Raw genomic sequence first — 144,179 nt, 5'->3', positions numbered from 1 at the left:
CAAAATTTAATTAATGTCAAAAATCTTGAATTTCAAAATCTGGTTCAAAATTAGAAACCAAACAAGGCCTTAAATCACCCAAATTCGAAACCCTAACCCTAACCCCAAAAACGGCGCCGCCACCTCCGACGATGATACCAATCGGCGGAGACCATGACCCATAGTCGCCTTACCATCGCCGACCACTGCCATACCTTATCAGACCACAAAGTTGCCTGAATTCGATAGAAATCTTCAAAAAATGTACGGGATTCGCGTGGCCAAAATTTCCAGGATTCAGTCGTGAAATTCGATCACGTCGCAACGATTTCGATGATAGATGATACTAATATGGGCGCTAGGAGATGAGAAAGAAAACGCCCAAACCATCTCCGCTGGAAAGTGGCCGGAAAATGTTCGATTGGCCCAAAATCCGGCGGCTCTATTCCAGAATTCAAAAAAATCGAATTTTTAGATTTTTATTTTATTTTATTTTTTTTGAAAATTAATCTGAATTTTGGATGTAAAATTCGATAATACTATATACAAAGAACATGCAATTTATTCAGATCCAAATTCAAAAATTTTAAAAAATCAGATCTGAATCCAAAAAAGTTATTGACAAGAAAATCGTCTCAGATCTGAGAATAAAACATACTTTTCTGTTTCGATCCATCAATAAACAAAAATTCTCATAATTCAACATGAACGTGGCTCTGATACCACTTGTTGGAGATTTAACAAAATAAATCTATAAATTATGTGATTAAATCCATATACCATAACACGCTATGAATTCATGTCAAATTATCAGAAAATATAAATAACAGTAAACACGTATCAGAATCCATTGATTGATGAAGCGCCGGAGTTATGGATCTTCAAAGACAATAGAGAATCGACCATCTTATTCTTGCCTTAGATGGGAAAAGGAGAGAGATCTAGAATATGTGTGCTGTAAATATTCTGTGTTATTTTCTCTATGCCTTAGGGACCATAACCTTATATAACCTTAGCAGTATTCAACCCATCATAAAAGACCTAATTGGGCCGGGTTTCTACACATGAGGTGGACCATATCAATTTATTTAATAATTTGGAAAATCATAATTAATTAGATCATTTTATTGGTCCTTTATTAGATAGCTTGTCCATGTACAATTAATTAAATTACGTGAGCCCACAAAATAATTCCAACATTTCCTCACATTTTGTCTGATTAATGAAAATTTACACTTGCTAAAACTGCAGAATTCAGATCAAGCTAGTACACTAATCATGATACATCAACAAATATATAGAACAAATAAATTAAACATACAATTAATTCTAGTACTTTTCATTCTTCAATTCCACGAGAAACACATCTAAATATGCACTCACACACACACACACACACACACACACCACCCACAACAACAACAACATGTTCGATTATTCGATTATTCGCGACCCTATTTCGGTATTTTCTTGGACAAGGCGTAGACGGACAGTAAAACAAGCAACACGAGCACGATGGATCCGACCAAGGAGATGGCCACAGAAGCTGCAATGTGCCTGCAGAACTTATCGTATATGTTGCACACTTTCATCCAGCCAGCATGGGAGTTGCCCTTCAAACCTATGTAAGCTACTGCACCGGCAGCTCCAGTTGCTGAAGCCACAATTCCTAAAATCAGCTGCAAACCAAAACATCTTCAAATTTGGTGCATTCATTCATTTCCAAGAATTTTTAAACATCTGATCAAGTAAAATAACTAGTAAATGTAACAAAACTTACCACGTCGAGTATGACAAAATGAGACAGTGCTTTTGTAAAGCAGCCAGGCTTGAGAAGGGAGTAGAAGGATATCAAAGTGGAGATGATGGCATAGAAACCTGTAACTGAGAGTGCTGCTACAAAGTATCTGCATTCATAATCGTATATTTATAAATTAGTGTTACCGTAATTTTAAAAGCTACTCCTTTCTTTCTTTAATCATTGTCGTGGACTTTTTAAAATAAAATAAGAAGAATTGGACACATAACGGCATGTCTGCGTTTGCCACTACGATTCATGGCTTTGTGTGTGTCAAATATATGCACCCAAAAATATCGAAGTTTCAGTAAGTCCGAAGTTTACTACACCTTCGGACTTACTGAATTGATTAAAGCATGGTTATTATTATAGAGTAGGTCTCTTGTGAGACAGTAAGAGACGGTCCCACGAATCTTTATCTTTGAGACGTGTCAACCCTATCGGTTATTCACAATAAAAAGTAATACTCTTAGTATAAAAATAATACTTTTTCATTGATGACCCAAATAAGAGATCCGTCTCACAAAATACGATCCGTTAGACCGTCTTACATAAATTTTTGCCATTATTATATTGAAATTTATTATTTTATTGACCATAGAAAGCATACAGGTCGGTATTTAATGATCATACAGTTGAACTGGATTCATACCCTTATATAAAAATTAAGTATTGTAAAATAAATTAATTCATGAAAGAAGCAAGATGTAACTTTAATTGAAATAATTTTAAATCCAAAACAAAATAATAAATAAATGAACATTTATTATTTAAACAGCTGGACTCAATTAGCTACGTAAACTTGTATCTTAACAAATCATTATGAAATAGTAAAGTGGCTTTGCAGTTTGAATAAGTCCGAAATTTCGCGATGCTTTTGTGGATTTATCCCACCATTAATGACTTTTCTGCACGGTAAGTAATCAAATTATTGAAGGTCAGAATCCTAAACTTTTTTCATCAGTTGAAATTTCAAATTTGTATCATGCATCTTTAAGGGTGATTTATTATATTATAACTTCCAAAATACTTCAATCTGTTGAAAAATATATTTAAAATGTGAGTATTGAATATTTGAATGTTGAATATTTGAATGTTGAAAATAAGAGTTGTAAATATTGAAAATTAGTGTGTGATGATGTAGGTAATGATGTATTTTATTTTTGGATTATTTGTAAAGATTTCCTATAAATAGATCTCTCATTTGTGAAGAAAATCACAATTGAGTAGAGAGAAAAATATTATAAAGTGTGTAGTTTGGTAAATTTTGAGAGTTTGAGATTTTTACTTTTTACCATAAATTTTTACTTTTTCACAACACGTTATCAGCACGAAGCTCTAAAAGTCCTACATACTTTTCCAAGCTCCAAACAGAAGAAAAAGGTAACAAAAATAATTATATTTATTTTACTGTTATTTATTTATTGTGTATTTATTTAATATACAATATAATGTTATTATTAGAAATAATAAAAATAAATTTTTCATAAACTTGTTATAAATCCTGGGAGGATGTTAAGACGACATCCCACACTCCCGGTAAGGGATACGACAAGTATAAAAGCCTATAAGGTTTTTAAACAAAATAAATTATGACACTCATTATAATATTATGATATGATATACATAATTATTTAAACATGTCTAATATTATATATATCATATTATTACCATAAAATTATACAAATACATACCTTTATTTTTTTTTGTACCCCAACGGTCATAAATGGTAAACAACGGCTATTTTTTGCCCTATAAATATGATCTCACAAACACATTCCATCACTCCAACTTTCTCTTCTTCTCTAAAAATTATTCATCATCAAATTTTTCGAAGAAAAAAGAAGATGGCTTTCTCAAGGTTATTTTTAATTATTTTGGTTATCATACTCACGAGTCTTTTATTTATCGGAGAATATCCTCCTCGTGTGTTTTCTTTATTTTTACAAATACTTGTACTTGTTTATCCGGTACTTTGTATTGCAATAATTATTAATTAATAAAATGCATCGTAATTTTTTTTAGTACCACCATGTCAAATTTAACAAAGCTCGAATTTGTTGCGCTCGACATCACGGGAAAGAATTATATGCCATAGACTCTAGATGTAGAAATGCATCTTGAGTCATTGGGTCTAAGCGAGACCATTAAAGAAAATGGCATATGCACGTCACAAGAAAAGGCAAGAGCCATGATATTTCTGCGTCGACATCTCGACGATGGATTGAAATGTGAATATCTGACTGAAAAAAATCCCATGGCTTTGTGGAAGGGATTAAAAGAAAGATTCGAACATATAAGAGAAGTTATACTTCCGACCGCCCGGGATGAATGGAATACATTGAGATTCCAAGACTTTAAAAAAGTCAGTGATTACAATTCGGCGATGTATAGAATAATCTCGCAATTAAAATTTTGTGGACATGAGGTCACAAAATCTGAGATGCTTGAAAAAACATTTTCCACGTTTCATGCATCAAATATTACTCTACAGCAACAATATAGAGTACGTGGATTCGCGAGATATTCTGAACTCATCGCCTGTCTTCTTGTGGCGGAAAAAAACAACGAGCTATTAATGAGAAATCATCAGTCCCGACCCACTGGATCAACAGCATTTCCAGAAGTAAATGCTGTAAGTAAAAATGAATTTAAACCTGGAAACCAAAATCAAATTCAAAGACAAGGTTTTGGTCGAGGTCGAGGTCGTGGACGTGGACGTGGAATTGGCCGTGGTCGTGGTCAAGGCCGTGGTTTTGAAAATAATCGAGATAGTTATTTTTATAACTCATCTCAAAAGAACGTCCCAAACCATCCACAGAAAAGGCATCATGAGAATACAAGTGTTAATGAGAAGCACTCAAAAAGATATGAAAGTTCTTGTTACAGATGTGGTACTCCAGGACATTGGTCCAAAGTTTGTCGAGCCCCTGAGCACCTTTGTAAACTTTATAAAGAATCATTAAAGGGGAAAGAAAAGGAGACCAACTTCACTGAACGCAGTGACCGTTTGAGTGATTCAACTCATTTTGATGCTGGTGATTTTATGAATGATTTCTCTGGAAATGATCAATATGTTGGTGGGATAGAAATGAACAATATTGATGCTGCAGATTTTCTCAACGATTTCTCTGAAAATGAACAATATAATGGTAGAATATAAATGTACAATAATCTATTTTTCATGTATTCATAGAATAATGTTTTATTGTATAATTATGATTTGTGTTATATTTAAATATATATTGCAAGTAATTTATTTCATTGCATATTTTTTTGAAGTTCAAATATGGAAAATGCTATGAGCAAAGCTGAAGTTTGCATACCCGACAGTGGTACAACGCACACTATCCTCCGAGATAAAATATATTTCTTGGAACTAAAACCAACAAAAACAACGGTGAATACAATATCAGGTCCTGTAGACTTGATTAAAGGATGTGGTAAAGCACAATTTTTGTTACCTAATGGTACAAAATTTTTGATCAATGATGCTTTATATTCACCACAATCGAAAAGAAATTTGTTGAGTTTTAATGATATATATTCCCATGGGTATGATACTCAAACAATGAATGAAGGGAATGAGAAATATATGTGTCTTATCACATATAAATCAGGAAAGAAATATGTGATTGAAAAACTACCAATGCTCCCTACTGGATTGCATTATACACATATAAGTCCCATTGAATCAAACATGGTAGTTGATAATTCTTCGATATTAACCAATTGGCATGATCGATTGGGACATCCTGGTTCAACAATGATGCGAAGAATTATAGAAAATACACATGGTCATCCACTGAAAGACCAGAAGATCTTTCAGAATAATAAGTTTCAATGTAAAGCATGTTCTCTTGGAAAACTTATTATAAGACCATCACCAGTCAAAATCCAAACTGAATCACCAATGTTTCTTGAACGTATTCAGGGTGATATTTGTGGACCAATCCATCCACCATGTGGACCATTCAGATACTTTATGGTATTGATTGATGCCTCCAACAGATGGTCACATGTATGTTTATTATCAACTCGAAATGTTGCATTTGCAAGATTACTTGCTCAAATAATAAAATTGAGGAATCAATTTCCCGATTATACAATCAAGAAAATTAGACTTGATAATGCTGGTGAATTTACTTCCCAAACTTTCAATGATTATTGTATGTCTATGGGAATCATTGTTGAGCATCCTGTTGCTCATGTACATACACAGAATGGATTGGCTGAATCATTGATTAAACATCTGCAAATGATTGCTAGACCAATGATAATGAAAACAAAGCTCCCTATTTCTATATGGGGACATGCAATTTTACACGCTGCTTCATTAATTCGCATCAGACCAAGTGCATATCATAAATACTCCCCATTGCAGCTTGCATTTGGTAAAGAACCAGACATTTCTCATCTGAGAATTTTTGGATGTATGGTGTATGTGCCTATTGCACCACCGCAACGAAAGAAAATGGGACCTCAAAGAAAGGTTGGAATTTATATCGGTTATGATAGTCCATCAATCATTCGATATATTGAACCTCAGACAGGCGACGTGTTCACAGCACGTTTTGCTGATTGTTATTTTAATGAGGAAATCTTTCCAATGTTAGGGGGAGAACAGAAACATACCGAAAAAGAAATTACATGGTATGTATCATCATTGTTACATCTGGATCCAAGAACAAAACAATTTGAAAAAGATGTACAACAAATTGTACACTTACAAAGAATAGCAAATCAAATACCAGATGCATTTGCAGACACAAAAGGGGTAACTAAATCATATATACATGCTGCAAATGCCCCTGCTCGAATTGAAATTCCAAAGAAACAAATGGAAGATACTCATGATGTCATTAAACGCCTGAAGCGTGAAAGGCCAGTCGGTTCCAAGGATAAAAATCCTCGAAAAAGAAAATTCATAGAGAAACACGATGATCACAAAATAAAGAATGATGTTTCTGAAGAAACACATGATGATCACAAAATAGAGAATGGTGTTCCTGAAGAAACACATGATGATGAAAATGTTCTGTCAGAACCATAAACTGACGAGAATCATGAAATCTCTATCAATTATATTAATACTGGAAAAATATGGAACCGAAAAGATATAGATGAAATTGATGATATATTTTCTTATAATGTGGCAATCGACATCATAAATGATAACGAAGATCATGAACCAAAATCTTTTGGTGAATGTAAAAATCGGCAGGATTGGATAAAATGGAAAGATGTCATCCAGGTTGAATTAAATTCGCTAAATAAACGTAATGTTTTTGGACCTATAGTCCTTACACCTGAAGGTGTAAAACCTGTTGGATACAAATGGGTTTTTATTCGAAAGCGAAATGAGAAAAATGAAATAGTAAGATATAAAGCTCGACTTGTTGCACAAGGTTTTTCTCAAAGGCCTGGAATTGATTATGAAGAAACGTATTCTCCGGTGATGGATGCAATTACGTTTCGGTATTTGATTGGCTTGGCGGTATCTGAAAATTTAGAAATGCGTCTTATGGATGTTGTTACAGCTTACTTATATGGATCACTTGATAGTAATATATATATGAAAATCCCTGAAGGATTTAAGATGCCTGAAGCACAAAGTTCAAAACCCAGGGAATGTTATTCTGTGAAATTACAAAGATCATTATATGGGTTAAAGCAATCAAGTCGAATGTGGTATAATCGACTAAGTGATCACTTGATGAAAAAGGGATACGTAAATAATTCAATATGCCCTTGTGTTTTCATTAAGAAAACAACATCCGGATGCGTAATTATTGCTGTATATGTTGATGATTTAAACATCATTGGAACGAATAAAGAAATTCAAGAAGTTGTGTCATACTTGAAGGAAGAATTTGAAATGAAAGATCTTGGAAAAACCAAGTATTGTCTGGGTTTACAAATTGAACAAAAAGAATGTGGAATGTTTGTTCACCAGACAAATTATACAGAAAAGATCCTTAAACGTTTTAATATGGATAAAGCAAATCCTTTAAGTACTCCAATGGTTGTTAGATCATTAAACATAGAAAAAGATCCATTCCGACCATGTGAAGATGATGAAGCTATTCTTGGTCCAGAAGTACCATATCTAAGTGCCATCGGTGCCCTTATGTACCTTACAAATTGTACAAGGCCTGATATATCTTTTGCCGTGAATCTGTTGGCAAGATTTAGCACATATCCAACAAAGAGACACTGGAACGGAATTAAACATATATTCCGTTATCTACGAGGAACGACAGACTTGGGACTTTTGTATTCAAAAGATGCTAATCCAAGTATAATTGGTTATGCTGATGCTGGATACTTATCTGATCCACACAAGGCACGTTCCCAAACTGGATATGTATTTACTCGTGGAGGCACTGCAATATCTTGGCGTTCTCAGAAACAAACGCGTGTAACAACTTCATCAAATCATGCCGAGATTATTGCACTACATGAAGCAAGTCGTGAATGTGTGTGGTTAAAATCAATGACCCAACATATCCAAATTTCATGCGGATTATCATCTGATGAGAAGCCTGTGATACTATATGAAGAGAATGCTGCATGTGTTGCTCAAATGAAAGAAGGATACATAAAAAGCGACAGAACTAAACATATTCCTCCTAAGTTCTTCGCATTCACTAAGGAGCTAGAGAAGAATAAATATATTGATGTTCGTCACATTCAATCAAGTGAAAACTCATCAGATCTCTTCATAAAGGCACTTCCTACGTCAATATTCAGAAAGCACATATATAATATTGGGATGCGCAATCTACGAAATTTGTGAAGAATTGTTCGTGTCAACATGAGGGGGAGTTTACGTGACTGCACTCTTTTTCTCTTACTATGGTTTTTATCCCAATGGGTTTTTCCTAGTAAGGTTTTTAACGAGGCAGTATAAAAACACGTAATGAAGACAATCATCATCACAAGGGGGAGTGTTGAAAAATATATTTAAAATGTGAGTATTGAATATTTGAATGTTGAATATTTGAATGTTGAAAATAAGAGTTGTAAATATTGAAAATTAGTGTGTGATGATGTAGGTAATGATGTATTTTATTTTTGGATTATTTGTAAAAATTTCCTATAAATAGATCTCTCATTTGTGAAGAAAATCACAATTGAGTAGAGAGAAAAATATTATAAAGTGTGTAGTTTGGTAAATTTTGAGAGTTTGAGATTTTTACTTTTTACCATAAATTTTTACTTTTTCACAACATAATCTACGGTTTTTTTTTTTGGAATAAATTATAAAGTGGAGTGTGTTGTGTGCGCGCGAGCATAGAGTCGAGGTGACACTTATTTAGTAGATATGATAAAACATATCAAAATTGTATATCTATTAGGTGAGCGCTACCTCAACCAGTGGTGAAACCATGTTTTCATTTGTACTCGGGCTAGAATTTTCTAAGCTATGTTTCAGCCGGAAAAAAAGAGACAAACTTTATGTATAAAAAATATCGGCAAAAAACAAGTTACCCCGGGCTACCGTCCAGGCGGAGCAACACATGGATCCGCCCGTGAACTCAACCATGGATACATATGTATGAACGATTAGTGAACAACCTATAAAAAAAACTATATATATATGATATTGTTGTAATATTTAATTAGAATATGATAACTCTAGAGCACTCTTACAAATTCTTGAATATTTTAATATAAATTGTGAAACAAGTTAATATGTCCAGCTGTCTAAATCCATTTGATAAAATCAATGATTGGGTTCATAAGAGGATCGGAGATGGACACAATTCAGCCACGCAACAGAGAATTTGAAAATAAAAATTGATTAACATATTTTTGTTAATGACTAAATTAAGGGAAAAGCGGGTTTTTGATCTCGAATAATATGGACGAAGAAAAAATAATCATCTTGTTCATAGAAATGTCCGATTTTAAAGAGAAATTGTGTGCCGTTTTCCTTTATATTTTAAAAGGTGATCAAAATGGTTTTAAGCTCAACAGACGAAAATGGTAAACATCTGATGATTTCGCCAAATTTTCAAAAACATGATTTTACAATTTTTTATATATGTTGCATGTGGTTACTTCATATATATATATATATATATATATATATATAGTGCAAAAGACTTACATATAAGCTGGGGACTGATTAAATTTCGCATCCCTTGAAGCCATTGGAAATGGAGGAAATGGCGAAATCGGAACAATCTTCGTTTGCTTGCTGGTAACAATCACCAACACAGCCACAAGTGCCGAAGCAAACAACAAGAATCTCAACGCAACTTCAAGCAATGCAAAGTACTTGGTCGGCACCGCATCCCCCGAAGTTTTCGCCTCCGGTGGTGGCGCCGCCTTCTCGGTCGTCTCTGTGGTCGCCATGGAAAATTTGTGGGTTTTTTTTTTTTTTTTTTTATCTTTTCGTTTCTGAGTTGTTTCACTCTAAATTTAGTTGGATAATGTAAAGTTGGTGTGGAAGATTTTATGGTTATGGGATAAGAGTACATGTGTATTATATATAATGGGATATGTTGTGTTGATTTATTTGGTTTAGAGTTTTCTACACGCCAAGCTAATGTTTTAAATGAATATAATATATTGATTTCATTTTAAATTTGATAGGAACTTTTATTTTTTTATTCTTTTGGATTAGGAAGTGTGAAATGTTTAGTCTAATTGAAGTAATTTTTTGATATTAGAGTATCTTTCAAACATATATATTTTGTAAAATTGACTTATCTTGAAGGTAAAAATTTGTGTGAGACGGTCTCACGGATCGTATTTTATGAGACAGATTTCTTATTTGGGTCATCCATGAAAAAATATTACTTTTTATGCTAAAAGTATTATTTTTTATTATGAATATCGGTATGGTTGACCTGTTTCATAGATAAAGATTCGTGAGACCGTCTCACAAGAGACCTACTCTATCTTAAATATGAATTGGTACATTTGATATTGTTTTCCCAGTCAGTCAAGTATTTGAAACAAAATATGTCAAAAATAATCTTCCTTCCTAAGTTTGGTATTTTTTTATTGCTTTATAATTAATTATTGGAAGAGAAATTAACGGAACTAAACCGAATATATCTTTTTGGGTAAAACCTTGTGTGAGACGGTCTCACAAGTCATATTTTGTGAGACAGATATCTTATTTGGGTTATCCATGAAAAAATATTACTTTTTATTGTGAATATCGGTAGGATTAACCCGTCTCATAGATAAAAATTCATGAGATCGTCCCACAAAAAACTTACTCATCTTTTTTTTAGTTTGGGGAATTTTTGTTATGATCGGATTTCAAATCCGAAATTTTATCTTAAATTTAAGATCTTGATGATGCTCATGTCAGATAACATAAAAATAATAATTTGTTTGGCATTTCTTGTACTCCTTTGTAATTTAATTGATAGGGTAGTTCAATTTGACCCTTAGATATAATTAATGATTACTTAACGCTAGTATTAATAAAGTTAATATATTCATTATCATTATGATCCTTCAAAGGAAGAAGTTAACTAAGCATATATTTTAATAATACATCACAATTTACAATGTAATAATTAGGTACAAAATTCTATGATCATATTTTTTTTAAAAAAAAATTGAATATAATTGTCTCGTTCAAAGGAATCTGAATATTTTTGGACGTGATTTCATAAATGAATATTTAATGCGTAATATAATATATATATTAAATATCTTCGAGGGAAAAAAATTGTTTACGAGAATCAATTTGGGCCCAATATTAGCTGTCTCAATATGGTCGAACATCATCAGTTAATGCCATTGCCAGCGGCGATAGATAATGGACACGAATTTGCTGTCTAATTAATTATATAATTTTTTTTTTATTGTCAAATGTATATGAAATAAACGTATTTCTTATTAAACTTTTGTTTAACTAACTTGTGGACAAGACAACTAATCAAACCTAACTGATGTAATTGTAGGGCAGACCTAGTAAGTATACTAGGTAAATCACCCTGATCAAATGTTATTAGATATTCTCATGAATCTCAACTATTCTTATAAGATTTTTATGTTAATATCAAAAGTTGAATATAAGTCAATCTTAAAAATTAGCTCGAAGAGTGATGATTGTCCAACTCCATATATGCAACTCACAGGGATTTTATCCAACTAATGTGAGACACACCTCTCTCACGCCCATGAATGGACATTTGGAGCGTGAAATTTACAAATGACACAACTATTGGCAGAACGAGTGACCCAACTATAGACAGTCCAACACATAACGGTGGAACTTGGGTACTGATATCATGTTAAGATTGAGATTTGAACCTAACTCAACCCCAAAATTTAGCTATATGAGAGAAGATTGTCCAAGTTCATATATGAAACTCCTATGAATTTTATTTAACCGATGTGGAACAACTAACACACACTTTCATGCATATGAATGAATGTCTGGATCGTGAAGTTTACAAATGACCAAACTATATGAGCAGAATGGGTGACCCCATTATAGATAGTACAACACATAATGATAGAATCTGGGCTCTGATATCTTGTTAAGATTGAGATTTGGATCTAACTCAACTTCAAAAGCTAGTTCAAGAGGGGATGATTGTTCATGTCTATATATGCAACTCCAAAAAACTCTGTCAAACCATTGTGGGGAATCTTAACACGCCCTCTTACTCTTAGTAATGAACATTTGGAGCATCAAATTTATAAATAACTCAATTATAGACAGAATTGGTGACCCAACTATGGACTTGTCAACACATAACGGTGGGTCCGAGCTATGATACCATGTTAAGATTGAGACTTAGATCTAATTCAATCTTAAAAGCTAGCTCAAGTAGGAAGGATTGTCCAAGTCCATATATGCAACTCCCAGGAACTCTATTCAACCGATGTGAGACATCTTAAAAGCTAGTTCTTGGGATTGATTTAGGTCCAAATCTTAATCTTAACACTCTATATTTGTTTCTTCGTGATTTTTGTTATTCATATTGTTAAATTTCAGCCTTCGTCTTGATTTTTCAGTTGATGAAAATTTTATTCATTCTTCATTATAAGTGGTGTTGTAGCATCACATGTTATCGCATTGCCACATCGAAAAAATGGCAAAAATTGCTCCAAAAAAACAAATTGATATTATATTAAAACTTAAATTTTATATAATCGAGATCAAAATCACAAAAAGACATATATAAATGGCGAAAATTGTAATTTTTCATATCTATTAGATAACAAATTGGGTCTTTAACTTATTTTTATTAGTTTGAAAATTTTGGAATTTATTTTATATTCTTATTATACTTTCTTCTCCTATTATCAGCTCGGTTTATCTCCTTGCTATTATTTTTCCTAATTTTTCGTTTGATAACCCTTTTATTATTGTTATTATATATTTGGAAACACAATATTTATATATATATGATACCCTCATAAGAGCCCGGGTCATGGATGACCCTGAATAACAAATGGATTCCCAAATCAGGGTCATTATACATGATGGATTCTTCTGAATCCGGGCAGGTGCAAGCTCAGGCTCAACTCTCCGGGCAACCAGAAGCCCATGCTCTCATATAAGCTCCCGGGAGGCATTCTACCCGGGCTACCTCGATAACCCTGTCGCACTCGAGTGCTATCTTATCTGTCAGAACTACAGATAGGGTGGCTTGACAGGAAGTCAACATCAAAGGCTCGACAGAAAAGCTATCAGAGGTAGGGTGGCTTGACATGAAGTCAACATCAAAGGCTCTGAGTGGTAGATGTACACGCAAATCGAGGTAATCCTTGTTTTTCTTCCTATAAATAGCAGATATGCATCTAATAAAAAGGATCCTGAATCTTTGAACTCTCAAGCACACATGTAGAGCCTAAAATCAGTACACGTAAATTTCATGCATTTATTAAATTATTAAATTAATTATCCAAGTTTAAAATGATTTTAGCGATGCATGTTTTATGAAATTGCATTAATTTAAATTATTTATGTTTATGTGATGCACGTTAAAATGTTTTCTCGAGTTTAGTGTTTCAGGCGATTATTCGATGTGTGATCGAGGAAAAGAAACCGCTGACGATTTTGGCAATTTTAAACATGGTATTTTATTTTAAGTTAAGGTTGGGGCATTTTAAATAATTTATTAAGTTTTAGCATTTTAAAAGCCTAAATTATTTATTTGAGTGATTTTAGAATTTCAAAACTTTTAAAATTTAGCAATTGTGTGCTTTATTTTACTCAGGGGATTTTGTAGAGGTAGCCTTGAATTAATTTTAATTAGCATGTCAAATGGGTATTAGTATTTTAAATTACACCCATTAGCCCCTAATTACTCCTAATTAAACACACACACGTTGATACTAGAATCACACCCACACACACACTTTTTCACACACTAGAACCGATAACACACACACACACATATTTCATTCACAATTTTATTAGTTTTGAGAAGAGAAAAACCTAGGGTTCTTCCACCATAGAGCAGCTGCCCCTTCCTCTGAATCTCCCAGCAAAATTTTTGTTGATTTTATTGCAAGAAAACCGTTCCACAAGCGTTCCGGATCGTCTCTCGCATCTTTCACGCTTCAGTGTCGTCGTTCGGTAACGTTAAAGATTTAAAGGCATGTATATTCTATTTTTCCTGCGTCGATCTAGTCATATTACGTGTTGCGGTGTTTTTATACGAGAAGATCCATGTGTGATGTAAGTGGTTTGAGCAGAAAAATTGTTTGATCAATCTATGCAACGTTTTTAGATCTCAGAATTTCGTTTTTTACTGTACTTTGAATTACTTCGATTTTTCTCTCGCTTTTCTGGAAAACCTTTCAACTTATGAAACGTAGAACTTTTTGATATCTTCGATTTGATATAAAATTCGAAATATTTGGATAAAAATTGAATGAGTTATGGTGTTTTTCGTGGGACTGCTCAAACTGCGTTTTCTGAAAATTATGCTATTGATGTGTTCTTGAAGTTTATTTGTTGCAGGCTTCGTTGGGAACTGTCAGGTGATCGCTGCTGTGTTTAGGTATATGGAGTATGAGTTTGGGATGAGTTTTGATGCTTCGTTTCGTGTCGATAGTCGTTGGTTGCATTAGAAATCGTAGGAAACAATTGGTGTCAAAATTGAGTTTATGGGTTTTATGGCGTTGAGTGTGGTGCGTCGTTTCTTTGGGAACGTTTGGGGCATTTTTGCGGAGTCGGGTCAGTGTCATAGTGTCCTAGGATGAGTCTCGATGGATTGGTTCACGAATCGTATTATTTTAGTTAGGAGTATTAAGATGCTAGTCACGGAATCCAGAAGACTCGGCGCCAGAGCGGTAATATTTTACCGCCCGAGCGCCACTCCTTCTATCCGAGTGTTTTTCCCAGAAGACCTGGCGCTCGAGTGGTAAAGTTTTATCGCCCGAGCACGGCCCCATCTGTGAGAGTGTTTGGGTTCTTTCTTTTTTTCAAGTTCAATAGTGAGTTCATGTCTTTTATTTTTGGGAATGTTCACACGTCATTTTAGAGCTTGTTTCGGGGTTTGATGTCATGGATATTATGATTAAAAAAGGTCAAGTCCCGAATGTTCTAGAACGTCATAAGCCACTTATTTACTTCGGGATTGAGTACGAGTAGTACGTCTAAGTATGAAAGCGTAGCACTTGTTAATGTGTTAGTATGTGTAGCAGTGGCCCCAAGCGAGATCCAACGAATCCGCCAACGCCAAGTAAGTATGTTCGACGTGCAAAGAAATACTTTTAAGTTTTTGAGGTATGCTAAATGTCTTGTGACCAAATTATGTATGAGATTGTAAAGTGGATAAAGTATGACCAGGGACCTCCACCCTGTTAAATTATGAACGGGTTTAGATCAGGATTGGAAAGCGGTAAAGTATGATCAGGGACCAATCCACCCGTTAAATTATGAATGGAGATCTCATGTATGTGGCAGTGGATCTTCCCTATCAGCCCAGTACTGTGGTTTAGTTTGATCAGGCATATTTATGTATGAGTCACTTGCTTTGAAACACACCTCTACGCAAAATGATGAAGTTTATGTATGTTCAAGTATGTGTGAAATAAGCATGTTTAAGAAAAGTTTTATATTGATGGCACGTCTATGTATGTATGTACGTATGCTCAATATTATTTATGCAAGTTCAAATTCCAGTATGTACGTTTTATTTTAAAGCTGCATGTGATTTTATTACATATTACTCGTTACTTCCAGTTTATACATGTTAAGTCTTTAGACTCGCTAGACTTGATCGATGCAGGTGAGGATGAATTTGAAGAGACGAGAGGTGGGGACCAGTGAGCTGGCTTGGACTGAGTGGGAGGCTAAACCCGAGGACCGCCATATTTTAAGTTTTATGAAATGTTCAAAATACTCTGATTTTACGTTTTGGTTTTGATCTTTAAACAAGCATTTTTTCTTTAGCAAAATTTATTATGATCCATCTTATTGCAAACACTTTTGGTTGGACAGTTTATTTATGATCAATTTGAAAGTTTATTTTATATTTAAGAAAATTTTTATTTTTCCGCAAATTTCAAGTAGTTTAAAAGTACGGTACGTTACAACACATATATTCTCACATATATTGCTTGTGTTCTTCCTTCTTCACCTGCTGACTTAAGCATCGGAGTGGCCACGCCGGATACCTCTTCGGCGCCCATTCACGAGTTCCTTTCATTGTTTGCAGGTCACGATTGAAGCCATCTACTTTGCTCATTTTCCTGAACAACATTATTGATTCGATCCGGTGGAGCACCCGACCCTGCTCATCCATCTCACTAGGATTGCATCATTGGCGTCGTCTGTGGGAACTTGAGCTCAAGACATAGATATGGTTTCCATGCAAAAGTAAGTCCGACCTTGCTCGGCACCTCAGTAAGCCCAAATCTGCTTGGCAAGCATACAAGTCCGACCAGCTCGACACTCAGATCTTATATGTGGATTTTATATGGGCTCGAAGCTCAGCAGCTATGCCAGATTGGCGTGGAAAGTGTTTGTTATGCACTCAACAGCATACGGCTATATTAGTCAACTAATTTAGCTCAACTAGATAAGTTTCACTCTACGAAAAATAAATTCGGATTCAGTATTTCCAGGTTAGTGATTTGGTTTGTAATAAACTAATATAACAGGATGAGTAGAAAGGTTAAAATTCCGGGAGACACGAGGCCCCGACACATTCTTTGAAGTCCGGGAGACACGAGGTCCGGGCACATTTTTTAAAGTCCGGGAGACATGAGGCCCCGACACATTATCTTAAGTCCGGGAGATATGAGGCCCCGACATCTTATTTAAAGTCCGGGAGACATGAGGCCACGACACATTATCTTAAGTCCGGGAGATATGAGGCCCCGACATCTTATTCAAAGTCCGGGAGACACGAGGTCCCTACACATTATCTAAGTCCAGGGCTCTGTACCCTGGCTCGGGGCTCCGCACCTCGACCAATTTAAGTCCAGGGCTCCCCACCCTGGATCGAGGCTCCACACCTCGACCATTATCTAAGCTCAGGGCTCCGTACCTTGGCTCGGGGCTCCGCACCTCGACCAATATTCGCCCAGGACACTACATCCTGGCTCGGGGCACCACACCTCGATCATTCTCAAGTCCCGGGACATGCTCCCCGGCCCAAGGCTCCGCACCTTGATTATTCATAAGCCCAAGGCACTACACCCTGGCTCGGGGCACCACACATCAACCATTCCCAAGTCTCGGGACATGCTTGCCGGCCCAAGGTTCCGCACCTTGGTTATTGATAAGCCCAGGGCACTACACCTTGGCTCGGGGCACCACACCTCGACCATTCCCAAGTCCCGGGACATGCTCCCCAGCCCAAGGCTCCGCACCTTGGTTATTGATAAGCCCAGAGCACTACACCCTGGTTCGGGGCACCACACCTCGACCATTCCCAAGTCCCGGGATATGCTCCCCGGCCCAAGGCTCCGCACCTTGGTTATTGATAAGCCCACGGCACTAAACCCTGACTCGGGGCATCAGACCTCGACCATTCCCAAGTCCTGAGACATGCTCACCGGCCCAAGTCTCCACACCTTGTTATTGATAAGCCCAGGGCACTACACCCTGGCTCGCGACACCACACCTCGACCATTCTCAAGTCCCGGGACATGCTCCCCGGCCCAAGGCTTTGCACCTTGGTTATTGATAAGCCCAGGGCAGTACACCCTGGCTCGGGGCACTACACCTCGACCATTCCCAAGACCCGAGACATGATCCCCGACCTAAGGCTCCGCACCTTGGTTATTGATAAGCCTAGGGCACTAAACCATGGCTCGGGGCACCACACCTCGACCATTCCCAAGCCCGGGAGACAGGAGGCCCCGGCACATTATTCAAAGTCCGAGAGACATGAGGCCCCGGCATATTATTCAAAGTCCGGGAGATATGAGGCCACAGCATATTATCTAAAGTTCGAAGAAATGAGGCCTCGGCACATTATTCAAGTCCGGGAGACATGAGGCACCGGCATCTTATTCAAAGTCCGGAAGATATGAAGCCCCGACATATTATCTAAAGTCCGGGAGACATTTGTCCTCGACACATTATTCAAGTCCGAGAGACATGAGGCCCCGCCATCTTATTCAAAGTCCGGGAGATATGAGGCCCCTGCATATTATCTAAAGTTCGGAAGACATGAGGACCCGACACATTATTCAAGTCCGGGAGACATGAGGCACCGGCATCTTATTTAAAGTCCGGGAGATATGAGGCACCGACATATTATTCAAAGCCCGGGAGACACGAGGCCCCGGCATATTATTCCATGAGACATGAGGCTCCGACACCTCATCCCATCTATGGGAGGCATGAAGCCCCGATGCTTTTATAAAACAAGATTGATTATCTCTTTGGGAATCCAAGCATGACTGATCGGGACAGCGAGTATGACTCTAGCCCGACTATTTAAGGGATGGGTGATGATATCCTCATAAGAGCTTGGGTCATGGATGACCCGGGATAACAAATGGATTCCCAAATCAGGGTCATTATGCATGATGGATTCTTCTGAAGCCGGGCAGGTGCAAGCTCAGGCTCAACTCTCCGGGCAACCAGAAGCCCGGGCTCTCATATAAGCTCCCGGGAGGCATTCTACCCGGGCTACCTCGATAACAGTGCCGCACTCGAATGCTATCTTATCTGTCAGAACTACAAGGGTTTGGCGTATCAGAAAAGCTATCAGAGGTAGGGTGGCTTGACATGAAGCCAATATCAAAGGCTATGAGTGGTAGATGTACGCGCAAATCAAGATAATCCTTGATTTTCTTTCCTATAAATAGCAGGTATGCATCTAATAAAAAGGATCCTGAATCTTTGAACTCTCAAGCACACATATATTCTCACATATATTGCTTGTGTTCTTCCTTCTTCACCTGCTGACTTAAGCATCGGAGTGACCACTCCAGACACCCTTCCGACTCCCATTCACGAGTTCCTTTCATTGTTTGCAAGTCCCGATTTAAGCCATCTACTTTGCTCATTTTCCTGAACAATATTATTAATTTGATCCGGTGGAGCACCTGACCCTGCTCATCCATTTCACCAAGATCGCATCAATATATATATATATATATATATATATATATATATATAATATTTATTTATGTGTGTGTGATGCATGAAAGGAAGAATTTAAAATTAAATTTTAAAAGGAGAAAATGTGTATGTGGGATGCTCGTGAGTTACATCTTGTTTTTCTATAATCAACGTCTTGTATGATGGAGTCCTCTTGTGAATATTGTTTTGTCTGTGTGGCATTGAGGCACCCGGTAGATTACGTTTAGGCGCCCTATCTGCAACTTAATACTAAAATAGGCTCTAAGGTTCCTGAGTTTCTCTCAACCGGATTATAAATCATGCTGCTCTGATACTACTTAATTGTCACGTCTCGAGATTGATACGTATCGACAACAACATTGTTTAACAATAACACAATCATAAATAACAAATCTCGAAAGTACATAATTTTCAAGTAAGTCAATTTTTTTCATAAAACGAAATATATTTTCTCTATAAATCCAAAATAACATAATGTTTTACAATCAGAATATAAAATATAATCTAGTGAAAAACGAAACTAAACGACAACAGTCTTATTTTTCTTCACCATCCTCAAAATTAGATATGTTCTTCATCCTCAATCTTTTCGTCATTCTTATTTGAGAGTGGGTTGAAGTGAGTGAGTAATATGATCGTCACTCAGTAAATGAGATAAAATCTCCACGGTTTCAAAAACAATAAATATATAATAGTAGATTTTGACATCAATCTATTATATATTACTCTTCAAAAGAGTGACACCAAAAATCAGTAGTAAACAATAATGAATAATCAGTAAAAATTCATATTCCTACTTTCCATTCATAATTACTCCGAGCACAACATTCAATAATCAGTATCATATCTTCAAAAAAAAAAAAAAAGAAACCACAATTTTAAAATACACATATAAATATATTTTATTTTGACATAAAATATACAATTTAAAATAAAAACCCACCTAGAGAAAACAAATATGCAAAACTTTTATCAATATATATATATATATATATATATATATATATATAAGTCCACTTACCAAAAATAAGTGTACAAAACATTGTTAAAATATATGAGTCCACTTACCGATTGTAGAACAAACAGAAAATTCATCAGAATGTTGAAATGAATTTGGAATAATAAAACACATGCATAAGTCTTATATAGAGGGAGAATTATAGAATTTTGGTGTGGATTTGTGCGGGTTTAGCACACTATTTATAGGCCTCAAGAAAATTAATCACATTTTATGGTCCATTATTATGAGATTAAGGATGCATAATAATGTTTTAAGGTTGCAATTAAGAGATATTTTAACACTTTGACGGAGCGAGGAGATGGAAAAGCTTGGTTCTTACATGAAAGAGATTAACTTATATAGATGAAATTCATCTCTCCCGATATTATTTCATCTATAAAAAATGAAAGAATAAGGTTTAACGTACAACTGTAGCACATGCATTTTAAAATTTACGACAATTCGATTACGGCTAGAGGTAGTCGGTACAGTAAAAAAAGAAAGAATTAGGTTTAACGTACAACTGTAGCACATGCATTTTAAAATTTACGATAAGTCGATTGCGGCTAGATGTGGTCGGTACGGTACACCATATCGAAATTTCGGATACTGTATACCGTATCGAAAAATACCGATATGAGAAAAATGATACCGACCGAAAAGTCGGTACGCTGAAGTTTCGGTACGGTATCGATAAAAAATACCATCATACCGAAAATATATATATAAAAATCCATTCTCTTGTAATTTTAAGGTTAGTGATCACAATACTAAATAAATCCCTCGAGATAGTCAAAGAGACCACTAAAGATATATACAAAACAAATTCATCAAGACAATAAACACAAACCGCAACATGTGTCTGGAGATCCAAGACATCAATGAACACCAATAAACTTCAATCGCAACATATGTGACTTCTTCATCCGTTATCTTTGCAACAATGTGTGAGGTCATGTGATTTCTGAAGCCTGTCAGCTTTTTAACAAGTCAAGGCCCAGCATCCAGTCCGCTAGCTAACTGTAAGGTTATGCGACAGAGATAAGACTTCTCAACAGTAGGGGTGGGCGTCGGTCGGTTCGGTCTGGTTTTTCTCTATAATGGTTCGGTTTTTCGATTTTCGATTTTGAATATATCTGGTCCAAAACCAAACCATTTTATTATGGTTTGGTCCCGTTTTTTGTAATACGGTTCAGTTATATGGTCGGTTATATACGGTTATATACTATTTTGTTAAGAAATAAAATTGTACATCACTTTATGCTTGACGTATGCAACACATATAAAAGAAACAATGATAGTAGATGAGTAGAACATATATAATTACAATACACTTATGACTTAACAACCTAAGCTTCAAAAACAATTTGAAATACAATTTCAATCAATAGCTCTTCAATAAAAAGATACACAGTCATTATATTCCAATTCTCAGACTCCAAAATGCACATAGATTTTGCATCTCAAATCTCAATACATTTAACAATATGGGCTTAATAACAATTTGAACTTTCAATTGTTAATATTGGACTTGTCACATGACTAAAGCCCATTTATTAGCTCGTTATACAAAAAATCATATAGTTAAATATATATGGTCGGTTCGGTTATTTAGGTTTTCTGGGGATCAAAATCGTAAACCGAACCGAAAAATCGAATTTCTTTAATTTTGAAACCATAACCGACCGAAAAACCAATAAAATCGAACCATTTAAACCTAATTTTTTGGTCCGGTCGGTTATTTCGATTTTAACCAAACTATGCCCACCCCTACTCAACAGTTTAAATTATCAACTATGAGTCGAGTTGCTTCACTTAACTTTGATTTGGACTATTCCAACATGATGAGTCCAAACAGAAGTTAAATTCTTTATTTTGGTACGGTATCAATATATATCGTTTTATACCAAAAACATACCTTATATTTTTAAGAAATTTAAGTTTATTATTTATAATTTTATATATTTTTTAATTTCTATATATATACACTATTTCGGGATTTCGGAATATACCGAAAATTTCAAATTTCATGTTGTTATCGTACCGAATATTTCGGTATTGGTATCATATTGTACCGAAAATTTCGATATACCAAAAATCATATTTTTCGATACGATAACTTCGATAATGTCGAAAATTCAGTATTTTTTTCCACCCATAATGACAAGCAATGTCACATGAACATGTTGAAAGGTACAACTTCCAATAAAATGCAATTACGAACAAAAAATATGTTTACTAACTTATAAAGGCCGAGACCTTAGAAAAATCGTTTGGTACGTGTAAAACGTAGAAAAGTTTGTTTGCTTTCGTGTCACTTATTACATTGATTTTGTAGCTTTTTGGTAAATTTCAAATCTCTCACAACTTCTCTCACTGTCCCACTTTTTTTCTCAACTTCGTTTCATTTTAATTTTTTTTTCATGATATGCTTTCAATTGTCATATTTAATCATAATTAATAATTGATTTTGTTTTACAATTAATTACAATCAATTTTATTTAAATTGACATGGTGATTTTTTCTTTTTATGTAGTTCAATAAAAATGTTATAATTAAACCAAACATTTGAAATATAAAATTATGTCACATGTAAAGCGTGTACATGGTCGTTAGTATTAATTAATAAAGAGAGGATATGAGTTGTGCTATTTTTATACGAGATAATCGTTTCGTCTGATAATTTTTCAAATTTATCTGATACTGTGTGAGGTCTATCAAATGATCAATGATCATATCATGTAAAAAGTACAGAACACCAGGTGCTTTGTTTTCAGTCATAGCAGAGGATCCAAATCCAAATTAAGGATAGTATTCCAGGTAATAAAAAAGTTTCAACCTATTTTTTTTAATTTTAAAAAAAAATTATAACTAAAACATGAATTCGGGTGGTCGGGTGGATTCCATATATGGGCTAGTTTTGTCTTTTATGCAAGAATTTTCAGCCCATATTGTTTTCAATAGCCCAACTTTTAAGAATCCCGGATTCGAATAAATTGATTTTTCCTATTTCATTTGAGGTTTATGTGTGGCAACCTTAAAATTAAATTTTTTTTTTTTTTTGGGTTTATGTTTTCTTGGTTTTATTGAGACGTCCGGAGTTTGTTATAATTAAATCTCGAAATCGAGATCACATCTTAAACTTGAAATCTGAGTGTCTTGTGCTATATGCTATCAACTCTAAGGTATAATGATTTTGATTATTATTTTTATTTTAACATTTTCTAGTCAAAATAATTTCCTATTGAAATTTTACATATGTCATTGAACGATTCGTATCCGAGTATGCATTTTCGACTTTATTATGACCATTATTTTGATTTTCCTTTGTAAATCGGGACAAGATGAGATTCTAACACGTTACATGTATATTTTTTCAATGTTTATATATTATAGAAAAAATTTATGTGAGACGATCTCACAGGTCGTATTTTGTGAGACGAGTCTCTTATTTGGGTCATCCATGAAAAAATATTACTTTTTATGCTAAGAGTATTACTTTTAACTGTGAATATTGGTAGGGTTGACCCGTCTCACAGATAAAGATTCGTGAGACCGTCTCATAAAAGACAAACTCATGTATTATTTCGAATTAAATTTTGTCCATCGAATAAAAAGTTATGATTACTCCAAGCGTATCTGGCATTGTAGCTTTAAAAGTTACGTGCTTTAGATTCGATTTCCAAAGCAATTCCAAGGTGAATTCATTTTGTGTATTTTAAGGTTACGTGAATTCTCATTCCACGTAAGATAGAACTGAACATGGCGGCGATGTTGAACTATATTAAATATTTAAACAAATAGAAAAATCATATTTCTCTTAAAATCTTGATTTAGTTATCTAAACACAACAAGAGGATATTTCGAGGTTCATTTTATGTAATAAATAAAATAAGTCAGAGAAAACGCTTATCTATGAGATAAAAAATTACCTGATTCTGATATCACTGTTAACGTTCTTTAAAAATAGAACTTAAATGAAACCAAATTTAAAATTTCACCGTTGCTCTTGAGTATAATCGAACTTTATAATGTTAGTCGTGGATAGAACATCTGTCTTATTTCATACCCATCCACATAACCAGGAATTTTTAACCTACCAACAATTTGCCAATCTATCCAATCCATCAAACAAATAGAACTTTAGTATTTGCTTGTCTACTATTTAGGCAGAATATCGTCACCCATTCTTACTAAAAAAACTGAAAGAAATCCAATGCCCCGAAACCCTAAGGGTTCCTCCGCGCCCAACTCATAATTGACGAATTCGTAGGTTCATTTTATATCTCAAATAATTAGCACTAGACATAAGACAATTATTTGATTTAAAATAAGATATTCAATATCTTTTCGAGAATATAATCAACGTAACTAGTAGGAAATTATATATGTGTGTGTGTGTGTGTGTGTGTGTGTGTGTGAACGACGAATGCCAACTACAATGGACAAGTTCTTAATTGATTTACAACATAGTCTAATTTGTCATCTTGCAACTCTCTCGTAAAGTTAGAACTCGCGATGCATTGACATGTTGGCCACTTGCACCACCATGTTTCACATAGAATATATACCAATTCCAATATTTTTATCCATACACATGTAAACATGAATTTTGTTAAAAAAATAAGTTGTGTACACAGTTAGAATCGATAAAATAATGAGTTTTTTTTACTCATTTAGAATCGATAAAATAATGAGTTTTTTTTACTCATTTAGAATCGATAAAATAATTCGAACAAGTTACGTAACGAACAAAATTATTTTTCAATTACCAATTAGAATGAATGAAAAATTAATCGAATTCGAATTTTATCGAGCGAGAAGATTGAATCAAAAAGATTAATATAGATTATTATTATTATATGTATATATATATATCAAAAAGATTAATATATATTATTATTATTATATTATTATATGTATATATATATATTAAAAAAATGATGGCGCCTCAATTGACTTGGCCGAAACATTAAAGAGGTGCCATGACTTGGCCAAACATTGAGTACTTTTATTAGGGAAATGATGAATCATTTCATGGAGATGCATGTCTCTTGATTCAAGGTTTTTCATCTTTTATAAATATGATTCATTCATTTGCATTCAACACACAATTTTCTACTCTTCTTCTTTACCTTCTAATTTTAGTTCTATATGCGAATTTTTAAGTATTAGCGCTTAAAATTCAAAATTTCAAGATATAAAATCTTGAGTTTGGATTTTCTAAACTTATACACTTAAATTAAAATTTTGTAATTAAATTCGAGAGTTATCTTTTCTAGTTTTGAGTTTTTTAAGCATTTGTGCTTAAATCCAAGTTTTTCAAGATTTAAACTCTTGAAATTTGATTTTTAAGTAACGCTCAAAATTCGAAATTGAAATTTTTTTATATCATCTTAATAGTGTTCTAAACATTTTCAAAGTTCGTGCGATTTTAAAATTTGTAGAGCTACTATTTTGAAACTGTACTCGTTGTATATTTGGAAACGACTTGCCAACAACCGTGAGCATCAGGACGGGGCAATATCGTTTTAAGAAAAAAGAGTCTAACTCTTGTCTCGACTACTTTTTCGCTGCCATTTGGTTCACTCATTTCTATCCCATGATTTCCCAATACAAATAAAAAATACCAACCAGCAAATTTAAATAAAAAAGCTGACATCAAAATATTAATGTTAAATAAAATATTCAAAATAGATAAGCTTAAAAGGGAAAATTCAATCCTATATAATGTGAAACTCACATGATTTATGTAGACCCCAGAAGAAAAAAACTACGTATATGGCCAAATCTTGACCATTCTTTTCCACGATAGGGTCGAAAGACCTCCTTAAACTAGAGGTTTTTCACAATCCCATATTTTTAAAAATCACAGCGGTTTTTTTTTTTTTTGCGTCTGACAATTAAGAATACTATATTTTAAAAACCATTAATTTCATAATCTACTTTACATTTTTATATTACATAAAAATTTGAAGTTCCCCAGCTCATCCATGTAACACAATCCGCCCAAGTTAGCATTATCTTAAAAACTACGATTTTAGTTGACCATCGACAAATAATATAGCAAATAACAGATCTATATTCTTGATTACGTGATATCATGCGAACACGAATACTAGAGTTTTTCCGTTTTTCAAAATATAATATGTGTATTTATTAAATATATTATAGCTTCATTAAATGAAATAAAATGTTATTTATAAGCGGCTTACAATCATTAGGTAATTTTTTTTCTCTCTTCATTTCTAGCTCTATATTTTTTCTCTCCATTTGGAACGACTTTTCATTTGAATTAGAATCACACAATTATTTATATATGAATTAATGTGAAGTTCAATTAGTGACAATTATTTTTCAGCTTTTAAAATAAATAAAAATTTATGAAAACTTATGTGTTATCTCAAAAAAACGGTTGACTAACCATAGTTCAATTTTTTAAATATCTAGTTTTTTATTTCGGTGATTTTTTGATTTATTGTCGCTCCTTGTTTTTTGAAGTATTCGATGATTTAAGGGCCAAATAAGGGGATTTTTTTATGCATTTCTTCATTTTATATTATATTATATCTTACTAATTTTGTTTTAATGATTGTGATTTCCTTTAAAGTAAAATACAGTAGATTAACCTCTTGTTTATGTCCAAATTTTTGCAATACGCGGTACTTGAATACATGTATGTTTCCTTCATCTAATTTGTTATTTTTGAAAATTAGATCCAGTTGATCTTTTTTTTTTTTTTTTTTGGAATCAAAGGCACTTGAAGAGTTGGAGGAAACTACGGTGAAGAATCCAAAATTGATCAGATTCCAAAAATGCAATGTGGACTCCCTAATTTTTCTATATATACAAGAAAATGGAGAGGTACAAACTGAAAACTTTCTTGTCGATGTTTTGAAGAGCAAACTAGAAGTGGGTAAGATTGTGAACACTCTTGAAGAAGCTTATTTATTGTATTGTCAATACGCACATGCCAAGAGATTTAGTGTAAGAAAGGGTGAACAATGATGTTTTTCCCATAATGATGAACTTCAATCAAATGAATTCAATTGCTCATGTGAAGGTTTGAAAGATGAAAAATGATCTAGTAAAAAGATTGCACTTTAACAAAAACTGCTCAATAGAACTAACTGTAAAGCCAAATTGAAGATTTCAAGAGAAAATAGGGGTGAATGGAGCGTGAGTAAGATTTGTGGAGCTTAACTATGAGCTGTTTGCACACGATCAAATCCACTTGTTAAGATCGGCACACAATATATCACAGGCAAAAAATTCTACTCTAGAACCTATGGTAAATGCTGGAATATCTGTCTCTGCTGCTGTTTCTTTCATGGAAAACGAAGCATGTGGGTCAGAAAATTTGGGTTTTATTAGAAAGGATGCATATGATCATATGATTCGACTGAAAAAACATACCAAAGTTGAGAATGGAGATACCACTGCACTTACTAAATATTTTATAAATTTACTTTTAGTGGAACGTGCAATTGGATGATGACGATAGGGTGAATGAACTTTTTCTTTAGGGACTATAGAAGTGCGGTTGATTATGAAAATTTTGGTGATGTGTGAGGCCCGGGGCCGAAGAGGGCGGGGGGTCATCGCCGGTGCCATGAGGCTTGCACGGACAATGAGCGGCTCCTGGCAGGCTTCTAGGTGGAGGGAACATGAACGAACCGACCCCACACCGGAATGAGAGGGATTCCGAGACTGTTCAATGTAATGGACTGTACAGTTGAAGATGGCTTATAAGATTTGATTGGTACTACTCATATCACAAAGGTGCATCTTCTTTTCGGTAGCTCATCACATAAGAACTCCAAAGTTAAGCGTGCTTGACTTGGGGCAATTTTGGGATGGGTGACCTCCTGGGAAGTTTCCTAGGGTGCATGTGAGTGAGGACATAAGCACGCTGGAAAGACTCGTCTTGGTACAGTGAGGACAGTCGTCGAATCTGGGGCTTTACAGTTGGTATCAGAGCCGACCTCTCTTAGTACGGTGTGGTTCGGGGACGAACCAAGCGGAAGCTGGTGGGCATGCGAGGCCCGGGGCTGAAGAGGGCGGGGGGTGATTGCCGGTGCCATGAGGTTGCACGGACAATAATGAGCGGCTCCTAACAGGCTTCTAGGTGGAGGGAACATGAACGAACCGACCCCACACCGGAATGAGAGGGATTTCGAGACTGTTCAATGTAATGGACTGTACAGTTGAAGAGGGCTTAAAAGATTTGATCGGTACTACTCATATCACGAATGTGCATCTTCTTTTCGGTAGCTCATCACATAAGAACTCCAAAGTTAAGCGTGCTTGACTTGGGGTCATTTTGGGATGGGTGACCTCCTGGAAGTTTCCTAGGGTGCGTGTGAGTGAGGACATAAGCACGCTGGAAAGACTCATCTTGGTACAGTGAGGACAGTCGTCGAATCTTGGGCTTTACATGATGTCTTGTCGATTGATACAATATATATAATAAATAAATATACTTTGATATGTGCTCCATTTGTTGGTATAAATTACCATATGCAGAATGTGATGTTTGGCTTGGCCTTTATGTCAGATGAAACCGAAAGTTATTTTGAATGGTTGTTTACAACATTTCTTGATTCTATGATGGAAAGTAACCTCAAACTATTTTTTTAGATCAATGTCAAGCCATGATGAATGCCATCAAAACAGTTTTTCCACATTCACATCATTGTTTATGTCAGTGGCATATAAATCAAAATGCTCCTTCACACTTTGGAAGTTTAAATGGAGATTCAGCTTTTAAACAGCTATGGTATAAATGCATGACTTATTGTGAATCTAAAGATGAATTTGAGGCCACATGGAAATATATAATTGCTACATATAATTTGGATGATCACAGATGGTTGAATGAAATGTACAGACTCAGGGAAAAATGGGCTACTGCCTTTATTAGTGGAAGGTTTAGTGCGAGACTTTTGGCTACTTCGAAGAGTGAGGCCAGAAATATGACTTTGAAAAAGGCATGTAACAAAATGAGCTATTTGTATGAATTTGTGATGAATTATGCAAAAATTCAAAATAATTGGCGGAATAAGGAAAAGACAGAGGATACTCGTTGTCGTCATGGTAAGCCTACACAGATTTTGAAAAATCATCCATTGTTGATTAATGCTGCTGAGGCTTACACGATTTTCAAATAACAATTATTTGAAATTGAATTGGTTAATTCTTTGAATTGCAAATTTGTTGAACCACCATCTTGTTTTGGCAATGATTGGAATTGGATTGAGGTCAAAGTAAAATCTCATGATGAAAACTCGAGGGTTAGACATGTGGTGTTCAATAAGCAGAGTCATGAAATAAAATGTAGTTGTCATAAGTTTGAGACAATGAGGATTTTGTGTAAGCATGATTTAATGATGTTTAACAGTATGGATGTCACTGTTTTGCTCAACAGTTATATTGTGAAAAGGTGGATGAAGAATGTAAGAAATAGAGTTAAAATATGATTTTGGAGAAAGTTGCACTGGTGGTGGTGATGATCATGTATCTGAGATGATGTTTGTCAACCAAATAATGAGATCGATGTATGATATAACTCAACTGAGCAAACCTCATTAGAATGCGAGAAAAATATCATATAGATTGGTTGATAAGATGATGAGACATCGTGTAGATGATGAGACATCGTGTGATGATATTACAAGTAATGGTTATATGGATAAAGTATGCATACGTAACCCACTTACTGTTAAAGCAAAAGAAGTTACAAATGCAAATATCACACGACACTGAGATACTCAGAGAAACAAAAGAAAAGAAAAGAAAAGGGAAGGGAAAACTAAAATTTCAAATAAGTTTTCATTTCATATACTTATTATATAGTTAATCTACTTTTAAGTTTTCATTTGTTGATATAAAGTTTTTATGCAATTATTTCGTTTTATGTGTTCTAATTTTGTTTTGATTCATCAAATGATCCTTAATTTCCTGACAGAATGAGATTTATTGTCCAAATCTTCAAAAAATTTTCCATTTGAATAATAAACTTTCATATGATATATTCCATCAACCCTAATGCTTATTTTGGTACATTCTTATTCTTTGTTATATGTATATTTTTAAATAAATATCCTTATTTATTTAAGAAAAATATTTTGAAATCCCTTTTAATCATGAATATAAACACCCAACACTTTCTTTGAAAATACAAAAGAGGAAATCTAATATTCAATATCCGTGCATGGTTCAGCACTGGGCTAACAAGGATTTAAAAAAATTGATATTGAGCTGAAAGATGCGATCGTAAAATAGAGCAATTCGGTTGAAGCTTTTATTCCGTGGAAACTTTTTTCAGGAAATAGACAGCGGAATAAATGATTGGGGCTCAAATAAATTTGAATAGATGTGAAATCATTTTAAAATGTAAAAAAACGAACCATAGTTAATCAATTGCTTTTAATAAATAAGTTTTCATAAATTTTATTTATCTAAAAAACTGGAAAATAATTGCCAATTGACAGCCTAGAGAACGGTCAAGAGCAGTGCCCCTAGGGCATTATCGACAAGACCCTCTATGTCTTATCCTATGTATTAATTTCTAGAAACCGTTGTTTTTCAATAATTTTTGGTCAAAGCAGCCCCAATCATTTTTTCAAACGAGACCAGACCAGTCCAACTAACTGGCTTATTCACATGAATACAAACAAAGACAAAGATCTCTCTGGGTTTCTGTCTTTGTGTAACTAACTTTGTTTAAAATTATAAAAAATAGATCTTTTGTTAGACGGTCTCACGAATCTTTATCTGTGAAACGAGTCAATTTTATCCATATTCACAATAAAAAGTGATATTCATAGCATTAAAAGTAATATTTTTTCATGGATTACCCAAATAAGAGATCTGTCTCACAAAACACAATCCGTGAGACCGTCTCACACAAGTTTTTGCCAATTATAAATATGATTTCAAAAGTGCTTTTCTTTTTATTTTTCCTTATCTTCCCACCTATTTTATTTTATTATATTTATTTTAATAATTTTTCAAAAACTTACATAAGAATTTGAAGAACATTGCGGAGAATTCCAAACCATATATAGTACTGGTCGACATGTGTGAGTATGTGTCCACATTTGATATAAATAAATACATCTTATCCAAGTACCAATGATGACAATTACAGTATTTTAAATGATGTGATAATATATTTAAATTTTACACATACTAATTTTAACTTTCACCACCTTTTTTCCAAAACTTTATATGGTTAATCCTATAGTCCATGACTTCATATGATAAAATATACATCCCCTCATTAAAATTTCAAGTGAAATATAATGATTTAATGATGAAATAATGAGAAATTCCAAAAATAATCTTGTTAGACAAGCATTTGGTTCTATTACAACTTTTTGTACATTTAATTTATTTTTCTCGAATTGCTGATTTGACATCAGATATAAGTAACACTGTTGCAACTTTGTTGTACTTGATTAGAATTTGAACGATAAAAAAACACATTGAATTGAATAATCTTCACAATGAAGATTCAAAACATATATGTGGGGATAAATATCCGCGTTTATTTTCATGTTACAAATACTATTATATTTACCTCGATAAAAAAATATTTGGATATTAAGCTTTGAGGGCGCGCACCTTTTTTTGTGTTCGCCTCAAGTCTGTAAATTTCATGTTCACCATTATTTGCGAAACTAGAAAGAAATACGCAAAAAAAAAAAAAAAACTCAAATTAATATAATAAGCTCAAAATTTGATCAATTAGATGATTATTATTATTTTTTTTTTTGTATAAACCAACTTAGAAGGCCAATTTTAGAAGTTAATTAAACTCCATACAAATCCAAGATCGACATTAATAATTGACGGATGCATTACGTAACAGTATAGTATCCACACTTTAAATTCAACTGGGGACCAAACGAATTCCTTTTTATGGAAAATTCCATTTATTGTGCTTATCCATCGGTTGGAAATAGAAGCCAGAATTGGTCTATTGAACAAAAGTTTGGAAAGTATGTATCTTGTGAGACGGTCTCACGAATCTATATCTATGAGACGAGTCAATCCTACTGATATTCAAAATAAAAAGTAATACTCTTAGCATGAAAAATAATATTTTTTCATGGATGATCCAAATAAGATATCGGTCTCACAAAATACGACTCGTGAGACCGTCTCACACAAGTTTTTTCTATGTTTGAGATATCCGACCAATATGAAAGAGATCCAACTAATTCTAATTTATGATATATTCTTGAATTTTTATTTTTTTTCAAGAGTTCCAGCTAATAATATAAATATGAAAGGTTTAAAATAATACAACACATTCGACTAATCAATTCCAACTATTTTCATATTCACGTGTTTGTCTTCACAAAGATTTTTTTGCGGTATTGACTATGAGATCATATAATTAGAATTATATGTATATTTGATTTTAATGAGGTAAGAAAATCACAGGTTATTTAAATATTAGATCTTATTAACGTCGCACGCATTCCAGTTTTAAGGAAGATCTCGTTTCTTCTGAGTTAGTTATGATATATATACGTATGATATATATACACACACTATTATTACGTATGAAACTCTTATCGACCCAAAAATGAAAGTATGAAACGTGGAACTCTTATGTTAGGTTAAACGTATACATTAGGTTGTTGATGCTACATCGTTTGATTTAGTCTGTTATCGATTATTGAATATTTCGTTTGTCGATTTACTAAAAAATTTAAATCATATGACAACTGAAGTATCTCGTTCCTTCGTTATCTTAGTAGAGAGCATCTCAGTAATTTTTAGCGTTTAATATTTTTGGGAAAAAAACTGACCTGAAATCTGAATGCTTTCGTTTTTGTTCAAGCTAAACTTGGCATAATTTTTTTAAAAAATAAAATAAAATTGGCACAAGTGATTCTTCAACGGGTCCATTTAAAGTTTATACGTATGTGTTACGTTCTTATATAATATTTATTATAATTAATTAGATTTATGTTCAAAGAGTAATATCATAATTTTAAAATTAATGAAGATTTAATTGTAATTTAAAATTATTACATGTTGCAGTTGGAACTGATTATATTTAAATGATGTAATATCAAACATATGAAAATAAACGAGAGATTAAAATGTAATTTTGAAATAATGAATAAAAAAAATTAGATCATGACGTTGAATTATTGTCTTTTATAAAATTATTAATAATATAGTCGAGATATTATTAAATAAAAATGAACGACCTGGCAGTTATGCGGGTTTTTTTTTAAAATATTATAAAGTAAAATAATAATTATAAAAATATTGCAAAATGAGAAAGTTTATAAAAGTATAACAATCCGCTGTACACTGCACCGGATTCATCCTTTTAAAAAAAATTAAAAAAACAAAAAATAATAAAAGTGGATGGTCACGGATTCAAAGAATCCGTGTCCATTTCGCGTCTACACCGTGTGTGTTCCCACTATAAATAGAAATGTTCCTCTCCTCAAAATCGTACCCTTTCCTTCTTTCTTTTCGACCGAAAATATTTTTTTCGGTGATAATTCTCGCATTCGGATCTTTTCTAATTCGATATTGTATTAATATTAATTGTTGATTTTATCATCCTTTTCATTTGAAGATATATCGAGAGGTAATGTTTAATTTCGTTGATAATATTATAATTATATATTAAGAACTAATATTTTTTTTTGTGTAATTTTTTTTATAATACTTGTTATTTATTTCAGATATTAGTACCGTCCGTTGATATTATTACAAGTTCCGTACAATTACGTTGGAGAAGGTAATTTAAGTAATTTTTAAATATTTTGTTTGTATTATTTATATTATATTAATATAATTATAATTTTGTACACTAACATTATATGATTAAGTATAATTTAGTTAAATATTATATTTTTAATATTAATCGCGATATTAAAAAATAGTTGGAATATTAAAAAAATAATAAATATGATATTGTGATTTTTGAAATATTTGAAGGTTAATATTTTTAAATTATATTAAATTAATTTAATATAAGAATGAGTTAATATTATTGTACTTAATACTAATGAAATTATAAAGTATTTTGTTATGTTTTTTTAAAAAAATTATATATGAAATATTGTTTAGTTACTATAACTTTGAGCACTTTAATATAATTTATATAATATTATAAAAAATTTATGTTAATGCAAAGTAATATAAGAAATTGATAATTCTAATTAAATTTTTTTATCAGACTATATATTTTGAAATAACCTACTTAAAAGTTTAATATAAATAAATTATATTAATTTTTAATTTGTGTTGTTACATACAAAAAATTTTGAAAATTATGTAATAAAATTGCACCGAGTATTTGGTGAATTCATCAGTCCTTCAGATCAAGTTTTCGGCATTCTTCTTGCGCAGCTCTTTATTTTTCTTCACTCCGTGGTATTATTTGTTAGTTATAAAGAATCTGTGATTCTCCTCCCTTTATAAATTGCATTGATCGTGTGATTATTGGAATTCCTAATTTGATTTGATATTTTTCTGTCAAATTTTAGAATTTTAGAAAATTGCGCCGAGTATCAACAATTCAGAATTTGATTTCGGAGAATTGTGCTGAGTAACAGAATTTGAGAGAATTGCGCCGAGTCTAAGTCGAATATATATTTTTTCATTCTATATTGAATTATTTTATGTATATTATATCTGATAATTTTTGTAATTAATTGCAGATATTAAACTCCGGTAGCTCATTTAATTACAAATTCCGCTGAACGACATTTGAAAAGAGTAATTTCAATAATTTCTTATATTATAATTTTATTATTTATGTTGTATTAATGTAATTATAATTTTTTTAGGTTGCATTATACTATTTTATATAATTTTTTTATATTTTATATTTTTACTATTAATTATGTTTTATATTTCGCACAGACATGAATACTGTCAAGGCCTTACTTTACGTAGGTGGCTATGTCATTATTGAAGATGGTAGGGTTGGATATAGTATCCCCGCGACCAGGCCCATTAAAATCCCCCGCTCTGCTACATTTTCTCAATTGGTGAGTTATGTGCATCGGAAGCTGGAGATCGACCCATCAAGATGCTGCATCATATTGTCAACGAAATATTGTTATAGCTCGTTGTCTCGTTACATTGAAGAGCATGTCTATATCACAGATGATGACAGTCTACAATTTATGTTTGAGTTGCCGACACTGGATTGCATGTGCTTGTATGTTGATTCATCGCCAGTGTTACAGAACGTAAGTGATTACGATTTTGATGCATTCATGCCAGTAATAACACAAGGTTTGGGAACAGTAGGTTTGAATGAAGCGGGACCTTCTATGCATCACGTCGATGAACAGTCAGCTCAGACCTACTCTGGGATCGACACTGGTCCTTGGGATCACCATATCACGACTCACACTGAAGAAGACTATGCATGGGGGATGAATAGAACACGAGAATTGGATTTTACCTCAGGAGTTGGGATCATCATATCACGGTTCCATCAGGAGTTGATGTTGCATGGGGTTCTAGTAGAACATGCCAATTGGATTTAAATTCATGGGCTCCTGAAGAAAATACCACAAATGTCAGAGAATTTGATAATTCTGCTGAGGCTGCAAATATTCCCACCCCGATTACAGAACACATGGATGAGCAAGATGATTTATTTGGGGACAGTTCGCATCATGTCATTAATAGCGATGATGATTTTTATGCTACATCAAGTAACGGAGAAGATGATCAACAGTTTGAGAATGCAAATGAAGGGACATCGGCGGGTGTGTTAATGTCGGGAGCAACAATGACAGAGAACATTCATATTGCACCAGAGCAAGATTTACGTGAAATTCCCCAATTTTTCAATGAAGTCTACGACGAACAAATTCCAGATTCATTTGGTATTCCTTCTTCTTCACGAACAAACTTTTACAATCCTGAAAGGCCAGAGCTCGGTGTAAAAATGGTTTTTAAGAGCAAAGGTGATTTAATAGCTTCAGTGAAGGATTTTTCTGTTCGGGTTTTGAGACGTGAATATATCGTTGTCCAAAGTTCTTCGACAATTTGGAAGGTCAAATGCAAGAACTGGTCCGAAGGTGGCAACTGTGGGTGGGGACTTCGAGCATCATTCAAAAAAGTTTAGGCTACTTCATGATCACAAAATATGGTGATGATCACACATGCATGTCAACCCAATTCGGTATAGATCACCACAACCTTGATGTAAACATGATAGCCATCACACTTTTGGGAATTGTGCGTTGTGATCCTGCATATGAGATCAAATATGTACGAGAAAGTATTAAAGAAAAATATGAGTATGATATATCGTACGCTAAGGCATGGCAGAGTTTGAAACGCGCAGTGGAGGTAATCTATGGCACATGGGAAAGCTCTGCAACTGTACTTCCTAAATATATGGGAGCTTTGTCGAAGTACAATCCAGGAACTATTGTAGAATGGAAGCATCTTCGACCGTATGACCATCCACATAAAATTTTGAACTTCGTGTTTTGGGCCTTCAAACCATGTGTAGATGGTTTTCGACATTGTCGCAACATAATCAGCGTAGACGGTACCCATATGTACACCAAATATAAGCACAAACTACTCATAGCAGTAACTTTGGCTGCCAACAACCAGGTTTTTCCGCTAGCATTTGCGCTTGTTGATGAAGAGAATTATGAGTCCTTGCATTGGTTCCTCAGTAATGTTGCACGACATGTTACTAGAGGGTGTAATGGTGTGTGCCTTATATCTGATAGACATGCGGGTATAACAAGTGCAGTGCAAGATCTCCCTGACTTCAAGCCTCCTCGTGGTGTTCATCGTTTTTGTTTGAGGCATGTTTGCTCTAATTTCAACAGCAAGTTCAAAAACATTCACTTGAAAGACTTATGTTGGGAAGCAGGGATACAACACCAAGTATCAAAATTTAATGCGACAATGGAGGCAATTAGAACAAATAATGCAACAGTTTTCATCTATTTGTCAAACATTCAAAAAGAAAAATGGTCATTGGCTCATGATGGGGGATGGAGACGAGGGATAATGACGACGAACATGTCTGAGTGCATTAATGGTGTATTGAAAGGGGTTCGACGTCTTCCAATAACGGCAATAGTGGAGCTGACATTACAGCGATGCGTGCAATATTTCATTCAACGGCGAGCGCGAAGTGATAAGATGCTGGAAAAAAAATCAACCATGGACCGACTTTGCGTACTCTAAATTTGATATGTGGTCAAAAAAGTCAATTGAACATCGAGTTGTAAGATTTGACCAAAGGGATAAAACAGCATCCGTCGCGACAGGAGGAAGACCTGGTCGGCAACATCACGTACAAGCTGTCAACATTTCTACGCGTGATTGCACATGTGGTAAATTCACAATATTTGGAATTCCTTGTTCACATGTTATATGTGCAGCAAAATAGTTTGGTTTGAATCCTGCACAGCTTGTACAACCATGGTTTACACTTAGCGAATACGTGAACACATACGATGGAAGATTCTACCCTATTCATGATGAACAATATCGGGATGAACCTACATTTCCAATTACAACACAATAGTGTTCGTCGACAAAGGAGGCATGCTGGTAGAGATCGCAGGACACGCATAAGAAACGAGATGGATCAACCATCATCGAGGGAGAGACAACGTGGGAGGTAAAAGATCTACAATAACGTATTGTACCTTATTTTGAATACATAACATGTGAAGTTATTAATGTAATTACAAAATTGTGCATTAAAATTTTATATTTATTAATAATTGTTGTTCATTGCAGGTAGGTGCATGTGAGTAGAGCGAGTTATGGTGCCATATACTTATGTTTGGGACACAGATTTTACATTTTAATAGAAGTAGTAAATAAATAGTATTCGGCGTTTTATTGTTATAAAGATGTTTTAATATCAAGTTTGTTGACTTATTTGACTTGATTTAGGAATTATACTTATGTTTTTCATTATAATAATTTTATCTGTAAATTTATTAGTACAAGAATAATAAATCAAAAATACTACATTTAACACTTTTAAAAATTCAATAATAATTTGTATACACTATTGAAATACAAATGTTGCAGCAACAACTTCAAATGCAAATAAAAAAATTGAAAAACATACAACAATACGACGTAAGTAATTTTGCATATCTAAATAAATAGTTAATGCTGATGGTAACGATGCCCCCAGTGCCACATGGTGGTCTTCTAATCACTCTCCGTCCATGACCTAACATCTGTTCAGCATCTCCATGCGTACTTGTTTGGGCTGTAGATGTACTTGTATCGGAAATGTTCCCACCAACGTCATACCCTTCTGTCTCAGAATATTGTTGAAATGGTACGGGCGACGTGTTAAATGTAGGGCGACTATCATTCATACCCGGTCGAAAGTCACTTTGTAAAAATTCAGTAAAACTACCAGCAAACGGAGTGTAGTAACCGGTTTCATATTATGGAAAGCTTGAAAACACTGGCGGAGTAGTGTATGCCATATTTGAAGATGACGGTCCGGGTTGAGTGTCGCAACCAGCGTCATTCGATGGAAAGCTTGAAACCACTAGGCGGAGTAGTGTATGCTGGGCGTGTCTGTGACATAGATGCATATGTTATGTAACATTAATTTAATACAAGAAATTATATTTACGTACATATGTAGACCAATTGAACATGTCTTACGATAAATTGCCGGTAGTTTGCATCAATAGGATGGTAGCCAATGATGTTCGAAGGTACCACTGGAGGCGAGAGCACTATCTGTGAAATGCGATGATACCAACGAACATACTCCACTGTGATGGCGGGTGTACCAGGTATGACATAATCACCATCAATCACAAAATTATATTTGTTATTCCACATTTCTACAAAATCTGTGTGATATGTTGCCCAATCAAAGTTGTTCCGGCCTTGTCGAGTCAGTTTATTGAAATTGTCGAAGTTAGTGGCAGGTGGCGGAATACCCTTACGCATTCCAAACTGTCGGAGACACCGCTCTGGTCTATGCATCTCAACTATATGAAAATTGATCAATGCGCATGCCGACCGACATAGATGAATTCTGTTTCCATCAAGAATTCTGCCAACCTCCGGGGACTCCATATCATAAACTGTCCATAGAAACTGAAGCAAATAAAACGAAAAAAAGATTAGCAATTTGATAATATATAATTCAGACTGAATTTGTAAAAAAATTTCAAACTCTAAACAACTAATTTATATATCTACCTGCCCTTCTACCATCTTGTCAAGTATATCTCTCATTATACGGACCGTATGATGGGCCGTGTGTGTCCAAGAGAATCCGCGTCTCCACCTGCAATTTATAAAAGTACACAATATTTTCATTTAAACTAAATAACAAATAAATAATAATAAATGTTAATTATTTCTTATTAGTACCGCGCCGTATGGTGGGAATGGTAGACACAGAAGCACATCCGCAGCCTGCTCTTCTGAAATAGATATCTGTTGCGCTCTATCAGGGCAAAGAAGAGTAATTCTAGACCACACCCAAATCTGCAATAACATACAACAGAAATAGTCAAATCATAAGAAAAAATAAGTACAACAAATATAATGACCGTAGAAGTGTACAGATACCTGCAATATCTGAACGGGGCCACACAAATCGACCTTTAATTTCATTGATGTGTCGCACAACTCTCTATAAAGATATGACAACACAGCAGAACCCCAGCTATACATATTCACTAATTCTATTTCCTCAAGGAACTGCAAAAACATAAGTTTCACAGCAGCACCTTCCGAGTCCGGAAACATACATCCACGAATGATCAGTAATGCAACATAATGGGAATATTGTGCCACGTCCTCTTCAGTGCTTTGATCATTAATCATATTATTTAGGCAATGGTCTAGCAAAGCGGTCAGATAAAGATGTGCGCCTTTAATCTGAGAAGATGTAGGCGTAAAACCCAACCAAGTAGCGCATCGCTGTTGTAAGGTATGTTTGTTGTACGAGGTATCTACACCAGTGATGGGAATGCCATCAGTATTCAACCCCCAAATAAGAGCAACGTCCTGCAGAGTGATTGTTGCCTCGCCCACGGTAAGGTGAAATGTGTGTGTCTCACGACGCCATCTCTCAACAATGGCTGTAAGCAAATGATTATCATAATATTTAATAGGACCACACTGAATGACACTATAGAAGCCCATGCGTGCAAGACATAGGCGGACACGGAGGTGAATCCCAGCATTAAGCAATCTCCAAAGACATTTGTCAGACTGTCGTGGCGGAATTATTGCATCCATGTTTTCAGCGTTGATATTATTTGATATGTGTCTACCCCGCAAATACAACACATTATCCGTATTTTCAGCCATCTTGCAAACAAAAAATCATTTGTTAATAGTTATTTATTAGTAATAGTTATTTGTTATAAAATGTTTATAATAGCAATATTTATTTATTAAAAAAAATATAACATATAATTACAATAAATAAATTAGTAATACTTATTTATTATAATAAATAAATTAGTAATAGTTATAAAACGTATACATTCATTGTAATTAAATTAAGTATTCTTATTATTATACAATTAATATTATAATAAGTATTCGAATAAAAAAATTACTTCATGCAATTAATATATAAGTAAAAAAAAAATTAGGTGAGGCAATTAATATATAAGTATTAATATTATATTATAATTATAATTATACAAGTATTAAAATAATTATTATTATACAATAAAGTATTAAAATAATTATTATTATACAATAAATATTATAATTATTCCAATAATATAAATTATATTACAACTGATTCTAATAATAAAATTAATACAGAGTTATAATTTATAATTTTTGTAAATAAATTAAGTATAGTTATTATTATTACTTAAAACTAAAATTGCAACTTAGTTAAATAAAGCTATAAATTGACCAACAACAATACCAGAGCAGTAAGGTTTTTCCCTCGACAAAACCATAGCAATATTTACATATTTTACCGAAAAATTTGTTGGTACTAAATTGGTATTATTCAAGTGTTGTCAAAGTTTTATTTTCAATGATTTTTTTCTTCTAGCTAATAATTAGAATAGAAAGATTGACAGTCTTTTTTTCCCCAAATATTGTGCTTCTAAGTTCTACGTTGTGAAATTTAGCAATATATCCCTTCTCTGCTTAAATTTTTGTGTATAAATATATAACATAATCTAATTAACTTACCTTTAATTATATATGATCTACGTGGAATAATACTTATTTATAACATGTAATTCCAATAATATAATTTATAATTTTTGTAATAAAATTAAATATAGTTATTATTATTATTTTAAACTACTAAGATGCGGTCATAAAGTTCTCGGTATCACAAAAATTCTAAATTATAGTATTATAATTCCAATAAGACAATTAATAATAAAACTATTGTGATTACTTAAAACTACTATAATTAACTAACAATAATAAATATAATAAACAAAGATAATAACATTACCTCTTAATATTCTTAAAAAATGTCGAAAACTTACGCCAATGAATAAATAGAAAATTGTGAAGACCGGTGCTGGAAAAAGATGTGATCTGTGACCGAAAGAAAAAAAAACACAGAAAGAACTTGCTGAATGAATGTGAGGAGGAAGATTACCGAAATAAAAAAAATAAGGGAACTTGCTGAGCAGAGGAGTATGACCGAAAGAAAAAAAAAATTAAGTAGGAGAATGACCGAAATAAATAAAGTGAGGAGGAGTGCACGACCGGAAGAAAAAGAAATAGCAAGAGAAATTGCTGAATGAATGTGAGGAGTTCGGAGGTGTGTGCACTCATTTTAAAGAAGAGAGTAGCCACGGATTATTAGAATCCGTGGCTACGGGTTAATTTTTTAAAAAATTTAATTGAATCCGGAAATCTTTCTTCCGGATTGTAATATTTTCATAAACATCTCTATTTTGTTATATTTTAATGCATATTTTTTAAATTAATATTATTTTAAAAAAAACCCCAGTTATGCTTACCAAACACGAGTTCCCTTTCCTACCTCCTACTAGTAAGAGTTAACTAATTTGTTTGTTTTATTCAACTAAAAATAAAACAAAATAAAATCAAAATTAAAAAATAATAATAATTTAAAATTACAAATATTGCATATACATTAAAATTAATAATATTACTAAAAGAAAAATGGTTGATTAATACCAACACACCAATATAAACTAGTCACAGCATATGTTTAGGCAGGAAATGCAACCCATGGCATTAATTAAAAACATAACATGTTCACATTTTAATTAGGTTAGCATTACAAAACAAGATAAACATATTTCTTTTTTCCATCTAATTTCCAAAAGAGGAAATGTTGTATTACATATATAGTTTTGCTATCTTGTTCATCAATCGTGTCAATCTCTGTGTCCACCAATAAGGTGACAATCATATATTGAATATACAATTTTGATATGTTTCATCACATATAATAAGTGAGTGTCTTTTTATTAGTGGACACAGAGATGAACATGGTCGGTGACCAGCATATAAAAAATATACATATATAACATGCAACATTCCCCTTTTTGGATGTACAATTTGGATATGTTCCATCACATTCAATAGGTGAGTGACACATTAACGGTGTTTACATATGTATGTACGATGCGTGTGAAGCATGTCAACACACACACATATATATTGTGTTTCATTTCTCAAAATATCATTTCGATTTTAAAAATTTTAATTAGAGCAAATATAGGCATTTGAAAAGCAAGTTTTCTCCTAAAAATGGAAGAAGCAAGTTTTATCATGAATAGAAAATTTATCGGTCTGGGTTTTTAGCTATAAATGTAGTTAATATAAGATTTAAGGTACGAATTTAATAATTAAACAAATATCATATGATTACATTTTTCTAAAAGAATTTCAGCTACGGAACACAAATTTCCGGATTCTTAATTCTAAAATTGGCCTACAATTTTTTTTAATAATAAAAAAATTGGCAACTTGATTTGATTTTGAAGTTTCGGCGTAAAAAAACTAAAGGAAACAATTTCCACATTTAAATATTTTAATTAATATTAATTGTAACGCATGGTGAGAACAGACGAATGGTCAACTCATCGGACAACTCACAGAATCAACCCATCTGTCAAATAAATCTTCGAATATGGGTCAACAATTATTTAATTTAATATGATTATGCCCCATCCCTAACACCATTATTTGATTTTTCATTTCTTTTATTTTATATTATCTACTATATTAAAGTTTGGCACGTTGGCATGACATTTATTTTCTTGTTTTTTTTTGTTTTCACCCCGAATTTATATAATTACTATATTTACCCCAATTAAAGGGCCAAATTGATTAAGTTACAAAGAAAATTCGAAAAAATCAAAGACTGTACAAACACGCATACGCATACTATGTTACTGTACGTCTATTTTTTTCCCTTTAATTGTTAACGCGTACCAACGCGTTCCCATGCATTTAATTACTTTAGCCATTCCATATATTTTTATTCTTCACACCTTGGCCGACGAAATAATCAACTTAAATAATACATATTGAAAATTCGTGCATGATATTATATATATAGATGTAGGCAAAAATTTGTCTGATAAGATCTTACGAGTAGTATTTTGTGATACATATATCTTATTTGAGTCATCCATAAAAAATATTACTTTTTATTACGAATATCGGTATAGTTGACGTGTCTCACAGATAAAAATTCGTGAGATCATCTCACAAGAAACTTACTCTAAATCTACATAGAGTTATATTTGTATGATCGCTACTCCATGATTTCCTCTCTCAAATAATTATTTCTGACGCCGAGTCAGACAAATAATAACCAGTTAAGTTCCTTCATAATTTATTTTCGAGTTGATTTGCCAACTCATACAAATAATAGCCAGTTAATTTTTTTAAATATTTCGAGTAAATTTGACGTTATTTTCTTTCATCTTTCAACGGATTAATCATTAAAACTTTCACACGTTGAATTAACTAATAATTATTTAGAATAATCTAATCGTTCTGGCTAGCTAAACTTTCGATCGACTCGTCAAAGGTCGAAGGAATTTTATATTGCAGATACTTGGTTTCTGTCCCGTACGACTTATCTCTTTCCCGCAGTTTGATTTTGAAACAACTAACAAGTAAAGCCAAAAGTCGAAGAATCAAAATAGTCATATTTTCACACCTTTCCCCTATATAAACCCTTCCAAATCTTCTGGTTTTTCTCACATCTTTGCCCTCCTCAAACCCATTTCTTTCTATATACATTAAAATCTTCTAACAAAAAGAAAAGAAAAGAAAAGAAAAATGGAGTCCCAATACAAAGCAAGCAACAATGGAGGAGTGGAGAGCGGCGCAAACACAGCACATGGTAGAGAAAGTGAAGTGGCGGTGGCTAACAAGAGGAACTTAAGAGGTTGGGACTTTGTTCTGCGGCTTCTGGCTCTGGTTCTCTGCCTGACGGCGGCGATTGTTTTGGGGGTTGACAAGCAGACGACTACGATGCCGGTCTCTTTGGTTCCTACGCTGCCGCCGGTGAATGTCCCCGTCACCGCTAAATTTCACTACTTGTCTGCCTTCACGTAAGTAATATATATACATATTTATTTATTTATTTATGAAACGTAAGTGTATCATTTTATTCTCTCGTGCTTTATGGTATTAGACAGGCTGAAATTTTTTATATATTAGTTTTAGAAAATTTGGATTAATATGATGTTAATTTGATAATTCAATTTAAAATATTAAAAAATTTGAAAATTTAAAATTTAAGTAAGATGGTCCAATTTTCTTGCCTCTGTCTGCATGGTGAGTTTAGGACAAAATTTCGAATTATTAGTATATTTGATTTTCAACCAAGAAAATTAAAAATCCAGTGTGTTAGAACCACACGAATAACATGGTCTATTGTTTTAAAACATGGTAACTAATTATCAAATTTGATTTTTTTAAGAAATGTTGTTTGCAAAAAATACATTTATGATTATTCGGCCAACTTTCTTTATTCTTTGAATAAGAATTCAAATTTATAAAATCAAGCCAAACACTATATATTTATGTCTTGGAATTTGAGCTTCTTCTAAGATTTTGTTAAATGGAATAATTTAGATTTGAAGCGATATCTGATAATTTGACTTACCCGTAACCCAATAAATGTTGGAGTTTGATTTCCTTTCTAAATTGAAAAGAATATCCACTGTATGTGAATATACAATAAGTTAATTAAAGGTGACGTGCTTAGAAGTAAAATACAAATAATCCAATCCATCTTCCAACATCAAATTAAATATAACTAATTTTTGAGTCATTGAAACCAATATTTCAATTCAGTTCTAGAAAGGATATTATATTTAAATCTACAAAAAAAACTCATATAAGACTGGTCAATTATATTGGACCAATTCTTAATGCGATCTGATTCATAAAAATATTAATTTTTGTATTTCAGGCATGTATCGGATCTACCCTCTCATTTAAATCGTATTATTTATGTTTTCGTTATTATGATTAATGATGTATTATTTTTTAAATTGATTATATTTTTTAGAAATAATGTTCTAAAAATTGAATGACAGCTTTAAATTTTTTGAATTTTCTTTGCAATGGAATCCAAAAAATAACCTATTTGATCGAACTCACGATAAATATGTAAAATTTTTTTTTTAATTTTTAATTTTTTTTTGGAAATGCATCTATATATAGTAAATGCTTGGCCAAATAGATTCACTCTCCATAGAGTTCTAACAACCAACCAACAACTGTGTACACTTGCGGTATTAAATGTGATGTAAATTTAAAATAATTATAATAATAATTACTTTACATAAACAAATAGAAAAATTTAGATGTAATTGCAAAAAACGAAAGAGTGTGTCTTTTGTGAGACGGTCTTGCGAATCTTTATCTGTGAGACGAGTCAACCTTACAGATATTCACAATAAAAAAATGATATTTTTTCATGGATGACCCAAATAAGAGATCTGTCTCGCAAAATAGGACCCGTGAGATCGTCTATTACAAGTTTTTGCTAAACTGAAATTATTACTCCTTAAATTATACCCTATTTTTTTTTAATGTAGCATCTAGAATTTTTTGTCATGTATGGTCCTCACACCCATTAGTCTTTAGAAATTTATAGTAGTGTGCCAATTCAAACAATTCACTGCCTACCCCATTACTTTTCATTTATGTAGTTTGACTAAGATTTTTGAAATTTCATATCTTTAAAGAAAGTTTTGACTTATTTAGAGTAGGGAGGGAGACAGCGACAAACCGTTGTGGATTCCCATCTTCCATAAATTACCTTTTTATCACTTTCATGGAATATGAGATTTTGTCGTAAACTTAAGATTTTGACGCTGGATGATGTACAAAGCCATCAACCTTTCATGATTTTTATATGTTATAATTATAATAAGAATGTTAAAAGATTTCACATCATAAAGTTTTAGCATTTTTATTTTATTGTCAAAATTGTAATAATTTTCTTTAATTGCTTCTTTCTAGGTTCCTTGTGGTGGCAAATGCTATAGCATGTGCATATGCTGCCATTTCATTACTCCTGGCATTGGCAAATAGGGGTGGGAAAAAGAGTGTTTCCCTTCTTGTTATGATTCTTGACCTAGCAATGGTGGCACTACTTTTCTCCGCCGTCGGAGCCTCCCTCGCCGTTGGCCTTATCGGCTACAAAGGAAACTCGCACGTTCGTTGGGACAAGGTGTGCAATGTGTTCGAAAGATTTTGTCATCAGGTGGCTGCCTCCGTAGCTCTCACCGGCGCGGGGGCGGGTGCATTCTTTCTGCTCGTGATCCTCATCCTGTTTAACTTGCACAAAAGATACTAAACATCACTGTCTTAGATCTTGGGCTTATGGTATAGTAAAAAGTGTGTGGATGCGTGTGTGAGTTTGTTGTTACTTTACACTTTATGTTACTTTATAATGTTTGAAATTGAAATTAATGTTTGAAAAAGATGATATTGTGAGTGTAACTTTTATCTGTTTTCAAGAGAAATGCGATGTTGATATTTGTGTTTATCTTAAAGTCATTTTGAACAAAGACATTCTTGTCGTAAAAGAGCAACATGACATAACATAAATTGCCGTAATAACCATAATATTTTGTAATACAAACTTAATTATACGTAGAAGATGTCCTTCCTATCAAAGTGAAAGAATCCCATGATCCTCTAACCATCTTATTTATGATAATCAAATTCCAAGTTTCTCTATGAGTACGTGTACTTTCATTATGCTCAAGCATCAATGAAGCTCTTATGGTGCATCCTTAATTAGTCTGTTGCTGATACTTGATGCAAACTTGCAAGAGCTGCTCTGCTGCTTCATTCATGGCCTCTTCTTCATTTTTCATCTTCTCACTCAACTCCATAGACCTGCACCTCAACTCTTAGCTGCTCGTCTCCACGATAACCTTTTTTATTGCATTCGCAAACTCATCTCTCCCGAAATTTCCAACCTCATCTCTTGCAACCTCAAAGGTACCGCTATAACTGGTACGCCAAAATAAAGGCTTTCCATAGTAGAACTCATCCCACAGTGACTAACAAAAGCACCTACACTTTTGTGTGCCAAGATTTTTGCTTGTGGCGCCCATCCCTTCACAATTACACCCCTTTCTTTTACACTATCTAGAAACCCCTTCGGCGTTACCTCATCAATGCTCATCGCCTCTCCGACAGGAGCTCTTACCACCCATATGAAGTTAACATCACAAAGCTCCAACCCTTTTGCTATCTCCTCCATTTGTTGTTTAGACAAGTAGTTTTCACTGCCAAAAGAAATGAACACGGTTGAAAACCGGGGTTTCTTGCTTAGCCATTCCATGAGCTCCGAACAATTTTCATTACTGTCAGATTGTGTAATAAGAGGACCAACGGGTAAAATGTTTTTCTTGCACAAAACAGACAAATAATCCACATACTTCCCTTCAATTCCCTTGCATGTCTTCATCAAAACAACGCCATAAGATAGTGCAAAGTGGCCAAATAATGAATCTTTGTCATTCTCTACCAATAGCAGCCTGCACAGCCTTACTTTCATAATCTTTAAGGTACAGTGCCGGATATGGGTAAGTTGGCAGGAATGTTCATCGATGAGGCAACTTCCGCAGCCCACGGTTGAAAACCATCGTAAATCAGCAAATCCGGCTTCAGGTTGCTGATGATATCAGTGAAGCTGGAGATAGACATTTGAAAGGCCTTGGCATGAGATTTGGAGGGACGTTTCTCGTCGTGTGGAATTGCGGAGGAAGATCAGGGAATGATGGTAATTGGAGTTCAACTAGTTGGATTGAAGATCGTTCTGGAAACGAGTTTTTGATTGAATCCTGGTTGACGGCAGTAGAACAGAAGTATATGTGGAAGTTGTTGTTCGACAGATTCTTGGATAGTTCAAGATACGGAAATACATGGCCATGCGCAATCCATGGAAACACAAGGATACTGAGTTTCCTCTCATTCTTCTCCTCCATTAATGGGAACCTTTTGCTCTGTAACTCGAAGTCTAAACTTCGATCTGGTTTGGAGTTTATTTCGCATGCAAAATTAGACAATATTATACTATATAAACTCATGGCACGATTTATCCGATTTGGATCTTCTGTGTTGAAAATACAACACTTTATGTTGTACACTTTTTATACGAAATGTTCACATGATAATCTTGTAGACATCATAATATATGAGATAAATTTAAAAAGTTGTAAGAATAAACGAGATGATCATATGATCATCTCATGAAAATTGCACATCACTAAGTGCTGTGTTTTGAACACAGTAGATGATTTAAATCCCGATTTGTCTTGTAATAATTGGAAGGTTGGAGAAATCCAATATGATATTTAACACGTCATCTTATTTGAATTTCAAGTAAAATTAATTGAAATAGTTAAATCCATGATTTCAAATTCTTTGTTTTTTTTTTGTTTTTGTTTTTTTTTGGAAATTTGGAATAAGGAAGACGAAAACATTCCTTACATGGCAACTAATGCATGGCCATGTGCAAGGGAGACCTTCAATTGACATGTGTCTCACTATCCTTTCCTTCTCTCTCTTTCTTCTTTTTTCTTATTTATTCTTTTCTTAGGCTGCGTTTAGTTGGGATGATTAAATAATGAAATGATTAAGAGAGAACTGATAAAAAGAATGATTGAAGTAAATAAGGATAAAATAATATTATATTTGGTATGATTTTCTAAGATGTGATAAATACTAATCTTTTGATAAATTGACAAAATTGCCCTTCAAGTTATGTGGCGACGGTGGCTGGCCGGAAGCGGTGGCCGTGGCGTTCCGGCGATCGTCCGACGGTCGACAGGGGTGGGCGGCGGCGGTCGGCAGCGGCGGCGGTGGTCGGTGACGGTCGGGCGGCGGTCGGTGTAGGGAAGTGGAGGTGAGTTTGGATTTAGGATAATGGTAAAATTGGAAAAATAGGATGGATTAAGAGTGAGATAAATAATCATAGGGGTGAGGAGTGATTATTTTATCACAACTAATATAACCTAATCATTCATAGGAGGAATAAACTTGGTTAAATAATCACCTCTACCAAACATGTGATTAGGTGGGTTAAAAAAAATAAACCCACCTAATCACCCTTACCAAACACTCCCTTATCGTTTTCTTATTTTAATCTTTATCGATTTTGTCCTTTTTGTTTTAAGTTTTATCTTCCTTCGCTATATAATATTTTTCTTTCCCTAAGGGGTATGATAATTCCTATAAAATTGCATGTTTCGTGTATCGTTCTTTGAGAAAAAAGTATAATGTAAATTGATATGTTTGAGTCTTAGTTATATAACTTGTTTAAGTTTGATTTTATACAGTGGCTTGGATTATTTTTTTGTTTTGATCTTTTTTTGGCCCGAAAGCACCGAAGCCATCGAATATGATTTATTTGGGACTGATTTACTCCTACTTGGTACATATGGCGAGAACTAAATTCATATTACTCAAATTAATATTCATCTCGTCAAAAGAAAAGAAAAAATAAAGCAAAACGACACTCAATACTTCAAAATGAGAGGAAAAAAGTTTGTTCATGTATCCCATTATTTTTGTTTATGTATATTTAATATGTGTAATATAAGCTTTATTCTTGTCGCATGAGGCCACATAGGAGAATATCAATGCCAAATAAACAATAGCTTGTTGATTTAGAGGTTTCAGGTAATAAAATGACAAAAAACAAGTTATTGTAAAAAAACAAAATTTCGACAAGTTAAATGATTAATAAAAAAAACCAACTTACCGAACTAAAATGGCAATTTCCCCCTTCTTTTAACTGTTATACATTTACTTGGAGGAATGCAATCTTAGATGGTATTAATATTTTAAAAGTCGGTTGAAAAACATAAAACTCCAAATGATAATATTTGAAAATTACAAAGAAATTATAATTACTAATTAAAAAATTATTCTAACTCCTAGTTATAAATGCTATAATTATCCAAAAAAAGACTACATTAATTTTAGTGTTAAAATTGAGAATTGTAAACTTGGACATTTTAAATTTAATTTTTTTAATAAATTTATATAGATCATATGAAAAACTAATTTAAGTTATGCTTCCATTAGTTATGCTTAGACACCAGTTGAGCTCTGATACATCAGTTTTTCTTCGAGAAATCATTTGCACATAAATGATCAGTTCCTCATGAATTCAGTTAGAGTATGCTCTGTAAATTCCTTTTAAATAAGTAATAAATTGTTAATTAATCAAAATTTAATCGATCCAACATGATGGTCTCTTTAATCTGTTTAAGTACGTTGCATCCATGAGTTCTTTGATTGCATCATGCACTGTTGAATGCCGACGTAGCGCGTGAAATTACTGACATAACACTGAAAAATACTGATGTGATGTCGAATATTACTGACGTGTCCTATGACACATCGATACTCGGATAAAAAATGACTATAATAAATAAATAAATAAATAATAATAATAACATAATGATAAAATGAAATAATAACGGAATTATAATGATAGACTGAACCGATTGACCGACCTATGTGGAAATGCACAGAATTTACGGGGAACGAGAAGCACCGACCAAGTATGGGAGAAGTTTAGAAACCTTTATTGAGAATAAATACAATTTGAAAATTTATTCAAATTGTAAAAATAATTTCATTTGAAAAAGTTAATAATTAATTACCCATACATCTTCTTCGTTAACGCCTTAGGCTTAGGTAATTGTGCAAAAATATAAGAAAACACACAAAATTAATCAATCATATTAAAATCATTCTAAACATCATAGGGAAAAATATGATATTTTGAAAGTGATTTAATTTCTTTACGGGAAATGAGATGTTGATATTTGTGTTTATTATAAGGTTGTTTTATGGTTTAAAAATGATTCATTCTAATATTTTGTTTATTTGATCGCTACATAGTTATAATGTTAACACAAATATTCCTGCGATACGGTCTCACGAGTCAATTTTGTAAGACAAATATTTTGTTCAGGTCACCAATGGAAATATATCACTTTTTATTATAAATATAAGCATGGTTGACTCATCTCACGAATAAAGATATGTGGAACCGTCTCACAAAAGACTTACACGTTATGTTAATACTATAAGGCTCCGTTTGGTATATGTGATGAGATAAATAAATGATTAGTAATTAGAATGATTAAAAAATGAGATATATTGATTAATAGTATGGAGGGATAAATAACATAGTATTTGGTATGATTTTAAAATGATGGATTAATTTTGTAAATTTTATTGTAATGACCAAAATACCCTAAGTGCTAATTAAATATATATTCTTAAAATAATTGGATAGATAATTAAATATTTATAATTGTAATTTATATTTATTAAAATTAATTTAAATATATTTATTATAAATAAATTTTTAAATATGCATTTACTTTAATATTTAAAATAACAATAAATATTTTGAAGGTTAATGTTAAATAAAATTTAGTAATAATTATAATATTATTAATTTTTTAAAATAATTATAAATATTTTTAAAATAATTTGATAGATAATTAAATATTTATAATTATAATTTACATTTATTAAAATTAATTTAAATCAATAAAAAAATAAATTAGAATTTAATTAATATTATTTTCATAAAAAAATTAATTAACAAGATTAAAAATTTTAAAAAAATTAATTTAAGATAGATTTGCATTACAATTTATTTTCTTTAAAATGATTGAAAATAATAAAAATATCAGAAATTAATTTATAAAAATATATAAAAATTTTAATATTATATTAATTATTAAATTTTCACTAATTTTAATTTTCATATTATATTGAAGAAGACAATTCAAGGGTATTATAATCAATATACAATCTTATCATGATCACTATTCAAAAATTATACATTATCACACATTTGAGAAGGGATATTTAATCACACAAATAACATAAATAGTGCGGGCTTTCAATCATAATCAACATGCAGACTAAATAAAAAATGAACCAAACACGAGATAAGGGATGATTATTTAATAATCATTCCCTTATCATGGCTACCAAACATAAGGTGTGTTTCGTACAAGTGATTAGATAAATAAATGATTGATTATGTTATAGATAATAAGGTTGATACATTATTAATAAAAAATAATGTGATACTATTAAGATTGTTTGGTTCAACATTTTGAATATGTGATTAGCTTCAAAATATTACTAAATTTATTATTATGTCTTTACTAAGCTCACTTATTTGTTAAATAAGTTATTATAAATAATTTTTAATATTACACACACGTTTGTGTGTGTGTGTGTGTGTGTATATACTCCAAATTTTAAAAATTATTTTGACAATATTTTGTCATATATTCATGAAAAACATTCTTAGAGCTTGTTTTGATATGAAGAAGACTAAAATGTGTCATTTTGCAAAGTTTGGTCTTTGGTTCTTATTTGCTGAAATTAATAAAAGTAGAAAACCCGCCTCTTTCAATTGTCATCATTATGCACCTTCTTAATGTGTATATATATTGGCGTATTTGAGCTACCAGATTGATATTTCTTAACAAAATTATAGTCAAATGTGGTGGCTTCAACAGCCAAATCAAACTCTTTGTCAGAAGATTATGGTCAAATGTGGTGGTTTTTTAGTTCAAGCAAACTTATGATGATTACTGGAGCTGAGAAAACAAAGATGAAGAATCAATAGAGACGAGCAGTGATTGTAGATCGAGATTCAGCTGTAGATCGAGATTCTACCGCCGTTCTTTGATGTTGTAAAAGTGATTACAGAGGAGAAAAAATGTGATTTGATGAGTTTTGATACCATATCTCACTTGATTTCTCAGATTAACAATCAAATTATTATCCACAAATCAAATTGTTATCCACGAAATTGGATTTTAAACCGGATAAAAATGATTATTAAAATATCTTAAAATATCAGCCAAATATTGGATAAGTGTATGACTATTCATCTATCCTTATTTAATTCAATCAACCAAACTCGTTTTGCATGTAGTTTTCTTACATGACTAGCATGTTTTCTGCTTGTAATTTGTTCTATTGGAGCTTCATCCTCTCTACGTGTATGGATTCGCCGGAGTTTCCTGACAACAGAGAAGCATAATCTAAGAAGCTGCACCACCGACACACGCTTCATTGGAAACAAGACATTTTTGTCATAACAGAGGAACACTGGACATGACTTGATGTTCATGGCAATAATTGCTATAATGTACATGAAACTAACTTGCCCACAGAACAATGCTCATTCATCAATGAAAATATTGTGTTGCCTCGTGATAATACTAAGTATATAACCTATAATTTCCGTTGCTTATACTTCATGCAAATCTGCAAGAGCTGCTCTGCTGCTTCATTCATGGCATCTTCTTCTTCATTCTTCATCTTCTCACTCAATTCCATAGCCCTAAGCCTCAACTTTCCGCCACTCGGCTCCACGATAACCTTATGAATCGCCTTCACAATATCATCACCCGTGAACTTTCCATCTTCATCTCTTGCAACCTCAACACCAGCACCAGCCTCTACCACAAGCCTAGCATTCAAAGGCTGGTCGGATTTGAACGGTACGGCTATAACTGGTACGCCAAAATAAAAGCTTTCCGTTACGGAACTCATTCCACAGTGACTCACAAAAGCACTTACGCTTTTGTGTGCCAAGATTTTTGCTTGTGGCGCCCAGCCCTGCACAATAAGACCCCTATCATTAGTTCTATCAAGAAATCCCTTCGGCATGACCTCGTTAACGTTGATTGTCTCTCCAGCAGGACATCTTACAACCCATATGAAGTTAACATTAGAAAACTCCAACCCTTTCGCTATCTCCTCCATCTGATCTTTAGACAAATAGTTTTCACTGCCAAAAGAAATGAACAACGTTGACAACTTGGGTTTCCTACTTAGCCAATCGACAATCTCTGAATCATTCTCTTCATTGTAAGATTGTGTGATAAGAGGACCAACAGGTACCACTTTTTTCTTGCACAGAACAGACAAATAATCCACATACTTCCCTTCGATTCCCCTGCATGTCTTAATTAAAACAATGTCATTAGATAGTTTCAAGGGGCCAAACGAATAATCTTTGTCATCCTCATTTCTTTCTAGTTGACAACTTTCAGCCTGCAATGCCTTCCTTTCGTAGTCTTTGAGGTACACCGCCGGATAAGGGAAAGTTGAATCTTTGCATATGAACCCATGATAAGCAAATGAATATGTAGCCGCTCCTGTCGTGACAAAATGAACTGCAGGAATGTTCATCGATGAGGCAGCTTCCGCAGCCCACGGTTGAAAACCATCAAAAATCAGCAAATCCGGCTTCAGATTGCTGATGATATCAGTGAAGCTGGAGACAGACATTTGAAAGGCCTGAAAAAGCCTTGGCATGAGATTTGGGGGGACGTTTTTCGTTGTGTGGAAGTACGGAGGAAGATCAGGGAATGATGGTAATTGGAGTTCAACTAGTTTGATTGAAGATCGTTCTTGAAATGAGGTTTTGATCGAATCCAGGTTGATTGCTGTAGAACAGAAGTACATATGGAAGTTCTTGTTTGACAATTTCTTGGCTAGCTCAAGAAATGGGAAAACGTGGCCATGTGCAATCCATGGAAACATGAGGATACTGAACCTACTCTCGATTTTTGCCTCCATTAATGGGAAGTTTTTGGCTCTGTAAGTCAGAGGATCTAGACTTTGTCGTGGTCTTTGGTGTGGTTATCTCTTGTTTTCAGTTTTCTTCGTGATATTCGGATGAACATTGTACTTATCCACTCAGAACATGATAATTATATTGAATAAATAAATCACGATCCATCGTTCAAACCATGAAATGTCATGCGGTTAGTAATTATTAAGGAGAAGGTTGGACAAGTTGTCGGATTTAATATTTATTTAACACGTGCTGAATTTGATTTTCGAGTATAATTAATTAAAAATAAATGGAGTGAATATTAATAGAGGTAACTACATATTAATAAAATTATTAGACAACTATATACTTTTTATTTAAATATAATAATTTATTAATTATTTATAATTTTAAAAATAGAAAAGCCTGCACCGAATTTGGGCCAAAGGATTTGAGAAGGGTGCCCCATTGGAGCGGATATGCTACAATCAGCATCATTGGAGATGGTCTTAGGTTCTGAACGTCTTTTGTCGTTTTAGAAGGGAAAATAGGTTTTTTTGGTCTTGTTTTGGTCTACTAAATATTTATAGTTTGGTTTTTGTGAGAGTGCTAAAACGAAACTAAAATTTGGTGACGTTGCATATAAAATAGTGACTTCTCTGGTGTTACATCAACAATTAAATCAAAATAACCGCAAATTAAAAATTAGGTCACAATTTCACGAGTTAATGAACGAAAACTAAAAAATATAGGACACCTTGGTGCGCAAAAAAATTTACTTTCCCATATTAGAATGTATGGAATTTATATTTTGAAAAAAATTAAATCATATTAAAAAGAAATTCCTTGAAATGAGATGCGACTACTTGGGTTTAACATAAGGTTTTTTTATTTGATAATTAGTATTATTCTTGATGAGCATTGGTCCTGCTTCTTCTGGAAAAGCAACTGAAATATCACTGAACAAGAAGGATTCACAGGTGAAGAAGTATTTCGGAGTGGACTTGGAATCACCCTAAGGCATATTCAGTTAGTTGGGAGAGTTAAAGCCCGTCAAATTGAAGAAACTCAAAGCCCATGCGACAAATGACAAGCATATAATCTGGGTCCAGTAAACGTTAGGATGAATTTACCGTTGAATTTGTTGTAACTGAATTGCGAATTAGATTCCAGGTGTCAACGTCTTGAATTTTGAGTCCTCTGTACAAATCGGTTCTCAAATGTAAATGAAAGCATGGAAGAAATGATTCACACGAGTATTATTCTTACTCTTCATCTACTTTTCTAACTTGGTATCAGATCTGCCATAGCAAACACCAGCTCCAGTAGTGAATCCCTCATCCAAACCGAGGTTGCAACGACTGTCCCAAGCTTTCTGTTTATTAACCCAGCAAACCAGATTAATTCAGTTAAGCTGAGTGACGACAAATTTCTTTTATGGCATCTCCAAGTCATTGCTCAAATCCGTGGTTTGGGATTAGTAAATTTCATTCTTGCATACCCTCTTATCCCTCCCAATGTGATTTCTGAAAATAACAATGCCACTACTAGCTAGCAATCTTAAATTTATCAATTGGAATAGACAAGTTAAGCTCTTATTTTCCTTCCTCTTGTCATCTATGACAGAGACTGTTCAAAGCCAAATGATTGGATGTGCCACATCTTCTTAACTTTGGCTTTGGGTCTCACGCTTATTTGCTTCAAGGTCGAAGGCGAAGGTAATGCAATATAAACTACAGTTGCAGACTTTGAAGAAAGGAAATCAGAGCATGAAAGACTATTTGAGTAAAATGAAACACCTCATGGATACTTTAGCAGCGTTTGGTCATTCTATCAATGAGGATGATCAAATCCTGTATATTATCAGTGGCGTAGGCTTGGAATATGATTCTGTCGTCGTTCACGCATCAAGGGTTGATACTTTAGCATTATCAGAAGTTGCTGCTCTCCTTCTCACTCGTGAAGAACGTCTGGAATCGCATAACACTAGCAATAACACTCTACCTCATTCAGTGAACACATCTACACTCCCTCAGAAAAATCCTGAACATTTCTCTTCACCTCGAGGATTCTATTCCTCTGGTCGTGGTCGTGGAAGGTATACTCGGGGGGGACGATATTTCTGGAACAATAATGGCCGATCTATTTGTCAAATATGTGGGATTACGGGCCATGTAGCAGAAATATGCTATTACAGATTTGATGCTGACTTTGTTCCTAAATCTGCAAACTCCTTTCGACCACCGTCACAGGGCTATTTTATTCCATGACATCAAGGTCATCCACGACCTCCTTCACCACTCTATCCATCTGCAGCTTTAGCCACTGCTACTTCTGAATCTGCAGAGGGTGAATGGTGGTTTCCAGATTCTGGTGCCTCTCACCATGTTACAAATAACCTTCGCAATCTCACAATTGGCTCCGAGTACACTGGAGGTGGTAAGGTTCATATTGAAAATGGCTCAGGTCTGTTTATATCTCACATTGGTGACTCTAAGTTTCATTCTTCTTCTTCCTCTCGCCCTTTTCAATTAAATAACTTGCTCCGCATTCCTCGCATAGCTAAAAACCTTCGAAGTGTTAGTAAGTTTGCTCATGATAATAATGTTTTTTTTGAGTTTTATCCTACCTTTTGTCTTGTTAAGGATCTAGCCACGCAAGCTGTTCTTCTCCGTGGAATTTTGCATGAAGGATTATACAAATTCACTCTTGGGATACCTCTTACTGCCACCTTTCTACAGCCCACGTCTTCACTCCACCTTTTCAGCCCCATGCTCCACTATTACTCAACATCATTCAATCAAGGTCTCTCCAAGTATTTTGGACCAGTGGCACTATAGATTAGGACATCAACCACTTTCTATTGTTAAGCAAATTTTATCCAAATGTAGTTTGTTGATTCCAAGAAATGCTATTATGAAATTATGTGAAGCTTGTGAACTTGACAAAAGTCATAAACTCCCCTTTCCCAATTCTCAAACAAAATTTTCATAACCTCTTGAACTTGTTTTCTCCGATGTTTGGGGTCTTGCACACACTCTTTCATGCAATGATTTCAAGTATTATGTCAACTTTCTCGATGTCTTCAGTCGATTTACGTGAATATATTTTCTTAAATTTAAATCATAAGTTGCTCAAGTATTTTCTCACTTCAAAAATCGTGTTGAACTACAACTCAACAAGAAAATCAAAGCCGTTCAATCTGACTGGGTTGGGGAGTTTCAATCTTTAAGTTCCTTACTTCAAACACAGAGGATAACACATAGAGTGTCATGTCCTTATACCTCAAAATAAAATGGTGTCGTTGAGCGAAAACACCGTCACATAGTCAACACTGGTTTGTCTCTTTTAGCCTATGCATCAATGTCGTTATGATTTTGAGATGATGCCTTTTCGACGGCAGTTTATCTCATAAATCAGTTGCCTACTGTTGCTCTTCAGGGACTTATCCCTCTTCAGTGTCTGTTCAAAAAACCACCAGATTACTCTTATCTTAGAATATTTGGATGTCTTTGTTTTCCACGCCTTCGTGACTATAATCCTCATAAACTTGACTTCAGTTCCACCCCATGTACATTTCTTGGCTATAATGACAAACACAAAGGATATAAATGTATTAGTGCCACTGGCCGTATCTTTATTTCAAGACATGTCAAATTTCATTAGCACGATTTCCCTTTCCATAAGCAACTTGATGGCTCTTGTTCCACTTTCATACCTCAATCCTATTCTCCTTCATTTCTTTATTTATCAAAGGTTCCCTACTTCAACATATTCCTTTAGTTCAAAATCTCCAGCACCTTTCCTTAATGACTCTTCACTTTAATCTTCTTGCACACAATCTGTTCATACATCTACCACTCCGTCTCTTGTCTCTTCATCCACTGAGCATATAATTACTTTACCATCACCTTCTAATTATTCTTCCCCCCAAGCCACGACACCTGCGCCTACTCCATTGAATCTTCACCCAATGGTGACTCGTTCCAAGGATGGGATTTTCAAACCAAAAGTTCACTTCTCTATACATTCAAGCACATGGGAACAATCATATTTTCAGGAAGCCAGCTCACATCCTGAATGGCGTAAAGCTATGGAAGTCGAATATCAAGATTTAATGCAGAATCATACATGAACTCTTGTTGCACCACCCTCTTCTTTACCTATCATTGATTGTAAATGAGTCTTTAAACTCAAAACAAATCCAGATGGTTCTGTTTCTTGATACAAAGCCCGTCTTGTCGCAAAAGACTACTCTCAGACCTCGGGGCTTGATTACAAAGAAACATTCAGTCCAATTGTGAAACCCACAACCATTAGACTTGTTCTATCAGTGGCTGCTTCTAAAGGCTGGCGTATTCAACATGTTGACGTCAATAATGCCTTTCTACACGGTAAAGTTACTGAGCTTGTGTATATGCGTCAACCGTTAGGTTTCGAAGTCCCAAGTAAGACCTCCCATCTGGTGTGCAAATTGAATAAAGCTATCTATGGGCTCAAGCAGGCCCCAAGAGCTTGGTTTGAACGTCTATGCGACACTCTAAAGCTTATGGGTATTGTCGAATCTAAAGCTGATGATCATTGTTTGTTAATCATGCTACCTTTTTTATTTATGTGTTGATTTATGTTGACAATATTCTAATTACAGGGAGTGATACTACTCAATTCTGATATCTTATTTCAGCTTTGCACAACCAGTTTTCTCTTAAGGATTTGGGAGATGTGAGTTATTTCTTGGGCATTGAGTTTTGTAGATCACTGGATAATTCCATGACTCTTACTCAGGCTAAGTATGCGCAAGATTTGCTTCTTCGTACTAAGATGAGTAATGCTAAAGCTCTGCCAACTCAAATGATTTTGGGTCTCAAATTATCTTCCAAAGATGGTGATACATTTGATGGTGTTACACTTTATCGTAGTACAATAGGCGCGCTTCAATATTTGACTATTACTCGACCAGACATTGCTTTTAGTGTCCACAAAGTGTGTCAGTTTATGAAAACTCCCTCACACTCTCACTGGAAAACGGTAAAACATATTTTACGTTACTTAAATGGTACCCTTGGGTATGGTATTCGTATCAACCCTTTCTCAACCTTTACTCTACAAGGATTCTGTGATGCTGATTGGGGTAGTGACCCTGATGATCGTCGATTAACTTCTGGTTTTTGTTGGTTTGTTTGGGTCTTCACCAAGTTCTTGGAGCTCCAAGAAGCAATCTGTTGGAACCTTTCAAGTTCGCAATCTTGATTTTGATGATAACAAAACTTGTTAACTTGTGTTACTAATAATCTACCTTAGTGTGCAGCAGCTAGGATCACTCAAGAGCTGTGTACATCGCAAGCTGAAGACCTAACTGATCGTACAAACTGAATTAGTCTAACTATTATATCAATTGAGCAGGCCAGCTGATTGTCCAGTTGATAGGTGGTTCAGCAAGAGAACGTCAGAAGCCTGGCCAGCCGAAGGAGTGTTCAACTGATGAAGAAACCCAGCTGATCAGTTCAATTGAATGAGTCAACTGATTTCACCAGCCCAGCTGAAGATCAGTTCAGCTGACAAGTTCGAAGCATAAGTCAGAATCTTTCAGTTATAGATGAAGACAAACTTTTTCAGTGGATTCCAGCTGTACGTGAAGGTACAAAGCCATTGTCCAGTCAAAGGACGATAATGGACGTTGCATCAGAGCATTAAAGACAAAACGTTTCGGAAGGACAATCGAAAAGCCGAGACACAAAGTCCAAGAAACGAATTCAAGATGCAATAGATACAATAAATGAGTCTCACTGTACATTCGGTTTTCTCGCCTATATAAAGAGAAGATCAGTGAAGACTCAACAAGAAGAGAAGTAGTTGAAGCAGAAGAAAAAGAACGAAATACATAAAATGGCTTCAACAGAAACAAGAGAGAAAAGAAAGGGCACACACATTGCACATCAGCTTTCAGAAGCAATCAGCCCAGATGGACACTTTAACGTGTTATCTGCTTAGTTTAGAAGCTTATTTACCTCAGTGTGTGAGAACATCCTTGTTCAGTTCTCACACACAAACACTCTCAACAACTCAAATACAGTCTTGCACAAAGACATTAAACTTGTGTATGTAATCTTTGACACATAGACGTTAAAGAAGTGTTGGCTGGAAGGTGCTGCCTTCAGTCGTAGCTAGGAGTTCAATTTAGACAGTAGTGTAAGTCCTAAGCTGAGTGGATTTGTACAAAGTCTTGTATAAATCAAAGTCTTCAAGTGGATCCTACCCGAGCCGGTAGAAGGGGTGACGTAGGAGCAGTTGAAGTGTCCGAACATCCATAAATATATCTTGTGTATTTAACTGATTAACTGTTGTTTTCAAACTATTCAGATCAGTTAGAGTATCTGTCAGTTTAGCTGTCACCATAACTGAACTGATGAATGCAAAAACTAATATACCCTTTTCGGTTATTCAATTTACATGAGATAAAATATTTTTCTAATATAACAGTCTTCTTCACGAAGAATTACTTCGAGTTTATTCCGCTTGGTTTTAAACCAAACTCGATTTAATTCATCGGTGTTAATATTCTTCGAACACGAGCTATTGCAGCTCATTGGAGAATATAGTGTTCGAAATGCCTTCCAAGGCACTAGCACACTCAATCCTTCACAATCTACTGTGTCCAGATCTATTACTGAAGTAGAATATAGAAGCGTAGCTAATGCCATATCTGAACTACTATGGCTTCAGTATCTTCTTTCTGAGTTACATGTTACTGTCTCAAGTCCACCTATTATTTGGTGTGACAATCTCAGCACCATTGCAGTTACTGCCAATCCTGTACTACATGCAAGAACCAAGGACTTAGAACTTGATCCACATTTCGTTCGAGAAAATTTTATAGCCAAGAAACTTTCAGTACGCCATGTTCCTTCAATTGATCAACTAGCATACATGCTTACTAAACCATTGTCAGCAATGATATTTCATAGTCTTCGGTTCAAGCTTTGTGTGGTTCCTCATCCCCTGCAAAGCTTGAGGGGGCCAGTTAAATCCCAGGAAATTGAAGAAACTCCAAGCCTATGTGATAAATGACAAGCCCATATAATCTGGGTCCAATAAACATTAGGATGAATCTAGATGAATTTACTGTTGAATTTGTTGTAACTGAATTGCAGATTAGATTCCAGGTGTCAAAGTCTTGAATCTTGAGTCCTCTGTATAATTCGGTTCTCAAGTGTAAATGAAAGCATGGAAGAAATGATTCACACGAGTATTATTCTTACTCTTCATCTACTTTTCTAACTGGGAGCGGCTATACTAGATGTTAAAACCAACTAGCCCTCTTGTTCTCTTTTCATTTTTCTTTTGGAACTTGCATACAAACTCTTGTTCTAAGATCAATAAAGAAACAATCTAGATTGGCTGCGTCGATGTAGGTCCTATTGAATTGAACCACGTAAACTTCTGCTTTGATTACTTTCTGTGTCATTCATCCTATTTGAAATTCGATTCCATTGATACATTGCATCGACACTAAGTGTATGGAAGAAATTCTTGATTCATTGTGCACTAACTTGATCGAGGAATTACTGATTAATTCACAATAGTTGTATTAGAAACTGATTTTAAAAAAAATTTGTAGTAGAGGAATTTTACACTATGGATCAGACTTTATAATCTAAATGATTATATATGACACGGATTCTAGTAATTAACCCAAAACCATAGCTGACAGACATGTTTTTAATATCATAATTAGCCAGGTTTTCTTGTTATGATTTGATCAAGTGTAATAACATTATTATAAAGGCATTTAAGAAAAAAATATTTTGCTTATTTCAGTTATTTAATAACATTTAGGGGTGGGTTGATCAACAGTCAAATATATATATATATCTATATATGTGTGTGTGTGTGTGTGTTTTATATATATATATATATATATATATATATGTATGTATGATCAAAAGTTGGAAAACAGTGGGAGTTATAGTCCCGTCCCTCTTTTTAAGTTGTTCGATAGGTAAATCATATGTTAATTTAGTTTAAATTTATAAACTGTTCAAAATTTCTAGGGATGATAGCAAAATCGATCCTTTAAATTTGTCTATTTTATATCTTGGTCTTGTCAGTATAAAAATTTAGGTTTTGGTCATGTAAGTTAGGTTGTGTTTTGATGTTTGGTTTTTTTTTTTTTTTATGGAATGCTGAAGTGGTATCAGATATGTCAGCATTTTCTTTGGCACATCATCATATTTCGGGACCACATCATCATATTCTGGGGCTACGTAAGCAATTCGGCAAAAAAAAAAACCACAAACCAAAACATGACATAACTTACACGACGAAAACCAAAATTTTATTAATTTAAAGACCAAACACAAAACATTGGACCATTTTATCTATTTCGCAAATTTCTATATAGAACAAAATAAGAAGTATCATATGATCATCAAAATCACATTTCAGGGGAAACACAAATTTTTTCATATCTAATAACATGATGTGTTATAAACAGCAAAAACTACCATAATATCGATAAATTAAAACTAACTCGTCGATGGAAGAATGCAATTCCTATATATAAAATATAAAAGGATTCCATGCATCATGCTCAAATAGGATAACAAAACTGATTTATGATCTCAAATGCAATGTTTATCTATGATAACAAAAAAGATTATTGACCTAATTTGCACTGCAATATTTCTTTATCCTACTGCTTATACTTGATGCAAACCTGCTAGAGATGCTCTTTTGCTTGATTCATGGCCTCTCCTTCCTCACTTTTCATCTTCTCACTCAATTCCATAGCCCTAAGCCTCAACTTTTTGTAGGGGTGTCAAAAATGAACCCGAAACGCTAACCCGACACGGGACGACACGAAAAATATCGGGTTTGGGTTTATGATTTTCGGGTTCGGGTTGAAACGGGTCGGACCCGAATGCAAACCCGTTAAAAAAAAATTTCCGGGTGGTTTCGGGTTGACCTGAAAAAAATATCAGGTCACCCAGTGACCTGAACACACCCGACCCATCATGTCTTTTTTTTAAAAAAAAGTTTTACAATTTACACAACTATTTTCTAGTCCTAATTGTTGGAATTTTGATGCTTAATTAATGAATATTAAGCAAATAAATCAATGTGTTTGATTGGAAAAATTCGAAACGAAGAACGAAGCTTAATGAACGAATATTAAGTTCGGTAGTTCTGAATAAAACTCGAAAAGAGTTCATCATATGTTGAACGAACTTAAAACGAGTAGTCGGAACATGTAAGGGACGAAAATCGAAAGAAAGAAAAAAAAATGCACATGAACAATAGCAAGAGCGCACCTGCTGCCAGTGGCACGGGTGCGCGCGCCTGCCGAGCGCCCTCGGCAGGCGCTGCTAGCGCGCGCGCGCGCCTGCGCAGGCGTGCGCACAGACGCGTCCCTTCGAGTTTTTCAGACATTTTTTCATTTTTTCAACAAAGACACTTTCTGAAAATTTTAAATTTGAAAGTTTTTTTCTATATTTTTTGTTATTTTTTATTTTTTCGATTTTTTTCATTAATTTTTTTTAAAAAATAAATAAAATTCGAGTTAGGCGGGTTAGACGGGTTGAGTCGGGTTAGACGGGTTCGTGTTCGGGTTGGGAGTTTTTGGGTTGCTTCGGGTTCGGGTTGAAAAAAAAAAATCGCGGGTTGACCCGAAACCCGACCCGATTGACACCCCTAACTTTTTGCCACTCGACTCCACAATAACCTTATCAATCGCATTCACAACATCATCTCCTATGAAATTTCCATCGTCATCTCTTGCAAGCTCAACACCAGCACCAGCCTCTACCACAAACCTAGCATCCAAAGGCTGGTCGGATTCAACGGTACAACTATAACTGGTACACCAAAATAAAATCTTTCCATTACAGAACTCATCCCACAATGGCTCACAAAAGCACCTACAGTTTTGTGTGCCAAGATTTTAGCTTGTAATGTTCATCCCTGCACAATCATGCCCTTTTCATTAATACTATCAAGAGATCCCTTCGGCATTACCTCATGATGTTGATTGTTTCTCCAACAGGGCATTTTACAACCCGTATGAAGTTGACATTACACAAAGCTACAACCCTTTTGCTATTTCTTCCATTTGATCTTTAGACAAGTAGTTTTCACAGCTAAAGAAATGAACGACGTGGAAAACTTGGGTTTCTTACTTAGCCATTCCACAATCTCCGAACCATTCTCTTCATTGTAAGATTGTGTGATAAGTGGACCAACATTTACCATGTTTTTCTCGCACAAAACAACGAATGATCCACATACTTCCCTTCAATTCCCATGAATATCATAATCACACAATGTCATTAGATAGTTTCAAAGGGCCAAATGCATAATCTTTGTCCTCGTCATTTCTTTGAAGTTGATCAATCTCAGCCTCCAACACCTTCATTTCGTAATCTTTAAGGTACACCACCAGATAAGGTGAATCTCTACATTTGAACCAATGATAAGCAAATTGTGAAGACCCAACATTTTGAGCAATAATTTGCGAACAAGAAGAAGCCCATTTTCCAGTTCTTGTCCATTTCGAAGCCCCTGCAACAGCCGATTCTTGTCCAAGTTTGAGAAGAGTTTTGCCCAAGTTCGTAGTATTTTGACTACGAGTATTCTTCATCGATTTTCTTAAAATCAATATCAAGTGGGTTTTATTATATTTTTATAAAGTTTGAACACTTAATTTTTCCTTTGTAAGTATGCTATGTTTTCCAAAAATTATTATATATGCCTTCGAAAACTCGATCGACATGATACATATTCGTTTCTATTTTATATGATATCTTTGAAATTTGTTTGTTATTTGATATTAGTTATGATATTTGAAAGCATGCTTCAATCATTTGAAATGCACCATAATGATTCGAATTAGAAATTAAAAAAAAAAGAAATTTTGATGTTTGATTTGATTTGATTTGATATGACCCTGATGCTGTGGGATATAATAACAGTTTACTTGACCTCGCCCATTAGAGAAGTAACATATAGGGGACTGATCAATAGACCATGAAAAATGAGAAGATTTTCATTGCTATGTTTGTAATTTGTTCGTATTGGATTCAACATGCTTATAATCGAAATTATTATTTTGTATGTGTATTCTTGGTATTTGCAGTGCACGATCGGCTCCCACTTACTGAGTGTTTCCCCCAACACTCACTCTTTACTCTTCCTCTCTCCAGATAAGAATGAAGAGCGATTAGATGAGGATGAGCAAGTCATGTTTTGAGGATGATGATGAAGAACAAGTTCATGATCAAGCATAGTTGATAATTCGATTTTGTTAAGTTTATAATTCACTTCTACATTTCGTTTTGAATCGCATTGTAAAGACGATTATCTATTTTTATGAAATAGTCTGGTTTGGATATTTGATTACTACAAACAAAGCTTGTTGTTTATAAATTGTGTGATTGTGAAACAATGTTGATATCAACCAATCCCGGTCTCGGGACGTGAAAAAAATGAATATGTTGCAGCTCGGTGGTGACGAAATGGACTGCAGGTGTTCATCGATGAGGCAACTGTTAGGACATTTCTCGCACCCAAGGCGCATCAGAAGTTTAAAATTTTGTTTTGACATTCGAAACAGACCTTGGGCTTCGTATGTTTAAAACCATTCATAAGACGTATACATGTTGTGCCTGCGTGTATATTACACTTGGATCCAAACTGTTCTGTAACCAGAGATAACCATTCTTGTAACTCTCTGTGAACGGATCTCCCTCTGGTTGATCGTCAAATCTGGTCCACGATCAGATGCTACATTCTTCTTTTGGATTGCATTTGAAATTGTGAGTGATTTGTATAATCGGTGCAGCGACAGAAGTACGACGATGGAAGAACACGAAGTGGCCAAAATATTTTTCTCCAAAACCAATGGGATGGCCGAAACTTTTCCAAGGAAGGGGAGGAAGGTTTGATGAATTTTGTACTTGTGTTGAGTGCAAAATTCCGGTATGTATTATAAACCCTTATCATATATTTATAGAGTGTCACTCCTGATCCCACTAGGAGTCCCTTTCCCACAAAGATTCCTAATCTTTGTCTCAAATATATACACATATTTTATATACATGCATAGACATAATAATTAAATTAAATAATCTTTATTTAATTTATATAATTAACTCATTAGTTAATTAAATCCGATGCTTGTGTAGACCCACAATGGTTCACGGATACAACTAGTCGTGGGTTCACATCCCTATGTGATTCAGAATAACATTTATTCTTATTCGGGTTTACCCTAATTAACCTCATTCTTTTCATCAACTTCTTAACCAAGAATGTCAGAACTCATTTCTGATTTCACCCATCGGATCATGGTAAGAGCGTCTAGTAGCATCACCCATGATCCCTTAGGTATCGTTGACAGCGTTTGCAAGCACCTTAACTTATGGTTAGCGTACTATACGGTCCTTTCAACACATATATCCCGATCTAATCTGTAACCATTGGTATATCGAGAGTTCCATATGAATTCGATAACGATATGATTTATCTTTGAGTACTAATAGTGACATGATATATATAACTAGAAAAACATATTTTCTCAAAACACATTTATTGCTCTGGCCAGAGATTTCTTGCACTATTAACTCATCATATCACACGATATCTTCACCCGTAGGCAAACGATAAATCCCCAACTACAATGCATTTGCTCCTACGTATTTCGAAACTACACATAACCTCGCCATCTGATGACCCTCAAGAGACTCGGTAAGCGGATCAAAGTGCAAGCTAGTACGTATAGCCCCTACATTCTTTTGGGTCAAAGGATTAATAGTGTACATCCATAACCGCATACTATTCCACTTGATAAGTGAGAACTACTTGGACAGTCTGAGGGAAGGTTGTTCAGTGCATCATCATATGATCACACATCTGTATAAATGGACATCTTCATGTCCTTGCGAATGAAACATAACGTTTACATCACAGATGCTAGTCTTGAACTGAATCGATCTTTATCCTTATTTTATGTGACTAATTTGACTAAAAACAAGGTTATCCTCCTTACTTGAGATCCAAGTGTTTAGAATATATGATATACTTCCAAATGAGTTTCACGATCTTACGTTGTGGGACAGACTTCATGATAGCTATTATATATTCAGGACTTTATTTATACAGCTTGCAGGAGTATACAGATAAAGTATAACGCCATAATTGAATAAAATCGTAAAATATTATTAAAATAAAGTTTGTTTTACGATAAAGTCAATAAAAGCTCAAACCACAAGTTGGTTTGTTGGACACCGATTCTAACAGCAACTTCAACAGCCCAAAGTTGAAAATCATCGTAAATTAGCAAATCAGGTTTCAGATTGCTGATGATATCAGTGAAGTTGGAGGCAGACATTTGAAAGGCTTGAAAAGCCTTGGTATAAGATTTGGAAGGATGTTTTTCCTCGTTTGGAAGTGAGGAGGAAGATCAGAGAACGATGATAATTGGAGTTCAACTAGTTGAACTAAAGATCGTTCATGAAGTGGATAAAATAATATATAAGGATAATTAAATATTTTATTAATTTTAAAAAATTTGCAAGTATATGGGATATGTCATATATACTATATCCTAATTTTTAATATATATATAAATTAAAAAATATTGATGATAATAATTCAATATTCCAGTAGTTTAAGAATTTTGAAAATGGGATGAGATATTACAGTACTTATGATAAGTTAAAAATTTATTATTTTAAATTTTTGAGTGGATAAAATAATTACACTATTTAACGTAAGAAAGATACATTTGTCGACCATGAATGTCACTCATATCTAATATATAGAATAGATACAAATATAAGATATGTAGAAAATCAAAATTTATAATAATCTAAATTAATCACAGAATTAATTGTGTCCCTTCATAATTTCAAATTGACTATGGAAAAATACACTTGCTGTGAAATATAAAGGGATCCATCCTCAACCAATTTTAATGACCTGATTTACATAGCCATATAACATCCTCAAGGCTGCTGCTTATACTTCATGCAAACCCGCAACAGCTGATCCGCTGCTTCATTCATGTCCTCTTCTTCTTCATTTTTCATCTTCTCACTCAACTCCATAGCCCTAAGCCTCAACTTTTCACCATATTTCTCCACAATAACCTTATTTATCGCATTCACGAACTCGTCACTACTTAAATTTCCATCCTCGTCTCTTGCAACCTCAACACCAGCACCAGCCTCTACCAAGAACCTAGCATTCAAAGGCTGGTCGAGTTTCAACGGTACCGCTATGACTGGTACGCCAAAATAAAGACTTTCGGTGATAGAACTCATCCCACAGTGACTCACAAAAGCACCTACGCTTTTGTGTCCCAAGATTTTTGCTTGTGGCGCCCATCCCTGCAAAATCATACACCTTTCTTTCACTCTATCTAGGAACCCCTTGGGCATTACCTCATGAATGTTAATAATCTTTCCAACCGGGGATCTTACGACCCATACGAAGTTGACATTACATAGCTCCAACCCTTTTGCTATCTCCTCCATTTGATCTTTAGACAAGTAGTTTTCACTGCCAAAAGAAACGAACACAGTTGAAAACTGGGGTTTCGTACTTAACCATTCCACAATCTCGGAACCATTTTCTTCATTGTCCGATCGTGTGATAAGTGGACCAACAGGTACCACGTTTTTCTTGCACAAAACAGACAAATAATCCACATACTTCCCTTCAATTCCCTTGCATGTCTTCATTAAAACAATGTCATGAGATAGTTCAAAGTGGCCAAATAATGAATCTTTATCATCCTCATCTCTTTTAAGTTGAGCAACCTCAGCTCGCGACGCCTTCCTCTCGTAGTCTTTAAGGTACAATGCCGGATAAGGGAAAGTTGAACCTTTACACCTTAACCCATGATAAGCAAATGAATATGTTGCGGCTCCTGTGGTGGCGAAATGGACGGCCGGAATGTTCATGGATTTGGCCATTTTCGCTGCCCACGTTTGAAATCCATCGTAAATAAGCAAATCCGGTTTCAGATTGCTGATGATATCAGTGAAGCTGGAGACAGACATTTGAAAGGCCTGAAAAAGCCTAGGCATGAGATTTTGGGGGACACTTTTCGTCGTGTGGAAGTGCGGAGGAAGATCAGGGAATGATGGTAATCTGAGTTCAACTAGTTGAATTGAATAATTTGAATTAGATTGTTCCTGAAGTGAATTTTTGATTGAATCAAGGTTGATTGCTGTAGAACAGAAGTATATGTGGAAATTCTTTTTTGACAGATGCTTGGATAGTTCAAGATAGGGGAAGACATGGCCATATGCAATCCATGGAAACATAAGGATGCTGAATTTACTATGACATTTTTCCTCCATTAAAGTGAACTTTTCACTCAATAAACTCGGTCTAAACTTTGTTCTGCTTGATGGTGTAGTTTTAACTTTTAAAGGTCTCTCTTGTTTTGATATATATCGGACGGACTCTTTTGTTTGATGCGTTGAATTAGCTCTTTGATGGCATCACCCGACATATTTTGTGTTTTCCGCCAGCAAAATAAGCCATTTTGATGATTTCAAGATAGAAAATGTAAACTAATAAAGCGTAAATCATCCACAGTTGTCCCATATATATGAAAAGGAAGGTTTAACAAATCCGATCGGATCAATGTATTTTGAAGATGAATATTGGGTTTGATTTTTTCAAGGATATATAGTTGAACTAATTATATTCCAATTTGCAATGATTGAGCTGTGATTCAACTTTCACGTGCGAGACATATGCACTCCAAGTAAAAGAAGATTTTGTTCGAATTGCAATTTTATAATTCAAGAAGTCTCGTAGAAACATTTAAAACAAATTTACTCAATACTTTTGATACGACTTTCAGTAGGGATGTCAAAATTAAACACAATCCACCAACCCGACACGGTTCAACCCGAAAAAAATAGGGTTGGGTTTGGGGTTTTCGGGTTCGGGTCCGATCGGGTTGAACCCGATAGCTGACCCGAAAAAATGATCGAGTTGGGTTGGGTTGAGTTCGGGTTGACCCGAAAATTTTAAATTTTTTTTAAAAATATATAATTAATAAATATTGCCTACATTTTTATATATTATATGTCTGAAAAAATATTTATTATATATTCATATCATAAATTTTCATAATTTAATATTTATTTTGAATATTTTTTTATTTTTTAAACAATTATTTATTTGATTTAGTAAATATGTTTTATTTTTCTATAATTAAACTTTCAAATTTAAATCATATATACGACGGAGATTTTGTTATTATGTTTAAATTAAAATATTATTTCTTTTAAAAAAAATCAAAATCGGGTTAATCGGGTTGATTCGGGTTTGGGTTCGGATTGACAGTTTTCGGGTTGGCTCGGATTCGGGTTGGATTCGGTTCCAGATTGAATAGCTGGTCCAGTATGCCATGGTTTTCTTTTGTCCAGAAAAGTATCTATATGGTGTCTAAAATGAGACAAGGTTGCACAATCGGGTAAAAGGACAGGTCGTTATTATCCGATGACATGTCATCATTTCCGGCATCAATAATCCGATAAAAACATAATAAAACTTGAAAAAAATGCAAATTAAAAAAAAAACATAATAGTGTAACATGAATTAACAATTATTACCATAATATTTAGGATAATGTAGTTAAAAGAAAATTATGATACTAACCTATAACATACATAGAAGAATGCAATTTGTATTCCTATTAAGTCTGAAGTAGAATCAAATATGAAAGTATCACATCATCTTCTGTTGGGTAATCACGCCGAAAGGATGGTGATCATGATAATAATATAGTACCAAAAAATGTGAAATAAAATAATCAATAAGAACACAAAGATTTATATGGTTAACTCAATATAGGCTACGTCCACGGAGCTACTGCAAATCTTTATTATATTGGGAAAATATTAAAAGTGTATACAACAGTTCAATCTCTCACAATCTCAACCCTGAGTTTCTCTAACTCACACAAGAATAACACTCAATTTTTTCTTCTCTCTTGAGATGATTAGAAAGGCTTGGATGTGATATATAGCAAATGAGCTCTGTGTATTGTGAAAGACATATGTAAATTCAAATTTTGCTAACCACCATTTGGACGGTAGTGCGAACTTCGTATTCGACGACATATATGTACACATGCACAATTTTCTTGTCTACAATTTTGGCCAATAAACCAGATGTCCAAATCTTAACATTTTCAACCAGTCTTATTTATGAGAGATTATTGAGTTGACTTATTCTACCAAACGCTACCTCCTCAAACAAATTCATTTATCTGATTTATATGACCATAATTTCTTTTACCTCGAGTTCCAAGCAAATATGGGCATAATTTATACTTAAAATAGATCATTCACCAATGAAAAACTTTGCTGCATCAAAGTAATACTGTGTATGAATATAACCAGTAATATCCTCAGCTCCGTTGCTTCCACTTCATGCAAAGCTTCAACAACTGCTCTGCTGCTTCATTCACGGCCCCTTCTTCTTCATTTTTCATCCTCTCACTCAATTTCATAGCTTTAAGCCTCAACTTTTTGCCACCCGTCTCCAGAATAACCTTATTTATAGCATTCGCGAACTCGTCTCTCCTTAAATTTCCATCTTCATCTCTTGCAACCTCAACACCAGATCCAGTTTCTACCACAAGTCTAGCGTTCAAAGGCTGGTCGAGTTTCAATGGCACCGCTATAACTGGTACGCCAAAATAAAAGCTTTCGATTATAGAACTCGTCCCACAGTGACTCACAAAAGCACCTACACTTTTGTGTGCCAAGATTTTAGCTTGTGGCGCCCATCCCTGCACAATAAGACCCCTTTCTTTTACTCTGTCATGAAACCCCATCGGCATTACCTCGTGAATGTTAATCGTCTTTCCGACAGGAGATCTTACGACCCATATAAAGTTTACATCACAAAGCTCCAACCCTTTTGCTATCTCCTCCATTTGATCCTTAGACAAGTAGTTTTCACTGCCAAAAGAAATGAACACGGTTGAAAAATGAGGTTTCTTACTTAGCCATTCCACAATCTCCGAACCATGTTCTTCATTGTTAGATTTTGTGACAAGTGGACCAACTGGTATTACGTTTTTCTTGCACAAAACAGACAAATAATCCACATACTTCCCTTCGATTCCCCTGCATGTCTTCATCAAAACAATGTCATCAGATAGTTTGAAGTGGCCAAATGATCCATCTTTCTCATCCTCATTTATTTTAATCCGTCCAATCTCAGCTTGCAATGCCTTCCTTTCGTAGTCCTTAAAGTACATTGCTGGATATGGGAAGGTTGAATCTTTAGCTGTGAACATATGATAACCAAATGAATATGCTGCAGCCCCAGTGGTGGCGAAATGGACTGCAGGAATGTTCATCGACAAGGCAATTTTTGCAGCCCACGGTTGAAAAACATCGTATATCATCAAATCCGGCTTCAGATTGCCGATGATATCAGTGAAGCTGGATTTAGACATTTGAAAAGCCTTAAAAAGCCTAGGCATGAGTTCTGGGGGGACGTTTTTGGTAGTGTGGAAGTGCGGAGGCAGATCAGGGAATGATGGTAATCTGAGTTCAACTAGTTGAATTGAAGATCCTTCATGAAGTGAATTCTTGATCGAATCCAGGTTGATGGCTGTAGAACAGAAGTATATGTTGAAGTTCTTGTTCGACAGATTCTTGGATAGTTCAAGATAGGGGAATACATGGCCATGTGCAATCCATGGAAACACGAGGATACTGAGTTTCCTCTCATTCTTCTCCTCCATTGATGGGATCCTTTTGCTCTGAGAGTCCGAGTCTAAAACTTGTTCTGGTTTCAAGGGCTGAGAACTCGAGAAAGAGAGAGAGACATTGGACGGTCTCTTTGGCGGTTTCAAATTAGAAGTTATCAAACAATTGCACGGTTTTTCTTATGTGAAATGTAAGATTTGACAAAGTTATCAACTTAGAAAGTGTCAAACAATCTTTTCCCTATTTTATTTTTGAATTATTCAATATTTTTTTCGTTATCATTTATTTTTCCTGTTTCTTTATTCGATTAAATTCAATAATATCATCATCATATCTAATTTATATGTTTCTTTTTCATCATAAGATTTGACGTTGATTAATCTATTTGTTAATTTTCTTATTTTTTCTTATGACCTTCTTATTTTGTTTATTTGAGTTGTTCACACTTCGGGTCCTACTCCATTTTATTTTATTCTTTGTAGAAGTATCATTTTGTTTCTCCACATCTTTTACCACTATTGACAACACATCATTGTTCTTAGTAATTAATTTGTCTAATTTGAACTGAAACTTGTTATGTTTCTTGTTTGATTCTCTTATGTTTGGATATATATTTTCCCCGTAAATGAAGTAAACTCATTCTTAAATAAATTTTCAACACTCTCATTTGGACACATACTGACAAGTTACAATCATAAAAAATTTCAGTCAAATATTACGCTAACACAGCTCTCATTTATTTGATGTTCAAACGCATTTATATATTCTACCAAACAATCTATTATTTACAAATTATTATTCTTTCCCGAGACAAATGACAAATGATATGTTTCCTTATATTTTATTTTATGCATTAATCTAAATCAAATAATGATAATTTATGTTTTTCTTTAAAATGTGTTGGATAATTAAGTATCAAAATAACAAAAATTTCAATGAATAAATAATAAATCATCTTTCTGACGACTGTTACTTAGAATAGTACTACTTTATTATTTGTGGAAACATTTAAAATTTTCTTATTAAATAATTTATTGTAAACATAACTCGTAAAATAAAATAACGTTTACCACTTATCTTAAAAATAACATTAATAACGACCTACAACGTTTGAAAACCACAACCATAAAAATCCCAAGTCAAAACGACCACCATAATTATAAAAAGTCGAGCATAATATAATAAGTTTCAACGAACTTGCCATCAACCCAAATGCATAAAAGTCGGAGTAAATAGTTTCAAAACGTTCATAATAAAATCTCGTGAACTACAAGGTCCTCGGGTTTGCGCAGCCACTAGTCCGAGCCTGCTAACTGGTCACTACCTCCCGTCTTCTCAACAATATCATCTGCATCGATCAAGTCTAGTGAGTCTAAAGACTCAGCATGCATAAACTATGAATAACAAATAATACGTAGTAAAAATTCATTGAGTTTAAACATAGCTCCTATGTAATGCCCGAGAATTTGACTATTGTAATCTGAGATGATTTATTGATTATGAACTGAGGTGATTATAGCCGGGCCATTCCGAGATCAGACTGGGCAAAACATATGAAAAGTACAATGTTTGGACAGAACTGTTGGCGCCCGAGCGGTAGGAAATGACCGCCCGAGCGCCAGTGTTCAATAAGAATACCATTCGGGCAGAACCTGTGGCGCCCGAGCGGTAGAAAATTACCGCCTGAGCGCCAGTGGATAACAAATGTAAGTCACGGACAGAGGGTTCCGCGCTCGAGCGGTAAAGATCGACCGCCCGAGCGCCGACTGAAAATCATGGAGAATGGGACACGTTGCCTTTACATGCAATGGATATATATAAAAGCGATTCCTTCATTTCCTCCGGCAAGAAATCGAGGAGAAGTTTCAGAGAATTCTTAAGAAAAATCCTTACGCCTTTATATTTCAATCCGTCCGTCCGAATTGTAATCTGACTTCAGTACTGCAATCCTATCAACGTAGGCTACAACTTGACGTAAGTTTTGCTACGTTTTGACATGCTTTGAAATTATGTCATTGTCAGAATTGAATAGGATTCATATATGATGTTCTTGACATGTTAGACATCATAGAATCGAAGTCAGATTGAGAAACAGACTGATTATGGAATTGTTATGATTTTCTGATTATATTGATTTGAAATCGGACAGATTTAGATTATGAATGAGTTACAGACTATATCGGATATGAGTTATGATTTGTAATTGAGGTCTGTTGATATGATAGTGACGGTGATACTGAAATTGTTCCGTTATACCGTGATTTGAATTGAATCCAGATTAATCAGATTCAGTGTTGAATTGAGAATAGAACATTGATATTATGATTCTCAATATATCGTTTCAGATTTACAGAGACAGTCTTGAGTTTAGAACTGATATTGCTTCAGACCGAGACTACAAACGGAAGGTATAATTCAATGTGGTATGGGGAGATCGACTTGAGTCGGTTTAGACTTGAGTTTCCCTAAAGCACATACTTTACTTTATTGCAGTGATATTGCATTGATTTGATTGATATACTTGTTCTCTTGATTTATAGATAGCAGGTATCAGACGGGAAATCTTGTGACAGAAGTGCCTGATAGTGGTGGGATCGCCACGGGCACATTGCACGATGTTACAGGATAGTGTAGACATCTTGGGACGGAAGTGCCTGACAGTGGCGGGATCGCCACGGGCACATTGCACGATGTCTCAAGATGGGATATTAACGATAGAGCTACAGTCCATGACGGATAGGTCAGGACACCGGATGTTGGTTATATCGAGTAATAGGATTGGAATTCTTCTATTACGGAATTCGATATAGGAACACCATATTTGGTTATATCGAGTAATAGGAACAGAGTTCCTTCTATTACGGAATTCGATATAGGAATACCACATTTGGAAACCGGGATCCCTAGACTAGGATGGAGTCTAGTCTGAAACGTGGAGTCACGTATATGTTTGACAGTCTAAGATTGTTTATGTTTCAGATTTTGATACATATATCTGTTACCTGATTACATGCTTTATATTTGTTTATATGATTGCATGTTTCGTTGATTTATACTGGGATTTATTCTCACCGGAATTATCCGACTGTTGTCTTGTCTGTATGTGTACATGACAACAGGTGGGACAGGATCAGGGTCCAGGAGATGATGAGAGATCGTGATAGAGTGGAGACTTCGGACTTGGATGTATATAGGGTTTTGACACTTGATATTTAGATGTTGAACCTTAGTTTTACTGATTTGTAGACCGTACAGGACATGTACTTTATTTTATACTGAGTTGTTTATTAGTTGATTTCACTACGTTCCGCATTTTAAAAAGAAAAAAATTTTAGACCCTGTTTTATAATTGATTAATTAGTCCCAATGATGATTAAGAACTTGATTAGCGTCCGGGTCCCCACATCCTATATAGCATAAATATGTATAACACGACTTTCCTGCATAAATATTTTCATAAAATCACATTTTCATGTTCGTCATAGTAATCGTAATCATAAATCATTTTGCATAGAGTTATGTTCAATACAAGTGGCCCATAACATAAATCGTTCGATCAAACTAACCACGGTACTGGGCCGGCAGGGATCACCACAGCTCTCAAACTGAATGTCCACTCCCTAGCATAACATAATTCTCCCGAAGAGGTTGGAGAGGTCCCCGGGCACGTTCTCCGACTTCCAAACCCGTAACATAATTTGGCCACAAGACAAATCGCTGTGGCCAAATTGCATACCTAAAAAATAATTATTTTGTACGTCATACATACTTACGAACATCGTAAAACTTGTTGGATCGTCTGTAGTGCCCAAATTCAGTACACGTATAACTCATGCATTTATTTAATTGTTAATTCATTTATTTAAATTTAAAATGAGTTTTAGCCATGCATGATTTATTTAAATGCATTATTTTAACTTAATTATGATTATGTGGTTCACGTTAAAATGTTTTTTTCAAGTTTCATGTTTCAGGCGATTACTCGAGACGGGATCGAGGAAAAGACTGGTGACGATTTTGGCAATTTAAAATGTGGTATTTTATTTTAAGTTGAGATTGGGGTATTTTAACTAAGTTATTAAGTTGTTAGTATTTTAAAGCCTAATTTAATTATTAGGTGATTTCAAGATTTTTTTGAAACTTTCACAAGTTTAACACTTGCGTATTTTATTTAAATTTAGGGAGGTTAGTAATTTAAGGAGGGGTTATTATTTTAACTACCATGTAATTGCTCATCAATTATCTAATTAAGCTAATTAACATCCCTAATCCCCTCCCCACTACCCAACTCACGCTACACACACACACACTACACGTTTTACACACACTAAGAGCCGTAAAACACACACACACATTCAGATTTCTATTTCTATTTTTACAGAGCAAAACCTAGGGTTCCTCAAGTTTGAAGCGGCCGCCCCCTCCTCCAAAATTTTCCAGCAACTTTTCTTTAATTTCATCGCAAGATTTTAGTGCCACAATCGTCCCGGATCAAGCCTTGCTCGGTTTCCTCTTCGGTGTCGTCATTCGGTAACGTTTAAAATCTAAAGGCACGTATATTCTGTTATTTCTGCATCGATCTCGTCATATTATGCGTTGTGTTGTTAATTATGCGTAAAAATACATGTGTGATGCGTAGAAGTTTGAGCAATTATGTTAAGATCGCTTTTGAAACCATTTTTAGATCCAAAATTTCATTTTCACTGTCTTTTTAAATACTGCGATTTTTCGGTCGCGATTCTGAGAAAACCTTCAACACAAAAATTGTAGAACTTTTTGATACCTTCGATTTGACAATAAATTCGAAACATTTGGATAAAAATTGAGTGAGTTATGATGTTTTTCGTGGGACTGCTCAAACTACGTTTTCAGAAAATATGTTTATTAATGTGTTCTTGAAGTTTTATCGTTGCAGGATTCGTTGGGAATCGACGGGTGATCGTTGCTGCATCTAGGTATGATTAGTATGACGTTGGGTTGGTATTTGGTATGCCGGTTAGTGTCGATAGGCATTTGAATTCATTAGAAGTCGTAAGAAACGATGGGTGTCAATTTCCGTGTTTGTGAGATTGTATTGTGTTAGGATGGGCATCGTTGTTTTGGGGTGTTTGCACAGGTTGTATCAATGTGGTAGCACCGTAGGATGAGTCTCAAGGTATCGGTTCATAGTCCATACGAGCGAGTTTAGAATGCTAAGCAATACATGTATTAAATTTTCGTGGATTTCCAAATTGCGCAGGTATCCGGACCCCGAGACGGACCCTTACACGGGGTCCGTGCCCTTGTTTTCTTCTTAGTGTCAATTTTACGAGCCAACACGGACCCCCACACGGACCAGGGCACGGGGTCCGTGCCTTCCCTTTTCTTCACGACAAATTTCATTGCACCTACATGGACCCGGAGCCGGACCTGGGCACGGGGTCCGTGTCCCTTCACCTTCCCGAGTATTCCTTTTGCGCACCTACATGGACCCATACACGGACCCAGGCACGGGGTCCGTGTACTTTATATTTTTGGGAAAATTTTAGTTGTGTTTTGGAGTTTCATGTCTTGGGTTAGTACGATGATTTAAAAGAGGTCAAGTCCCGAGAATTTTATAATGTCTTAAGTTATTTCTTGAATTCAGGGGTGAGCATGCATGCCTACGTCTAAGCTATGCAAGTTAAGTATTTAAATTCATGTTAGTATGTGCAGCAGCGGCCCCAAATGACATCCAACGAATCCCTCAACGCCAAGTAAGTATGTTGACGTGCAAGAAAATAATTTCAAGTTTTTGAGGTATGCTAAATGTCTTATGACCAATGTATGTATGGGGTTGGAAAGCGTTAAATCATGAACTGGGACCAACCCACCCCGTTAAAGCATGAACGGGTTTAGATCAGGATTGGAAAGCGTTAAATCATGAATGGGGACCAATCCGCCCATTAAAGCATGAACGGGGATCTCATGTATGTGGCAGTGGATTCGTTCATGTCAGCCCAATACTGTGGTTTAGTCTGATCAGGCGAATTATGTTATGGGTCACTTTCTTTGAAACATGCCTCTACGCAAAATAATGAAGTTCATGTATGTTTATGTATGTACAAATATGCAAGCATGTTTATGAAATTTTTCACGTTATGGCACGTCTAAGTTATGTACGCATGTTAAGTTTCTAGTTATGTATGCTTTATTTTAAAGTTGCATGTGGTTTTACTATGTAGTACTTGTTACTCCCAGTTTATACGTGTTGAGTCTTTAAACTCACTAGACTTGATCGATGCATGTGAGGATGTTTTCGAGGAGACAAGGGGTGGGGACCAAGGAGCAGGCTTGGACTGAGCAGGAGGCTAAACCCGAGGACCGTCCAAGTTTAAGCTTTTATGAAAATGTTTAAATACTCTGATTTTATGTTACTGTTTGAGGTTCGAGCAAATACTTTTGGTAGACATCATTTTGAGATTTTTCTGTTGCAACAAATGTTGAGGACGAACAGTTGTTTTATCAAATTTTGAGGGTTCACGATTTATTTAAGAAAATTTTAAATTTTTCCTCAAATTTTGAATAGTAAAAGTACAGTACGTTACATCGTCATCAGACATGCTGCCTCAACATCCTAAATTAAATATCAAAACAGTGCCTAAAGGTGCGTTCGGACACATACGACTCTCGAATTAAATAAATCCACTTAGCATGTATCAATCAACTCGAGACTCGACCAACATGTAAAACACATCCAACCTACTGCCCAAGGCTATAAACCAGCCACGAACCATGCTCAAACCCCGTACCATGCACCACGAACCATGAAGACACAAGCTGCCCCAAAGAATGACGTTATGGCACCTATGTGTTCCATACGACTTCCTATCGATTTCAACTCGAACCAAGCCCTAGACTCGACCCTTAGACATCCCTTGTGAATATGGTTTGACCCTTTCCAGGCCAAGACACATGTAATGCCCTTAAACCTCAAAAACTCGAGACCTCCATGCACGAGCCCTATCGTGCGCAATCGGCACTTCACGACTTCAACAACTCTTCCGTCCAACCAGTCCCTAGCCGACCCATACCAAGCTTACCCCAGTACCCTAAGACCTTGCCTAGACCCTAGCGACGAGTCCTGGTCCAGTCAAGCAACCAACCCGATGCCCCAAGGCCGTGATCCCTAACATGGGCGTGTGATGCTTCCTCGACTATTGCTGCACCAGCAGCTTATTGGCCCATCCCGGACCACCTAATGACACCTAAACACATCCCATAATGTGACCATATATAGCAGCAAGCTATAGGATCGGTCCAGCAAAGCCGGCGATCAAAAACTCGAGAAAACGAAGAAATTCATGCATATTATATATCGAAATTGATTTTATTAATGTTTTAGCATTCATATAATCAATACAATAAGTTTTCATGCATTTTTGGTATCAAAATACAGTAATTAACATGATTGATGTGTCAAAGAAAGGTTTATACATGCCTTTGCGTCTTAAATGCATGAAATATCGAATACCGACGCGAGGGAAAACGGAGGCTTAATGGAGACTGTTTACTGCTTTTTCTTGCTTCAACAGGGACTAAATTAATCAAGGAACATTGTGTGATGATCGGCTAGGGCTGCTGCTAGGTAAATAGAAGCCAAAAAAAATCCCCCAAAGCATAGGTGTTTCGGCCAAGAGGTATGTGTGAGTTTAGTGTGTATTCTAGGTGTGTGTTGTGTGAGAGGCATGTGAATGAATGTTCTAGGGCTAGGACTCTACTTTTTATTTAATAAAAAAATATTAACTAGGGTTTTAGGTTAATTACCCAAGGTTTCAATTATTAATTAAGCCCTCCAACTTTTAAAATATGACAATATATTTGAGAGTTCTACAAATCATAAATTCTACCAATAATTAAATACTAATCAATTTAATTAATTATGACATAAATTTAATTTTAAAATATTGTATTTCGAATGAAAGGATTTAAATTCCTTACTTTTTGAAATTTTCTAATTAAATGGTTAACATACTTTTATTTCACTCGATAAATTAAATTTAGCCCTTAAATACTAAAATTCATAAATACTTTAAAATAACTAATTTCTCAGCTTAAAATAAAAATGTAACTTTAATTTTTAACACCTCAATCGTCTCTGGTCTACTTTCCCGATTAGGCATCAAACATTCGCCTAAAAAACTTAAACTCGAGAAAAAAATCTAACATTTCATATGCATACATATCTTATTAATTAAATAAATAAAATATTTCAATCATGGATGGGGTTTACGTGTAATGGTTTTTGGGTAATACAATCTTAAACGAATCAAAGGATTGAAGTCCATTTTATCATGTCTAAATACAAATAATAAAAGGCGAGAAATATGAATGAATATCTATATAGAACATATAAAATATTAATTAAAATTTTTATTTGTATAGTTTCAATCTTTAAGAAATGACATTAACTTTGATGTCTTAATCGAATTATCATGGGTATGAACTTTTATTTACAATCTTGTTTCAAAACAAAATGAGAGAAAAAAGAGAATGAATGAAGAGAAGTAAGAATCAAGAAATAACTAGATTTTTATATTTTGAAATATATCGCATATTTTCAACATTTTCATCGAATCGATGATATTAAAAAAATTATCAATTCACGGAGATTTTATGAATGTTCGGCGACTTCAAATGCTCATATGTCACTCATTCTATCACAATAATATGATTTCACTAAAAGAATTTGATTAATTACAGAAAATGTAATAACCCACTTCAGTTTAGTCTTAAACACTGCCAAACTGAAACTCTTAATATCTTTACAACTTTATCAGTATGAAACTCATATATTTTTCTAAGCACAACTGATCTTAAAAGATCAAATACAACAAAGTGATGTGCTAGTTCTTTTGCTCAAAAGATAGTCTGAAAGCTATGAATATGTCTGTTAGGTGTGAGCTTTTTCGTAACTGGTCTTGTAAGCTTTAATTCAATAATTCACTCAGAATGAATGTGTGCAAAGTTCTTTTCTCAGCTGAACTCCACGACTATTTATACGCTTTGCTTCCATGATAATATTGAATGTATTTAAATGGCTTATATCCGTTGATTTGTCCTTTCTGAACATGTCAACATTCTTCTGACAATAGTACACTGTAGCGTTCTAATATGCGATGCTCCCACTACAAGTTACAGTCTACTTTGTACAAATTGTCGGTTAATGGCTACGCTTCAGCTGATGACGTATCCAACTGACTATAGTTGAGTATAAATCCGATTAGTTGAGCTGACTATATAACTGAGCTCTCATAACTGATCGGTTTAGTTATCTTCACAGATTGAGTTAGCTTCGATCAGTTCAATTGCCTTCGATTATTTAGCACATTAATTTTCAGTTCGGGAAACTTCAATTTAAGTGATTTCAGTTCGAATAAGTTCAGTTGAGCCGATCAGTTCTATAGTCTTCAATCGCTTAATTTGTCAAACTACGAAATTCTGATTCTAACAATTTTCCTCTTTTTGGTGTTTGACAAAACATAGAATTCAAGAACTTATATGAACTGAACTTTTGTAGATAAAATAATATTTAATTGTACAGATTCGTACAAGGAATGAAAGAATTATCTTCTAACTGATCTTTGCGAAAAATACTGTACAAATGCGTACAAATCAAAGAATGAAAGTATAAAGACTGTCTTCTAACTGATTTTTATTGTTCTGTATTTCTTTGCTTTTTTGTCATCAGGTTCTTGATCAGTTGGTTGACATGGCCTTTTCTTAGATTGCTGCTGTTGCTATTCCTCTTCCCCCTTTTTGTCAACACCGACACGGGTTGATAGAAGGCAGACTTCAGAGCTGACTTGTGATATGACACTCAACATCTGTTCCTACATCAAATCCATGCGCTTTGCCATACTTGTTTGCACAAAGTCAATTCGTTCAATAAGCATGTCTTGAGTTTGGAAGAGAGCTGGAACTGTCACTCTGTCCTTCTTCAGTTGATCTACTAGGAGAAATAGTGAAGTGATATCCTTTGTAACATGATGGAGTTTCTTCATTGTATTCTTCTTTATAGAATCAATCTTGAATGTTTGCAACAGTTGGGTTGACTTCATATCGGAGACAATTGAAATAAGATTGTGCAAACTGGACTGAATTTCTTCAAGAATGATATCAGTAGCCATCGGTATTTCAGAAGACAGGGTTTCAGATGTAGCTGGTGCTTTGCCCTTGTCTTCTTCACTGAAAATGACCATGGCTAAATGTGGTGATTCAGTCTCAATTTGGTCTAGTTCTTTGACAATTTCTTCAACTGCTTCCTGTTGAGGATCTTGAACTGAGGTAGAAGGTTGAACAGTAGTTGAGCTGGAAGGCACATCAGTTGGTACTTGTACATCAACTATTTGTTCAGGGTGCAACTAGGTTGTTTCAGCTTTATTTTTTTGGTCAGTCATGACAGTTGACTGAAACATTGCTTCAATATTTTCCAACATAGCCTCCGAGGCTAGTTGTTCTAATAAGCTCTGGTCTTCAACTGTCTTAGCTGGTTGAGCAGATTCAAGGTTCAGCTGGATGTCAATGGCAACTGATTGGATAAATTCATCGATATTGGCCAGTGACAACTCAGCGTCTGTGTACAGTTGAAGACTGATTGGAGGAGATTTTGAAGGAATAGAAGTTGAAAATGGTTGATCATCCTGAGGAGTAGGAACAATCACTGGCTTAGAGCTCTGTTCAGCAACTGCTTCCTTGGATGGCTATGACTGAGCTCCAGATGGCTGGGCATACTCCACAGATGTTGGGCTTTGGGAATCAACTGATATATACAATTGTTGATCCATTTCCCATGCTTTGATCGTCATTTGCAAGGATAAGAGATCTGAGTCCAGCTGTTGAAACGACGGCTCTGTCATTGTAAGCAGTTGCACTGATCGAATCATAGTTCTGTTTCAGCTGAGCTATTACTACAACCAGCTTCTTCACGCGCATCAGATCGAAGAAATAAGATCTCCTCTCTAGTGCCTGAGCGATGGTGATAGCCTTTACTGTCTTCAAGACTAATGTTTCCAGAGCAATGAATTCATTTAAAACTGATTTCTTCATTAATCGTCTGACAAACACTTCAGTCCGAAATATGACCCATTCATCAAAATGTTCCAACTTCGATTCAGCGAACTCATTTATTTCGTTCCAAGTGAGATCAATATAAGTCTGAATCGGGTTGGTTGGCCTGGACTCTTTAATCATCTTGTCTTTGCCTTTCAGATCAGTTAGGACATGAGAGATACTCAGCCCAGAAGTAGTTGCATCCACCTTGTCACGTATCACCACGGCTTTAGGTCGAGCGATTGGCATTACAGTTGGTCTGGTGACAGTGATAGATGGCACTCGCACTCCAACAAGTTTCAATTTTTCACCATATTCGTTGACTATCTTCAATGGAGGCTCAGTTGGCTTCTTCTGCTGAGTCTCTTCAACTGTTTGTGAAACAGAAACTGCCCAAACAGAAATAGCAGTTAAGAGTCGTTCAGCTCCAGTTGGCATCAGTCTTTTAGTTGGAATGACTTCAACAGCAACTGATTTGGTCTTCTGAGACCTTGGCTTTTTCACAATTTTCGGAGATGGTGTTTTCTCCGATTCACTATCACTGACAATCGGTTTTCTTTTAATTATCAATTTCTTCACCAAGTATTTGGTTTTGGCCTTTTACACGGATTTGGGAGCTGCCATCATCCCAATCTCCTGTTTGATTTTGGTCAACTTCTCCGGTGAAATGTCAAGCTTTGTCTTTGGTGGCTGAATATTTTTTGCATTGAAGACCTTGAAATTGGAAGACTTCTCAGTTGAGTCATCCACCAGACCAGAATTTTTCAGCAAATAGCTTGGCAGCAAAGCGAAACCATTCGACTGCTTCGAAGATTGAACCATATTTTTCAGAATGTTGAAACTAGTGGTAGACCAGCTCAATCTTCTGCCGGTCATTATTGCTGTCATAACTTAGAATTTTTCAAGGGTAAAGGCAGCAAATGAACCTGCCTTGGCGACGATATCTGTCAGCAGTTGTATCACTGGCTTTGATAGGTGTAGTTTTTACGTGTTTTTTTGCATTATTTTTGTGTGTTTGCATTGTGCATACGTATATTTCATTTACATTTTGTTTGTTTTAGAGTAAGCTATGAATATGATCCTGTCTCACTTGTGCGTGATGAATTTGCAGGAAAAATGATCGGAAAAATGAGATTGGACAAAAGATGCAAGCCAAGAAGACAATAGGCAGAAAAGCTGGCGCCCGAGCGGTAATTTTACACCACTCGGGCGCGAGAAGCGAATCAAGCAACTGAATTCCAGAGAGCATGGCGCTCCGGCGGTAATATTCTACCGCCCGGGCGCTAGAAATGCCTTCTGAAGAGTTGATGTACAGAAGACTCGGCGCTCGGGCGGTGATATTCTACCGCCTGAGCGTGAGTGCCGCACTTCCCAAGGAAGATTACAGAGGGTGTGGCACTCGAGCGGTAATATTCTACCGCACGAGCGCCACCTAAAAATGGAAAGATTTCTTTAGCCAATTTCTTCCTTTATTTCTGAAGGGGAGAGAATATGGAAGGGATTTAGACGTTTTTGGGAAGAGATTCAGACATTATTGACAGCCACCACAAGTCTTGGAGAGGATTTGACGCTTGGAGTTGAAGATTTCGAGATTACCGGGGATCGTTCTTCGCATTTTTCGTCAAGTCTAGTATTTCTTATTTAGAATTTATCTTTTAAACATTGTTGTGTTTATTTTCACTATGATTTCGAGTAGCTAAACTGCAATATTTGTTGGGATTAAAGGGGATCCTACCCCGAAACTGATTTAGTTAATTCGTATTTTAATTATTGATTTGTTCTTGAGTATACTACTGTTTTGATGACGATTATTAAAGCATAGCTAACTTTAATAATAGTCTCATATCGTGAGTGAGTTCGAGAGAATAGTTTGCGATAGGATTTAGTAGTATAGTCCGTGGATCTACAATTTACATAGAAATAGTAAATTGGATACATATTGATAGTTATAGTCCTAAGGGGCGAAAACTATGGGATTTCATAGATCGACATGCGATTCACTCTTGATAAATAATTAAAGACATTTAATTACTTCATTGAGTAGAGTTAGTTTGGCATAACTCAAGAGAGCGTGTTCAATTGAATAGGAAATCCTGTCGGAAGCGTCAAACACTATAGAACGAATTAATTAATTAACGAGGGGTTGGTGAACTGAAATTCCCAACAAATTCACTTCTAATTGAATTTTAATTAACCATTCTAGATATTATATCTCATTATTTAATTCCTGAACCTTTTTATTTGCATGTTTATTGGAGCATATTAGTAATAAACAACCATTCAAATTTCGTTGCTAAAGATTTGATAACTGCAAATAATAATTGTCAAATACAGTCTCCAGTGGAACGATACTCGTACTCTCGTACATTATACTATTACTTGACATCGTGCACTTGCGATTAATTTTTGAGCATACAAAATCATATTTTTATTAAGGATTCCACGGTGCAAGTTTTTCTCGATCAAGTTTTTGGCGCCGTTGCCGAGGACTGTTAATTCACAATTTTATTTTTAGTTATTTTCTTTATCATTGTTTTATTTTTCTTGAGCTAACACTCCATATTCTATTCCAGATATCTTTTCCGGTGCATGCCAAAGTCACTTGACGTGGAGCTTGAGCAGTTTGATCCGAAAATTGAAATAAATTTCCGCAAAGTCACTTGACATGGAGCTTGAGCAGTTTGATCCGAAAATTGAAATAAATTTCCGCATAAGAAGACAGAAGCAGAGACTGAAGGAACTGATGGAGAGGCACGAGCACGAGCATGAGGAGGAACACCATGAAGGCAGACATGTTGAGATGCCACGCCGCATACCAATGCTATAGTATGTCCAGCCTTCTTTAGATGGTGCACGCCCCAGCATTGTGAGGCCTATTGTGCGGGCAAACCACTTCGAAATCAAGCCAGCCATAATTTAGATGATTCAAAATACAATCCAGTTTGGAGGATCTGCAGTAGATGACCCAAGCACGCACATCGCAGATTTTCTTGAAATTTGCGATACTTTTAAATTTAATGGAGTTTTTGATGACGCTGTTAGGTTGCGTTTATTTCCTTTCTCCTTACGTGAAAAAGCTAAGGCATTGTTAAATTTTTGCCTGTAGGTTCGATCACCACATGGGAGGACATGGCGAAAACATTTCTCATTAAATACTTTCCTCCATCTAAGACCATGAAGCTGCGGGCAGACATCACCACATTTGCTCAATTCGAGCAGGAGTATTTATATGAGGCATGGGAGCGTTTCAAAGATCTATTACGAAGATGTCCTCATCACAAACTGCCACTTGGGTTAGTCGTTCAAACCTTTTACTATGGCTTACTCACTCCTAATCGTACTATGATAGATGCTGCTGTCTGTGAAAACCTACTGAGAAAAACTGCTGAGGAAGGATATGAGTTATTGGAGGAGATGGCCGCTAGCAGCTATCATCCTAAATCTGAAAGGAACAACCAGCTAAGAAGTGCAGGAGTTCACCAGGTAACTGACATTTCCGCTATTACTGAACAACTTGATGTCTTGAACAGGAAATTGGACGGCTTCAATATGGTGGCACAGCTATGCATCTTCAAGAGATATTTTGTGAAAAATGTGGAGGAGAACACTATATTAAGGACTGTCAAGACAGTGGTCCTTTTTATGCGCCAGAAGGGGCACCAGTGAATCAAGTGGGAGTCCAAAACCGTCTAAAGAATGATCCATATTTGAACACATACAATCTTGGATGGAGGCAACATCCCAACTTCTCATGGGATGGCCAAAACAGTCAGAATCGACCACAGGGAGGACAACCATATGGGAAACAACCAATGTACAAATCTGACCCTCCGAGAGAAGAAAAGTCCAATCTGGAGCAGATGATGTCTAAGTTCATCTCATCTACCGAAACTAGACTCCAAAATCAAGATGCATCGATAAAGGGGCTAGAGATTGAGATTGGACAGTTAGCTAAGATGATAGCAAGTAGAGAGCCGGGCACCTTGCCAAGTAACACAGAGACCAATCCAAAAGGGCAAGTGAAGGCCATCGAGTTGAAGAGTGGAAAGATCTTAGAGGCTAGAGGGACAGAAAAAACTCAAGTACGGGATGAACAGATTGAGTCATCAAAAGGTAAGTCTTCTAACTCTACACCAGCACCCACTGCACAATCTAAAATTGTTATCCCTCCACATTTTCCTGCAGCATTAAAAAAGGCGAAATTAGATGCGCAATTCGGTAAGTTCTTAGAAGTATTCAAGAAATTGCGCATCAATATTCCATTTCCTGATGCTCTGATGCAAATGCCAAGCTACGCTAAATTTCTGAAGGACATCTTAGCAAGCAAGAGAAAATTGGAGGATCACATGACAGTTAATCTAACTGAAAATTGCTCTGCTTTGGTATAGATCCCACCGAAACTTAAGGATCCAGGGAGTTTTTCTATTCCTTACATGATTGGTGATGTTGTTTTTCATAAAGCCTTATGTGATCTTGGTGCAAACATTAACCTCATGCCTTTGTCTATATTTAGGAAACTTGGGTTGGGAGAACCTAAACCAACGAGGATGTCTTTAAAGCTAGCAGACAGATCTGTCAAGTATCCACAGGAAGTTATTGAGGATGTGCTAGTGAAAATGGACAAATTTATTTTTCCTGCAGATTTCGTGGTGCTCGACATGGAGGAGGATATGTAGATGCCTTTGATTTTGGGGAGACCGTTCCTTGCAACTGGCAAGGCTCTAATTGATGTGCAGGAAGGGAAGTTGAGATTGAGAGTGGGAGAATAGGAGATTACTTTTGACGTTTTTAATGCACTTAAGCACATGCTGCATTCTGATAGTTGTTATAGAATTGATGCTTTTGATTCTCTTGTGTTTAACTATATGCAGGATGCTCTTAGGGACCCTTTGGAAGCCACTTTCACTACTGAATCACGAGAAGACGAATTGGATGCAGGGAAATCCGAGATACTGGCATACCTCAATGCCAACCAGCAATGGAAGAGACCAATAAGGATGAGATTAGAGAACTTGGGGGATCGAAGAGATTTGATCCCTCAGAAGTCAAGCCTAGAGGAGCCACCAACTCTGGAGCTCAAGCCATTACCTCCACATCTGAAATACGTCTATCTAGGTGAGAACAATAAACTTCATGTGATTATTTCTTCTTCTTTGACAGATGTGATGGAGGAAAAACTGCTGAAAGTCTTGAAAGCGCACAAGAGCGCATTTGCATGGAAAGTGGCGGATATCAAAGGGATCAATCCATCAGTCTGTATGCACAAGATATTAATGGAAGAAAAGTACTCACCCCTCGTGCAACCTCAAAGACGACTCAATCCAAAGATGCAAGAGGTAGTGAAGGCCGAAACTATTAAGCTTCTCGATGCATGTATTATCTATCCTATTTCAGATAGTGCATGGGTAAGTCATGTTCAATGTGTACCTAAGAAAGGTGGGACTACGGTGATCACTAATGAAAAGAATGAACTTATTCCCACGAGGACTGTTACGGGGTGGAGAGTATGTATTAACTATAGGAAATTAAATGATGCTACCCTTAAAGACCACTTTCCCCTTCCCTTTATTGATCAGATGTTAGAGAGACTAGCGGGACATGAGTTTTACTGTTTTCTAGATGGGTATTCGGGGTATAATCAAATCACTATTGCAACTGAGTACCAAGAGAAAACCACTTTCACTTGTCCTTATGGAACTTTTGCTTTTCACCTATGCCTTTTGGTCTTTGTAATGCCCCATCTACATTTCAGCGCTGCATGACTGCTATATTCCATGATATGATTGAAACCTTTCTTAAAATATTTATGGATGACTTTTCTATCTTTGGTGCAACGTTTGATGACTGTTTGCAGAATCTGAAGGTGGTTTTGATGAGATGTGAGGAGACGAATTTGGTACTGAATTGGGAATTGTGCCATTTTATGGTACAAGAAGGCATAGTGTTGGGGCACAAGATATCACAGCATGAAATAGAGGTGGATAAGGCAAAAGTGGAAGTTATCAAGAACTTACCACCTCCGACATCCATAAAGAGAGTTAGAAGTTTTCTAGGCCACGCCTGTTTTTATCGTCGTTTTATAAAAGATTTTTCAAAAATTTCCAAACCTCTATCTTCCTTACTTATGAAAGATGTGTCTTTTGATTTTAATTCTGACTGTATACAGGCATACGAGGATTTGAATGAGCGCTTGGTGACGGCTCCTGTCCTGGTGGCACCAGATTGGGATCTACCCTTCGAGGTCTTGTGCGATGCCAGTGATACTGCGGTTGGTGCTGTCCTTGGCCAAAGGCGGAACAAGGTATTTCACACTATATACTATGCAAGTAAGACTCTCGATGAAGCACAATTAATTATGTCACCACTGAAAAAGAATTACTTGCAGTAATATTTGCACTTGACAAGTTCCATTCATACCTTGTTTTGTCGAAAGTAATTGTGTTTACTGACCACTCTACCCTTAAATATCTGCTTGCTAAGAAAGAGGCCAAACCACGATTGCTTAGGTGGATATTACTTCTCCAAGAGTTTGACCTCGAAATAAAAGATAAAAAAGGTGTAGAAAATATGGTAGTTGGTCATCTTTCTAGGCTAGAGCATGTTAGTACAAATTGTGAAAACGATGAGATAGATGATTTGTTTCCGGATGAGCAGCTGCTAGTGGTGAAAAATTGTCCTTGGTTTGCAAACTTTGCGAATTTTCTTGTTACAGGCTCACCCCCCCAAAATTTAACATTTCACCAAAGAAAGAAATTCTTTTCGGACGTGAAATATTATTTTTGGGAGGAACCCTTCTTGTTCAAAATGTGTTGGAACTTTTAAAGTTCGCAATCTTGATTTTGATGTTAACAAAACTTGTTATTGTGTTTCTAACATATTTACTCAAGTGTGAAGTTGCAAACACAAGAAGCAAGCTGAAACTGAATTTTGCACAAACTGAATTTCTGGCGAGCTTCGGTATTTTGATGATATCTCTCAACTGGATTATCCAAATGACAATCCGCCAACCAGACTGATTAGAAAACTCAATTTGGAACAAATCGTATTTCACGACAGTTGGACAAAATCGGATGTTATCATGGTCTAACTGATCGCTCAATTACCAAACTGATCACACGAAAATAGCAATCAGTTGAGTTTGAGCACCTGCGGTATTTTGGTCATATCTCTCAGACCGATTATCGAAATGAAGCAATTCAGTATGCATTGGAAAGATAAGACGATGATCTACAAATCATCTTCAGAAGTCAAAGTCTGAATCAAAGCTTAAGATGCTGATAAATGACGATGAAGTTAATGGTTCTGCACAAACTGAAATCAGCTAGGCTGATTTCAGCACACCAGCTGAAACTGAACCAACTGAACCAACTGCTGACCAGCTGACCAACCAACTGAACTGAACCAGCTGCTGACCAACTGAAACTGAACCAGACCAGCTGAAGACCAGTTGAACCAGACCAGCTGAACTGAACCAGCTGAAACTGAACCAGACCAGCTGAAGACCAGTTGAACCAGTCCAACTGAACCAGTTGAACTGAACCAGACCAACTGAACCAGTTGAACTGATTGACCAGTTGAGTTGACCAGAGTTGACCAGTCGAGAAAATGTCCAGCAAGACGAATTTGACCGTTGCAATTCCAGAAACAGTACAGAAACTTTCCAACGGTCATATTCTTGTGTCTAACGTATATATCAGTATTGGAGCCTATAAATACAACATATTGAAGATCAAACAATAGCTTTTGAAGTGGATTCAAAGCATGGGCAGTTAGCATGAAGATATCAGCTAGTTGAGAGCACAAGCCCTTGTGTGAGGATACATTTGAGATATACACTGTAAATGATAAATTTCTCACACACAATCACTCACACATATACAAGAGAGTTGAACTTCAAAGATTAGTTGAGTGAGTCTTGCACAAAGACAATAAACTTGTGTATGTAGTCTTTGCATATGAGATATTAAACAATATGCTGATTGTGAGGTGCTGCCTACAATCTTGAGTGCTAGGAGTTCTAGTTGGGTGCTGCCCTTCCGGAATGAGTTTGTACAAGTAGTTATATAAATCAAAGTCTTCTAGTGGATCCTTCCCAAGGGGAAGAAGGGGTGACGTAGGAGTGTTTGAAATCTCCGAACATCCATAAACAAATTCGTGTCTATTTGTTTATTGCATTTGCTTATCATTTTCACTGTTTTTAAAGATGCATTGTTGAAGCATTTTATGTGTTCTTCAAATATCAAAATATTGTATACCAAGTGTTTGATAAAATGCTTCAACTGAATAGTTTTACTCATTCAACTTGCATATATTTTAAATGGTTTACAAAATATTTAATCGGTTTCTACGAAGGATTATTTCGAGTATCTTCCGCTTGGTTTTTAACCAAACTCGATTTAATTCATCGGTGTTCAATATTTCAAGAACCGAGCTATTGTAGCTCAACGATTACCCCCCCTAATCGATCCCAACAAAATGTGCAGATTCTATGATCAGAAGGTGTGTTGCAGAGGAAGAGTTTGGTCAAATTCTCAACCATTGCCATGACCGTGAGGTAGGTGGTCATTTCGAACCAACAAGGACGGCATCTAAGGTACTTGAATGTGGCTTCTACTGGCCAACCCTTTTTAAAGATGCTCGTTCTTATGTGCTAGCCTATGATAAATGCCAGCGGATAGGTAACATCTCAAACCGTCATGAAATACCATTAAATAATATCATTGAGTGTGAGATTTTTGATGTGTGGGGGATATACTTCATGGGATCGTTTCCCATTTCGTTCACGAAAAAATATATTTTGGTTGCAGTTGATTATGTATCTAAGTGGGTAGAGGCAGAAGCATATGCCACTAATGATGCTCAAGTGGTCCTGAAATTTCTAAAGAAAAATATTTTTAACAGGTTCGGGACACCACGAGCAATCATTAGTGATGGTGGCACCCATTTTTGCAACAAACTCTTTGAAAAACTTTTGAGCAAATACGGTGTCACACATAATATTTCTACCCCCTATCACCCCCAGACGAGTGGTCAAGTGGAAGTGTCGAACCGAGAGATCAAGCGGATTTTGGAAAATAAATTGGTAGGCGTCAGTCGGAAAGACTGGTCAGTAAGGTTAGATGATGTTCTTTGGGCATATAGGACTGTTTTCAAAACACCTATAGGCACTACACCATATAGGTTATTGTTTGGTAAAGCATGTCATCTACCTGTGGAGTTAGAGCATCGGACATATTGGGCAACAAAAGAACTAAACTTTAATTTTACTGATGCAGGTGAACGACATCTGCTTCAATTGGATCAGTTGGAGGAATTCCGGAATCTGGCATATGATCTCGCACTGTCATACAAGGAAAAGACAAAGAGGGCGCATGACAGGCGAATCATCGAAAGGAAATTCAAAAAAGGCGAAAATGTCCTAGTCTACAACTCCCGTTGCGATTGTTTCCCGGAAAATTGAAGTCGCGATGGTCTGGTCCATTCGTGATTTCTAAAGTTTACCCATCGGGAGTTGTAGAATTACAAGACGGAAAGGATGGGACATTTACGGTCAATGCCCAGCGATTGAAGCACTACATGGGTGGCACAATTGAGCCGCAACTTGGAATCACCCGGTTCCAGGACAATTTGAACTGAAACTGACCGACAGTCCAGCTCTCGACTATAAATTGAGAACTACCTCTCTTCCCTACTTAATTCAATTTTACTGCTTTAGTTTATTTATTAAGTTTAAATATTAAAACAAAAAAAAATTGGGCGAAGGTTCACGACCGAGCAGTAAAAAATTACCGCTCGAGCGCGAACACCTCTGACAGGATGACATCTCTAGAGAGATTGGCGTCGAGCGGTAATTTTTTACAGCTCGAGCGCGCCTGCACATAAATTCGGCCGCCCCCTTCCCCTTTCTCATTCTGAATTTTTTTTTCTAAATCCCTACTCCTCACTTGCACTCACTCTCGTTTTTTGCAGCACAATTTACTCCAAACATCAAGAATCACGCACCATGGCTCACCCTCATCCGTAAGAATCAAGCATCTCCCGCTTCTCCGGTCATCTTCTTCTCTTTAGTCACCATCTCCATCATCTACCACCATGGCACCCAAGAAACAAAAAGGTACCCCCGGCTCTTCATCTTCGTCATTTGATAGACATCGTTTTGTGAGTGAGACGGCTAAGGCTAGATATGAACACGCTAAGATTCATCGAAACCCAATTGCCGAGAGGGGATTCCATAGACAAATGGAAGATAGATATTTAGATCCTCTTGTGGAATTGGGGAGACGTGGATGGGAACAATTTGGAAATCAACCTACGGCGGAAGTGGTCTCAGTGTTTCGGGAATTCTATGCAAATGCCGCCGAAGGGAAGGATGGTTAGGTTTTTGTTAGAGGTCGACTTGTTCCGTGTGACTCTGTTACAATTAACGCACTATTAGAGACGCCTGAAGTTGATGACTCTCGATTTGAAGCATTGGTAGCTGACCCCAATTATGATATGATACTCGCAGCGCTGTGCCTTCCGGGCGCGATGTGGAAACCATTGGGCGGACCACCGAGCTGTTTTGACGAGAAGTATTTGAAAGCCGGAATTGCCCTTTCATATCTATTTATGGCCCGAAGGATGATGCCAGTCTCGCATAAGAGCGAGGTACAAAAAGAGCGGGCAGTGCTACTGTTTGCCTTGACCGAAGGGTACAACATCAATGTGGGCAAACTTATAAATTCTCAGATCATAATGAGTGCTCACAACAGTCATGTCGGTCTCTTCTTCCCCACCATCATCTCGGAGTTGTGTGCAAGAGCAGGGATTGTTTTCCGGGATGACGAGGAATGGCTACAACCAGTGAAACCTATTTGTGTGGAAGACTTACAGCGGAAGAGCGCTAAACAACAAATAGGCTTCCCCACTCGCGATAGAGATGTGGGTGGATCGAGCACAGCAGCCTCACGTAGCCAGCCGCCACAGCCCCGCAGGCGAACCCAAAATGACAAAATGGATGAAGCCCTCGCCTTCATGGAGCATCAGGATCAGGTCAACTCGAACGTCAATGACAATTTTGCTTACGTTGAATCCATGATGCGCACTATGCTCGTGCACGGGGGCGTTGACCCAGGGAACATACAACCACCCCCGCCATTCATTCCCCCATTCCATTTTCAGTATGACTATCAGCAGCAGGGGGATGTTCCGAGAGTGCCGCCGCCAGAGCATGACGAGGATGAGCCGTGATCAGGGGAGTTCACTGTTTCCCTTTCTTTTTTAAAAAAATTTTCTACTACATTCTGTTTTTGGTTCTTATTGTTGTTTCATTCCGTCATTTTTTTGCATTTGTGCTTATGTCTGCATTCATATGTCGTTTATGTGTTTCAGTTTTCTTTTTTGTGCAATGGGAACATTGCACACTCTTAGTATGAGGGGGTCATTTAATTTGTGTCTTGCATGTGTGTCAGTTGATGGTGAAACAAGTGATTTGGTAGCCGATGATTATGTTGGGTTAAATGAACTACATGTTGCTTAGTCTTGTCATTCATTATGAATCCCCCGGTGAATTGTGAATTTATATATGCACACATAGTGGGTTTTGGTAGTAGTGTAAATGACAGTTGAGTTTAAAAATCTGTGGGGAAACTAGAAAAACATGAGATGCGAGTAGAACTTGAATGAATTTCTGTTGACACTCGTGACTGACCAGTGGCATACACTCGAATAGAAAACTTTAATCTACCTGGAATAATCTTCGTCCAATCGTGCATCGAACCTCAAAAGTCGCCCCTAGGCCAGATAAATGAAGATACCGCATATTCAAAGCCCAGGGAGTATACATGAAAAAAATTATGCACTAAAAAAAATAAATAAATAGAATTAGAATGTGAAGAAAAAAAGGGGATGTAAGGTGTGGGGGAGCCAAAAAGGGATGAAATCCTATCCCGAGGCTAAAAAGATGGAGATGTAAGGCGTTGAGGAATGTCAGCTAAAAATGCTGATAAGTGCATAATGAAAATGATCATTGTACTCCCCATCTTTTTGAACCGTTTGAAACATCTATGGATATTGACTCCCTAATCTTTGTTGGACAACTATGAAATTCTGCCAATTTGTGTTTACTTGTTGGTCACGAATAGAAACAGAACTCAGGATAGCAAAACTTGCGTTGAATTGTTGATTTGGTGACTTGCATGGTTCGAAAATGAAACTATCGGAAGCACGAGCTGGTGAACCCACAGCACACACACGACCACATTTTCTGGTCAAATCAGAATGCTATAGTATGCTTTAAAAAGATGGTGTTAATAAATGTTGTGACTTGACTAATTGGATGTAGTTCAAAAACCCGCTGAGGCATGAGATATCAGTTTGCTGTTTCGCCATCAGTTTAGTTGCTTATATTACTTTAAATTTGTGGTTTGGTTCATATTTTGGTTGTGGTCTGTAACATATCTTGCTTGAGGGCAAGCAAGAGGTTAGTATGAGGGGGTTGATAGGTGTAGTTTTTACGTGTTTTTTCGCATTATTTTTGTGTGTGTTTGCATTATGCATACGTATATTTCATTTACATTTTGTTCGTTTTAGAGTAAGCAATGAATATGATCATGTCTTACTTGTGCGTGATGAATTTGCAGGAAAAATGATCGGAAAACTGAGATCGGACAAAAGATGCAAGCCAAGAAGACAATGGGCAGAAAAGCTAGCGCCCGAGCGGTAATTTTACACCGCTCGGGCGCGAGAAGCGAATCAAGGAACTGAATTCCAGAGAGCATGGCGCTCCGAAGTTAATATTCTACCCCCCGGGAGCGAGAAATTCCTTCCGAAGAGTTGATGTACAGAAGACTCGGCGCTCGGGCGGTAGAATTCGGCGCTCGGGCGGTGAAATTCTACCGCCCGAGCGCGAGTGCTGCACATCCCAAGCAAGATTGCAGAGGGTGTGGCGCTCGACCGGTAATATTCTACCGCCCGAGCGCCACCTAAAAATGGAAAGATTTCTTTAGCCGATTTCTTCTCTTATTTCCGAAGGGGAGAGAATATGGAAAGGATTTGGACATTTTTGGGAAGAGATTTAGACATTATTGACAGCCACCACAAGTCTTGGAGAGGATTTGGCGCTTGGAGTTGAAGATTTTGAGATTACCGGCCATCGTTCTTCGCATTTTTCATCAAGTCTAGTATTTCTTATTTAGAATTTATCGTTTAAACATTGTTGTGTTTATTTTCACTATGAATTCGAGTAGCTAAACTACAATATTTGTTGGGATTAAAAGGGATCCTACCCCGAAACTGATTTAGTTAATTCGTATTTTAATTATTGATTTGTTCTTGAGTATACTACTGTTTTGATTACGATTATTAAAGCATAGCTAACTTTAATAATAGTCTCATATCGTGAGTGAGTTCGAGAGAATAGCTTGCGATAGGACCGAGTAGTATAGTCCGTGGATCTACAATTTACATAGAAATAGTAAATTGGATACATGTCGATAGTTATAGTCCTAAGGGGCAAAAACTAGGGGATTTCATAGATCGACATGCGATTCACTCTTGATAAATAATTAAAGACATTTAATTACTTCATTGAGTAGAGTTAGTTTGGCATAGCTCTAGAGGGCGTGTTCAATTGAATAGGAAATCCTGTCGGAAGCGTCAAACACTATAGAACGAATTAATTAATTAACCAGGGGTAGGTGAACTGAAATTCCAAACAAATTCACTTCTCATTGAATTTTAATTAACCAATCTAGATATTATATCTCATTATTTAATTTCTGAACCTTTTTATTTGCATGTTTATTGGAGCATAGTAGTAATAAACCATCATTCAAATTTCGTTGCTAAAGATTTGATAACTGGAAATAATAATTGTCAAATACAATCTCCAGTGGAACGATACTCGTACTCTCGTACATTATACTATTATTTGACATCGTGCACTTGAGATTAATTTTCGAGCATAAAAATCATATTTTTATTAAGGATTCCACAGTGCAAGTTTTGTTCGATCAGGATTCAGCTCTTTTTTGGGATCAGACACCTTGATCTTTCTCCCATCAGCAGATAATAAAGTCTGCATCTCCTCAATATCAGATAGCTTTATCTCAGAGAAGTGAGATAAGTCATCAGTTGGCATTTGAAAGAGTTTGCTGAAATAGTCGTCATGCACGATTAACGACTGATTGTTGACGGTCATGACAATCTTGTCGTCATCAGAAATAGTAATGTTGACATAAATCTCTTGGATTTTTTTGGATAAATCATTTGGGTCGCCAACCCTAAAAATTTCTTCAATCCTGCAGAATCCAACTTCTGAAATACGCTTCTTATAGCCTCATCGGAGATAAAGAGGACTGAATCGAAATCAATCGCCACAGTGTTGAGAAGGAAAGCTGGAGTTTGGCTTGCCATTTTTGTTGATTTTCCTGCAAAAAAAATTGCTTTGAGATTTTGAATATTTGAGAGATAGAGTAAAGTAAAGTGAACTGAATGGAGGCGGAACGATTAGTTATGTGTGTGACTGTTTAAAATTTGGGACATGTGACAGTCCAAGATTTATTTGAATAAAGACGTGTGTACTTCATTTAAATATTGAAATAAAATATTGTGAACGTCACAAAATTTATTATGGAACTTCAACTGAATTATTAATCAGTTAACATATGTGATAATATCAGTTAGGTCGAGAACTGAATGATTAGTTGGAAACTGAATCAATTCAATTCAAGACCAACTCATATTTGTCTTCTCAGTTAACCTATTTTAATTCGACAATCCCTCTAAATGGATGCATTAAATATTAAATGATCTCATCCTTGGAAGATGAATCATCTTTCGCTGATAGAAGTCTCTTCATATTCTCCTGCCAAAAATAATACTTGAGTCTCTTCATATGATTTTGAGTCTATAAATAAGAGCGAATTAGTTAGACACAAAATCACTTGAGTAATTCAGCAGAGTACAGGTCAACAACAAATGGACAGAGCTAGCAGTTCTCAACAACCGGACCTTGCTGAGGAGTCTGTCGATCGAGGCAGCTCGAAAGATCAAGATTGAAGACACTGTCTGTGGCGCCCCAAACCTCGTCACGTAATCATACAACAAGTGACGTAATTCTTTTCAACGACGTAATAATATAATACATATAAGACAAATAGCATTATTATCACACTTTCTACATCAGTGTAGTAGAAACAGTATAATAAATACATACACACAACTCAAATAAGACAATAAACTATATTGTCTCTATCTACTATCAACTACAGGACTGTTTAACTAGACACATCTAGTCCTTCACCACTATCTTGTCACGGCATAGTAATGTAACATATCCAACAGAAACAACCCTCAAAAGGTGAGCATATACAACAATCATTATCGTAATGTATAACAGTTATCTTAATAACAACATAAAATATAAATGAAATCATAAAAGAAATACCCTCTTTGTTGTTCCTGGACAACCAGCCATCAACAACCTCAACAACATCACACTGCAACAATAACATCGACAATACGTCGCACCCCTACTCAGGTGACAGCAATATCGTCGAATGAACAACAACATCAATGATACGTCACATCCCTACTCCGGCGACAGCAATATCGTCGATCGAACAACAACATACATCGCACCCCTACACCGACGACAGCAATATCGTTGATCGAACAACAGCAACGAGACATCTCCCAACAAACAACAGCCAACAACATCAACAATAATAAACAACAAATATAATATCAAATCACCCAATTCCAGTTATTTACCATTGTTCAACACAATAGTATTTATCAATAATAAACAATAACAACATATGCTCGTACATCAACATGTACCTGATAATCGAGTATATATAAAATCTGGTTATTTCTTTGATCCTGAGGCTTGTGACGTATCTAAATAATTCAACAACAATTATCATATCAATGTCACCGTATCAACATAGTCATAACAGCCTCAATATATAACATCAAATAGGCCAACAACAATTAATTCAACAAAATATAAAACTCGATTATAAATTCTTATCGTTCAACAATTAATATTCCGGTGTATTTAATTCACAATACTAACATCAAATACTCCTTAATCAATTAACTTCAAATAATAAAATATTTTATAACATCCGTTAAACTACAAAAACTTTATATCAACATGTAGCCTATACTTCGTAGACTTCGAATATATAATCAGAATTAATAACAATTAACAAATAACTCTCCAATCTCAATCCAACGATTAAAAATCCCTAATTATAATAAATTGGGAATAATTCAAAATAACACCACTATAATCTTCTCTACTTCGTTAAAATCATACACTATTCAACAATCTTCAATTTCTGTATGATTTAACAATTTATCGGATTTATTCCAGAAATCGACGAATTTCAAACATCACCAAAACTATAAAATTTATACCTCAACTTTAAGACCTCAAGTCGACGATCCCAAAATTGAAGTCGGTTCATCGATTAGATAAACTAATAAGTCGCAAGATCGAAAAGAAAATCAAAAACTCTATTTCTCTCACCTATTTGTTAAAACTTTATGTGAATGAATTGAATTCATTCACGTAAGTTTTGAAATTTATCTTTTTTTTAAATAATAATACAATATAATATATAATATTAACATTTTAACACTAGTATATTTCTTTGAACCAGTCAAACGATCAAATTTTCCAAAACTCAAAACATGAAACTTCTATATCTTTCAGTTTTCTACATTATATCCAAATTTCAAATCATTTGGATTTCATATGACCAAAATATGTCGTATTTCAATCGTTAATTATTTAGTAATCTTGTTGGATCGTGAAAATCCTCTAAAAACATGATGAGCTACAATAGCTCGTGTTTTAAGAATGATGACATCGATAAATTAGATCGAGTTTGGTTAGAAACCAAGCGGAAAACACTCGAAGTAATCCTTCGTTAAGAAAGCTGATCAGTCAGAGCTTTTAATCTCATGTAACTGATTAACTGAAGATAAGGGAGATCGGTTCTAGCATGTATCGGTTCAGTTATGGTGAGAACTGAACTGATAGCTACTCGAACTGATCAAATCAGTTAAAAGCAAGAGGTTAACAGTTAAAGTACATAAGATATGTTTATGGATGTTCGGAGACTGAACTGCTCCTACGTCACCCCTTCTACCTCCTCGGTTAGGTATCACTAGAAGACTTTGATTTATACAACTACTTCTACAAACCCACCCAGCTTAGGACTTACCCACTGTCTAACTGAACTCCTAGTCTAGACTGAAGACATTACCTTCCAGCCAACACTTTTTTAACATCTATGTGAGAAAGACTACATACATAAGTTTAAAGTCTTTGTGCAAGACTGTATTTTGGGTGGTGGTGCGTGCGTGTGTGAGAACTGATCTCTAAGAATAATACGAAAGTGTTCTCACACACTGAGGGAAATAAGTTTCTAAACTAAGCTGATATAACTTTGGAGTGTTCCCTCAACTAGACGGTTGCTTCTTTGTAAGCTGATACGCGATATGCGTGCCCTCTCTGTATTTTATCTTTTTACTTGTCAACTCTCATCATCATCTTCACTGAGCTTCGGCTTCTATTTATTGGAGTTTGGGTGAACGTACAGTGAGACTCAGCGAAAGAAACCGTTGCAGTTTGAATTTGTTCCCCCAAATAGATATCTGAAACATTTGGCTTTAAACGCTGCTGTAACGTCTCTTATTGTACCTTGATAGTACAATAGCTTTTGTACCTTTGTGCACAGCTGGATTAAGCTTGTCGTATCTGCAAACTGGTTTGCTACTAACTGATGTTCTGAAGTAGTCAGTTGAACTGGTCTTGAACTGGTGAGGTGAAATCAGTTGACTCGTCAGCTGAACTGATTTCACTGATTCAGTTGAACTAATCAGTTGGGCTCTTCATCAGCTGAACACTTCATCAGCTGGCCGGGCTTCTGAAGGTCTTCTGCTGAACCATCTGTCGACTGGACAATCAATTGAACTGCTCTTGATACTTCAGTTGTCCTGGTTCAGTTCGATCGATCAGTTTGCACTTTCAGTTTGCGTCTCGATAGCTTTATTTTAAGTTTGGTAACTGATCAGTTCGAAGCCTGATCAGTTTCAGTTTATGCGCACTTAGGTAAACTCATTAGAAACAAATAAACAAGTTTTGTTAACATCAAAATCAAGATTGTGAACATGAAATGTTCCAAAAAATCTTACATTACTAAATCAACAAGTTGTGATATTTATTTCAGGCATTACACTATCAACATGGACAAAGATCCAGGAACTGCAGTCCTTCCGAGATGAGGGACTAGTTGCCACGAGGAAACGAATGGCAACTGAAAACAATTATAAGTGGCGCCTTTGCATCGCTCATAATTCACAAATCTTCACAGATGAAGGTGTCTACCTCCTGATGCTCTTCAATGAGCATAGGGTTCTATACATAATTGTTTGATTTTCGAATATAATTTTAAAAAATAATATTTAATTCGGACATTTTCTTACTAACAAGTAGCTTCACGCGAAACCATATGTCTAGAGACTTGATAACCATTAATTTTCCTGGTTTGTTCGATCTCGTGAAAATATTTGCCACCGGAGGTGATAAGTTGCTCAATTTCTCTGTTGTTTGTGTTATCAATATCTGCTGTGTGGCAATTGATTTTGCTTGGAATCGTGGTTTATTTATCTATTGTCGGAGTTTGTATAAAAAATTTCAATTTGGGAATTATTTTGATGTTGAATGGTTTAATTTCTTCCTTTTTACTAGTATTTAACATGTGCGATGCACGAGATGATATTATTAAAAATTAATTACTATAAAAATAATATATATTTAAATTATAAAAAAATAATATAATTATAAAAAAATAAAAATAAGAAACTATATTTTCGCTAATTTTGAAAAAATTTCTTAAATATAATGTATGTCGATTAATTGTGTTAGCCTAAGGCAATTATATGATTCTTATCGTGTTTAATGTATTAATGTCGACACCAACCTAAATACATATTTAATTCTTTAATTTCCGAGAAACTATATATATTATTATTTTTAACATGTGATAAATAAATATTTTTAAATCAAATTTAATAAAATTAATTAGAAATACCTTTTTTTCAAAATTCAATAACTTCATCTAAATCCTCATTCTCAAAAAAATTTTGAGACATGGTACGTGTTTGACACATTTGAAGGATAACAACAATTGCTTCATCAATATCTTTATCCAAATAAGTTTAGATTTTATCCATAAAATCTATCCATAATATACACAACAACCTATTATTCCTAAAGAAAAATGAAATATGTGATTATAAATAAATTATATATAAACCAGAAAAGTTATTTTATTAACATTTATTATGCGTATTACAAAAATTTAAAAATGCCAATAAGTTTTATAATTTGTCCTCTAATAAGTTGGGTACTTCCTTCAGAATTGGTTTAATCATTTCCATTACGGGACATTTTATACTACCTTGTATTCGTGACTTTGTAATATAGAAGAAAATTATCACATTAGCAAATGCGTAATAATTAAAATTTTGTGCAAATAGGATAATAATATTTTTACTTATCGATCATGAAAGACAAATTTCAAACTTAGTGTCTCATTGTTTCTATATGTAGGTAGTTCATAATAGCGAACAAATCTAATTTTAAACGTCCATTGCAACTTGGAAGGATTCAACTCACAAATGCTGCCGAAAAGGGGGCTCATTTAAGAATTCAGTTTTGGAGTACATAAATTTAGTAAGATAAATAGAATAAAATTGGTTTCCAATATAATATGCAACAATGCATTATTTATAATTTAAAATTCAAATAAGGCAACCCAAGAGAAAAAATTATACAGCGGGTGCTTTTGACAGAATTATATCATGCATGAACTCTTTCAAATTATGGAATCGAATTTCATGCATTGGGTGTCAAACATTTCTGATTATTGAGGTAATAGACATGTTTATAGAGGATAATTTAATGTACATTTGAAACCCTTTTGAATATATCTCTTTCAATTTTTTTGTGCTATCTTATTTGAATTTTAAGAAGACAGTCTAATAGATACAATATACATATGATTTTGAAAGAAAAATATTATGCATTAATTCTTTCAAATTAAGATAATCTCGAAATAACATGCATTTGAGGTCAAAAATTTATGATTACTAAATGATAATTTAATATTCATTGAAAAACCTTCTTAAGTTATAACTTTTAATACTCTACAAATTTTTCTTAAGAAAAATTGAATAAACTAATTAAATATTGTATTTCTTTTTTTAGTAAGTAATTTAGGCGGGAACTTTCCTATTTTGGCAAAAAATATGCTTATATATATATATATATAGATTTTTAGTAATCGGAGAAACTAATTCACTTATCAGGGTGGCTTGGCCGCGCAATTGGCTTGTTCGGTTTGGTGTTGATGGTGTAGGTTTTAGATATAGTTCGGTATTAGAATTGAAGTACATGATTTCTTGTGCAGATAATAGTTGGGGTTTGTGGAAAATAGATTTGTGGATAAGTGATTGGAAGTTAATATGTCAAATTTAGATTATGTATTTGAAAATATATACCAATTTAGGGATGTTAAATTTTTATTGGTTCTCCTAACGATAAAACATAAAATTTTATCGATTCTTCTCACCACTATTGTTTGAATGATCGAATCAAATATGACTTTCAAAATCAGATTTAGATTGTCTACTTGGAAAAAAGATATACCAATTAAGGGTTGTTAAGATTTGTCGGTTCTGCTCAAAGCAAAATTTTATTCGTTCTGCTCACATTAATATAATTGTCGATTTTGATCGCTTGTATTGTACAAGGGATCAAATGATTATGGCTTTTAGAATCAGACTTTGATTGTCTACTCGAAAAAAATATCGATTTAGGGTTATAAATTTTGTCGGTTTTGCTCACCATAAAAAATTGTCGCTTTTGATCACTACTGTTGTAGGATGACTCGAATTAATTATGACATTTTCAATCTTATTTAGATTGTGTATTTAAATTTTTTTTAAAAAATATTGATTCAAGATTGTTACCCGGACCGCCCTATATATATATATATATATATATATATATATATTGTTGAAAAATATATTTAAAATGTGAGTATTGAATATTTGAATGTTGAAAATAAGAGTTGTAAATATTGAAAATTAGTGTGTGATGATGTAGGTAATGATGTATTTTATTTTTGGATTATTTGTAAAGATTTCCTATAAATAGATCTCTCATTTGTGAAGAAAATCACAATTGAGTAGAGAGAAAAATATTATAAAGTGTGTAGTTTGGTAAATTTTGAGAGTTTGAGATTTTTACTTTTTACCATAAATTTTTACTTTTTCACAACACGTTATCAGCACGAAGCTCTAAAAGTCCTACATACTTTTCCAAGCTCCAAACAGAAGAAAAAGGTAACAAAAATAATTATATTTATTTTACTGTTATTTATTTATTGTGTATTTATTTAATATACAATATAATGTTATTATTAGAAATAATAAAAATAAATTTTTCATAAACTTGTTATAAATCCTGGGAGGATGTTAAGACGACATCCCACACTCCCGGTAAGGGATACGACAAGTATAAAAGCCTATAAGGTTTTTAAACAAAATAAATTATGACACTCATTATAATATTATGATATGATATACATAATTATTTAAACATGTCTAATATTATATATATCATATTATTACCATAAAATTATACAAATACATACCTTTATTTTTTTTGTACCACAACGGTCATAAATGGTAAACAACGGCTATTTTTTGCCCTATAAATATGATCTCACAAACACATTCCATCACTACAACTTTCTCTTCTTCTCTAAAAATTATTCATAATCAAATTTTTCGAAGAAAAAAGAAGATGGCTTTCTCAAGGTTATTTTTAATTATTTTGGTTATCATACTCACGAGTCTTTTATTTATCGGAGAATATCCTCCTCGTGTGTTTTCTTTATTTTTACAAATACTTGTACTTGTTGTTTATCCGTTACTTTGTATTGCAATAATTATTAACTAATAAAATGCATCGTAATTTTTTAGTACCACCATGTCAAATTTAACAAAGCTCGAATTTGTTGCGCTCGACATCACGGGAAAGAATTATATGCCATGGACTCTAGATGTAGAAATGCATCTTGAGTCATTGGGTCTAAGCGAGACCATTAAAGAAAATGGCATATGCACGTCACAAGAAAAGGCAAGAGCCATGATATTTTTGCGTCGACATCTCGACGATGGATTGAAATGTGAATATCTGACTGAAAAAAATCCCATGGCTTTGTGGAAGGGATTAAAAGAAAGATTCGAACATATAAGAGAAGTTATACTTCCGACCGCCCGGGATGAATGGAATACATTGAGATTCCAAGACTTTAAAAAAGTCAGTGATTACAATTCGACGATGTATAGAATAATCTCGCAATTAAAATTTTGTGGACATGAGGTCACAGAATCTGAGATGCTTGAAAAAACATTTTCCACGTTTCATGCATCAAATATTACTCTACAGCAACAATATAGAGTACGTGGATTCGCGAGATATTCTGAACTCATCGCCTGTCTTCTTGTGGCGGAAAAAAACAACGAGCTATTAATGAGAAATCATCAGTCCCGACCCACTGGATCAACAGCATTTCCAGAAGTAAATGCTGTAAATAAAAATGAATTTAAACCTGGAAACCAAAATCAAATTCACAGACAAGGTTTTGGTCGAGGTCGAGGTCGTGGACGTGGACGTGGACGTGGACGTGGACGTGGAATTGGCCGTGGTCGTGGTCAAGGCCGTGGTTTTGAAAATAATCGAGATAGTTATTTTTATAACTCATCTCAAAAGAACGTCCCAAACCATCCACAGAAAAGGCATCATGAGAATACAAGTGTTAATGAGAAGCACTCAAAAAGATATGAAAGTTCTTGTTACAGATGTGGTACTCCAGGACATTGGTCCAAAGTTTGTCGAGCCCCTGAGCACCTTTGTAAACTTTATAAAGAATCATTAAAGGGGAAAGAAAAGGAGACCAACTTCACTGAACGCAGTGACCGTTTGAGTGATTCAACTCATTTTGATGCTGGTGATTTTATGAATGATTTCTCTGAAAATGATCAATATGTTGGTGGGATAGAAATGAACAATATTGATGCTGCAGATTTTCTCAACGATTTCTCTGAAAATGAACAATATAATGGTAGAATATAAATGTACAATAATCTATTTTTCATGTATTCATAGAATAATGTTTTATTGTATAATTATGATTTGTGTTATATTTAAATATATATTGCAAGTAATTTATTTCATTGCATATTTTTTTGAAGTTCAAATATGGAAAATGCTATGAGCAAAGCTGAAGTTTGCATACCCGATAGTGGTACAACGCACACTATCCTCCGAGATAAAAGATATTTCTTGGAACTAAAACCAACAAAAACAACGGTGAATACAATATCAGGTCCTGTAGACTTGATTAAAGGATGTGGTAAAGCACAATTTTTGTTACCTAATGGTACAAAATTTTTGATCAATGATGCTTTATATTCACCACAATCGAAAAGAAATTTGTTGAGTTTTAATGATATATATTCCCATGGGTATGATACTCAAACAATGAATGAAGGGAATGAGAAATATATGTGTCTTATCACATATAAATCAGGAAAGAAATATGTTATTGAAAAACTACCAATGCTCCCTACTGGATTGCATTATACACATATAAGTCCCATTGAATCAAACATGGTAGTTGATAATTCTTCGATATTAACCAATTGGCATGATCGATTGGGACATCCTGGTTCAACAATGATGCGAAGAATTATAGAAAATACACATGGTCATCCACTGAAAGACCAGAAGATCTTTCAGAATAATAAGTTTCAATGTAAAGCATGTTCTCTTGGAAAACTTATTATAAGACCATCACCAGTCAAAATCCAAACTGAACCACCAATGTTTCTTGAACGTATTCAGGGTGATATTTGTGGACCAATCCATCCACCATGTGGACCATTCAGATACTTTATGGTATTGATTGATGCCTCCAGCAGATGGTCACATGTATGTTTATTATCAACTCGAAATGTTGCATTTGCAAGATTACTTGCTCAAATAATAAAATTGAGGAATCAATTTCCCGATTATACAATCAAGAAAATTAGACTTGATAATGCTGGTGAATTTACTTCCCAAACTTTCAATGATTATTGTATGTCTATGGGAATCATTGTTGAGCATCCTGTTGCTCATGTACATACACAGAATGGATTGGCTGAATCATTGATTAAACGTCTGCAAATGATTGCTAGACCAATGATAATGAAAACAAAGCTCCCTATTTCTATATGGGGACATGCAATTTTACACGCTGCTTCATTAATTCGCATCAGACCAAGTGCATATCATAAATACTCCCCATTGCAGCTTGCATTTGGTAAAGAACCAGACATTTCTCATCTGAGAATTTTTGGATGTATGGTGTATGTGCCTATTGCACCACCGCAACGAAAGAAAATGGGACCTCAAAGAAAGGTTGGAATTTATATCGGTTATGATAGTCCATCAATCATTCGATATATTGAACCTCAGACAGGCGATTGTCATTTTAATGAGGAAATCTTCCCATTGTTAGGGGGAGAACAGAAACATACCGAAAAAGAAATTACATGGTATGTATCATCATTGTTACATCTGGATCCAAGAACAAAACAATGTGAAAAAGATGTACAACAAATTGTACATTTGCAAAGAATAGCAAATCAAATACCAGATGCATTTGCTGACACAAAAGGGGTAACTAAATCATATATACATGCTGCAAATGCCCCTGCTCGAATTGAAATTCCAAAGAAACAAATGGAAGATACTCATGATGTCATTAAACGCCTGAAGCGTGGAAGACCAGTCGGTTCCAAGGATAAAAATCCTCGAAAAAGAAAATTCATAGAGAAACACGATGATCACAAAATAAAGAATGACGTTTCTGAAGAAACACATGATGATCACAAAATAGAGAATGGTGTTCCTGAAGAAACACATGATGATGAAAATGTTCTGTCAGAACCACAAACTGACGAGAATCATGAAATCTCTATCAGTTATATTAATACTGGAAAAATATGGAACCGAAAAGATATAGATGAAATTGATGATATATTTTCTTATAATGTGGCAATCGACATCATAAATGATAACGAAGATCATGAACCAAAATCTTTTGGTGAATGTAAAAATCGGCAGGATTGGATAAAATGGAAAGATGCCATCCAGGTTGAATTAAATTCGCTAAATAAACGTAATGTTTTTGGACCTATAGTCCTTACACCTGAAGGTGTAAAACCTGTTGGATACAAATGGGTTTTTATTCGAAAGCGAAATGAGAAAAATGAAATAGTGAGATATAAAGCTCGACTTGTTGCACAAGGTTTTTCTCAAAGGCCTGGAATTGATTATGAAGAAACGTATTCTCCTGTGAAGGATGCAATTACGTTTCGGTATTTGATTAGCTTGGCGGTATCTGAAAATTTAGAAATGCGTCTTATGGATGTTGTTACAGCTTACTTATATGGATCACTTGATAGTAATATATATATGAAAATCCCTGAAGGATTTAAGATGCCTGAAGCACAAAGTTCAAAACCCAGGGAATGTTATTCTGTGAAATTACAAAGATCATTATATGGGTTAAAGCAATCAGGTCGAATGTGGTATAATCGACTAAGTGATCACTTGATGAAAAAGGGATATGTAAATAATTCAATATGCCCTTGTGTTTTCATTAAGAAAACAACATCCGAATGCGTAATTATTGCTGTATATGTTGATGATTTAAACATCATTGGAACGAATAAAGAAATTCAAGAAGTTGTGTCATACTTGAAGGAAGAATTTGAAATGAAGGATCTTGGAAAAACCAAGTATTGTCTGGGTTTACAAATTGAACAAAAAGAATGTGAAATGTTTGTTCACCAGACAAATTATACAGAGAAGATCCTTAAACGTTTTAATATGGATAAAGCAAATCCTTTAAGTACTCCAATGGTTGTTAGATCATTAAACATAGAAAAGGATCCATTCCGTCCATGTGAAGATGATGAAGATATTCTTGGTCCAGAAGTACCATATCTAAGTGCCATCGGTGCCCTTATGTACCTTACAAATTGTACAAGGCCTGATATATCTTTTGCCGTGAATCTGTTGGCAAGATTTAGCACATATCCAACAAAGAGACACTGGAACGGAATTAAACATATATTCCGTTATCTACGAGGAACGACAGACTTGGGACTTTTGTATTCAAAAGATGCTAATCCAAGTATAATTGGTTATGCTGATGCTGGATACTTATCTGATCCACACAAGGCACGTTCCCAAACTGGATATGTATTTACTCGTGGAGGCACTGCAATATCTTGGCGTTCTCAGAAACAAACGCTCGTAACAACTTCATCAAATCATGCCGAGATTATTGCACTACATGAAGCAAGTCGTGAATGTGTGTGGTTAAAATCAATGACCCAACATATCCAAATTTCATGCGGATTATCATCTGATGAGAAGCCTGTGATACTATATGAAGATAATGCTGCATGTGTTGCTCAAATGAAAGAAGGATACATAAAAAGCGACAGAACTAAACATATTCCTCCTAAGTTCTTCGCATTCACCAAGGAGCTTGAGAAGAATAGATGTATTGATGTTCGTCACATTCAATCAAGTGAAAATTCATCAGATCTCTTCACAAAGGCGCTTCCTACGTCAATATTCAGAAAGCATATATATAATATTGGGATGCGAAATCTACGAAATTTGTGAAGAATTGTTCGTGTCAACATGAGGGGGAGTTTACGTGACTGCACTCTTTTTCCCTTACTATGGTTTTTATCCCAATGAGTTTTTCCTAGTAAGGTTTTTAACGAGGCAGTATAAAAACACGTAATGAAGACAATCATTATGATCATCATCGCAAGGGGGAGTGCTGAAAAATATATTTAAAATGTGAGTATTGAATATTTGAATGTTGAATATTTGAATGTTGAAAATAAGAGTTGTAAATATTGAAAATTAGTGTGTGATGATGTAGGTAATGATGTATTTTATTTTTGGATTATTTGTAAAGATTTCCTATAAATAGATCTCTCATTTGTGAAGAAAATCACAATTGAGTAGAGAGAAAAATATTATAAAGTGTGTAGTTTGGTAAATTTTGAGAGTTTGAGATTTTTACTTTTTACTATAAATTTTTACTTTTTCACAACATATATATATATATATATATATATTAATAATTATTTATATTAAAATTTAAAATAAGGGTAAAGTAACTCTAACCCTAACAATTCACAATTGCAGTAAGCCGCTCGCTCATCTCTCCCCGTGTACAAGCCATATCAAGATAACTTTCCAGTGTAAGTCTCGAGCACCTTGCTTCCTCGAATCGCCTGCTGTCGTTTGGATTTTAACGTCAGGTTCCACGTAAAGTCGATTTGAGTTTTGGAATTCTTTGTTGACTTGATTAAAATTATTCTTTTGCTTTGATTGATCTTGATCCTCAACTGTTGGTGAAATCTTGATCCTCAACTGTTGGTGAGTTTTGTCTATTTTTTAGATTCTGGTGTTTGGCTTTTCAGTGGAACATGGGTATTGAAGATATTGGGGAAAAGACGTCTTTCGTTTTTTCTCTTTACCTTTGGTTTTACTTCATGAATTTTCGCTTGACTAGTCCTTAATTTGGATCAAGGTTTCGGATTTTAGGTTGGTTAAACCTGGTGAATGTAATTTGTTTTCCTATCCCTCCCAAGATTTCTGTTACTAAATGTTTCTTGCACTTTGTTGTTCTTGATTATAAATACATCGTATTTATACGATATTATGTCACCTTATTTTGTTTAATTTGTCTTCTCGAAGTAGGATTTCGATCTATCAATTTTTTTTGCCTCATTGATGATGGGTCCAACCCGGATTGAACCGTCGTATATTAGACGGGGCGGGGCCAAAATAAAACTGGGTGGGTTTCTTCTTGGCAGGGTGTGTCCCGGGTTTGGCTAAACCCACCCGGTTGCCAACCCTATGGTACCATAATCGGTTTGGTTTTTTTTTGCACTCAGCACTATTATGTTCACGATCATGGGCTTTATCTTAGAATTTTGGACTCTTATTAAATGGATTAAACCTGAAATTTTTACTGTGCCGCTTTGACCACTGTTGGCTTTGGAATTTTCTAACAGAGCTTTAGTGTTATTAAAATTTGTTTAGAGTTTAATTTAGATATGTGACCAAACTTCATTCCACATGCTTATGAAGCTGATCCGTCCACCTTTTATCAATGATTTCAAAAATCTCTTGGTACTTCTCTTCATTGTTGTTGAAAGACAAAACAATAGCCTCCTTAGCTAGATCCATAATCTCGTATATAGACCCCATTGCAGGTCTTTTTCACCATCAACTAATCAAAGCACTTTAACCATTGGGCCACCAACTTTGATGGCATAAACAACATGATTCCAAAATGGAGACATCAATATGATCTCTGTTGCATGTTTACCTTCTTTCTAATTCGCAAATCGACTCCTGTTCCACATTTCTGAAGTGAACATCTTTCTTAAATTCACCTTCTGTTTTTGAAACCTCTTCAATTCAAACAAACAGTGGCAAAACGAGTTTTCCCAGCCATGACCATTTCTCTTTGACCTGTGAATTCTCTCATCATGTTCAAGACTTGTGACCTATTATATATATAGCCATTCACCATCATGCTCCTCTCATAAACCTTCTTCAGTACTGGAATTTTAAACAAATCTTCAAGCATTAAATCCAAACAATGGGCAGCACATGGAGTCAAGAATATGTGTGGAATCTTAACATTAAATGCTTCCCCGCATATTAAAGATTTATGGTATTACTTGTAAGTAACAAATCTAATACTTGTTAGAAAGTAACCACTTGAATTCACATTTCATACCTGCTGAAACATTTGCTGAGACATTATCTGTAACCACTTGAACAACATTCTTTGGACCAATTTGCTCCACATACCTTTCAAGTAAGTCAAACAACTTGATCCATGTATTAGAAAAGTCGGAGGCATCCACTGATTCTAGAATACTGTCCATTTTGGACCGTTCACCAAAAAATTAATCAAAGTTCTATTTTTCTATTAGCCATTAATGAATGTCTCGTACTCTTACAAAAGAATTTTCGTACTTTGTATTTCTTTATTTAAATAAGTTACCCCAACTTCATGGTAACTTGGGGGTATCCAATCATGAGTACACTAAGATGCAGCTCTAAAAATTTTTCTTAAAGCTATCATACTTTACAACGTTGAACGGAATACCTGCATAGTACATCCATTTGACAAAATATTGCGCCACATTCTCTCACTTTTTTTTCTGACTTTCATCGTATTTCTTTGAATCTTTTGCTCTTTTTTGCTTTCCTTGATTCACAACTTGATCCATATTATTGACAAAGAAATAATCAAGAGGACTAACAATCTTTGTCTTTTGAATTGAGAAAACAGGGGGATGGCGGCGGAACTCGTTGTTGAACTTAACATCGGTTGTTTCCTTTTTCGAGGGATTGGAAACACATCATCATCTTCCAAAATTTCCAATTGCTCAACAAATTCATCAAAATTAGGATTCATGTTCATTTGCTACTTGACTTGAACTTCAGTTTTAACATGCTAAGGGCATTTTGGACATGATTTGACATGTCGATGGCATCCAGCAAGATGTTTCTTGAGAAGAAAAATTCCTCCCTTGAGAATTTTGCCACAAAAAAGACATTGCACGGAATTAGTGTCTTTTGGATTGATTAATTTCCATAGTTCCAGCCAGGATCTTTTCGATTCTCCAAAATTTCAGAAGTCGACATTACTCTGGAGAAAAAATTGCAACATATTATATCGTAATTCAGTATATACAATAACATAAATTAATACACTTGTGCAAAAACCAAACAAAGACGTTACATAATTTATAATTAAAATTTAAAACCGAAGTAAAACTAGAGTAAAATTTGCAACCATGAAATATGAATATCCTTGATTCCATGTGTTTGAAATAAATTAATTTGCAAAAAATAAACGTATTTAACATACAAATTTGGACAAAATGATGTGGGCAGTGGGCTGGAGACCATTTCATAGTTCATACAGGCACTAAAATTTATTGCCAATAGGAAATCACATTTGACTTGTACTATTTATATTGACTAAAAAATAAAGATTAAAATCTGCCAACATTGTTGATCCTAATTTAGTGATTTAAACTTTTACAAAAGATGCCCATCAAATTAATATTCTCATATAGAATTCGCAATCATGCATGCAACTAAATTCAGCTATCAAATATACAACATCAAATAAACATCATCATTTTGTGTTTCTCTACTATGCTACGTCCAACTAACTCATTTTAGGTTACATATGAATCAAGGTTGTAAATGGCGGGAGGCGGTGGCGGGGCGGTCGGTGACCGCCTACCGCCTCGGCAGTTGAATTTTTTTAAGTAATTTTTTTATAGACGATCATAGATAATCATGCAATATAATCACAAATAGTAATCATTTTTATGTAAAATGTGCCATTAAATAATGTTCAAGCTCAAAGAAGCTTCGTACAATATAATACCATCTAGATAATGTGCAATTAATAAAGATTCATCATCATATTAATGTTATTATGCTAACAAAGTAATATAATTACTTTTACCAAAAAACTAAGTTTTAATTTCAAATTTTCCATCAATTATCCATCATTAGAACAAGTAGTAGACTAAACATAACTAATCTGTGGTGGTTGAGACTTGAGAGTTGAGAGCGAAACCAAAAATAAAATAAAGAAATTGAGGTGTGCTAGGATTTTGATATTTAAAATTAGTTGACTTTGACTAGGTTTTAAAATTGTTCACTAAGTTTTTAAAATTGTTGACTACAACTTAAAAATCTTAACTGCCCACCTCGCCCGCCTACTTGCCGCCTCACCCGCCTGCTCGCTGCCTCGACCCGCCTCCCCAACGCCGTATAGCTTGGTCCGCCTAAAACACCCGCCTCATGCATAGGCGGCGTGGTCGAGGGCCGCCTACCGCCTAGGCACCGCCTAGGTGGCCGCTTCGACCGCCATTTAGAACACTGATATGAATACAAACTAGCAATCTACTGTAGCTGTCCAAGATGAAGTAGAAATCACTGGCGGATTTTGTCTTCATAAATGGTACGAGGTAAACCAACTTCTCGGTCTTCACTGCAGCGCTCTCTTCTTCGTTTTGCATTTCTGCTGCTGCGCGCTCTACTTCTCTTCTTCTACGCGCTCCCTTCTTTTATTTTACGTCGGGAACTTCGGTTGTTTGGAGAGGCGGGTCGAGGCGATGAGCAGGCAGGCAAGGTGGCCAAGGCGCCCAGTCAAGATTTTTAAGTAGTAGTCAACAATTTCAAAAACATAGTCAAAGCCAACTAATTTTAAATCTCAAAACCTTAGCACACCCAACTTATTTTTTTTTACTTTTGGTTTTCACTCTCAAGTTTCAACCACTAAGCCCACCACACACTGTCTGTCGTCTGCCGCCGCCGCCCGCATATGTAGATATAGTAGATGGTGCATATGTAGATCATTTGGAAGATTTGTTATGGCACATGTAGATATAGTAGATGGTGCATATGTAGATCATTTGGAATATTAGTTATGTTTACTCTAGTACTTGTTTAACTGATGGATAATTGATTGAAGCTTTGAAATTTAAACTTAGTTGGTAAAAGTAATTATATTACTTTGTTAGTATAATAGCATTAATATGATTATGAATCTTTATTAATTATCTTGTTAGTTTGCATATATATATTTATTTGCTTTGTATGAAGTTTTTTTGTGCTTAAAAATTATTTAATTATACATCTTACATAAAAAATGATGACTATTTGTGATTATATTGCATGATTATATATGATTATCTAAAAAAAATATTTAAAAAAATTCAACCGCCTAGGCGGCCTAGGCGGTGGGCAGTCACCGACCGCCCCGCCACCGCCTCCCGCCATTTACAACCTTGCTTATGACGTAGAGATGGTAAACTCTTGGCCCTTCAAAGGAGTGCCAAATATCATGATTGTTTGAGCTTAAGTATGAAGTGGCTACCAGCTAAAAAAAATAATTATTATAAAGTGGCTACTGTATTGATCCTGATAGGGATTTAAAGGGACAAGAGTTTCAATTGGTGTGTGCTCTCAAGGTCCCCTTGGTTCTAGAGGCTAAGGCCCAGAACTATAGATCCTGCAGGTCTAATTGAAGATATTGTGGGCCCAAAATGGACGATGCAGCAGCAAGCATTGATTCATTTGGTTGATGCACATGTGTACACCGAAGAATTTGTGTTTGTGGTGTATATGGATTAATCTTACCAAGCAGGATGCCTTTATTTTTAGTATATTGCAATCCAGTGAGCGAAGAATTTATACATAATCCGCTTTGGTTCCACAGAGTTGGCAATGGTGCGTGCCAAGAGAATTACTAGAAGCTCTGATAAAGCTCGTAAGGAGAATGAAGCTTCTGAAAATGCAGTAGGTCAGTCAAAGACTTCTGATCTTGTGCAAGTGGATGTGGAACCACCCAAGGCTGCAGTTCAAGGTGAAGATAAAATAGAAATATCACTTGACCAGGAAGAGAGTGGAAAAGATGAAGAAACTCACAATTTAGAAATAACAAATGCAATTACGGTGGACAATGATGAAAATGAGACGATGACAGAAATAAATGATGATAATTCGGCTGAAGAGGACCTAAATAGTTCTGAAGATGATGAAATTTATTCTGAAGAAAGCATGTGGGAAGATGATGAAGAAAATCTTGAAGAAGTCAATGAAGAAGATACAGTTGACAAAGATGAGAATAATGTCGAGTTACAAACAGGAGAAGATGAGTCAATAGAAGATCATGTGGAAACAGAAGATGAAGTTAAGAAAAAAGAAAATGCAGAAGAAGAAAAAGAAATAACAAATGGTGATGGAGGAACCACTCAAGAGCCTGTTACTGAGAAAGTGAAAGCAGGTTTGAAAGAGGAGGTGGATAAATCCACCGGAAGGATTAGAAAGAAGGCCCAACCAGCGAGCTCAAAGAAATTGAAATCTACCGACAAACGTAAGCCAGAATCATCACGCAAGAGAAAGGCTAAAGAGCGAGTTGAGAGCATGGGAATGATTTTCATGTGCAGTTCTACAACAAAGGAAGACTGTTTCCGATATAGGGTTTTTGGGTTGCCGGCAAGCAAGAAAGATACGGTGGAAAAGATTTATCCTGGGATGAGACTATTTCTGTATGATGTCGATCTGAAATTGTTGAATGGCATCTATAAATCTGCTGGACCTGGTGGTTATAACATTGAACCGAAGGCCTTCAAATCCCAGTTTCCATCTCAGGTTCGTGTGTCATGTGTGTACGATATATGCTATGCATACATTTCATATACTGCTCAATCTGTACTCGATAATGAGAACTTTCTGCGAGATGACATAGGCGCCACTATGGGCAGATTGGTAAATTCTATGCAGGGAAAGATGTTAAGAAGTGTTAACTTCAGTTCATCATTAACTTGGTAAACTGTCTTTATTCTGCTTTAGGTAAGGGATTAAACAAACTAAATCGAGCCTAATGCTATTTACTTTTTCATGGATTTAAGTCTTGGATAGTGACTTAGGTATTTTATCTTTTGGTTTTAGAATTGAGGTTGAGAATGATATGGTTGATCACGTCATTCAGTTGCAAGCTAAAACCAAATCTGGCAAGGGTTCAAAGCATATTTTGATTTCTCAGACAAAATTGGGAAAACCTTTTTGCCTCAGATCAAATTGGCAAAAACTATCGAAAAGTGGAAAGAGCATCAATCGCATTCTACTTTAAGCAGCAGCTCAAGTTATGAGTCCTCGAGGAGAACTTATCTCTTGGATGTCTTAGGACTAAAAGTCTGAAAGTATAAGCTGTTAGGAGAAGTGCAGATCCACTGAAAAAATATTAGAAGTAGTTGTACAGCGTTTGATTTTTTGCGAATGAAGGCCATAAACACCAAACGATGTTGATTTTAGAATAATTTGCTTGCACAAGAAGAATGTGTCAACTGTATATTAAGGATAGTCCCATGGGCATGGGAAATTATCTCGTAAACTAGAATGCGTTAATTCCTCAATATTCACAATCTCATTACATGACTTGTATAATTTAAATATATTCTAAAGTTTACAAGCGACATTGTTTTTCTCTCATTGCTGGACAACTATGCCCCCAAAGAGGGGTAAAGAAATACTGTAATCAAACTTTAGAGTGGCTAATTAGCTTTATTTGAATATTTATTTTATACTTCTCTCTCTTATCATTTTTATGAAAATGAGATTATTGTAACTGGGCTAAGATTTTGAATTGTGGTGTTGGTCAAGTTCGATGGTTCTCATCAGTGAAAAGATAATATCATATTTTTAGTTGTGATTTTTTTCCAAGTGCTTTGTCCTATGCGTTCAGCAAGTCAAATAAATACTGCCGGTGTGCTGACCCTCGAGTTTTGATTTGAAGGCAGTTATTGTTTCAGGTTCGATTCAAAGTTTTGAAAGATTGTTTGCCTATAGCAGAGGAGAAGTTCAAGAAGGTTATCAAGGATAACTACTTTTCAAAGAATAAGTTCGATTGCAAACTGACTTCAGTACAGGTATCTTGGCAAAACCTCCTTGGCTGAATATATGTTCTCAAATCTCAAGGACTAGTCTGGTAGCATGATAGTAGGAATGACGATTGACGATTCTGACATTTTTCATTTTGATTTATCATCTTTGTTGTATTCAATATTTCTTTTCCAGGTCAATAAATTGTGCAAACTTTTTCTGGCTAAGAGCATAGGACAGCACCTAGCAAAGTCAGGCAGGATTCGTAAAGCAGAGAACCACACAACTGTACGTAGAGGCAGATTTGGGATACGTAGAGCAGAAGAGGACAGGCTCCATTCAGTGAGGGAGGAGCGCAGGTATCATGACCGTTCTCATAAGCGCCAAAGGAGGATCCCAGTTTCACCAGTGCGGGAAACACTGCCTTTACGGGTTCCCTCACCTCTACCATCATCTGTTCGTTTATATGCTCATGATAGGACTTTGGAAGAGGATCCTTACAGGAAATATCCATATTTAGAAATTCGTGATCCTTATCAGGATGGGCTGCTTTTAAGCCATGGCTATCCTTACAGAGATCTACGAGATCCACCCACAGAACGACGTGATTCTTACAGAGATGGGCGAGATCCACCCACAGAACGACGTGATTCTTTCAGAGATGGGCGAGATCCATCCATAGAACGACGTGATTCTTACAGAGTTGGGCGAAGTGATTTTTATGGGGTTAGGAGAGATCCACCTACAGAACGTCATGATCCTTATAGAGATGGGCGAGATATACAGCTAGGGCGTCCATCTCCTTACAGAGATGGACAGAGAGCGTACATAGATCATCATGATCCTTACAATGACAAGCAAGATTCATACTTTCTGCGTCATAGTCCTCCCAGAGCCATCCCTCAATCTGACCCTTGTATCACTTACAGGAGGGATCCTTTATCAGATCGTCGTGATGTTTATAGAGATGATCGCTTGGTTGAGACCCGCGAATCTTATGGGCGAAAGTTACTGCTGGACCACCGTGACCTACCACATTTAGAATCTAGGCGGCTCGATGACATCAGCATTAGGGATTCACATGTTTCGTACCGAGCACGTCCAGCATACATGGAACCTACGTATTCTGTAGAATATCCTTCTGGGGCAGGTTTGGAGCGCGACCTTCGTCCTTTAGGTCCATCTAAGGATCATTCTGCTAGGGGCCAATTATCTGGGTACTACTTTCGCCTCGCCTGATTTAAGAAAGAACTTTATGGTGAGCACATAAGGAAGCTGTTTCAGTAGACTTCTCCATCCGTTTTATGGTTATTCGGCTTGTAATGTCTTTGCGTTGCTTTTCTGGTTAATTTAGTACTTCTGAGTTGGTTTGATTGATGTTGTCAACGCTCCTTTAACTTTCCCTAATAAATTCCGTATCCTGAAACTTAGTTCGAACAAATTTATGATAACTTATTGTTAATTGGAACTACATCGGAGCAAATGTGATAATTTATTAGGCATTTCAACTGTAATACTTTATGTACTAATTTTTGTCTCTGAGCTCTGCGTGTTTTTAGTCTATGGTGAACCATTTAATCATTTTGGTTCGCAATCAGTAGTTCGGCTGTTATATTTTACCATTCAATTTCAGCTTAGTTAGCTTTGAATCTCGTCGGATAACCATTTCATGTTGCCAGCATGGGGCAATCTACTCTGTTGGAAGTAGATCATCCTGTGGGCAATCAACGGCCTCCACCGCAAAATATGTGTTAGGCTCTTATGGTATCTGGGAAGTTCGATGCCACAAGTATGGGGACTACCAGCATCGACGACGCCAATTGATTTAGGGCCATGAGATCCAAGCATCATCATCTTGGAATTTCCCCGCGGTGACGTCGAATCTCCCTGTAGCATTCAGAGGATCCCAATGAATTTGAATTAAACATTTGTGTTTTTGTCACACCGAAGTCATCATCAATGTATGAAGGATTTAAACATTAGCTCAGGTGGTAAGAATCTGTCTCTATTATGTGCCCTTATGTGCTATCAATGTCATTGAAAGATCTGACTAGAATACACATGAAGAACTCAAATATTCTAAAATTAAATATTTATTATTTCATTAGGAATTATTGGGTAAGCACATAAAATAGTAAATAGCAAGGTTCCTTGAGTGGTTTAGCACTAGCTTGAATGTAAATTGAACCAGTTTTACTGTACTTTTTAATAAATCATGTCAATCTAGATTAAATTTACACATGCATATAGCAAATTTAAGCATGAATTTTAAAGTCCTCAAAAAAAAAATTCTCAAAACCACAAATATTAAGAGCTAAGGTCTTTGGAGTTCTATCTTTTTGGTGAAGATTGAATGAAGGTGATGCCGGATTAGGTTTTTTTTTTTTGGCAAAAAAATTTATATACTATTATATTTTAATGTTAAAAAGTTAAAAATATAATATAGAACAAACTGTTTCATGCTAAAATTGACATTTATTCGCCACTCTTTCCAAAATTATTTAATATTAAAAATAATAGTATGAAACAAACTATATCAAGCTCAAATTGACAATTATTCCCCACTCTTTCCAAAATCCTAGTATGCTTCCATATAATCTTGTTTTTTCTTGTTTGTTAAACACCGACAAAAATACAATCATATTTTACGCAAACTCAACAATTCGTATCTTAAGCTACAATGACTCTTCTCAAAGTTACGACATTGATCTATTACGAAAATACGGATCGGTACGAAGATCAATTCGCTAAAAAATTCATATTTTAACTGGTGTAAAAATTTGTTTAAATGTTTCAAGCTTAATGATAGAAATTAAGTAAAAGAAAAGACAAAAAAACTCGACCGAACATAATAGAAAGAAACATGTGCCTTAAAATATGTATGAGAATTTACCATGTCGCAGAAGAGGCGTTGATGAGCCTAAATTTGGCTTCTCAATGCCCCGTAAATGGCATGGACGTTTCCAGGCCGTAGGGGAGGCACCTGTGATGCAAGTGAGGAGCCTAGTGCCTCCTTATGCATAAGATAGGCGAGGGAGATGTGTCTGAAGTGTTGTTTGACAGAAAGTCACGAGTTTTCATGATATTGTAAATCCAAATGGTGTCCTTTGAAGTCTTCCATCAAAATTTGAGCATACAAACGCTCCAATTGGTGAAATATGTCCCTACAGATTGATAACATTAAATAGAGCTTCAAATATAATTTGAATCAATCTTTGAATCAAAATTCTGAATTCATTCATCTTGTCTATACATCTCTTCCTTCCTAAAAGCAAGAGAGTTTATAACCATTTATGGTTATTGTACTTGTAATTTATTGTGTTGTTATTACAAAAGAAGTAGTTTTATCTTGACAGAAGATTGTCAATCTGCCATCCACAAAATTTAAGAACTTTTGTTGCAATATGCCATCAACTTATTTCTGAAATTTTAACGAGGAAGCCATCTTCTAAATTTCAGAAAATTTTTCTTTAGATTTTTGGTGAAAGAAGTTTTGCTCGGCACTGATGCTTCGGTGATTGACAATCTTCTCATAAGAAACAACTTCTCTTGTGATTATAAGAATAGTCAATCACAAGTTTTATAACCATAAAATGATATAAACTCTCTTTGTTTTTGGAAGGAAGAAGTGCAGACAAGATAAATACAAATGTGTATTGAAAAAGTTCATAATTGGATTAATATAATGACTTCTGATAATGTATTTAATGTTATCAATATGTAGGGACATGTTTCCTCGTTTGGAGTGTCCCTTCATCCAAAAATAAGATGAAAGACTTCAAAGGACACTATTTGGATGCAATGGATCATGAAAATTCTCATATGTCAAAATACACTTCAGACGCCTAGGCGAAACTTTTCGGGCGCCTGAGAGCCCTGCTCTCGCCCGAGCTGAACACAAGGAGGCGCCTATGCCTCTTTTGTGCCACAAGCGAGGCGCTCAGGAGCCCCATGCGACCTGGAATTTTCCATGCCTCACCCAGTACCTTTTTAGATGCCTCAGCACTTGCCCTGCTGCCTGGAAAAATCTCAGGTAGCTTTTATGAGCAAGTTTGAATCTGTTTTTAATCGAACGAGTTTTTCTTCATCTTTCCTCCACTTAATTTCCATCCATTCAGGTTAAAACATTCCAATATGTGCAGGGGTTTTTGTCAGTTCCTATCTTTGGGTGCTCGGTCATCTTACCTCGGGCAACATCTATAAAGAGACAAAGACTCCTAGCTCTTGAAATCGACACTACCTCTACCCCGATTTTTCTGAGCATCATCATGTATTATTTCTCAATGGTAACTATAGCATCAACTTTCCAACGCGTATTACAGCAAGACAGTTTGTTCAAGAGCGGTGGAGCAAACCTCCAGTGGGACATATGAAATGCAATGTCGATGCAACAATATTTTCAAATCCTCCTCATGTTGGCCATGGTTGTGTTCTCAAAGATTATGAAGATGTGTTGATAGCCTCAACATATGGTAGTAGCTTTGGACAACATTCTCCATCAGTAGTAGAGGAACAAGGAATCCTTGAAGCTCTAAGCTCTCTCAAAGGAATACAAATTCAAAATATGACTGTAGAATCTTATACCCAACTAGATATCCATGCTCTGCAGAATTCAAATTCAGATTCTTCGAGTTTTAATTTTATTGTTGAAGATTGTAAAATCCTAGCTTCGGATTTACTGAACTCTAGTTTTGTTTTTGCTAAGAGATCCGCAAATCAGGCAGCTCATGTCTTGGACAAGACTACTGGTTCTATGGATGATCATGTAGGATGGTCATCTCACCCCCTATTCTTATAAATTTATGATGTAATTGATTATGATATGATTTAATAACATTACCATTTTATTTTATTTTAAAAAAATCTCTTCGTCGGATATCAACCCGGACGAGACCCTTGTCCCATTTCTTCGGTTCAACTATATATAGCCTTTGCAATGCTGTAGATGAATCACTTGATTTCTCTAAATCATTCAATTTTTTTTCAAAACAAGCCCAGAGTTACCGTATCACCTTTATCACATAAACGGAAACATGATATCTTTGTCAACATGCAGAATAAGATGACTTTGTAGTAATTGCTATAATTACCATATTTTTCATATACAGTAGTAACCTAAACAATGGAAAAGTACACTTTCTATGAAATATAAAGGGATCCCACCATTCTCAGGACCTCAACCAATCTTATTTACCTCATTTACTTAAGTAATTTTAAGCAACATATTTCTAATTAATGGATTGTAACTTTTTTTATTATTTTATAATTAATACACATGGTAAATTTCTATTGTTGGTAATGAATTGTTACTCTAAAATATTACAGATTTCTTCTCGATTTACATAGCCATATTTTTCTTTTACCACTAGCATCCAAGAAAATATGGGCATAACTTGTACCTAAAATATTCTCATTCATCAATAAAATCTTATGGGCATAAGGTACACCGCCGTGTAAGGGAAAGTTGAACCTTTACACCTGAACCCATGATAAGCAAATGAATATGTTGCGGCTCCTGTGGTGGCAAAATGAATTGCGGGAAAGTTCATCAATGTGGCCATTTTCGCAGCTAACATTTGGAATCCATCGTAAATCAGCAAATCTAGCTTCAGATTGCTGATGATATCAGTGAAGCTGGAGACAGACATTGGACTCGTCGATCAACCAGTGAAGAGAATATGTAAGGCAGGTTTGGGTATAGCAGGACTCGAACCTGTGACCATTAGGTTAAAAGTCCAATGCTCTACCAACTGAGCTATACACCCCAAAAATGTGGCAGTGCGGAGGAAGATGAGGGAATTATGGTAATCGGAGTTTGATGATGTCCGGATGTATTGGGTATGAGTTTGGTGAGAAATTACACCGGATCGGGTTGGTTTCTGCCCTGTATATGGGAGCTCAGGTGAAAAGTGACCGGGTTTGAAACACCTGCACACTTAAGTGAGTAGAGAATGTTAGTGGGGCGCCGGACGATTCTCCGGCGTAGCCATTCCGACGCTCAAGTCAGTTCAAATGTTTTATCTTTGTATAGAGAATATGCGCATTTATTGCAAGAATATCGGAATACATTAATATCAAGTAAACCTGATATTTATAGGGGAGAGATCAATGATGACTTTGTTTTCAGTGTCCAGCTGCTACTCGTGGCGAGATGGTCGCCCATGCTCTGTTCACTGACACTGTCAAGTGTGACAACTCATACTTACTTTAGCCTACTCACATCACCCTTAAGTGCACTGAAATACCTCCCAATGATGATCAAGACATGGCGTCCCATACCTGTGATCTCGGAGATGACACCTGTGCCAGGGTTCTTGGGTGGATAACCGCGATGAGGAACACTACCTTCTAGTTATACTAACTGAGCTCTTACTACCCGAGCTGATCAACCGAGAGCCCGGCTCCTTCTGAGCACTGGTGGGCTTGCTCAAACTTCTTAACTACCCAAAATCCGGACTAAAGATGACCCAAGTACCTCTTTGATGATCTGGATATCTCTGGAGTATCACAGTTCAACTAGTTGGATTGAAGATTGTCGGCCGGTCTCTTTTGTTTGGACATGTTGAATGAGTTTGGTGACATAATTTACAAACGTAGTGTTCTATAACTGTGTTTTTTGTTTTTACGCTAGCAAAATTAGGCTTAGACTTTCAGTCTTGGCGATTTCAATGTAGAAGTGTCAACAAATGTCACCATGAATCAAACATGTATGGTTTATCCTTTTCTAGTAAATCTCAAACATGTATGGTCTATCCTTATCTAGGAAATCTATTTATGAAGTTATTCAGTGCTTGGAACTAAGTTTGTATAATTAATTTATCTTAAAGATAAGAGAAAAAAAGATACTCTTGAAATTTACTTTCCGCACTTTATTCTCCATCCATTGTTTATTTTTGTTGTTTTTACTCATTCGGTTAAATTTTTATGTAATGTCTGAAATCAACTCACGTAAATCACGTGCTTAAAAATATTATATGTACTAAAATAATTTAAATAAATGATCTAAATAAATAATTTTTATTATTTTGAAGTAATTAAATATTTGTGTTCGAAATTTTATTATTTTATTGAAATTGAGGATTTTCAGGCGAATATCTGATGTTTGGCTGATGGAAAAAGACCGGGGACGATTGTGCTAAAATATTTTTTAAAAATTTAATTTTCTTATTATTAGGAGGCTCAAAAATATTTTATGTAGAGGAGGAATTTTCTAAATTGTACAGATTTAGTATTTATTTGCAAGTCGATAGTTATACCCTAAAAAATCGAATTTCAATAAAGTAGGGGAATTTTTGGAAATTTTCACCATAAATTCAAAAATTTTGATATTTTAAAATTATATGTAGATTTTATTAGGCTTAATGGGCCTAAATAACTAGAATTGAGATAATTAATTAAGGCTTATTTGTACTAAGCTTAAAAGACCCAAAACCCTAATTTTAGAAGGGGATCTTTAAAAAAACACAGAGTTCCTAGCCGCTGCAGTTGCCGAGACCTAGCTGCACAAAAACCAATACAAAATGTAAATTTATAGTGAGGAAAAGGAAAAAGAGTCGTCTCTCAATCATGCTCTTCGCTCCTTTGAGATGGTATTCGAATTTCAAGCGTTTTAACACAAATACACGTTCTAAACCATTCTTTTTGAACCATTTGAATCATATTATATTTTTTATTGATGTCTTGTATGAAAAATGATTTGTAGCCATGTTTTTTGGCAAGGAATTTTAAAGAGTACAAAAATCGAGAAATTTCAGCAGGTTATAAATTTACTCCCTAATAAAATATGTGATTTATAGGTTCATTTTATGGAAATGTTATCCACTAATGATTTGTAGTACTCTGTGTTACTTTGATTGGATAGTAAATTCAAAATTTTTGAGTAAGAAACGAAGAAGATATGATTTTTCTCGTAGAACTACTCAATCTGTGCGAAAATTTTACGTATCAACCCGTCATCTGATGTTCTTTTGATTACTGTGATTTATAGATTTGTTTTCTTGAACTGTTGTCAACTTAATATTTGTAGTACTCGACGTTTCTTCGATTGGACAGTAAGTTCGAAATGTTTGAGTGAGAAACGAATGAGATATGGTTTTTCTCGTAGAATTGCTCAATCTATGCGATAATTTACGTGTCAACCCATCATCCTCCATTCTTTCGATAACCGCGATTTATAGGTTCGTTTTTTGGAAAAGTTGTCAACTAAAGATATGTAGTACTCGGTGTTATCTTTCGATTGTATAGTAAATTTTCTGAGAAATTAAGTAGATTTGGTTTTTCTCGTAGGAATTACTCAATTTGTGCAAAAATTATACGTGTCAACCCATCATCCTCCGTTCTTTTGATTACTGCAATATATAAGTTCAGTTCCTAGAAAGGTTTTAAACTAATGATTTGTAAAAATCTGTGTTATCTTCGATATGGTACCAAATTTTCAATTTGTGACTGAGAAACGAAGGAGATATAATTTTTCTAGCAAAATTGTTCAACGCGTTCAACAGGTTTTTTTATATGCACGGGGTGCGTGCCTAGGACACAGACATTTAACGGACCGTAAATGTCTTTTTTAAAAATGTATATAAAGTATATGGAAGCGTCGAAACATGTTTATTATATAATTATTTTAAATGAAGGGAAAAAAAGAAAAATATTTTGTGAAATGTGAATTGACTATGACTAAGACGAGTGAGGGATCTGTCGAAAACAGGGGCGGCGAACTCGCAATGAAAATGGTGAAAATTGTGAAGAACGGGGACGGGATCTCACATGGGTAATGGATCCGTTGATAATAAGAATGATGAACTTACTATATGATGGTTAGAGGGATTCAACAACAACAAGGTCGTTGAACTCTGTCAGCCTGGTACTACGGTTTATAGATCGATCAATCAAATAGAAGAGTCACTTTTGATTAGCAAACTTCACAAAATATTTATGATGAGAGGTTTATGTTATGAACAAAAAAATATTTTTAAGGTTTAAGATTGATGTGGATGCATTTGATTTAAAAGCTAAAATATTTTCAGTTAATGTTATTTTTAATATATGTGATTGTGTGTGTATATATATATATATATAAAACTTGTTATAATGGTTTGAACATGTTGAGTAATTAGACTCACTAGATTTGAACGTGTGCATGTGAAGATAATGTTGAGACAGGAGGGGCTGACTACTGAGCAAATCCGGACCAAAGTCAGTACACTCATGAAGACCTTGCATTCCGCTATAATTTAAAGTTTAACGAACTTTGACGAGAGAATTTTTAATAAGCATGGTCGAGACTTTTTTTATCAGTTGAATTTTATTGCCTATTGAGTATTTAGAACCTTAGGAAACTTGAAATTTTTATTTAAATGTTATATCGATTTAACTTTTCATTAAAATTTTATCAAACCGAGGTTCCAAATATTTGTTCCATGAATAGTGTTTTCGTGAATAGTGAAAAAAATTTCTTGTGTTATTTATTTAAAATTAGAGTTTGGGACATTTCAGTTGATATCAGAGCCAGTTTCTTATAAGAGTTATGCCTACTGCCTATTCCGAGGAGCTCAAGGAGTCATGCCTCAAGTTTGTGAGTTTTGAAGCTTTAAATTTTAAATGTTTGAAGTTAGATGTTCTTATGATTGTTAACAATAGAAGACAAGATGTAATAGATTTAAATGCATGTTGGTTACATGTTGGATGGGATTATGATTACAGGTATGCCTCCGAGACGCATTATTCACAGACAGTGGGAAGATGACCATAGGGAGGAGAGGCATGAGGAGGCAACACCCCCACCTCCACCCCCGGATGAAAGTGCTCATGTGCTAGAGGAAATGGCACAGCTATTGGAATGGCATACTGAGACTGCTCGTAGGGTTTGACCAGAGGCGAAATATTATCTCTTCAGGAAGATTGATCCCAAGGACTTCTATGGCACTGCCGATCCGTTCGTGTCTTAAGGATGGATCAGATCCTTGGAGGTGATATTTAGATTTATGGGCATGACAGATGCGGACATAGTGCGATGTGCCACTTACTTCTTGAAGGCTGATGCTTCTTTGCTGTGGGAAGGAGCAGAGAAATCAGGGGACTTTGAAACTTTGACTTGGGAAGAGTTCAAGAGAATATTCTACAAGAAGTACTTCACCACAGATGTGCGATCCAGAATGAAGAAAGAATTCACGAGTCTTCGACAAAGAAATTTATCTGTTGCTGAGTATGTACAAAAGTTTTATAGGAGGTGTCACTTTGTGCCCCTAATTGCCAACAACTTTGCTGAAAAGTTGAGTTGATGGTCTGAGACCTACTATTCACCACAATGTTCTAATGGCAAACCCGATTGAGTATTATGTGCCTACCACCAAGGCCTACCGGGCAGAGCAAGCTCTGAAGGATATTGATGAGGAATGCAGAGAAAGAGGCAGCAACTACATCAGAACAAGAATCCTTTTGCGGGACCACCCAAATTCCAGGGACCGCCAAAGCCTCAAGGACAACAGAAACCTTAAGGACAACAGAAACAAAAACCGCAAAAGCCAGTCTCTTTGAAATCTAATGACAAAACATTGTGCAAGGAATGCAACAGACCATTTCGGCAAGTGCATGTGGGGGACAGACAAGTACTTCAAATGTGGTGAGGTTGGGCACCAATCATACAATTGCCCAAAGTTGCAACAACCAATGACTCGCAGGGCCTATGTGATGCATGCAGAGTAGGCCGAGCCAAATACTACTCTTATCACATGTATTAATTAATTCAGCATTTTATACCGTTGAATTCTTTGGATTTTCAGCTCGAGATGTTAGAATTATTCTTGGTTTAAGTTTTCAGAATTGTGGTTATTAAATAGAAAAGTTTCAAAAAAAACTTGGGAATTTCAAATTTATGGTGTGGTGGATTTTAAGAATTTTTACGGGGTGTGATGTTTTTTTTATCACATGCAGGATTTGTATCGCGAGTGTAGCCATGAATACTTTATTAGATTCTGAAACTATCCACTCATTTATATCTTAATCATTTGTGAATCGTTTGGGAATCACACATGAACGATTGGAATTGGAATATAGAGTGACAGTCTCTTCAGGGGAGGAGATGCTATCAATCATTTTGGTTAGAAATGTGGATCTCGAGTTGCAGGAGAAGATTATTCGAGCATATCTTATTATGTTACCAATGCCCCTAATTCGATATTATATTGGGCATGGATTGGTTGACGTTAAATGGAGCATGGATTGATTTTCGTCAGAGGTCAGCATCGAATAGATCGGCCAACGAGAAATTGATATGATTCTTCAGACACAAAATCAAACGCGCTCTAAAACAGAGTCATGCCATCGATTCGATGAAATAAAACACGTTATGTTTTCCCGATATTTTTGAAACAAGTAATTGCTTGTGATATTCACCTGTAAGCTATTAAAATTTAGCAACAAATATTCACGAAGATAACTTATCTAAAAAGAACTTTCAAAAAACTCATTTTTGACAATCCGAGTGAAAAACATTGACAAACACCACGAATATTAAATTTTTGATAAGTTTGATTTTTAGTTGTACAAAGAAAAACTTTGAAAATCTTGAGAGAAAACTCAAAGAAATATATTCAATCTTCAATAATTGTTTTGCAATGTTTTTACAAGGTGTTTATATTTTAAAAAATTACAAAAAAAATTGTAAGTTAGGGTTTCTAGGTAGCATTCTGCACTGCGGCGCGCTGGGGTGGGAAATTTCTTCCGCTAGGGCATGGTGTCTCGCAGATGGGCATGCTGGGGCAGGGATTTTCTCCGCTGGGGCGCGCATGTCTCTGCCCTAGCTGCCTTTCGAGGTCATTTTGCACTCGAATGCTTTGTTACTCGACACGTCTTCATGAAACGCTTCATTGAACTCCTTCAATCATTCGAATGTGCTTGATGTTTCACATTTAATCATCATCAAGCTTGTACGATCGAGACAACATAGTTGTTTGAATCTTTTCAAAAAATTTAGGACGTCATGCCCAGTTAGATTCATATAAGAAATCATTTATTTTTTAGACAGTCAAGAACATGCAGATGCCGCATGTTAATTCTTGCATCTGTGGGAGGGAACTTTTGCTTAGAAACTGCCAAGAATTTCTTGCCATCATCACTTCAGTTTCTGACACAGTCGGTCAGCCTATATATGAGGTAGAGATAGTCAGGGAGTTTCTCGATGTATTCCTTGATGATGTAGTCGACTTTCCACACGAGAGAGAGTTGGAATTTGCTATCAAGTTGATATTGAGTACAATGTCAATCCCTAAGGCATCGTATCGTCTAGCACCAGTAGAGATGAAAAAACTGAAGGATTAGATTCAGGAGTTGCTAGATAAGGGATTTATTCGTCCTAGTTTCTCTCCTTGGGGCACGCCAATGTTATTCGCGAAAAAGAACAACGGAAGCATGAGGATCTGCATTGATTACCGGGAGTTGAACAGAATAATAGTGAAGAATAAATACCCATTGCCGAGGACCGGGGACCTATTTGATCAGTTGCAAGGAGCTTCGGTATTCTCGAAGATAGATCTTCGTTCGGCGTATCATCACTTTAAGGTAAATGAAGCATATGTGCATAAGACAGCCTTCAAAACTCACTATGTGCATTATGAGTTCTTGGTAATGCCATTGTGTTGACAAATGCCTCAGCGATCTTCATGGATCTCATGACTTATGTATTTCAGCTGTACCTGAATCAGTTTATTATGATGTTCATATTCGACATCCTGATTTATTCGAAGAGCAATGAGGAGTATTCGACATCCTGATTTATTCGAAGAGCAATGAGGAGCACAGACAGCACTTGAGAACAACATTGAAAATACTTCGGAAACAAAAACTGTTGGCTAAGTATAGCAAGTGTGAATTCTGGTTACAGAAAGTGGCATTCTTAGGCCACATTATTTCGAGTAAATGAGTAGAGGTTGATCCGTCTAAGGTTGAGGCAGTGAAGGAGTGGTCAATGTCTAGAAATGCATCTAAGATAAGTAGTTTCTTAGGCTTACGTGGCTACTATCGCAAATTTATCAAAGGCTTTTCATCCATTGCTGTGCCATTGACAGTTTTGACAAAGAATAATGCTAAGTATGTAAGGGGAGATGATTGTCAGAGGAGCTTTGAGAAGCTGAAACAAACACTTACTGCAGCACCGGTTCTAGCTATGCCATCTAGGCAAAGAGACTATGTGTTGTACACTGATACTTTGAAACTCGGTCTAGGAGTAGTGTTGATGCAGCATGATCGAGTTATTGCTTATGCGCATCTAGGGAATTGAAGGATCACGAGAAAAAAATTATCCGACTCATGACCTTGAATTAACAACAGTTCTCTTTGTCTTGACGATTTGGAGGCATTACTTTATGGTGAGAAATGCAAAATCTTTACCGACCACAAGAGTCTCAAATATTTCTTCACCCAAAAGAAGCTGAACATGAGACAAAGACGTTGGTTAGAGCTCGTGAAGGACTATGATTGTGATATTAGCTACCACCCAGGGAAAGCTAATGTTGTTGCAGATTCCTTGAGGAGGATGACAGCAGTCGTAGCCCAACAATCATTTCAAAAATCTCTTCAAATAGAGATTCAGATGTTTGATCTTGAGATTTTTGCTATAGGCAACTCTTAGATTATCCACATTAATAGTACAATATACCTTGAGAGACCGTATTCGTATTGGACACTCGACTGACGAGCAATTTCAAAAGTGGAAGAAGATGGATGAGTCTAAGGTAGCATGTTATATTCAATGGAGAACGGCGTCGTCAAGTATAGAAGTTGATTTTGGGTTCCTAGTGTTGATTCTCTTAGAGTTGAGATTATGACAGAGGCCCACACTTCTCCTTATTTTATACGTCTGGGAAGTACGAAGATGTATAAAGATCTACAACGACTCTATTGGTGGCCAGGTATGAAGCGAAATATCCCGTGTTTTATGTTTGAATGCCTAACTTGTCAACAATTAAAGGCAGAGCACCGGAGACACCAGAGACCAACGGTTCTGCTAACGATAAAATTTAAAATTTCGTCGATTCTGCCCATGGGTATTGTTTGATGCATCAAATCAAATATGACTTCAGAATCAGATTTAGATTGTCTACTTGGGAAAAAAATACCAATTAATGGCTAATAGAATTTGTCGGTTCTGCTCAAATTAAAATTTTGCATGTTATGCTAACAATAATCTTTTTGTCGATTTTACTCGCTTGTATTATGTAAGGGATCGAATGATTATGGCTTTTACAATTAGAACTAGATTGTATCTTCGAAAAAATACCAATTTAAGGTTATAAATTTTTACGTTTATGTTCACGATAAAAAATTGTCGATTTTGATCACATGTATTGTAGGATGGGTTAAATGAATTGTGGATTTTCAATCTTATTCAGATTGTGTATTTAAAATTAAAACAATACTGATTCAGGGTTGCTAAAAAATTTTCGGTTCTCATCACTTGTATATGTATGATGGTATTGATTATTACAATTAGAGATTATTGGTAATTTTTTTAATTTTGGTCTCTTTTTTGAATATCGTATGAAACAAAAAAGATGAATCCACTTTCCATTTAGGGTTTATTTGCGAAAAATAAGTTGAATGTGTTGTTATGTTACATGGATAATGATTATGTCGGTAAGTGATCCAACAATTTTCGAAGAATATTATATTTGAAGATGAAACTACTTTAATTATATGTGTATATGCACACTAATATATGTTTAATTGCATAAATATGTTAAATATTTTAAAGTTTTGAGTTATATTATATATCTCACATTATTAATGGATTAAAATGCAATATATAAATATATAATGAAGAATATCCAATCAACTAGTTTGTTACTCATTTTATCTTCTTGTTTTTCATAATCAAGATGACAATGAATCGAGTCTAATTTAGGGATGGCAACTTTCTCAACGGGTTTGGGGTCCCGCGGGGAAAGCCTGAAACGAGGATAAGGATTCCCGATTTTTTTCGAGATTGAGTTTGGGTTCGGGGATTTAAAAAAATCCCCGATGTAATTCGGGGCGGGTATGAGATTACTATCCTCATCCCCGAAATCTCTGAACCCGCCTCGAAAATAATATCAATAATAAAATAATAGTATTATTAATATTAATAATATAAAAATAATATTATTTTTTAAAATAGTAATAATCTTATTATTATTAATATTGATATTGATATTAATATTAATATTATCTCTAATAATAATAGATAATAATAAGTTTTGGTTTGAGAAAATATCTGAATTCGTCATCATCTTGTCATATTAATATTTTTGAAACAAAGATGTGGGCGGTGATGAGAAGTTGATCCCCGAAGTTTCGGGTTTGGGGATAAGTTTTGGTTTGAGAAAATATCTGAATTCGTCATCATCTTGCCATATTAATATTTTTGAAACAGAGATGGAGGCGGTGATGAGAAGTTCATCCCCGAAGTTTCGGACGAGAATTGGGGCAGGTATGGGGGTGAGGATGAATTTCGGAGATGGGGATGACAAACCCGCCCCCGCCCTGGCCCTTTGGCATCCCTAGTCTAATTCTGATCAAACGGGTAGATCGTGACTCGCCCTAGTCCGCCCCATATATATAATAATAATAATTTATATTTTATGTTAAATTTTAAAATAAGGGTAAAATAACTCTTAACCCTAACAATATATATATTAATAATTATTATTTATATTTTATGTTAAAATTTAAAATAAGGGTAAAATAATTCTTAGCCCTAAACAATTCACAAGAGCAGGAAGCCGCTCGTTCATTTCTCATTCTCTCCCTCTGCGTACAAACCAAATCAAGATAACTTTCCAGTGTAAGTCTCGAGCACCTTGCTTCCTCGAATCGTCTGCAGTCGTTTGGATTTTAACATCAGGTTCCACGTAAAGTCGATTTGACGTTTGGAATTCTTTGTTGACTTGTTTAAAATTATTAATTTTCTTTGATTGATCTTGCCTTTTGCTTTTTCCCGATTTGTTTTTCCTGAACTGTTGGTGAAATCTAGATCCTTAATTGTTGGTGAGTTTTGTATATTTTTGAGATTCCGGTGTTTGGCTTTTCAGTGGAACATGGGTATTGAAGATATTGGGGGAAAAGACGTCTTTCGTTTTTTTATTTACCTTTGGTTTTACTTCATGAATTTCGCTTGACTACTCCTTAGTTTGGATCAAGGTTTCAGATTTTAGGTTGGTTAAATCTGGTGAATGTAATTTGTTTTCCTATCCCTCCCAAGATTTCTTTTAATAAATGTTTCTTGCACTTAGCTGTTCTTGATTATAAATACATCGTAATTGTATTTGATATTATGTCAAATTATTTTGTTTGATTTTTCTTTTCGAAATAGGATTTCGACCTATCAATTTTTTTGTGCCTCATTTTGGCGGGTTGGTCGGTCCAACCCGGATTGAACCTGTTGAGTTTAAGAAGGGGCCCGGGTTTGGCCAAAACCGCATCGTTGCCATCCATCCCTATCCATTATCGATCTCTATCCATATCTGTTGGTGTGTTTTTGCACTCAGCACTATTATGTTCACGATCATGGGCTTTATCTTAGATTTGTGGACTCTTATTAAATGGATTAAACCTGAAATTTTTACTGCACTGCTTTGAACACTGTTGGCTTTGGAATTTTGTAGCAGAACTTCAGTGTTATTCTTGTTAAACTTTGTTTAGAGTTAATTTAGATATGTGACCAAACTTCATTGCACATTCCAAGTCACCTTGGATGGGGGTTGGAGAGCTGGCCTTGATCCTACCCCTGTAAAGAAGTAAGATAAGAAAAAAGAAAAACCTGTCATAGTACATTAAGCAGGTTATAATTTACCAGTTGATTTATATTTTTGTTAGGACCTATTTATTAAGAAAGCAGGAACTCTTATGATGTAGAGATGGTAAACTCTTTGCCCTTCAAAGGGGTGCCAAATATCATGATTGTTTGAGCTTGAGTATAAAGTGGCTACCAGCTCAAAAAATAAATAATTTATAAAGTGGCTACGGTATTGATCCTGATAGGGATTTAATGTGGGAAGTGTTTCTATCGGTGAGTACTCTCAAGGTCCCCTTGGTTCTAGAGGCTAAGGCCAGAACTATAGATCGTGCAGGTCTAATTGAAGATATTGTGTGCCCAAAATGGACAATGCAGCAGCAAGCATTGATTCATTTGGTTGATGCGCGTGTGTTCACTGAAGAATTTGTGTTTGTGGTGTATATGGATTAATCTTACCAAGCAGGATGTCTTTATTTTTAGTATATTGCCATCCTGTGAGCAGAGCGTTTATACATAATATGCTTTGGATGCACAGAGTTGGAAATGGTGCGTTCCAAGAGAATTACTAGAAGCTCTAATAAAGCTCGTAAGGAGAATGAAGCTTCTGAAAATGCATTAGGTCAGTCAAAAACTTCTGATCTTGTTCAAGTGGACATGGAACCTCCCAAGGCTGCAGTTCAAGGTGAAGATAAAATAGAAATATCACTTGACCTGGCAGAAAGTGGGAAAGATGAAGAAACTCACAATTTAGAAATAAAAAATGCAATTACGGTGGACAATGATGAAAAAGAGATGATGACAGAAATAAATGATGATAATTTGGCTGAAGAGGACCTAAATAGTTCTGAAGATGATAAAATTTATTCTGATGATAAAATTTATTCTGAAGAAAGCATGTCAGAAGATGATGAAGAAAATCTTGAAGAAATCAATGAAGAAGATATTGTTGACAATGATGAGAACAATGTTGACTTACAAACAGGAGCAGATGAGTCAATAGATCATCATGTGGAAAATGTGGAAACAGAAGATGAAGCTAAGAAAAAAGAAAATGCAGAAGAAGAAAAAGAAATAACTCAAGAGCCTGTTACTGAGAAAGTGAAAGCAGGTTTGAAAGAGGAGGTGGATAAATCCACCGGCAGGATTAGAAAGAAGGCCCGACCAGCGAGCTCAAAGAAATTGAAATCTACAGACGAACATAAGCCAGAATCATCCCGCAAGAGAAAGGCTAAAGTGCGAGTTGAGAGCATGGGAATGATTTTCATGTGTAGTTCTACAACAAAGGAAGACTGTTTCCGATATAGGGTTTTTGGGTTACCGGCAAGCAAGAAAGATACGGTGGAAAAGATTTATCCTGGGATGAGACTATTTCTGTATGATGTTGATCTGAAATTGTTGAATGGCATCTACAAATCTGCTGGACCTGGTGGTTATAACATTGAACCGAAGGCCTTCAACTCCCAGTTTCCATCTCAGGTTCGTGTTTCATGTGTGTATGATATATGCTATGCATACATTTCATATATTGCTCAGTCGTTACTCGATAATGAGAACTTTTCTGCGAGATGATATAGGCGAAACTATGGGCAGATTGGTAAATTCTATGCAGGGAAAGATGTTAAGTGTAAACTTCAGTTCATCAATGTTAACTCGGTAAATTGCCTTTATTCAGCTTTAGCTAAGGGCTCAAACAAACTAAATCGAGCATAATGATTTTTACCTTTTTATATTCGAATTCGAGCTCTGTAACTCTAAGAAATTAGACTAACTGGGATTTAAGTCATGGATGGTGACTTAAGTATTTATATTTTGATTTGAGAATCGAGGTTGAGAATGGTATGGTTGATTGAGTCATTCAGTCGCAAGCTAAAAGCCAAGCCTGGGAAGGTTTCAAAGCATATTTTGATTTCTCAGACAAAATTGAGAAACTTTTTGTCTCATATCAAATCAGAAAAAAACTCTCGAAAAGTGGAAACAGCAGCATCAGTGACATCCTACTTTGAGCTGCAGCTCAAGTTATCAGTCCTCGAGGTGAACTTATCTCTTGGATGTCTTAGAAGGACTAAAAGTCTATAAGTATGAGCGGTTAGAAGAAGTGCAGATCCACTGAAAAAATATTAGAAGTAGTTGTACAGCATTTGATTTTTTGCGAATGAAGGCCATAAACCACCAAACAATGCTTTAATTTAGGATAATTCGCTTGCACGAGAAGAATTTGTCAACTGTGTATTAAGGATAGTCCCACGGGCATGGAAAATTATCTCATAAACTAAAACTTGTTAATTCTTCAATATTCACAAGCACATTACGTGACTTGTATAATTTGAATATATCCTAATTTTACAAGTGACGTTTTTCTCTCATTGCCAAAGAGGGGTAAAGAAATACTGTAGTCAAAATTTAGAGTGGCTAATTAGCTTTCCTTTGGAATCGAACATTTATTTTATGCTTCTCTCTCTCTCATCATTTTTATGAAAATGAGATCGTTGTTAGTGGGTTAAGATTTTGAATGTGATGTTGGTCAAGTTCGATGGTTCTCATCAATGAAAAGATATCATTTTTTATTTTAGATGTGATTTTTTTCCAAGTGCTTTGTCTGATGCATTCGGTCTGTCAAATAAATACTGACGGTGTGCTGAACCTTGAGTTTTGATTTGAAGGCAGTTATTGTTTCAGGTTCGATTCAGAGTTCTGAAAGATTGTTTGCCTATAGCTGAGGAGAAGTTCAAGAAGGTTATCGAGGATAACTACTTTTCAAAGAATAAGTTCGATTGCCAACTGACTTCAGTACAGGTATCTTGGCAAAACCTCCTTGGCTGACAATATGTTCTCAAATATCAAAGACTAGCCTGGTATAATGATAGTAAGAATGATGATTCATTTATATTTTTCATCTTTTTTGTATTCAATATTCTTTTCCAGGTCAATAAATTGTGCAAACTTTTTCTGGCTAAGAGCAGAGGACAGCACCTAGCAAAGTCAGGCAGGATTCGTAAAGCAGAGAACCACACAACTGTACGTAGAGGCAGACTTGGGATACGTAGAGCAGAAGAGGACAGGCTCCATTCAGTGAGGGAGGAGCGCAGGTATAATGACCGTTCTCATAAGCGCCAAAGGAGGGTCCCAGTTTCACCAGTGCGGGAACCACTGCCTTTACGGGTTCCCTCACCACTACCATCTTCTGTTCGTTTATATGCTCATGATAGGACTTTGGAAGAGGATCCTTACAGGAAATATCCGTATTTAGAAATTCGCGATCCTTATCGGGATGGGCCACTTTTAAGCCATGCCGACCCTTACAGAGATCGACGAGATCCACCCATAGAACATGGTTCTTACAGAGATGGGCGAGATCCACCCGTAGAACGACTTGATTCTTACAGAGATGGGCGAGATCCACCCATAGAACGACTTGATTCTTACAGAGATGGGCGACATCCACCCATAGAACAACGTGATTCTTACAGAGATGGGCGAGAACATCTTGATTTTTATGGGGTTAGGCGAGATCCACCAACAGAATGTCATGCTCCATATAGAGATGGGCGAGATATACAGCTAGGGCATTCATCTCCTCCAGCACCTTACAGAGATGGACAGAGAGTGTACATTGATCTTCATGATCCTTACAACGACAGGCGAGATTCATATTTGCTGCATCGTAATCCTCCCAGAGCCATCCCTCAATCTGACCCTTATATCACTTACAGGAGGGATCTTTTATCAGATCATAGTGATGTTTATAGAGCTGATCGCTTGGTTGAGACCCGCGAATCTTATGGGCGAAAGTTACTGCTGGACCACCGTGACCTTCCACCACATTTAGAATTTAGGCGGCTCAATGACATCAGCAGTAGGGATTCACATGTTTCCTACCGAGCACGTCCAGCATACATGGAACCTACGTATTCTGCAGAATATCCTTCTCGGGCGGGGTTGGAGCGCGACCTTCGTCCTATAGGTCCATCTACCGATCATTCTGCTAGGGGTCAATTATCTGGGTTTTACTCTCGCCACATTTGATTTAGAAAAGAACTTTATGGTGAGAGCACATAAGGAAGCTGTTTCAGTAGACTTCTGCGTCCCATTTATGGTTATTCGGCTTGTAATGGCTTTGCGTTGCTTTTCTGGTTAATTTAGTACTTCTTTGTTGGTTTGATTGTTGTTGTCAATGCTCCTGTAACTTTCACTAATAATTCTGTTTATCCTGAAACTTAGTTCGAACAAGTATATGATAACTTATTGGTAATTGGAACTACATCGGAGCAAATGTGATAATTTACTAGGCATTTCAATTGTAATACTTTATGTACTAATTTTTGTTTTCTGAGTTCTACTTCTACATATCTGGTCTATGGTGAACCATTTAGTCATTTTGGTTCACAATCAGTATTTCGGCTTAGTTAGCTTTGAAACTCGTCGGATTACCATTTTATGTTGCTAGCATGGGCCTCCACAGCAAAATATGTGTTGGGCAAAAGGACCATTCCTACCTTGTAGTATCTGGGAAGTTCGATGCCACAAGTATGGGGACTACCAGCATCGACGACGCCAATTGATTTAGCATGAGATCCAAGCATCATCATCTTGGAATTTCCCCTCGGTGACGTCGAATCTCCCTGTAGCATTCGGAGTATCCCAATGAATTTGAATTAAACATTTGTTCTTTTGTCACACCGAAGGCATCATCGAAGTATGAAGGATTTGAACATTAGCTCAGGTCATAATAATCTGTCTCTATTTTGTGTCATTGATAGATTTGACTGGAATATACATGTAAGAACTCAAATATTCTAAAATTAAATATTTTATTATTTCATTAGGAATTATGGTGTGACCACATAAAATAGTAAATACGAAGGTTCCTTGAGTGGTTTAGCACGAGCTTAGTGTGTATTGAAGAAGTTTTACTATACTTTTTAATAAATCGTGTCAATCTACAAGTTAAATTTACACGTGCATATATCAAATTTAAGCATGAATTTTCAAATCCTTAAAACTTAAAATTCTCAAAATCACAAATATTAATAGTTCAGGTCTTTGGAGTTCTGTCTTTTTGGTGAAGATTGAAGGTGACGTAGCTTTAGATTTTTTTTGGGGTTAAAAAAAGATGTACTATTACATATTTGATCTTAAAAATTAAAATGTAGTATGGAAAAAACTATTCCACGATCAAATTGACTGTTATTCCCCACTATTTCCAAAATCCTAGTATGTCTGATGCTTAATCTCATTTTTTCGCGTTAGTTAAATACCGATAAAAATATAATAATCGTTTACACGAACTCAAAAATTCGCATCTTAAGCTCCAAATGACTCTTCTCAAAGTTACGAAATGACAATTGATGACATTGTTCTATTACCAAAACACGGGTCGATATAAGATCAAGGCACTTAAGAAGTCATATTTTAATCGGTGCAAGCATTTGTTAGAATATTTTAAACTTAATGCATAGGAATTTCCCAGGTTTCTGCAGGGAAGGCGTTGATGCGCCTAAAAGGGTTCCTCAATGCCTCATGAGCGGCCTGGACGTTTCCATGCCGCAAGTGAGGCGCTCCTTATGCACATGATGGGCGAGAGGGAGGCGTCTGAAGTGTTGTTTGACAGAAAGTCACAAGTTTTCGTGATATTATATATCCAAATTTATGTCCATTGAAGTCTTTCATCTTACTTTTGAGTGTAGGGACACCCTAATTGATGAAACAACATATCCTTGCATATTGATAACATTAAATAGAGCTTCAAAATTCATTTGAATCAATCTTTGAATCACAATTCACACATATTTGCATTCATCTTGTCTAATTTTCTTCCTTCCTAAAAGAAAGAGAGTTTATAAGTTTTTCTGGTTATCGTACTTGTAATTTAATGTGCTGTAATTACAAAAAAAATTGTATCTTGAGAGAAGATTGCCAATCACCGAAGCACCAGAGCGAGACAAATTCTTCTTATGGACAAGGTGTTCAACACTAGTCTCAACTTGTTGCTGCAATCTACCATCTTCAAGGTATCACCACAAACAATCTTAAGAATAATTTATTATGAACTTTTGAATATGGCTTGCTCATCAACAACGACAACAAACATTTCACTGCCACAAGGAGAAAGACCAAAAAAATTCAAAAGTGCATATTTCAAAATATGGCAACAGAAAATATTGTTCTATCTACCAATTCTAACTTTGGAAAAGTTTCTGAAAGAATATCTTCCCAACTTACTCAAAGATAAAGTTGAACCTCGCAAGAAGGCCGTAGTAAATACATGGAATCAAAGTGATTTCCTATACAAAAATATCATATTACAAAGCATCATAATTGGTGGATATAGACATTAATGAGCGAGGTAAAAGAGTTTTGAAGTTGGATGATATAAGGGGTGATGCCAAAGCCTGGAACATAGTGGATGTTCTCTGTTTCAATACTGGCCATTGGTGAATACCGAAATGTTGGCTTAAGCCATTTATCTACACTCATATATCGTATTATAAAATATCATATTTTTGGAGTAATCACTTAGGTCATTTAAAGGAAGAGGATAAAAGTATCTTCTCTTTTCAAAATTTCTAAAATATTTCAAGATTCTTGTTTATAATTAATAGGATGTATTGTTTTTAGTATCATTCATCACTGATGATTAAAAATTCCTAAAAGTAATTATCTCAATTAAAAGTCTATATAGACGAATAAAATATTATGCATAGATTGTCAGTGTGAAGAAAATTGTAGCATAAAATCATATGGTTAGTGGTTACTCGTACTCGTGATAGCATCAATATTGCTTTTGCTTTTGCTTTTGCTTTTGCTTTTGCTACTCTTAAATACATGTTTATCCACTGAATGAAATCTCAATTTCACAGCCCTGATGAATGGAATTCGAGAACAATGTTAAAACTAAGAAATTGCTATGGAGAGACGACGCCGACGACAAACAACGACACTTCTTAACATGAACCATACCTAGATCAAGTGAAGGTAACGAATGAAGTTGTTGCTTCCATGAACAGAGCTCCCTTTCTGCTCGACATAACAATGATGTCATATATGAGGAAAGACGCTCACCCATCCGTTTATAGCGGAGAGTTGACCCCCGAGCAACGGTCTCATCATGATCCTTCTGTTGCTGACTATGAGCATTGGTGTGTTTTCCTAGATTGCCCGATTCTTCTACAATTTTGAGATTTTTCTTCGATACATACATAACTTGCCAAATTTAAAAATTTGCTCCCCATATACATAATGGTTTGGCATTTGCACGTCGTACATGTTCATGACGTATCTAGAGTGAATTGAATTCACTAGCTTCTTTGTTGGGCGAAAGCTGCTTTGCATGTGTTTTTTTCCAAATTTGATTGATATCTTATCTTAAATTTCGAAAGTCTCATTCTTTTACAACGACACTTGAATTCCAAAAATATTCAAATAAATAATTGTATGCCTTACAAAATCGGGGTTCTCACAAAAATTGCATACCGAAGGAAATGATTAGGTTTCATGGAATATGCTAATTTGGGGTTTTTCATTCTA

At 35.3% G+C, this 144,179-nt stretch overlaps 9 protein-coding genes, 1 long non-coding RNA gene, 2 other non-coding genes and 1 pseudogene across 12 annotated transcripts; 5 read left to right on the top strand and 8 right to left on the bottom strand.

Moving 5' to 3' along the window:
* Positions 1-1,258: 1,258 nt before the first annotated feature.
* LOC142543368 (CASP-like protein 1) lies at positions 1,259-10,245 on the bottom strand. Its single transcript, XM_075650585.1, has 3 exons — positions 9,894-10,245; positions 1,760-1,886; positions 1,259-1,658 (listed from the first exon to the last, which is right to left on the bottom strand). The coding sequence occupies exons 1-3, from the start codon at positions 10,139-10,141 to the stop codon at positions 1,434-1,436; spliced, it is 600 nt and encodes a 199-aa protein (XP_075506700.1). The 5' UTR covers positions 10,142-10,245; the 3' UTR covers positions 1,259-1,433.
* An 18,728-nt stretch (positions 10,246-28,973) lies between these two features.
* Positions 28,974-29,489, top strand: LOC142542041 (protein FAR-RED IMPAIRED RESPONSE 1-like). Its single transcript, XM_075648489.1, has one exon. The coding sequence runs from the start codon at positions 28,974-28,976 to the stop codon at positions 29,487-29,489; it is 516 nt and encodes a 171-aa protein (XP_075504604.1).
* Positions 29,490-36,155: 6,666 nt separating this feature from the next.
* On the bottom strand, positions 36,156-39,631 carry LOC142541686 (uncharacterized). Its single transcript, XR_012819446.1, has 3 exons — positions 39,544-39,631; positions 39,296-39,438; positions 36,156-36,299 (listed from the first exon to the last, which is right to left on the bottom strand). It is a non-coding gene; the product is annotated as an uncharacterized LOC142541686 (long non-coding RNA).
* Positions 39,632-44,527: 4,896 nt separating this feature from the next.
* LOC142543366 (CASP-like protein 1E1) lies at positions 44,528-47,341 on the top strand. Its single transcript, XM_075650583.1, has 2 exons — positions 44,528-44,888; positions 46,813-47,341. The coding sequence occupies exons 1-2, from the start codon at positions 44,614-44,616 to the stop codon at positions 47,147-47,149; spliced, it is 612 nt and encodes a 203-aa protein (XP_075506698.1). The 5' UTR covers positions 44,528-44,613; the 3' UTR covers positions 47,150-47,341.
* Positions 47,342-47,480: 139 nt separating this feature from the next.
* On the bottom strand, positions 47,481-48,848 carry LOC142541685 (mogroside IIIx synthase-like; annotated as a pseudogene).
* A 5,082-nt stretch (positions 48,849-53,930) lies between these two features.
* Positions 53,931-55,511, bottom strand: LOC142541684 (mogroside IIIx synthase-like). The gene has a single exon (XM_075648157.1). The coding sequence runs from the start codon at positions 55,447-55,449 to the stop codon at positions 54,097-54,099; it is 1,353 nt and encodes a 450-aa protein (XP_075504272.1). The 5' UTR covers positions 55,450-55,511; the 3' UTR covers positions 53,931-54,096.
* A 13,875-nt stretch (positions 55,512-69,386) lies between these two features.
* On the bottom strand, positions 69,387-70,884 carry LOC142541683 (mogroside IIIx synthase-like). Its single transcript, XM_075648156.1, has one exon. The coding sequence runs from the start codon at positions 70,786-70,788 to the stop codon at positions 69,427-69,429; it is 1,362 nt and encodes a 453-aa protein (XP_075504271.1). The 5' UTR covers positions 70,789-70,884; the 3' UTR covers positions 69,387-69,426.
* Positions 70,885-72,646: 1,762 nt separating this feature from the next.
* LOC142541681 (mogroside IIIx synthase-like) lies at positions 72,647-74,284 on the bottom strand. The gene has a single exon (XM_075648155.1). The coding sequence runs from the start codon at positions 74,205-74,207 to the stop codon at positions 72,858-72,860; it is 1,350 nt and encodes a 449-aa protein (XP_075504270.1). The 5' UTR covers positions 74,208-74,284; the 3' UTR covers positions 72,647-72,857.
* A 13,623-nt stretch (positions 74,285-87,907) lies between these two features.
* Positions 87,908-94,702, top strand: LOC142542039 (uncharacterized). Its single transcript, XM_075648488.1, has 7 exons — positions 87,908-88,036; positions 88,773-88,875; positions 89,428-89,624; positions 90,114-90,971; positions 91,097-91,279; positions 91,409-91,568; positions 94,518-94,702. The coding sequence occupies exons 1-7, from the start codon at positions 87,908-87,910 to the stop codon at positions 94,700-94,702; spliced, it is 1,815 nt and encodes a 604-aa protein (XP_075504603.1).
* Positions 88,421-88,526, bottom strand: LOC142544019 (small nucleolar RNA R71). Its single transcript, XR_012819988.1, has one exon. It is a non-coding gene; the product is annotated as a small nucleolar RNA R71 (small nucleolar RNA).
* Positions 94,703-112,558: 17,856 nt separating the features above from the next.
* LOC142543364 (uncharacterized) lies at positions 112,559-121,414 on the top strand. The gene is made up of 4 exons (XM_075650582.1): positions 112,559-112,653; positions 117,723-118,657; positions 119,818-119,934; positions 120,083-121,414. The coding sequence occupies exons 2-4, from the start codon at positions 117,731-117,733 to the stop codon at positions 121,124-121,126; spliced, it is 2,088 nt and encodes a 695-aa protein (XP_075506697.1). The 5' UTR covers positions 112,559-112,653; positions 117,723-117,730; the 3' UTR covers positions 121,127-121,414.
* A 4,165-nt stretch (positions 121,415-125,579) lies between these two features.
* Positions 125,580-125,652, bottom strand: TRNAK-UUU (transfer RNA lysine (anticodon UUU)). The gene has a single exon. It is a non-coding gene; the product is annotated as a tRNA-Lys (tRNA).
* Positions 125,653-135,609: 9,957 nt separating this feature from the next.
* On the top strand, positions 135,610-140,913 carry LOC142543363 (uncharacterized). Its single transcript, XM_075650581.1, has 4 exons — positions 135,610-135,764; positions 137,191-138,131; positions 139,332-139,448; positions 139,578-140,913. The coding sequence occupies exons 2-4, from the start codon at positions 137,199-137,201 to the stop codon at positions 140,676-140,678; spliced, it is 2,151 nt and encodes a 716-aa protein (XP_075506696.1). The 5' UTR covers positions 135,610-135,764; positions 137,191-137,198; the 3' UTR covers positions 140,679-140,913.
* Positions 140,914-144,179: the final 3,266 nt, after the last annotated feature.

This window comes from Primulina tabacum, chromosome 4 (genome assembly GCF_025594145.1).
Source record: "Primulina tabacum isolate GXHZ01 chromosome 4, ASM2559414v2, whole genome shotgun sequence".
In the NCBI taxonomy this organism is placed as follows: Eukaryota; Viridiplantae; Streptophyta; class Magnoliopsida; order Lamiales; family Gesneriaceae; genus Primulina; species Primulina tabacum.
This window is presented reverse-complemented; position numbering and strand designations above follow the sequence as displayed.

Bases quoted from the DNA above. Each gene is read 5' to 3' on its own strand.
- LOC142543364 (XM_075650582.1), top strand. From the start codon at position 117,731: ATGGTGCGTGCCAAGAGAATTACTAGAAGCTCTGATAAAGCTCGTAAG. The intron at 118,658-119,817 runs GTTCGTGTGTCA...TTATTGTTTCAG, and splicing joins AATCCCAGTTTCCATCTCAG to GTTCGATTCAAAGTTTTGAA. The intron at 119,935-120,082 runs GTATCTTGGCAA...TTTCTTTTCCAG, and splicing joins GCAAACTGACTTCAGTACAG to GTCAATAAATTGTGCAAACT.
- LOC142541683 (XM_075648156.1), bottom strand. From the start codon at position 70,788: ATGGAGGAAAAATGTCATAGTAAATTCAGCATCCTTATGTTTCCATGG.
- LOC142542041 (XM_075648489.1), top strand. From the start codon at position 28,974: ATGATGAATGCCATCAAAACAGTTTTTCCACATTCACATCATTGTTTA.
- LOC142541684 (XM_075648157.1), bottom strand. From the start codon at position 55,449: ATGGAGGCAAAAATCGAGAGTAGGTTCAGTATCCTCATGTTTCCATGG.
- LOC142541681 (XM_075648155.1), bottom strand. From the start codon at position 74,207: ATGGAGGAGAAGAATGAGAGGAAACTCAGTATCCTCGTGTTTCCATGG.
- LOC142543366 (XM_075650583.1), top strand. From the start codon at position 44,614: ATGGAGTCCCAATACAAAGCAAGCAACAATGGAGGAGTGGAGAGCGGC. The intron at 44,889-46,812 runs GTAAGTAATATA...GCTTCTTTCTAG, and splicing joins CACTACTTGTCTGCCTTCAC to GTTCCTTGTGGTGGCAAATG.
- LOC142543368 (XM_075650585.1), bottom strand. From the start codon at position 10,141: ATGGCGACCACAGAGACGACCGAGAAGGCGGCGCCACCACCGGAGGCG. The intron at 1,887-9,893 runs GTAAGTCTTTTG...TTATGAATGCAG, and splicing joins AATCAGTCCCCAGCTTATAT to ATACTTTGTAGCAGCACTCT. The intron at 1,659-1,759 runs GTAAGTTTTGTT...TTTGGTTTGCAG, and splicing joins ATTTTGTCATACTCGACGTG to CTGATTTTAGGAATTGTGGC.
- LOC142542039 (XM_075648488.1), top strand. From the start codon at position 87,908: ATGGAGCTTGAGCAGTTTGATCCGAAAATTGAAATAAATTTCCGCATA. The intron at 88,876-89,427 runs GTCCTTTTTATG...ATTTTCCTGCAG, and splicing joins TAAGGACTGTCAAGACAGTG to CATTAAAAAAGGCGAAATTA. The intron at 90,972-91,096 runs GTAATGCCCCAT...GACTGTTTGCAG, and splicing joins ACCTATGCCTTTTGGTCTTT to AATCTGAAGGTGGTTTTGAT.
- LOC142543363 (XM_075650581.1), top strand. From the start codon at position 137,199: ATGGTGCGTTCCAAGAGAATTACTAGAAGCTCTAATAAAGCTCGTAAG. The intron at 138,132-139,331 runs GTTCGTGTTTCA...TTATTGTTTCAG, and splicing joins ACTCCCAGTTTCCATCTCAG to GTTCGATTCAGAGTTCTGAA. The intron at 139,449-139,577 runs GTATCTTGGCAA...ATTCTTTTCCAG, and splicing joins GCCAACTGACTTCAGTACAG to GTCAATAAATTGTGCAAACT.